The sequence below is a fragment of the Aythya marila genome, assembly GCF_965140915.1.
Source record: "Aythya marila genome assembly, chromosome: 2".
Lineage (NCBI taxonomy): Eukaryota > Metazoa > Chordata > Aves > Anseriformes > Anatidae > Aythya > Aythya marila.
This window is the reverse complement of record NC_139043.1, coordinates 77,294,606-77,438,784: the sequence shown is the minus strand read 5'-3', so window position 1 is coordinate 77,438,784 and position 144,179 is coordinate 77,294,606.

Below are 144,179 nucleotides of genomic sequence, written 5' to 3'. Positions count from 1 at the left end.
ACATTTCAGATAGCTCTAGGGTGCCTCACCCCTCCTACAAACTACGCATGAGGATTTACTGCTATACTGCTTTGCTGTGTAGTCCCATAGCATGCTTGTGCTAGCTCCAAATTAAATGACTGATATTGAAGACAGTTGCTTGATGGAAATAGATAGATGGAATCTAAACCTAGACTATAAATTTCATTAATGAGAGTGAAACAGCTGTCTCAAAAACTCTTGTCTTGTATGTTTTCTGTAAATATTGCCTCCACCCAAGTCTCAGTGACTACAAATCTTTCTGCAATGAATATGGCTATGCACATTTAACCCTCAAAAACTCCTTCAACTTTTCCATACACCACTGCATTTGAAATTTCTTAAATTTCTTCTGCAAAGAAAAATAACCACCTTGAAACTTGAGTTGTGAATACACTGTATAATGAGGGGGAGGGGGGAAGGGTTGACACACAACATGGCAACACACAACATTATGAAATTTTGAAGGGAGAATAAGTTCTTAAATGAACTCATTCCCTGCTGAAGTCTCCAAACACTACCACAAAACAGAAAATACTTTAATAAAACAAACCTTACTGAGATGAGAAAATGAAATTTACTGACCTAAAATATATTAGTCTTAGATAATATGATCTGACAGATCTTTCCTACCTACTCTTTTACAGTCAATGAATAATAAATGTTTTTGTAAATGTAACTATTGTAACTGTATCTATATCAGGGCTTCATGAGCATATTAGAAATTCAAAATTATGTTAACTCCCCTAGAGTTTTGTTCTTTTTTTTCACCATTATATTAAAAAAAAAAAATGACAGCACTTTGTATTTTTATTCTGTAATAGTCACATTAGCACTTTTGCACTTTTATTTGTTGTTGTTGTTGTTGTTGTTATCATTGGAAAAATTGACTAATTAGGCACTGAGACATGAGTTCTCTGAGTTCAAGCTATAGTCAAAGTTTGAACAGTCTTATTTTTATTTCCACTAGGTGAAGCATTGTTATCACAGCAGCTTTTTTTTTTTTTTTTTTTTTTTTTTTTTTTTTTTTTTGTAAAAAATGTAAAAAAATGCTTTGGAAGTCAAGGAAGGGATTTAGCCAGAGAATTCGAATCCAGATCTAGGTAAGTCCTTGTGAACTGTGTGAGGGCTGAAGTTTGCAAACTCATGTATTTCAGCTTGATTGGTCTGCTTCCTTATCTTGTGAATTCTGTTTCTCTAGTTCATCATTATCCTTTGAAGGCTTTGGTTGTGAAAGAGAATTTTAAGGCAAAAGATGTGGGAATCTGACACTATTTAGCATTTTTAGGAAAAAAAAAATCAACATGGCTGGTATGGTGCAGATTTCTGTTGTCTGAGGGATGGGTTTGCAAGAAATCAAATGAGGTGTCTGTATGTATGTTTTAAGATACTGCATTTTATAACTAGTTTTGTAAAGACATCATGAATTATATGTCATTTTAGTACTAACAGACTCAAAATGAAGTAATGTCTGAAGCTACAAATTCACTGTTGAAGTATGCTTTATTTGAAGCTTGGGGTAAGATGCAATTGAAACTGGGGGAGAGAGTGAGGGTAGTTCATAGTTGCGCAGGCCAGATGAGGCTTTTCAGCTATTCCAGGCTGTCAGCATTCAGAGACTTAGCAGATCACTGTTAACTTTATTTGTACTCAGAAGCACAACAGCACTAAAAAAAAATATAATAAATAAATAAATAATTAAAAAAAATTACAACAAATGTAGGACAAAACATTTATGGTTTATCCAGCTATAGCAGAAACTGTGTATGGATACTTATGGCTATCACTGTTGACAGGTGTCCTATACACATGCATAGCTAAGACACTAGCCTTAGCTGATATCAGCTGAATACAAGCGGGGATCAGCTATTTCTGTTGTCCCTGTAGGCTTGTACCTTTTTCTTTTTTTTTTCTTCCCTCTCCCCCCTTTATCTTTTTTTTTTTTTTTTTTTTTTAATTGTTACCTAAGTGTACAACTATTGAACGCCTTTGCAGCTGTGTATGACCGTTTAAGTGCATTGAATCATTGTAACATGTAGTTCCACAGGAAGGTACAAATAGGTCTGTGATGTTGTAGTTGGGTCATTTTTCAATTTCCAAAGGGATGGATCTGGCCGCACAGGGACTTTCAGGTGCCATAAATTTCAATCAGAAAGCAAGCCTGCACCAGAAGAGCAGTCAAGAACAGCTGTTTTGTGTTGTATTGTTAAATAAGCCACTTCGTATGCAGCAGCTGTGAGTAGTAAGCTGTTAGAGGTGGAGTAGGCTGTGTCTGCTTTGCAAGGTATACAACAAGTTTTTGTTTGCTAATATTGTGTGTGTGTATGTATATATCTATGCTGCATAAAAATCTGATTTTGTGCAAATAAATGGAAATTAGCCTTGAGCTAGGTTTAGGTTTAATTGGCAGTTTGGACTCCAGTCTTGGCTAGATGATTAAGAATACATTGTTACTGAGGTGTATATGAAGGTCTGAAGTGGTAGAGTATTTAAAGCCCTCTTCCATTTACCTTGTGGCTTTCTAACTTCAACTGAAGGCATGATTTGCTGTAATAATGTCTATTAGGGAATACTTAGTCATGTTTATAATATCCTAAATGTTTTATGTAGATTCCAGTGTTAACACTAGGTGAGTATACTTTTGTAACTGGATGTATATGAATATTTTTAGGGTAAAAGAAGAGTAATGAAATGGTAAAGCGAACACTGATGGGTAGCAATTCTTAAGCTCAAGTAATATAATTCATTAATTATGCTTTTCCTGCATGTTCTTTTGATAGTAGGCAACAGTCAAACAAGTTACGCCTATGTTATGACTCTGCACAGCACAGATTCATTCTGAGGGATGACTAACTGGGTTATCAATATTTCTAAAAAGTTGTATTTTAAAGACAGCTATGTTTGGGCATCAAACAGTAGAGAAAATGGTAGATTGCTACCAAAAATGCTTTTATTGACTTCCATGTGCTTTTTTGGGATATTCATTTCTATAATTTACATGTCAGCCTAGCATAACGGAGAACTATTGAAAATGTGAGAAAATTTTTCAAATGGTTTCTTCAGTTATGGTTTTGTAACTCACCTAAATTGTCATGAATTGCAGGAAAATATGTATTATATATTGTGTAAGTAGTAGTTGGAAAAAAAAAATAAAAAATTTAGGTATAGACTGAATTCAAAATTAAAGCTTTATCAAATGAGAAAAGACCAACATGAAGAAGCTTTTCTACAGCTCTCCACAGGATAACAAGGCTGAGAACACATAGCACTCAAGAAGCTTGTTGGATCCCCCTGGCTTTAAAATCAATCACTTTATTAAATTAATAGTGTCATTTTTCTTTAACTTATCATGTGTTATTCATTAGTCTCTTATAAAAAAATCACTCCTATTTCTGTAGTGAGTCGGGTTCTTGTTTGCGTAGTGTTTTGCTTATTATCTAATGATAATTGAGAGCCATTTTGTTTAATGTATTGGAATACAATTAAATCAATAAAATGCTTATGGATATTGTTAAAAGACCACACTACCTACCGCCTATTGAAATGCAATTGACAAACTAAAATGGAAATGTGAAAGGCTAAAGTAAAATATATTGACGTTCATTTTGTCTGTGCAATTCCTTACTGTGTCTTAGATTACACAGTCTTTACACATTCTGCCTTTTAGCAAGAGAAAGGGAAAGCCAAAACATACTTTAGCCTATAGGTATACCATACAAGAAAATGTAAAGTATAATCAAAAGAGGTTAAGTCAAACACAGTTCTCAGAGACCATGATTCCTCAAGTACAAATTTTACTATGAGATTGAAAGATTATATGTTGCTACTGAAAAGGGTTAGGTGTTGTCGTATAAGGGGGACCATACAGGTCTTTCTTGGCTTTATAATATATGATTCTATTGGCTGTTTTAGGCCCTACTCACTGAGTATAACCTACGTGACAAGTGCAAACAGCATATTTTGTTTGTATGTTTTACCATCCTGGGCTTTGACAGTGCCCTGCTTCATCACAGCTCTGTGCTTTGAAGGATACATTCACTTGCATGTTAAGTTTGTCTCAAAAGATACGTGAATTAGAGCAAGTCCATGAACAAGAAGGAGAATATATTGTTCTGGTAGACCTTCTCCTTGGTATGATGAGGACATGAGCATTTCAGAATACCCCAGAAACATCTCAGTACAAAACTGTGTCTCTGTCATTGCTGTCAGTTTCCCCATTCACCCTTTATTTATATGAATGCAGTTGTGGGTTTTATTATTTATTATTTTTATTTATTTATTTTAGAAGATTAGAAGAATTAAAGTCTTTTTCATTAAAAAAAAAAAATCTGGGCAAATAATTTCAGATTTTTCATTCTCAATTTTTTCACATTCCTATTTTCCTTTTTGATCTTCATCTTGATCAGAACTGTTTTCAGCTTTGAGATGATTTCTTCAAAGAGCAGGAGAAATTGCATTTCCCTCTGTGCCACTGGTGAGAGTTCCAGTTTTTCTGGTACATAATGGAAATGGTTGATGAGGAAACAAACATTTTTCTATTAGGTGCTGTTGAGGCCAAGTGATAAGAGTCACAGAAGTGTCTTTCTATCTTTATACCTATAATTTGGGAGCAACTTGTGTGGCTTTTCTTTTTCTTTTATTCTGGGGAAGAGAAAAGCTGTTCCTTCTCTTCTCTTTCTCTTTGCCCACTAACCAGTCGTTACATTAGAATGTACATTATGTCTTAAAATGGATAGCTTGGTATATTTACGATAACATTTATTGCAGGACACATAGTTCATCACATTTGGAACAAACAATTTAGTTCATTTTGTCCAGTAAGCGGGTGACAGTGGCAGTGAATAACTGATATCTCAGAGCAAGCATAAAAATAAACAAGATGCACTCAGCCAATTGTGCAGTGCCAAATCTCTGCAGGCGATTAGCTAACACCCTCAAGCATGAAATCTGATTACCTTATTATCATCTTAGCATGTATAGGCATGATTCTTAGCAATTCTATTAGTTATCCATTCCTTTTTAGAAGGTAACTATACTGTTTGCCTCAATGAGTTCCTGTGGTGTTGATTTTCACAAATATATTATGCAAACTTTTTTCCTTGTGATCAGCATTGTTAGCTCAAGTTTAACAGGAAAAACATAAGTTCATATCAAAAATATAGGAACTGATACTTGAATAGATGCCCAGTTTAAATAAATTCTTAGACTGAAAACTCAGTCATGTCTTAATTAAAAGTAACAACATAAAGAGTTTTTGTCACTAATCACAACCTTAAAAATAATACAGTATGAGGTTTTTTTTGTTTCTTTGTTTTGTTTTGTTTTGTTTTGTTTTGTTTTTTCTAAAGAGAGAGAAAGAGCCTATCTTTACGCCCTACAAGGAATGAAACTCACGCTTCTTTTAAAATGAATTCTGAGATTCCCATGCCATCACGTGGGACTGAGAGATGTGGATTTAAGACAATGATGAAACAGTGTGGGACTTGCAAATTTTGCAAGTATATAACAGTGGATTTATAACAGCTACATAAAAGGGAGGCCATCCTAAGCCACAATGCCCTTTACAGATTTATATATATTTAGTAGTCTTAAGCAAGCTTGATCATTTAACCACTGACAGCCCTACCAAAGCAAATAAGAAAAATGCAATCTGACCAGCTATAGTGTTTCTTCATTTTCTTTCCTCCTCCATTTGGAGGCAAGCAGGGAGGAAAGATAGGCCTTGCAGAACAGCTTATATGAAACTGAGACCTCTGTTTAGTCAAACTTCTTACATTACTCTTGATGAAATCTGTGTGTTAGGATATTTAAGAACATTAAGGATTGTCTGCTTATTGGCTATTTTGTCAGAGTACAACTGTGACTTATCATACGCACTCCAAATCACCTTGCGAAATTCTGCTATGAGTTTGTAATCACACATGGTTAATTACTCTTTTCACAGGTTGCCATATGCTACATCTTCTCCCTTAAATGGCAGAGAAACATCACTTCACTATAGATTTTACTGTACTGCATTAATTTGGCATCATTTTCTGCTGTACAGAAGCAAGAAAGTGTCAGATGTCAGATTTCATATAGTGTCATAAAAGGTCCATGAAGAAAAAGCAGCTGCAAATTAAGCACCTGGTTATAGGAAAATGTTGTTTGATTATGGGTTTTGCAGGTGTTTGTTTGCTTGTTTTTGATGTGTCATTTGTTTCTTTGTTGTTGTTTTTCTGGATGGTTTTCCATGGAAGACCACTAAGACAGTTCAGAAAATAGGTATGAGAGTGAAATAGGAATATCTGTTAGAATTGCACAGGGAGAGGGAGAATCAGCATGCCGAAGTGAAATTTTCCTCCTCTTTGTACCTGTACTTCACAGAAAAAAAAAAAAAAAAGAGAGAGAGAGAAGCTCATAAAATCAGTATTTGCAGTATCCCAGAAATAATGGAGATAGTCCCAGATGACAACCTGAGGCACATTAAAGAAGAGGGGAAAATGAACACTACATGTCCCTGTTTTAGTTCCTATACATCACTGCTTTCAGCAGCACAAATATTAAAAAAGCAGATGCGGTCTTTCTTATTCTTCTGATTCCTGTTCCCCAGGTCATATATATTTCACATTAAAGAGTCATGGATTAAACACAAAACCAGTCCTGGGTGCTGAAGATTGTTCTTTCACCTGAGTGTGCTAACCCCTGGGATATGGAATCTTAAGTTCCTTTTCACACCTTGCCCCACAGTGAATATTATGTTCTTTTCTGCATAACCAGCTATTTGTTTGGATCGTAGTAAGGTTCTTTTTCTCTCATCTGTCATTACCTGCTATGTATATATAGTCTGATTTGGTCCCTTCACAGTCTGACAGGGAATATTGCATCCATTACCAAAGTAAAATTCTAGGCCAGCTTGTAAATTCAGTTTCTATAGAGCTGTCAACTATAAACATGCAACTTTGTCCTTCAGTCATTTGCAGCTCTGCCTCATATTATAAAGTTTATTTCTGTAGCCTTTGCCTGGAATGTTTTGAATGGTTGGTTAGTGTTTTTTGTTTGGTTGGTTGGTTCGGATTGTTTGTTTGTTTTTGGTGGTGTGTTTGTGTGTGTGTAGATTTCCAGTAACATAGATATTGGGGCTTTAGATTCCATTGGGATCATTCCCATTACACTTAAAGATGAATGCTGCTTGTTGAAAAGATGTCTCAGGACCCTTGGTTTACACATAGGACCTATTATTCTAGTCTGGCCACTGCTAGATGACCTAATGGGTAAAATGGGTCTTTTGTTTTTTCCAGCAATATGATCATTTCTCTGTGCCATTCACTGCTCCACTTCAGAGCTTGCTATATCACAACCTGGGTGCTGTCTGGTTCCTCTTCACTGGAAACCTGCCTGCTTCATTCTGTGGTTGCTATGTAGTCACTCACTGCCTTTCAATCTCGAGGTATCTGACTCCCTTGGCCACTTCTACCTGCGGCATTTGATTCGCTTGTCGATGCCTCTGCTTGCCTCTGCTCTCAGCACTGTGGCTTGAAGCCCTGTGTCCCAGCTTCTCAGTTCTGCTCCTTTCCAGTTTATGGATCCATTCTGTTTCACTCATTAGTGTAATGTTTTTTTTAGGCAGCACTCAGCCATGTAAAGCTGCAGAGCACCTGTTAAGAGGGGACCCAGTTTGAAAGAGATGTGCATCCCTTGGGAGATGAGGCCATGCATTTCTAAGCAAATAAGGATTTATATAGAAACAGAGGTTTGTTTAAAAAGACTGGGATTTTTTTTTTTCCCTTGTGATGATTGGACTTCAAATTAAACAAACTGAGAGATAGGAAGGACTTAACATAATACAGAAGAGTAAGTGGGAACAAAGGGAGTAATTTGAGAAGAAAATTGAAAGCTTATTGTTTTCATTTCTGTTGCTTTGGTAATTTTCTTCAAGAAAGTAAATTCATTTGATTTTTTTTTTTTTCTGAGGGAAGAAATTTATTTTTAATAAAATTTACACTATGGATTTTATTTATTTATTTATTGGTAAACAATGACTCCTCAATACTCAGTTTATGTCTCCCATATCACATAGTCTCATCTTTCCATTATATTTCATACTTGTGCTGAATGGTTTTCATTTGCTAGCTTGCTACTGTAAATGGAATTCATTAATCTGAGGCAAAAATAATTATAACAAAGAACATAAAATATCAGATATTAAGGTGATATCTTTCTCTGTTGAGATGGGTTACTTCAATCCATTCACCATCTCATGAAAACACTAAGTAACTTTAGAAGGAATGTGTCCTGAATTTAAATCTGAGGACATATGTAAGAGTATGTTTTGCACTAAAGAAAAAGAAGTACTCAAGAAAGATGTCTGCAGTATGACTGATATATTAAAGGCTGATTGTTACATGTCTGGGTATTTCACTTCTGTTTCAAAATGTGATTGTCTCATTGACTCAAACATCATATAAGTGAATTTCACCCCTGTCTAGAAAAATGAAGCATGAAGAATGTGAAGATATTCCTTAGGCTGTGGTAGCAACTGTTTTCAGTATGGAGCAACAATCAGTATTTCAGCCTTTACCTTCCAGTGAATGAAAGGGGATTTCCTCCATGGTCCAGCAGTGCCCAAGGATTACCTCCAAGTACCTGTCACTGGATTACTTTGAATTCCGGCCAAACTGGGCAGTGCCCAGTTTCACTTTCCATTCCTGAGTGTCATGGAATAACCTTTTCAACTTCCCTGCTTTTGTGTCTGACAGATCAAGGAGACAGAGCTCAGCAAAGCAGAGAAATAGCTTTGTTTCTCCAGAGTCTTTAAACTCACTGTGCCCAGAGGGAGGTGGGTGGCTTCCTTGCTACCACCTTGGGGCAGAATGAACAGCATGTGCTGTGGATCCCTGTTTGCTGTGTTAGAGGCAAGCATGTGCATGTGTCTGTGGATGTGTTTGTATGCTGAACTGCAAGCTGGCAAATGTTCCCTTTGTTACAGATTCTTTTGATCACTGGAGTCTCTCTTCATGCCAACCACTACAGCTGACAAAATCACATACAGCAGTCTCAGCAATCTTCTTTTTCTTCAGATTTATTTGGATTGTGAATGAATTGAACATATAAGCATTGCACACGGCTTGTGTTTTTCTTTTACTTGACGGGATTTCAGTAAGCACATGGAATTTTTCGTGTAGTGGTGAACTGCTTGTTTCACATATTCTGTAAAATGTGATGAAAAACATCCCCCCCCCCAGAAAAAAAAAAAAAATGTTTTCAGTAAACCATAAAAGTAGTTGCTACTTTTGTGAACAGAATTTAAAAAATAATAATAACAAAAAAAAATCTCACAATCACACTGCTTGAGAGAGCTATTAGCTACCTTTCCATGAACGTGCAGTTCAGTATTTTTACATATCTGTACACAGTTCAACATACTTTACACATATTTTATTAATGCCTTTGAAATATTTACCCTTGAAATTATTGCTAAATCTGACTGTGCCAAGCTAGCATCTTGATAAACAATTCTTGATATTATTTTGTTGAAAAATTGTACTCCTTTTTCCAGAAGGAAGGGTTTTTTTTTTACTGCAGAAAGAAAGAACACTCTTCCCTGCCACTTGGCTGGAACTAATCTAACATTATAATCCACATGGAATTAAATCCTTTGTAGAAATGTTTATTTATATGGAACAGACTGAGAAAGTCATACTATGAAGATGAAAGTACTGCACTTACAAGAACATGCTCAAAGGAATATGCATTACAGTGCTAGCAGAGTGCCTTGTTTGTCACAGAATTTGCTAGTTCAGCAAAGGATGTGCAATAGCACAGGAAGTAATGTTACCCTTCAAGCTAGCAGGAATGTTAACTATCTGTAAATATATATATATTAAAAAAAAAAAAAATCAACATCATGTTCACAACTCATGAGACTCTAAAAAAGTAAAAATGTAAGCATTCTTTATTCCAACATTTTGCTACAATGGTGTGAAAAATCTTTCCATTTGATATTGTAGCTGAAATTCTAAATTTCCATTAAGCATTGAAGAGAACAATGATGTCATTAATTTATCATTAAAATAACAAGAATTGGCTGCATGGAGTAGATTAAATCATCCAAAACCAAGGTGTGTTTTTGTTTTTGTTTTTTTCCATCAAAGCTCATGTGGTATTACAAATTATACAAGATATGCTACAGAATTAAAGGATTGCAAGAGGGGAGGAGAGGAGAGGAAACATGTCTACATTTACAATTTTTAAAACAATTTCAGTTTTTGGTGTTTCTTAATTTCAATTGTCTCTGTACTGGAAGTAGAACCAGAATGCAGTTAGTGTGAAGTCTTTTTATCTGTGGGAAATGGTCTGTTGACTTCTGTTCCTAATGTCAAGAATAGATAGAAAAAAAATATCATCAGCTTCCAGTGATAGTTTGGCCAAATGAAAATCAGAGCATAGTCCCTCAGGAAGTCCCAAGACTGTGGCATTTGTGTCAGCCCAAATCAGCTACTCAATTTTTTTATAAGGCAAACTGTTCCAAGAGTTCAAAAAGTTTAATTTAAAAATAACAGACCTCTTTGCTTTAAGTGAGTTTAGTATCCAGTTGAATACCATATCATTTAATATGAGCATATATGCTTCATGCTTTACTCCTCCTTCTCTTCAGCTGTATCACGTAGTTTAATCAGATAAAACATTTATTAATGTTATAAACTGTCCAGGAAAGTTAGGAACCATAGGAAACCTGAACAGTAATTTATGCATAACCCCATGGCATCACCAGACTTAAATATCAAACAACTAAGAAGAAGACTATGCTTGAGATCAATGTTTTGAAATATTTTGATTCGATTCAAATTTATTAATATAAAGCAAATTTCATGCTCACTTTTAGTTAGAAATAAATAAATAAATAAATAAAACCTCATTTGAATTTCAGTTGAGAAAAGTCTTCATTTACTTTTTTTGTACCAAAATGCAGTGTTTTTTGTTTTGTTTTATTTTGTTTTTGTCCAGCTCTTCGGTGTCACGGTACCTACTGATAAAAACAAAATAAAGCTGAAAACTATGCTTGAAATTGGGATGTTGGATTTTTATAGTACCTATTGAATCATTGAATCATAGACTGGTTTAGGTTGGAAGGGACCCTTAAGGATCATCTATTTCCAATCCTCCTGCCATGGGCAGTGACACCTCCCACCAGACCAGGTTGCTCAAAGTCCCATCTAGCCTGACCTTGAATGCTTCCAGGGATGGGGCATGTACAGCTTCTCTGGACAACCTGTGCCAGTGCCTCACCACACTCTGAGTGAAGTATTTCTTCCTAATATCTAATCTAAATCTACCCTCTCTTAGTGTAAAGCAATTACTCCTTTTCCTGTCACTCCACTCCCTGAAAAAGTCTCTCCCCAGGTTTCCCATAGTTCCCCTTTAGGTACTGGAAGGTCATTCTAAGGTCTCCCCAAAGCCTTATCTTCTCCAGGCTGAACAACCCCAATTCCCTCAGACTGTCTTCACAGGAGAGGTGCTCCAGCCCTCTGATCATCCTCATGGTCCTCTTCTGGACTCTCTCCAACAGGTCCATGGCCTTCTTGTGCTGGGAGCCCCCAGAGCTGAGCACAGTGCTCCAGATGGGCTTCCATGAGAGCAGAGCAGAGGGTGAGAATCACTTTCCTCAATCTGCTGGCCACACTGCTTTTGATTCAGCCCTGGATATGCTTGGCCTTCTGGGCTGAAAGCGTATGTTGCCAGCTCACATTGAGCTTCTCACCAATCAACATCCCCACATGCTTCTCGTCAGGGCTGCTCTCCATCCACTCTCTGCCCAGCCTGTATTTGTGCTTGGGATTGCCCTCGCCCAGATACAGGACTTGCATTTGGCGCTGCTGAACTTCATGAGGTTCACAGAGGCCCACCTCTCAAGACTGTTGATGTCTGTAAAGTCAACCTACCACACCATGGAACAATGATTTTTTAAAAGCACTCAGGAATGCTTCCTATTCTAAGCTTTGAGCGTACTCTTGAGACTTGTCCACACTTTACACCAACTCCAATTTCAAAATAAGTAGATTTCCACGGTAAATAAATAGTACTTTCAATCATAATAATAGCTGCAATGAATTTTAAATAGATGATGATTTTAATATCTAGAGGATTCAATCTTTAGGGCAAACATGCATTGAAATGGAAGCCTAGATACAATTCAAGTCACTAAGCACTCTGACTTATCTGATAAAGTGTTTTAACATGCTCTCCATCAAAGATTGGTTCTAGAGTAGCTGGCCCTTTACAGAATAAAATTTCTCATTGTTATTCCTTGTGAATAATATCCAAATAATGACAAGTAATTTTTATGGAGTTTGGTTTTGATTCAAAAGTATTAATGTATTTACCAGTATTTACCATGGCAAAACATTTAATAAACATGACTAAACAGTAAGATAAAAGTTGAAATCAACTCTCTCCATTCTTCTGTAAATACTCAAGACAATTATTATTAAGTATCATTTATTATAATTGCCACACCAATCACAAATAATTATTGTGTTCAAGGCCACAAGGAACATTTACAGTGAAATTCTGACAAACATCCTAATTGTAAATCTCTAAAGATCATATTAATATGGAAATTAAGTTTTAAAAAGCTAACACTGGACTTTGCAGTCTGCTCTAATGCATCCCAACCACTTTCAGTTTGACAGAGCTCAAATGCTTCATTGGTATCCCAGAGGAGATCACCTTTATTTTAGTTTGGAAAGGAATGACCTATTTGCTAAATATATGTATATTAGAACTATTATTGTTTCAGTAAAACTCTGGGAATTGCTTCTCTGCTAAAGCATCCCTGAAACTGCATTGAACGTCATATATTGTTCAGTGTGGATGAGTCATACAGAATTCCAGCAAAGGGATTACACATTGTCTATGGCTAGCTGTGTGCCGCTGGATTTTCTTTCTCTAATTCACATTGAATATGGCTGCTCTGCCGTATGCTCCAGATACTCCAGGCCCCTTCCTTAACCCAGCCAGGTATTTGGCCAAACCATGTGGTGTAGAGTTCCTCCCACCCAAATCAGGATAGGGGCATCTGGTCTCAGAAAAAAGGGTATACTCACCATTCCCAGCTGCAGATAAAATTATTTATAAGATGGTAAAACTTCAAAATAGGATTTTTTTTTTTTTTTTTTTAAATAAAGCTTTCAACAAAATAGTCTCTTATATATATGTAATTAATAGTCTAGTCCACCTTTCTTGAACTCATTTTTTACTGAAAATAAATAAATAAATGAATAAGTGTACCTCCACAGAGTCACAGAATCGTCTAGGTTGGAAGAGACCTCCAAGATCACCTAGTCCAACCTCTAACCTAACACTAACAAGTCCTCCACTAAACCATATCATTAAGCTCTACATCTAAACGTCTTTTAAAGACCTCCAGGGATGGTGACTCAACCACTTCCCTGGGCAGCCTGTTCCAATGCCTAACAACCCTTTCGGTAAAGAAGTTCTTCCTAATATCCAACCTCCCCTGGCGCAACTTTAGCCCATTCTCTCTTGTCCTGTCACCAGGCATGTGGGAGAATAGACCAACCCCCACCTTGCTACAGCCTCCTTTAAGGTACCTGTAGAGGGTGATATGGTTGCCCCTGAGCCTCCCCTTTTCCAGGCTGAGCAACCCCATCTCCCTCAGCCGCTTCTCGTAAGACTTGTTCTCCAGACCCCTCTCAAACCTTGTTGCCCTTCTCTGGACTCTCTCAAGCACCTCGATGTCCTTCTCATAGTGAGGGGCTCAAAACACAGTACTTGAGGTGCGGCCTCACCAGTGCCAAGTACAGGGGTACGATCACTTCCCTAGCCCTGCTGGCCACACTGTTTCTTATGCAAGCCAGGATGCTGTTGGCCTTCTTGGCCACCTGAGCACACTGCTGGCTCATATTCAGCCGACTATCCACCAATACTCCCAGGTTCTTCTCCGTCAAGCAGCTTTCTAACCACTCATCTCCCAGCCTGTAGCTCTGTTTGGGGTTGCTGCACCCCAGGTGCAGGACCCGACACTTGGCTTTGTTGAACTTCATACAGTTGGCCTCAGCCCATTGGTCCAGCCTATTCAGATCTTCCTGCAGAACCTTCCTATCCTCAACAGATCGACACATGCACCTAACTTGGTGTCATCTACAAACTTGCAGCGGGTGCACTCGATCCCCTCAAAGGGTGCACTCAATCCCCTCATTGTTTCAGAACTCTAAAATGACTTGCAGGAAGAACCTGGTATACCTAGAGCTTGCACTGAATTCAGACTTTCATCCTCAATATGCAGCAAGCACCTATTGCACCGTGCTAGATCAGAAGTACAAACCTGTCATATAGACCTAGTGATGAAAGTGGCCTGTATGACTGCAGTTGCCCACTAGAGTGGAAATCTGTTAGAGACTAATATATGTTCATGTAAACATTATAAGTCTGTAGGGAGCTCCGACCCTCTTCGGTTGGAAAGGTGCTAAATGAAAACACCTGCCTCAAGTGAGTGCCAGCTCTTCCACACATCAGCAGTCTATATCAAGAAATGAATCATAATCTGTTTTTCTGTGAGTAAAGGTGACATTTTTTTCCTCCTAAAAATATTCTAACTTTTCAAAGTCATATCTTCTGGAAAATAATGGATTTTACTTGTAAATCAAAACTCTGGAGACAGGTTTTTCAGAAAAGAAGCATTGTCATTTGCATTCACAGCTTCATGAGGAGATATTATTGCTGTTCAATATTCCTCTTTGACTGAAGCCTTCAGTGTTCTGTAGATTCCTAAGAGGTATCTTTAGAGAAATATGAAGCATAATCATTCAGACAGGTAGATAATATATACATCTTCATGGCATGTGTCAGTTTCTGTCTTAAGCCAATCATTCATTCAAAATAGAGAGCATATTATAATTTGGGAAATCCTAGTGGAGAAAGTCATTATAATTAGCAATCCTAAATTGCAGACATACAAAAAGAGTAGTTTTGTGTTCACATAGGTCAAGACAAGATCTCTTTCTTTAGGAGTCATTCTTTCCTGCTCTGTCTTTTCCTCAGCTAAAGCAAAAAATTCTAAGCAGCTTATCTGATGTATTTAAAGCAAATATATCCCTAATGGATGGCATTCAATACATTATTTTCAGTGTTTTACAGGAAAGGGCAACTGAAACAAACATCTGCAATTTGTTTGATGTTGTTCATCAAGGTTTTGTTAACAGCAAATAGCATATACCCAAGATATATTCATATTATCTATATTTGAGTACTCTTGATAACAGGATATGAAAATTTTATAGAGTTGAATTACATAAAAAAGGACCATTGTTTGACTTGGTAATAAGGTTATATAAAAATAGGTTAAACTAGCTCTTCAGTTTGCAATTGGTCTTCAAAAGTTTAAGTTGTTTGAGTTCACATATTGTCCATTCAGACAGCAAATGATTTCACTACGGCAAGTTTGCTTTTATATAAAGTCTTTTAAGTTTTAGACCTCACTTCACCTGTGGTTCAAATAGGGGGACATTATGGTAACTGAGACCTGAGAGAGATGGTATAGGATGGCAAGACTGCCTTTGTGCTTCCTGTATAATCCTGGCCTATGTGAATCCCTGAACGCCATTCTCTGTCCACTCAATTCTGGAGAGGGAAATTCAGGGAATGTACAGGAAATTCTGTTCATTCCTTTGTGGTCAGGACAATACAAATGTTACATGGGAAGGTTTTCAGAAGATGAATAGCACCTACAGGCAATTAAATTATCAAGCAAAGGTTAAAACTAATTGACGATGAGACTGAGTTTGTAGCTATAAATTACTGGCATTAAGTACTTCCCAGGCACTGATATAAAATGTGCTACAAGGATCAGAAATGTTGGAATCAAGTAGAGGAGATAACCTGTAATAGGGTGCCAGGGTTTGAAGTACAACTGAAGACGGTGAGACCATGCTAACTTCTGACTAGTGACTTATTGCTGGTTAAGCAGTTGATAAAGGACATGGATGTGGTACAGGATGTCTTTGTTTCTTCAGAACTTTTACAAAACACATCTGAAGTATTAATTAGTAACAGATATTCTCAATAATGTGCTTTTTGCCTTGCAAAAGGAACTGGCTAAGACTGGAACTTCTTGCACTTCATACAAATGATAGGATTTCGTTGAAAATGGGTTAAATCTTCCAAAACTCCTACACTATATGAAGAAGACACATTAGCAAGAATCTAATACTAGTTATCATGACCTGGTTGAGACTGTTAAAAAAAATAAATAAAATGTAATATTGTGTACATTTGGATCAAGACACAAAATATTTGTGTCATGTGAACACAAGAAAGGGTTCTTCAGAATTCTGAACAGTAAGTGAAAGTGTAGGGAGGACAAAAGCTCATTGCTCAAAAGGGAAGGGAGATTATTTGTTAATAACACTAACAAGACAAAAGTCCTCAATATCTTCTTTGTCTTTACCAGCATAGCTGGACCCCAGATCACATGATAAGTTGACTATAATAGCACATGTTAATGCACCAGTAGTGCAAGAAGTCTGGTCTGTGGCCTCTTGAAAGAGCTCAACCCATATAAATCTATGGGCCTAGGCAGAATCCACTCCAGGATGTTAAGAGAAGTGGCTGACATTGTTTCAAAGCCACTGGCTGTATGTAATCTGAAACGGCATGGAGATCAGGGGATATCTCTGAAGAAGTATCTTGCTATAAGAAGGCAAATGTCATACCTACCTACAGGGGCCCAGAACAGGATACAGGAAATTGCAAGCACATTAGTCTTCTTTCAATCCATAGGAAATTAATGGAACAAGTTGCCCTAGAAACCATTACAAATTAAATGAAGCAGGTGTTTGGGAAAAGTCAGCAAGGATTTACGAAAGGCAAATCATGCCTGGCAAACCTGATCATCTTCTATAACAAAATAACATTTTCTGTCAACATGGAAAGAGTTGTGTATATTGTTTACCTGGACTTCAGCAAAGCATTCAACACTGTCTCCCACAGCTTTCTGTTTGACAAACTGGTAAGATACAGATTGGATGTGTGGTTTGTGAGCTGGGTAGGAAATTGGCTAACAGGCTGCACTCAGTTAGTGGTGATCAATGTTTTTTACTCAGACTGGCAGGCTGTTAAAAGTAGGATCCCCCATGGAACAATACTGGGTCCCATGCTGTTCAACATTTTCATATATGATCTGAATGATGGGATTTAAAGCACCCTCACCAGGTTTTCTGGCACCACTAAACTGGGTGGTGAGATGAATATGTCAGAAGGGAGAGCCATCTTACAGAGACATCTGGAAAGGCTGGAAGAGTTGGAAAGCAGAAGGTGTATGAAATTTAACAAAGTGGAGCAAGGTCCTGCACCACTAACATAAAGTCTAGTACAGGCTGTGTGGCTGGGGAGCCACCTAGGAGTTGTGGACAACAAGCTGAACATAAATCAGCAGTGTGCCACTGCAGCAACAAAAGAGCACTTTGAGTCCTGGCTTGCATCCACAGGGACATTACTAGTAGAGATAGAGATGTAATCATCCCACTCTTCTCAGCACTTTTCAGGCTTCTCTCAGAGTACTGTTTCCAGGTCTGCTCTGCATAATTCAAAAAAAAAAAATAAGACACAAGCAGACTCGAGATGGTCCAAGGAAGAACCATGATGATGACCAAAGGGGTGGAGAACCTACTATATGAGTGTAGACTGAAGGATATAAGTCTTTTCACCTTCATGAAGAGAAGGCCCAGCTGGGATCTCATAACAGTGTTCCAGTACTTAAGGGGTAATTACAAAGAAGACAGATACTCTCTTTTCATGAGGAGTGACATGTAGAAGACATGGGGCGATGGGTTCAAGATGCACCACAAGAAGTTTCATCTTGATATAAAAAACAATTTTTTACAGTGAGAACAATCAGTCACTGGAACAAGCTTCCCATCACTGAGGGTTCTCAAGATGCAGTTGGACAGGGTGTTACATAAGTATTTAGCATCTCATTTAGGCTCCCTTTCCCCATAAAAAATTGGACTTAAGAGTCTTTAGAGGTCCCTTCCAACCTGAGTTGTTCCGTAATTCTCTGATTCTCTGATATAATGTTATTTACAAAGTTGCATGCATAACTACATAGCTTCACGAAATGGCATTATGGCATTGGTGCCACCCTTTGAAATAATCCTCTGACTAAAGACAGGGCATTAAAAAATAAATAAATGTGTATGCATGCCCCAAACGAATCATCTGTAGATAAGCATACCAAACATAACCTCTGTTCTAGGAATTGAATTCCTAGTTGGAATTCCCACATTTTTTGCAGTTTACTGGGAAGTTTGTGTACCTAGAACCATGCAAATTTTTTACTTAAAAATAAATTTTAAAATCATGCACACAATCTTCATGTGCTTTGTGAAGAAAATATTTTTAGAGTTGTCCTTATCACTGCATGAGAATTCTGGCATTACACAAAAAAGTTTTAAAAAGAGCGTCAAAATTCACTAACTCTTTAAAAATAACTTTGGGCTTAAAACTTGCATGTTCTGGTCAGTAATTAAGAAATTTGGAACATTTAATTCTGAGGAACTTGTATTCTATATGAATGTATGTTCTATAGAGACACTTAGATGGCAGGACTTAGAGTAAGAGTTTATTTTCCTAATGGGAAGCCTAATAAGAACAAGGGTTTTCTTAATGTCCTAACAGACATACAACAAATATTAATGAATGTCATTATCAGATTTTTCTGTCTAGATTTGCCTGTATGCAAAGTGACCAGAGAGGTCGTAATACAATAAACACCTAGGCTACATAGTGATAACATTTTACAGTGTTTTCTAAAACTAAGTCAATATCTTAAGGACACAAATTTTACTGCCTAAGATGAATTGATTAATTTTTTTAAAGACATCTACCCATAGACTAAACGACTTAATTTAAAATAATATTTTGATTCAGTCATTGCTTAGCAGCAAGTACTAATTTGTTATCATCCCTTCTGGTATATTTGTTATACTATGAAATACTTCATAGATATTGCTCAAAAAGTAACACTTATAATTAAATATATATATTATTTGTTTAAGTGTACCATTAGCAAGGAATACAATCATTTTATTTGTTCTAAAAGGCATTTTTTAAAGACTGGATACTTAAGACATAATTACTGCTTTCCTCTTCTTTTCATTTATCCTACCAAGCTTTACTTAATCAATCTCCTATAATTTCATCTTCTTTAGCTGCATCTTCTTTAATTTTGCTAATGCAGAATTATTCACTCAGAGAGCACAGATATAAGTTCCAGAGTAACTCTAGATGTAGACAATGTAGTTATCCATTGATCATTTGCATTTCTTCTGGCTACAGCAATGATTTCTTGTTGTGCTTAATATGATGGACTCACATAACATTTACCTCCAAGATTTGTCTTGACAATCCACATGGTGAAATAAACTCTCTTTACATGGTAGAAATTGCCTAGAGTGAGTTTTGTTAGTTTTGATACATAAAATCTGGCAATGGCATTTATGGCTTTATCAGTTTATACAGTGCTAACAACAACAAAACTGAGCAATGATTTCCTGGTGGAAATCAGTTTTATTGTAATTTTTGCAAATTACATTTGGAAAACCTGGTGGGAAGAGTCCTGGGACTGGTGTACAATGATGGATTGTTATAGATCCCATCAGAAAGGGTAGGCAGGGCAGGCGAGGTAGGGGGTGGTGCTGTATGTAATGGAGGGGCTGGGCCATAACAGTTGGTGATGACAGTGTTGCAGGAAGCACAGTCAAAAGCACGACAGACACCAGTAGAGTCAGATCATGCTCCATTTTCTTGCCCGAATAGCCTAACTTTTATAGTGAACTTAACAGGGGCGGATACTGTCTCACACAAGATTATTGGTCAAAAGCACTCAGACAAACAACTACACAAAAACAACCCCACCTGCAAGAAAACAACCCCCTTGTGATTAGCAGTCACATAGACCTTGTCCTTGAAGCCAGCTACTGGTAATAATATTTTTCTAAATTCCTCAATTGGCAATGTGGGAACACTGTCATGGGAACTTCTCATAGTTGCCCTGGTAGCTTGGTTTGCTCAGCTACAACAAGCCATGGGATTTTTGCTATTTCAAAAAATCCCTCAACAATGACAGGGAGAGAGCCTCTGAGTACAGATTAAGGAACAAAAGGGGTTATTATTGTGGGAGTCTTCTCTGCCAGCCAGCAAGGATGATGACACTGATTCTTTAAGGAGCTAAGAAATACATCTAGATCATCTGCCCTTGTCATTATGGGGGATTGCAATTTGCCTGACATTAACTGGGAATATCACACAGCTGATACAAACACGTCCAGCAGATTCCTAACACACCTTGGTAATAACTTCTTGGTACAGATACCAAGGAAAGTGCCCTCCAGATCTGTTGCTTGTAAACAGAGAAGGTTTCCTGGGTGAAGTGGTGATTGGTGGTTGTTTTGGACATAGTGACCATGAAGTAGTCGAGTTTAAAATCTTTGGTGATAGGAGGAAAACTACAACTAAAACTTCAACCCTGGAAATGGGAAGAGCAGACTTCAAGCTGCTCAGGGAACTAGTTAGTAAGGTTCCTGGGAAACTACTTTTGAAGGCATCGGGGCTCATCAGTACTGGTCACTTTTTAAGTATCACTTCTTAAGAGCCCAGAGAAAGTAAATTACAAAATGTAATAATTCAAGAAGGTAGGGCAGAAGGCCAATTTGGCTGAGCAGGGATCTTCTTCTAGAGCTTAGGCAGAAAAAGAGATTTTAAAGAAGGGCAAGAAAGATGATCTTGGTAATTTCAGACCTGTTAGTCTCGTTTCAGTGCCTGGCAAAATTATGATTATTCTTGGAGTTATTGAAAGACATGGCAGTCATTGGTGACAGCCAACATGGGCTTAAGAGGGAAAAGTCCTTTTAAATGAAATTGATTTCCTTTTATGACATGGTTACCTACCTAGTTGAACAAGGTAAGCCATTTGACGCAATCTTTCTGGATTTCAGCAAAGCTTTAGATACTTTTTCTCACAGTATCATTCAGGACGAAATATCCAGCAAACAGCTAGACAAATATGTAATGCGATGGGTGAACAATTGATTGATGGTTATGGTAGTGTTATAGTAATTGGGGGTTAAACACTCAGTCAAAGTGTTATAGTAAATGGGGTTATATCAGGCTCTCAGCTAGTCCCTAGTGGTGTTCCCCAGGGCTCCATTTTAGGGCCAGTTCTCTTCAATGTTTTCATAAATGACTTGGATGCAGGACTTGGAGATATACTAAGTAAGTTTGTGAATGACATTAAACTGGGTAGAGCTGTTTACTTCCTCGAGGGCAGAGAGATCCTGCAGAGAGATCACAACAAATTAGAGGGCTGGGCAATCACCAGCTACATGAAGTTTAAGAAGACCAAATGTTTGATTTTGCACCTGGCATGCGGCAACCTTGAATCTATGTACAGACTTGGGGAGCAAGAGACTGGAAAGCAGCACCACAGATAGGGATCTGGAGGTTCTAGTTGATGGCAAGTTGAACATGAGCTAACAGTGTGCCGAAAGGGCCAGACATATCCTGGGGTGCATCAGGCACAGAATTGCTAGCCAGTTGATGGAAGTAATTGTCCTGCTCTACATTGTGCTCATGTGGCCTCACCTCAGGTTCTGTGTGCAGTCTTGGGCACCACAATATAAAAATGTATAACTATTAGAGAGCATCCAAAGGAGGGCTACAAATGTGATGAAGAAGGCAAGATGTATGAGGAACAGCTGAAGCCACTCAGTTTCTTCAGCCTACGAAAGAAGCGATTGAGGAGAGGTGTCATGGAGGCCTATAGCTTCCTCATGAGGTGAGTGGAGGAGCAGGTGCTCTGCTCTCTGGGGACAGCTACAGGACCTGAGGGAGTGTCACGGAGCTGTGACAGGGGAGGGTCAGGCTGGGTGCTAAGAAAAGGTTCTTCACCAAGAGGATGGTCAGGCACTGGAGCAGGCTCCCCAGGGCAGTGGTTATGTCATCAAGTCTTTTGCAATTCAGGAAGCCCTAGGACATTGCTTTCAGACACATGATTTGATACTGGGGTGATCCTGTATAGAGCAAGGAATTGGACTCAATGATACTTGTGGGTCCTTTCCAACTCAGGATATTCTATAATTGCATGATTCTATGAATCATCTCACTCTTGAGATAGCTTTTTAAAAAACTGTGATATGTTTATCCCTCCAGTGACTTCATTGTTATCAGCAAAATCTGGTGGGATTAGCTGGCCAGCTGATAGACTGGCAAGATCTTTCTGGTAGTACCCATTGGATTATCCAGTTTTCTCAAACTTTTCATACTAAAGTTTAAAGTGTTCAAATGCCACATTCCTGGATATTTGCAGGAATTAGTAACATGTTATCCGGTTATGTCAGATTTCTCAGTAGTCTCATTAAAGTGTTTCACTGCTTAGAAATTAGGCAACACCTGTTAATAGATTCTGTTTAAGACTAATTCTCACCTGAAGTCTGAGTGTTTTTTTTTTTTTTGCTGTCTCTTTTATTGCCTAACATATTGTGATTCTCCAGCCTGTGCCACCAAGCTTCCAATACGACTAACTAACAAATACATCCATCACCTCTGCAGAGTTGCATAGTATATAGGAGACACAGTTTGATTGCATTTCCAAATGCAGGGAATCATGATGCAGGTGGGATTCAGACAGAGCATATATACCTTTTCCTTGCTTCTCATGAACCTAAGCAAAATGTCAAATAAGTATAAGGAATCCAAAATAGTGAAAGGCTTCTTTTAGTATCTTCTCCCTGATAACCGAGGTGCCCTTCAAATAGATAACATGCTTTGTGAAAATGAGTAATTATAAAAGACTTAATCAAAAAGCACTTAGCAGATGTTATCTCAAGCACTGCTGATACATTTAAGTGTATCTTCCAAGTGGGCAACATCAGCAATGTAATTATCTTTTAGGCAAGAAGAAAATTCACTCCATGTTAATTTAAGAAATGTTTTATATGCAAGTTCAGCACTTGCTGAACCAGTTCTCCAGTGACTGGTTCATAACAGCTGATGAAGGACAGGTTTATTTTAGGGGAATGATTAGTGGAGCAGATGATAGTGTTTCTTATAAAACCTCAGTAAAACAGCACTGCAAACCAGCAATGAGATTTTCTCTTGAACCAAATCTGGTATTATTTTGGTATGGGAACAGGAAAACAGGCACAGGAAATCAGTATGTCAATCTTTTTTTTTTTTTTTTTATTCCCTCCCTCCCCCCCCCCTCCCCCCCCCCCCCCCGTGTATTGTACTGACAGTTACAGTATATTTCCTTTCCTGCACTGGAAATGGAGGAAGATCATTTTTTCTGAGCACTGTGCGGTTTCTATGCATGTTTCTTTCTATGACAAGAAAGAAAAAATACGGCTACATTGATTACTCTCTACTTACTTTCTGCAATATTAGCAAATGTTTTTCTAGCTGGTAATCTATTACAAGAAGACAGGAAAACAACTTCCTCTACATAAAGCTGCATTTTTCCTCAGATCCTTCTGCTTGTTGATTGGTTTTTTTGTTTGTTTGTTTGTTTGCTTGCTTGCTTGCTTATTTGTTTGCTTGATTTTTGTTTGCTTGGTTTTCAAACTTGAGTGGTTTCTGTATAGACAAGGTTGAATATTTATTGTGGAAAGGAAGAATGGTATCTGCCTCTGATAGTTTAATGACATGAACAATGTTCCAGATGCTTGAATGATAGGAGTGTTCAGGGTGTTCCTGCATGTTAACATTTTGTATGTTTAAAAAAACGACAATGTTCATGCATGTTCATTGCGTGTTCATGCACCGTTCATATTTTTGCTCGTGGATTCAGAACACTGGGTGAGGGATACTATTTTTTCTTTATTGAACTGATTAGCTGAGAATTTCCCTCTGTCCTTATGACAGTTTTGAAAGAAAGTACCTACCTAAGATAGTTATACTTATTGAATCTTTATTTGATTTTTAGACTGAAAAAGGTCATGACTCATTCACTGCTCATACTTGAATGCCAACTTTCAACTATAAACTTGCTTTACTTAAAATTTCTTGTATGTCTGTTATTTTTATTTGGTTTATTTCAACTCCATCTTTAGTACTCCAAGAAAGCTTTGTTGACTAAGCAATAAATTAACTATTTTTCAACTAAAAATATGTGGTGTGTCTATAAAAGTCCTGCTAGTTTATGACACATATAACCTCTTGATTTTTTTTTTTCATTTACTGACTTTCGTATAACTTCTAAACAGAAGTAATACTTCTGTGAGGCCAATAATTCTTTATATTTTCAAATTAACAAAGATATTACTTCTGGTGAACATAAACATTTTTTCAAAGGTACTGCTTTCTTTTGCAGGCTATTCAGAATCTGGCTAATATCACTCCTTTCTGCATTGTTATTTTGATGTTTATCTACCTTTTCCTTCATGTTTTAGATTTGCAAGTCTCTACTTGCACATGATGCATTTTACTTACCTGGATTCTTGCTCCTTTTTGCTTCATTTAGGTACTTGCATTACTAAGCTAAAACATGTACTTCTTATGTTTATTCAATTGGAGCTTCACTGACTTTCTGTAGATAGTATCATTTTAGCTTTACACTTTTGAGAGAAGGATATTTGAAAGTTGGTTAATGTGAATATGCTCACTGTATCTGATGATATTTTGTCTGCATTATTTCACCCTCTATGAAGTTTTTAGTAATGCCAAAACTGGAGTATGACTGAATCTTGGGAAAGAATGCCTTGAATTTATGTCCCAAAGTGACTTTCAATTGACACATGAATCTTCTGAAGTTCTGTCAATTTTTCACATCTTTCATGCACATTTGAAAGATGTATAAAAGTTCTGCCTTCAATATCCATAAAAAAAAAATCCATAGATTAGACACACTTCAAACCTTCGATAAAATATTGCATTGATTATGTCTTACATTATGCAAATGAGAGATAGCAACGATATGTAAGCCCACTCTTGTGAATAAAATTTTAGTTCACATAAAATAGAAATTGTGCTAAAACATACAAATAATCTTCCCTGACTCAGAGTTTGCCACCTCAAATGATACTTGCTATGATTGCCTCATTGCCTATAACTCAGAGTGAGTTAGAGAGCTAGAAACAGTATAACTATAATGAAAGTATATTAGCATATCCAATCCAAAAGCATGTTAACAGAAGCAATAACCCTCCTCCTGAACAATTCCTGGGGTGAGATTCTCAAATTCAATTTATTTCTCATGGTCTAACTAAACATAAAAAAGCTGAAAAAAATCCTTATATGAATCTGAGTAATTAAGTATGGTTTCACCTATGTTCTTTTAATTGAAAGAATACAAATTCAGGAATTCAAGTAAAATATTTTTTCCTTTTTCTTGTCACCTGTATAATGAATAGATAGCTTTTGTGTTTTTATGTAGCAGATATTTTAACGTTTGGCCTAATTATAATTTTTCTAGGAAAAACATTTCCATTTCACAAGGAATATATGTCCTAAATGATTGGTTTCGATCTTTCAAACACATTGCTTTACCAAAATAGTCTACTTTTTTTTTTTTTTTTTTTTTTTTTTCCCCAGCAGAAGTCATAACAGGTAAGACAAAACGATTATAGTTTATGTAGTACAAAGGAAAACAATAACTGTAAGGGCTCTCCCAGGCTACCAAGTTTGATAAGAGTGCAATTGTCTGAAGAAAAGTCTTAGGCCTATTAGAATCATCTGCTGATTCATTAATAACACAATAACATGAACCCAGGCTTTTCTTAACGTCTCCAGAAGCCACTTTTAGTTGAAACATTTGCTTCCTCAGGAACAACTATAAAATAAATAAATAAATAAATTTACCCAGAATATGTTTGCCCAACTGTGTGATTCTTCAAATTTTTTGATTCTGAAAGTCAAGAGTGAGCAATGTGTTATTGGTGACAACCCTGGAAAAACTTAAGTTTTTTTACTGTTGCAGTTGAGGAAAATATGTGGACAGTGAGCTGCCAGGGGCATCAGGCCTTCCTGTAGACAGTAGCTGACATGCAGCAGTTCCCAGAGGAACAAGAGACACAAAATAAGTAGCATGCCTTTTTTTTCCCAGGGTTCTGGCATTAATATTTTCACAACTCCAGTTTTGCAGTGTCTGGCAGCCAGATTTCTCTAATCAGTTACTTCTTTTGCATGTTTTAAATGATGGCACAGAACTGGGTCTGTAAGTTTTCATATGTAAATCTGAAACACTAGTCAAAAACAGTAATATGAAGGAAAGGTAAGGTGGAAATCAGTAACATTTGTGGCAGCATAATAACAAGACAAGTCACTTTGGTTAAGATCCAGTCAGGGACAAGTCACAATGGGGATATTAAGTGTGAAAAGTAAGGATATATGCAGCCAGACAAGCTTATTCACTCCACTAAGCTATGGATTTTTTTTTCTTGGTAGTCAGTTTATGACTGGCCTTCCAAATAAAAAGAGATCATGGACAGTAATGAGATCAACCATGATGTAGGTTTTTTTTGTGTGTGTCTCGGATGTAACAGCATAGAGCAGCCCATAGATTAGTTTTTTGGAAGAGGGCAGCAATGCCTTTATAATTGAATATGAGAAGAAATTCCACATGGGGATCTTCAGGAATTTATCCCTGTAGGCATGTGCTACCTTTTTGATACTATTTTTTTGCATCAATATAAAGCTTACATCGAAGTGAAGAGAACATTAGATACTCTGAAGATTTTGGAAAAGAAATAAAAAATCCAGTCATACATTTTAGGCAATCAATTAAAAAAATATGATTACATATATTCCAGGGACAAAATTAGAAAGGCCAAAGCTCATCTGGAGCTCAATCTGGCTACTGCCATTAAAGATACCAAAAAATGCTTTTATAAATACATCAACACAAAAAGGAGGACTAAGGAGAATCTCCATCCTTTACTGGATGCGGGGGGAAACTTAGTTACAAGAGATGAGGAAAAGGCAGAGGTGCTTAATGCCTTCTTCTCCTCAGTCTTTAGCAGCAATACCGGTTGTTCTCTGGATACCCAGTACCCTGAGCTGGTGGAAGGGATGGGGAGCAGGATGTGGCCCTCACTATCCACAAAGAAATGTTTGGTGACCTGGTACGGCACTTGGGTGTGCACAAGTCAATGGGGCCGGATGGGATCCACCCAAGGATACTGAGAGAACTGGCAGAGGAGCTGGCCAAGCCGCTTACCATCATTTATCAACAGTCCTGGCTATTGGGGGAGGTCCCAGCTGACTGGCGGCTAGCAAACATGACACCCATCTACAAGAAGGGCCGGAGGACTGACCTGGGAAACTACAGGCCTGTCAGTTTGACCTCAGTGCCACGGAAGCTCATAGAGCAGATTCTCTTGACTGTCATCATGCGGCACTTGCAGGGCAACCAGTCAATCAGGCCCAGTCAGCATGGGTTTATGAAAGGCAGGTTCTGCCTGATGAACCTGATCTCCTTCTATGACAAAGTGACACGCTGGGTGGATGAGGGAAAGGCTGTGAATGTGGTCTACCTTGACTTCAGCAAGGCTTTTGACACCGTCTCCCACAGCATTCTCCTCAAGAAACTGGCTGCTCTTGACTTGGACTGCCGCACACTTTGTTGGGTTAGAAACTGGCTGGATAGCTGGGCCCAAAGAGTCGTGGTAAATGGAGTCAAGTCCAGTTGGAGGCCAGTCACTCAATGGTGTTCCCCAGGGCTCGGTGCTGGGGCCAGTCCTCTTTAATATCTTCATCAATGATCTGGATGAGGGCATTGAGTGCACCCTCAGTAAGTTTGCAGATGACACCAAGCTAGGTGCGTGTGTCGATCTGCTTGAGGGTAGGAAGGCTCTGCAGAAGGATCTGGATAAGCTGCACTGATGGGCTGAGGTCAACTGCATGAAGTTCAACAGGGCCAAGTGACAGGTCCTCCACTAGGATGCAATAACCCCAAGCAGAGCTACAGACTGGGAGATGAGTGGTTGGAGAGCTGCCAGGCAGAGAAGGACCTGGGAGTGATGGTTGATAGTTGGCTGAATATGAGCCAGCAGTGTGCTCAGGTGGCCAAGAAGGCCAACGGCATCCTGGCTTGCATAAGAAACAGTGTGACCAGCAGGGCTAGGGAGGTGATCGTCCCCCTGTACTCGGCTCTGGTGAGGCCGCACCTCGAGTACTGTGTTCAGTTTTGGGCCCCTCACTACAAGAAGGACATCGAGGTGCTTGAGCGGGTCCAGGGAAGGGCGATGAAGCTGGTGAGGGGCCTGGAGAACAAGTCCTACGAGGAGCGGCTGAGGGAGCTGGGCTTGTTCAGCCTGGAGAAGAGGAGGCTCAGGGGTGACCTTATCGCTCTCTACAGGTACCTTAAAGGAGGCTGTAGCGAGGTGGGGGTTGGTCTGTTCTCCCACATGCCTGGTGACAGGACGAGGTGGAATGGGCTTAAGTTGAGCCAGGGGAGTTTTAGGTTAGATGTTAGGAAGAACTTCTTTACTGAAAGGGTTGTGAGGCATTGGAACAGGCTGCCCAGGGAAGTGGTGGAGTCACCATCCCTGGAAGTCTTTAAAAGACGTTTAGATGTAGAGCTTAGTGATATGGCTTAGTGGGGACTGTTAGCGTTAGGTCAGAGGTTGGACTCGATGATCTTGAGGTCTCTTCCAACCTAGAAATTCTGTGATTCTGTGATTCTGTGATATCCATTTGCTTCCAGACAAAATATGATAAAATATGGCCTGCCTGATTAGTGCTTCTTATATCACTGTTGTGTTTGATCATAAAAGACACATAAAAGGAAATAATGTTTTAAAACTTTGTACCTACTTTCATGTTGTATGTGCAGCTCCCCTCAAAGAAAGGAGATTGCTATCTGGTTATCATCTCCATGACAAAATTAAGAAGTTCATATAAAATTTTTAATCGAGGAAACAGACTGTACTGGCAGGTGTTTGCATGAGTTAATACAAACACTGAAGTGCTTGGTAAGGATGTTACACAAGGCTGCCAGTGTCACAGTGGTCAAGAGAATAGTTAGTGCATCTGAAAAAAGGATGAACTGAGCAGTCATAGAAAATTTGCATGCTATTTGGGTAAACCAAGCCTTTAGAAATTAATTTGGGTGAACATTTATGTTTTTACACATTATACTAGCTTTATTAGTTATAATTTACTGAATAGGCTTAGATCTCTGGTGGTGACTTGCACTTGGAAACTAAACTAATCCATGTGTTTAATGCAGAAGTTTATTGTTCATGAGTGAGATTTTCAACTTTTCACATGATATGTTTGAATTACTAATTGCTAATTGCAGATTCCCTCGCTGTTTTTTAGTGACATATTTGTACCAGCCACTGAAAGATTACATCGAGAACATCAATTGGTGCATAAATATTTATGAATACTTAAGTGGAATAATCAAGTGTAATAAACTCTCCAGAGATACTGCTGATATCTGAAGAGAATGTTAAGAATCATATCATGTGTACATATATGCTTTGAAAAAGGTTAGCATTTGCCTTGCCAAAGTTCTTATGCTATTAATGAAGTTAATTTATTTTCGAGATTTTCAAAAAAACTGTTCACTTAAAACATTTTCTGAGGTGGGGAAGAAACTTCTGGGCTAGTAAGAGTAATTTTACTCCCAGTTTATCTCATGAGAGATAGCAATGGTGGCTAGATGTGACTTAATTTTTTTTTAACACTGTAGACTTTTTCTTCAGAAGCATAGAGCTGCTTTAATTTCTTATGATTTTATTAACAGCAGAGGACACTAGCCAGCCCTGTTCATTAGGAAAACTAAACAGAGCAGTAGGCGTCTACAAGGCACGTTATTCCACCCCATGAAGAAACTGTTGTGCTCTGAAACTGCTGTGCTCTGCATTCATAGCTGGAACAGCACTGATATCACTCCAGTGTTGTGTCTATTGCTGCATAGTGCTGGCACAGCATCAAGACTTCTTCCAAGCCCCCAAGAGCCAGCAGGCTGGGGTGGACAAGTGATGGGGAGGGGACATCGCCAGGGCAGCTGACCTAAACCAAACAAAAGGATATTCCATAACACCTGATGTCACACTCAGCAATAAAAAGGGGGAGGGGGCTGTTCCTCCTGAAAAACCGCTACGCATTTTGAGGCCCTGTTTCCCAGGATGTGGTTGACCATCGCTCATTGATGGGAAGTAGAGAATAATTTTTTTTTCCTTCTCTCTGTGCTTCCGCGCGGACTTATTGTTTCTTTTTTTCCTTTTTCTTCCCATTCCCTTTCCCTTTAATTAAACCTTTCTCATCTCAAACCTCGAGTTCTCTGTGTTGTATTTTCTCCCCTTTCTTCTTTAATTAGAGGGTGAGTGAAAGAGCCGTTGTGGTGCAGCTCGGCTGCCCACCTGAGTAAAACCACTACAACAGCAAAACAAGAGGATTTTGTATTGTTGTTAGTTGGTTTAAGTTGTCCTATTTCTTTCTTTAGACTGGAGATTTTGTATTGACTAGAACATTTTATGTCAGAATACATCTCACAGACACTGGCTATTAGGAAGGATAATTACAGGTAACAACTAAATTAAAAAAATATATATATCTATTTTGTTGTGCTCTCAAGTTTATGAGTCTTTAATGTGTATATATATATTTGTATGCTGTAGCTGACAGCCCAAAATTCTGATTCAAGTCTGGCAGTTCTAGGGTACGATCTTGAACTGAATTCAGTAATGACAAAGATCATTGCAAAAATCAGGGAACAAGAACTGACACAAAGTAAGGCCTAAACAGGTCAGGGTCACTGGTGTGTATGCACCAAAGAACTGATTAACGTACTTATATATCATTAACTATTAATTAATGATGAAGTAATTTGCTGACTTTGTCCCTGAAAATTTTGCATTTTTGTTCATTCAAAACAATGTATATCACAGGATGTTTTCACCAGTCTTATATAAAAATGAGAAAACATGATCATTCAAAGTGAGATAGGTCACTACATCAAATAAATAACAGAATTCTGTTTTTTTTTTTTTTTCATGATAATTATATAATCCACTTTGCACTACATCCCCTCTCTATAGTTCATGCACGTACTTAATACTGGTAAGGCACTCAGAGAAAACTGTCATTGCTTGTGTTATCCCTATTCACCGAGTAAGAGACTTCAGTACCCAGAGCTTGGTCTTGCATATTTCATGACTGCTAAACACACAAAGATAAATAAAAGAGAGCTCTGATGTTCCATTTTTATTTTAATTTCCGAAGGAATTTCATAAAGCTCTTTAATGCATGTTCACCCTGTATTACTGACTCTCTTTAAATACCTTTCACTATTAATAGTGACATGATAATATTTTTTTTTTCCATTAAAAATGTTTTACTTAGTGATAAATAATCAGCTTCAGTGTCAATTATTTATTACACTAAAGCTCTGGCTCTATTTTGTAGAGAGATGCATAAACAGGCACAGTCAGATCCTTAATTTCAAAACACTTCTCATAAATATATAACTTTATTCTGTTAGTGCACATTCCTAAGTAACAAATGTATATTTGTAACTCTTTTTTTCCCTACTCTTCATATAGTAAGATCATAATTTAATAAGCTACTTTAAAAGAAAGCAACAGAACTACTTACTAGCTAGGCTTTCAGTCTTTCATTTAACTTTCATTTTCTTTTGGGCCATAAAATAACTCATGAAATATGAGACATTTAGCATGACTAATTAATCCCCCATCTGATGTTTTGCTAATATTATTACCATATTAATTAGCTAATTACCCTAACATTGCCAATGGTAATAAAATTAAAGCAATACTGCAACCATTCTTGTTGGGCTGTAGGCTGACAAACCTCATTGCATATAAAGTATTTCTGGAAGAAAATAGTTGTAGAGAGGAAGACGAGATATGCCCTATACCAAACCTGTTTGGTAACAACAGAAAGTCTAAATTACAACACAACTTCAAGGCAGTATGCTTCTTATACTGATAAATGTAACTCTTTCCCAGCTATGGGAATAATACAGGTACTAAATGATAATTTTCTTTATGAGACAAGGAGGAAATGGCTTAAAAAATACACACAAAGCATTACATACAATATATGGGTAGATAGATAGGTATCAGTGAGATAGAGATTCTTCTGATTTTTTTTTTTTTTTTAGAATACTGACAAATCATGCCAGTTTTCAAACTTACTATATGTATTACTTAATAATACACTTCTTGCTATTGTTATACTTTCAAATTGTTAATCAAAATTACTTATATACAAAGCTGTTAGTCTTACACATGTTAGAATTATCTATGAGCATACAATATCGGAGAGCTGATACCATACATTTGGTATTAAAAGTCACACTTGGTGTTTCTTAGTCACTTCCATCCAAGTGATCAGGCTGGAGAGCTCTTTGGTGAGTTGCATTCAAACAAGTGCTCATCACAATGTGAAAGGATTAGGACAGTAGAAAAATGTTCATTATTTACTTCTCAATTTCAGAGCTCTCCTCTGAAGCAGCCTGAATCTCAGCAGGACCCCTTGGAGTGGGTGACAGCACATTATCAACGTAGAACACCCACACTACATTAGACATGCTACAATGGCATTTAAACTCTGCTTTTCTTATCTTAAGGAAAAAAAAAAAAAAAAAAAAGAAAAAAAAAAGAATCATAAATCCTGCCTTAAGCTTTCCCAGAATTTTCTTCTTCTAGCTTTTTCCCTGCAAGTCCACCTTTATTATCTTTTTTGCTCTAGTGCTTGCTCTCACTGACTGATAATCCTAGGACCTGATATACTGCCTCCACAAGCACACGGCAACACTTGCTCTAAATGAAATGTTTTACTTGGGACTGTGTTCCATTACTGTGGACAGCTAAAGGAAGATGTTTGAATTAAAAATGCTATTTTCCTTCATTGTTTTCTTCAAGACACCCTGAGAGATACTTGTCTGTGCTACGGAATGCATTCATTGTAGAGCACCATGAAACAAAAATGCACAAGAACACAGAATACACCATACCCTCTGACTTTTCTCTACGATGGGTTAGGTGAAAATATGGTGAATTTCACTACATTTTTTGTGCAAAGCTACTTTGTATTCTTGTGAGGTGTCACAGTTAAATCTCTTTCATTTAGGGCATTGAGAATTATTTGTGAATATATTTAAGAAGCAGCGAGTAACTAAAGTGAATTTAGTTTTATATTTGAAGTTACACAGACACTATAGATATATTTACAGATGTATTTAAAAGGCACTTAATGCTTTAATATCAATCACTGTGTTATTTTGCACTTAGAAGTTTAGTATTAAAATGCATTGCTTTTGAAAAGTAGAAATTTTACAGAAGGGTATTTGTTAACTTTTTTCTTCATCTCACAAATGGAAAGGCTATTATCCTGCCCTTATGGGCATTTCCAAGGGAGCTGCCATTTCTCTTACTGGCAGTACAGTAGCTGGGAATTAATTCAAAGATGAAAAACTGTGTCATAACTAGCAAAAATCATTCTCAAACCCACACCTCTTTTGACTGTCAGCTCCATGTTATATTTATCTCAGTTAGAAGGATCTCTAAAATGCTGTTAAGACTATTCTTGTTAGATAACATTCTAAGTTTGGGAATTTTTCTTGACTGCTTGTAACAGTGCTTTACAGTTGCCGTGTGATACATATAGATATATACCGTGCAATGATTGAATAAACCTGTTTAAACTTTCCAATATATATGGAATACAAAAATAACTATATTTTTTTTTTTTTTTTTTTTTTTTGGGGGGAGGGGTGGGGAAGTTAGAAGAAGTCCCAGAAGATATCCCATTGGGCTGGACAAAGGTTCCATCTAATTCAATATTCAGTCTCTAGAGGTGGCAAAAATATCTCACTACAGACAGTCTAGAACCTTGGACACTCTTCAGTCTGTTCCCATCACACTTTGCACCATCTGTTGGATGACAAAAGTCAGAGGGAACATCCACATCTGCACCTAAAAGCTGTGTCTGTTGCTCATGAAGTTGTCAAAATGCTTGCTGAATCTACTGATGTTGTCTACCTCCAAAGTTTCCTCTTGCAGAAAGTTCCAGATGACTGTTTATAGTTAAGTAAATTATTTGCTTTTAAGTTTAAAGCCAATCCCCTATTTTTTTCCAGTGTCTCCTGGTATTAATCTTAGATTTTCAATTTATTCTTCATTTTCCCACTCAGCTCTCTCCTTTCTAAACTAGCCTCTTAGCCTCCTTTGTAAAACAGTGGCTTTATCCCCTTAATAGTTTTAGTTGTGCTAACATCTCAAAGTCCTCTACAGCATTCTTGGACTAGAAATACACATAGTACCTAAGAGATGGGCAAAACAAAATTTTATTCAGAAGCAAAAAGCTACCTCCAAACATATATTTTTTTTCTTTCTTCTGAATTCATCTAAATGATGAATTCATTTATGAATGATCTTTCTTCTTGATTTCATCTAAATGTTGATTTTTTTTATGTTTTTTTTTTTTTTTTTGGGGGGGGGGAGAGAGAGAAGTGGCTTTTTTTTTTTTCTTTCTATTTTTGCTATACAACACAGTAAGCTAATGATTTTAGAAAATCATTATAATAAAAGCTCCAAAATCCCTTTCCTGAATTGTAATTGTCAGCTCTGATTTCAGCTTTTCTTACACATGTCTTAGATTATTTTCTTTAGATGCATTACTTTTCATTATATAAAATGATACTTATTTGCCACCATTTTGTTGAGATTCTATCTGATATCCTTCTTACAGGCATTACAGATCAAGGTACATTTAATGACAAATTGACCTTGCAGAGTTCTTTTGGATTTAATTTTATCAGGTTGTTTTCTAAATGCTGCAGCACATATTTGAGATATTTATTTATTTATTTATTGGTTATTGTGATTATGGATAAACCATAGTCAACTACTTGAAAGCAAATGAATTTTACATATTTTTCCTACAGATAGAGTGTGCAAGGAGACCTGCTTCTTCAAAATATCAAAGCAATAGTCTTGTTTAACTGTAGGGCAGTAATTCTTTTTTGTTTGGGGAATAATTTGAGTTAGAGGATTGACAGCATTGTTATTTGTTGATAATGCCACAGACAAACAAGGCTCTCAATTCATTTCCCTTCCCAATGCTCAGAGACAGACTCTTACTTGTCCTATTATTATTTAAACACATAGGAACGTTGAATGATATCTAAGAATTTCTAAAGCCTGTGAACTCTTCAGTCTTTCTCACACTAAACACACACAAACTCCTTTGGATATCTTTTTTTCTTGACCTATAGAAACTTTACCTTAACAAGCACTAGCAAACTCAGTGTATATTGCAATAGGCTACCAAAATCAGGTTGTTCATATGCTTCATCGCATAAAAGGCACTCTGAGAGAGACTTTCCAGTGGATGCTTCCACTTTCCCCAGTGATGACACAGAGCATTCCCATGCCTTTTCAGGATCTGACAAGTAATGCTTCCCTACAGGACTGAGCAGTCCAGAACTGTTTTGGCTGCTAGTTCACTTAGCAGGAATATAAGATACTAACAACCAGAAACAGGCTATTAACTGAATCTAGTCTGAGTTACGCCAGGTGTCTTAAATAGCTGCTTCTAGGTTAGGAGCCTAGGCTTCCTAGGTAGACAAGGTTTCACTCAACTCTATCCAAATGCCCAGTCTCAACACTGTGAGTGCCGGTACAGCCCCTCAATATGACCAATCTTTCCTTCTGACCTAGACTTTCTACCAGAAGAGGGAATCTTGTCTAGTTCTTCTCTACAGGATAGGTTCAGGGAGAACTCAAATTGTAATTATTAAAAATAGCAAATGTGCTATTGAGACTTCTTTTTTCTAATGAAAAATTCTGCTTCTGTTACACTGGTGCAAATTCAGAGTATAACACAGTATGCTCATGGAGAGCATATATATACTTTCAATTACCTTTTTTTTTGTTTGTTTGTTTGTTTCTCCAAAGTATAAAATAGAACAACCTTCAGTATTAAAAGTGACCTTTTCATTTTTCTGAGTTCATGAATTACGATCTTCTCACTCAGTTTTTCAGCTTTTCAGCTCCAGCTACCTGAAAATTATTATGTGACCGTATATATATATGTATATATATTTCCAGAACATTTGAATTCATTTAGAAGAAACACATTAAATCTTGAATAACAAAAGCATAGTATTCATGAAGGTAGAAGCAACCCTTAAAGATGAGCCCAGAGCTCCCAGCAACATCACGCAATTCAGTTAATAGTCCTGGATAAAAAATCTTTTCTAAAAGAAAATAATAGGTCTATTGTTGGTTTCAAAACAGTTCTTGGTGGCCAAGTGTCTTGAACTGTCACAAAATGTTGCATCCATCTTATCTATTAACCGCTAAGGGAAGACCATTTCCAGAATGCAAAAGTTAAAACTGCAGTACACTTCTCAGGGTTACAGCTTTTAATGGACTGACTGTCACTGATAAGAAAATGATGGAGGAGCACAATGTTCTTGCAATCTCATCAGCTGGATGTATTGTGTGATGTTAAAGCTACCAACCTTCAGAATGCTAACACACACCAGCTGCGAAGGAGAGAAGTAGAAAAAAATGTAAAATTATACATGAAACTTTTGCACTCTAGCTGTTGACTTGAAACAATAGTTTGATTTTTTTATTTTTTTTTTTCCTTCTTTTTTCTTCTGATATTTCTTCTGCAGTATGAAAAACTTACCTGATCCTCTTTTAGAATATAATTTCATTGGTATTAATAATAATATAGTAAAACAAAACAAAACAAAAACCAGCCAACTAAACAAAAAAAAAATACCAAAACAACACCAACAAATGCTGTAACATAAACAGAGTACTTCCAGAATGTGTTTTATTATTACAATAATATTTTATTTTCCCTCTTTTTTTCCCCTTATGTCACATATTTCAGCAGTGCTGCCTTACTTTTTGAGAAAGAGATGTAAATATACCCAAAAAGGAAAAAAACAGGGATTCATTCTCTCCTTACCTTTGCTTGATGCAGTTATTGATGTAAATGTGACATTTTAAATTTTTTACCTTGGGGAAAATCTAACCAAAGAGGCTGACCTTTGGTCATTTACACATCTGCTGTAAGTTTACTACTTTTTTTTTTGTAATTGTATGTCATGAGCATTGTTAAATATTATGTTAATACTCCTCCATATTTCTCCAATCTAATCATGAGTATTCCTATGTAAAACAATTGTTAAGCAATATAAAATTTTATTTGTAAGACTTTCTTTATTACTAAGAAATAACCTTGAAACTCTGCAAAGAAAACAGAGACTGAAAGACAAGAAATACTGAAATATTATCTTGATGATGATCCTTTCAAATCACTCATCAAGGAGATACATAATGTGTGGTAAAGGAGACATTTCAGGACTTGACACATCTTAGTTATCAGCTAAGAGCTGTCTGTGACAGTCTTGACTCTTTACTAGCCCTAAATTTCCTTGGCTTTATAATTTTCTGACAGGTTATTGCATGTTACTAGGGGTTTTGGTCCTTTGGTATTCTATTGGTATTATGCTCCTTGCATTTCATAGTGGCAATATATGAAAACAGAATAAGTTACATTTCCTAAAAGTTTGCAAGGATAGATTCAGGCTGCTTCTTTTCCTTGAGAGATTATAAAATCTTCAGCGTATACGGACCTGCAGATGAAAATGCACATGTGTACTAGGCACCCTGCTCTAGCAGATCCGAGCACTATCTCAGCAGCCATAGCTAGTGTACCTTCAACCTCCATGTGGTTCATGCTGGAATAAGGGGGGCTACTCAAGTCAGAAGAAGGTAGAAAAAATATTGTTTTTTGCTGGTAGCTAAAGACGACTCTGAGCTGTCTGGAGCTTCCACCATCAAAAACAAGATAATAAACTAAAAATCACCACCCTGTTCCAGTACAGCATTTCTACTGGCACTTCTAAAGTAGTATGAATTCATTAGAATAATTTGTAATATCTGATGTCAGAATTAGCAGGACTATAGACCTCTTCAAACCATAGTTTGTAGCATTTTTGATGTGTTTTCTGATAAGGTTTCTTGTCTTTACCAAGTAGCTAGGATAAGAAAGAATACTTTTCCCTACACAAGCAAAATAAAATTAAAGGTTTCATATATTTAAATATCACAAAAATTTTCCACCATTTTTCTGCTTGAGTTTGTCCAGGAGCTCTTTGTTAAACCATGCACGCTTCCTGGCATTTTTGCCTGACTTCCTCTTTGCTGGAATGCATTGTTCCCGAGCTTGGAGGAGGAGATCCTTGAATATTAACCAGCTTTCTTGGGCCCCTCTTCTGTCCAGGATTTTGTCCCATGATACTCTATAGAGCAAATCCTTTAAGAGGCTAAAGTCTGCTCTTCTGAAGTCCAGGGTAGCAAGCTTGCTGTGCACCCTCCTTACTGCCCTCAGGATCCTAAACTGCACCATTTAATGGTTACTGCAGCCAAAGCTTCCCTTGAGCTTCACATTCCCCACCTTGTTGGTGAGAATGAGGTCCAGCACACCTCTTTTCATCGGCTCCTCTATCACTTGTAACTTGGAAGTTATCAACAATGTACTCCAGGAACCTTCTGGATTACCTGTGCCCAGCTGTGCTCCAACAGATGGTGGAAGCAGGGTTGAAGTCCCCTGTGAAGACCAGAGCTTGTGAACAAGAGGCTGCTGCTGTCTGTCTGTGATTTAATGGATTTAATTTTTTTTAATTCTAATCCTTATGAGAATCCTAATACTTCCTTCAAGTATTATGAAAAGCTCCCAAATTTCCCAAATTCCATTTTGAACTTGCCTCTCTGCCTTTCTCCATTAACTGAATTTGGCTTAATACTTTCAAAGGCATATTCACTGCCTTTTCTTTGGCAGTGAGTCCTTTAAGTCTTAAGGGGTGAGAATTTATTTGTTAGAAAGAGTAAGAGCAAGTAGGAATTTTATGATATTGTAATTAGCAAATGTTATGAATCATTCCACATACACACATTTCAAATGAAGAATTTTCATTAGTGTTTTGGACTTGAAAAATGCTGACAAGTCATACTCTTAAGACTCAACATTTGTATTTATTTTCATTTTTGTTTTAAGAAGCTTTGAAACCCTTGTGGGATTAAGATGAAGTGACTGTACTGAATGTCAATTGAAACTGGTCATTGCATTCTGTTAAATCAAAATTCCAGCTCAGACATTGGATTAAATGTTTCAGTCTTAGAATTGCATCTCTGGATGTTAGTACATACATTTTGAAACAAAAAATTTTGTTGGTGATAGAAAGTGATTTACACCTGGTATATATGAGTGACAGAACTGTTGTGGGATAACTGGTCCTGTCTTTTTGTTTCTATCTTTTGAAATACTCACTCTTTTGAATAATTATAATGCTTTTACTTGGCTACTTTTGTCATTAATGTTGAGTAGGCTGCAAAATGCAAAATGCAAAAAATGCAAAAAAAAAAAAAAAAAAAAAAAACTCTCAATGTGTCATGTTTTATTACAGAATAGGTGTCTTTCAGTGAGAGAGTTACGTGGAAGAATATTTATGTACAAATTGTCCTTTAAAACATATTTGTTTTTATTTTTACATTCTACATTGGTTAAATTTTTGAAAATATCCCTCATGTCATTAAAGAAAGAAACTTGGATTTTTTTTTTTTTTTTTCCCAAAGTACAGTTGCAGATCTAAATTACTTTCTAGCTCATATCTTTTTCCATAGTCTTGTTAGCTATTTTTGCTATTGAACCTTCAGTACGTTGTGTGCACAAACTTACAGATTTTAGCTCTGGCAGATCTGTACATTTTTAAAAATTTTTGGTCATTTTTTACACAGCCTTACATGTCCTGAAGGCAGGTAATTTGGTTAAAAATAAATAAATAACTAAATAAATAAATAATAAATTTTATTTTCCATTAAAAAGATACAAAACCAGAAAACCCTAGCTGCTATAAGTGCAGAGAAAAACTTGATATTATGATCTATATGACTCACCTGTACTCAAAGAACCAGAAAACAGAAAATATATTTATATATTTTTCCAAGCCAATGTAGTAATTATAAAATGCTTCTCCTAAGCAATAATGATGTAATTTTGCCTCGTGATGTTTTAAGTAAAGGAGTTCTAGCTGTATCTTTTAATGCTTTACCCCTGCTGTCTTAATAGTTTTTCCTTTGGCAGAGAGGAGAGTAAACACACCCATTAACAGTGTTTAAAAGTGTGGAAATGCTCACTGTATAATAAAAGGAGAACCTATATACAACGTTTCTACTTTTTAATCTCTTAGACTCTTGTTTCTTGTTGCTATGGTAGGGCAGCCTGTTCCAGTGTTCTGTCACCCTCACTGTGAAGAAGTTCTTTTGCATGTCAGTGCGGAACTTCCTCTGCTCTGTCTTGTGACCATTACTCCTTGTCCTGTCCTCACAAACCCCCGAAAAGAGGTTGGCCAAATCCCTCTGTCTGCCACAGCTCAGGTATTTATACACATTGATGAAATCCTCTCTCAGTCTTCTCCAGGGCCTGTATCATCTTTGTGGCCCTCCACTGGACTCTTTCCAGGAGATCCTTTATTTTTTTTTATTTTTTTTTTTTTTTTCTTTTGCACTGATGAGCCTAGAACTGGACACAGAACTCCAGGTGAGGCCTGACCAGTGCAGAAGGGCAGAGTAGAGGGGGAGGATCACCTCCCTTGATCTGGTGGCCATGCTCCTTTTAGTGCACACCAGTGCACCAATCAGCACCCTCTGAGCTTGGCCAGTCAGCCAGTTCTCAACTGACCTTACTGTCCACTCCTCTATCCCACACTTTCTCAGCTTTGCTATCAGGATGTCATGGCAGACAGTATCAAAATCCTTGCTAAAGTCAAAGTAGATGACATCCACTGCTCTCCCCTCATCTACCCAGCTGGTGATGCCATCATAAAAGGCAATGAGATTAGTCGAGCACAACTTCTCCTTGGTGAATCCATGCTGTCTACTCCTCATATCATTCTTCTCTTCCAATTGCTTGGAGATGGCATCCAGAACAAGCTGTTCCAACACCTTTCCAGGGACAGAGGTGAGACTGACTGGCCTGTAGTTTCCCAGATCCTCCTTCTTGCCCTTCTTGAAGACCGGAGTGACATTGGCTATCCTCCAATCTTCAGGCATCTCTCCTGTTCTCCAGGACCTTTCAGAGATGATAGAGAGTGGTTCAGCAATCACCTCTGCCAACTCACTTAGCATACGTGGATGTATCCTGTTGGGGCCCGTGAATTTGTGTGCATTGATCCCACTCAGACGCTTCCAAACCACCCTCTCATCCACCAGGATGGAGCCCTCCATTTCCCAGACTCTTTCTTCTCCTTCCAGGGTCAAGGAATCCTGGGGGGGGAGGCCTTGAAGCAAAGACTGAAGCAAAGAAAACATTCAGTAACTCTGCCTTCTCGGTGTCTCCCGTTACCAGGACATCCCCCTCATTCAGCAAGGGACCCAAATTATCCCTAGTCTTCCTTTTACTGTTTACATACTTTAAAAAGAAAAAAACAAACAAAACAAAACAAAACAAAACAAAGAAAAGAAAAAGAAAAAGAAAAAAACTTCTTATTATATTATCCTTTATCTCTTTTGCAAAGCCCACCTCTAGGTGGGCTTTAGCCTTCCTTGTTGCATCCCTGCAGGCCCTGACAATGATTCTATACTCCTCCCAATAGGACAGGCCCTTTTTCCACATTTCATAGACCTTCCTCTTCCTTTTGATCTTGTCAATGAGCTCCTTGCTCATCCAAGCAGGTTTCCTGCCCCCCTTCCCCAGTTTCCTACTCTTAGGGATGCACCAATCCTGAGCTTGAAAGAAGTGTCATTTAAATGTTGCCCAACACCCTTTCCTCCTAGTAATCTAGCCCATGAAATACTCCCAAGCAGGTCCTGGAAGAGGTTGAAGTTGGCTCTCCGAAAGTCCAGGGTAGCAATCCTGCTTTTTGCCTTACTTCTTTCCAACATGACAGATATTTTATGTGCTTCACGAAGTGTTTTGTCACAAGCTCTTGCTGGTTATGAGACTCCATGTCACCATGAGGAGAGCAGAGCAGTCCTTGGCTGATACCAAGCAAGCTGATTGCTTGCTTCTCATCTCATGTTTCACTCACAAGGAAAAGGGAATTATTTTGAACATTTTAATGCTCATTGAGTTAAGGTGACATGATTGACCAGGATCTCTTTGAAGAAATATAATCAGCTTTATTGCTGTTAAAATCTCCTTTCTATGAAGATTCTGTATATTTTCCAGGCCAAATGAAAGTATATGGTACATATATCTGAGGGACAAACAAAATCTTAACCTGTCTACATGCCTGAGAGTACATTATGTTTTTACTAGCAGGGCTAAGAAAAATAAATAAATCATTTTTTAAGCTACAGCTAATTATCCTTAGGCTAATATCAGTAATAGCAGCTTCATATAACATAATTATTAAATGATGATTTTTAATTAAAAGGTATTTACACTAAAAAGGAGCTTTCATCTGTGTAGAAAGAATGTTTAAAATATTTTGGTCTTAACTATTTGCACTATTCCATTTTCAATTACTAACTTATCTTTAAATAATTTCTTTTAGTATATAAAATTCCAGAGATATTCCTTTTTAATAGTTACTGTTATAAAAGCTGGACACTCTGACCCCCTGACTACTTAACATAATATATTATTTTATACTGTATGAAGAAACTAATTAAATTTTCCTTAATGATCATAATCAAAATCCTGTTTGTTTAGTAATGGTTATTATAATAAAAGAGATCTAGTGAGAAAGAAAAGGAGACTGCAAAATGGTCTCTCTGTCTATACCACAAAGAAGATGATTTTCAAAGCCAAGCACAAAGAAAAAGTCTCTCAACTCCCAGTAATACTAATGGAAGTTTTCCAACTAAACCTCTGAACATCCTTTTGAAAATATACCCCTAATGTAGATAAAAGTGTAGGTTTCTTCTTTCTTTCAGCAAAGAGAAAGTCTAGAAGGATTTATTTTGCCCCTCCTCTCATTCTTATGTAATATTGTAGGTAGGCTCTGTGTAAACACTGCTGAGACATACTTGCTCTCTCCACACAAAACAATTCCCCTTGTTTCAGAAATAAAAGCAGGTTTCATCAGATTTCTTCTTTTATGCCGGTAAGCTCCCTTTTCTTCTTTCCCTGAAGAGGAAATCTACAAAGGAGAGGTGAAACTGTGATAGAAGCTGCAGTCACTTGGGGGGGGAGGGAGGGTCACCTGGCATAGCCCTTGGAGGCTCCAAGAGGGAACCCGCTGGGGCAAAAAGCTTCCTGTCTTTCTTGTTCCCTTGGAAAAAACCTCTTAAGCTGAAATTAAGCTGATCTGAACATGTTTTTCATAACCTGCTGGGGTAACCTGCAGTGCCAAATTCTTTCTTAAGAGGAAGACCAGGGTACCCACTGGGACAAGACTCTGAAGAAATGCTGGCTCAGAAACTTTTTTTTTTTTAGCCATGGTAGTGATGAACCACTTTTTCATTTTAAAAAGAGATTCATTGCAATGAGAAACTCTGTCAGTAATGAAGAAATTTTTATTATATTTTCCATTCAAAAAAAAGCTTTTTTAAAAAACAAAACAAAACAAAATAAAAACACAACAACAACAACAACAACAACACATTTTGTTGTTCTTTCTATGTGTTTAACAAGGTGGTATGATTTCGTTTCTGGCACCAAATTCAGTTCATAGTATAATAAATTGGTTAATTTATATTCATAATGATATGAATATATATATATATTTTATATGTAAATATTTGTGTGTGTGTGTTTGTATTCTTTTCCATAAGATATCTTAAAATTTCAGATTTCCATTCCAATTTGGAGTGGAACTAAACTTTTATTTGGCAAATTTTCCCTGGAAAGTTAATTCTGATTTTTGATGAGTTCTACTGTGCATGATGGGTTTTGACAACTCTTCCAAAAGAATAAAGTCCTGGGACTTACAGAATGAGAAATCAGATGAGAAATCTCAAATGAGAAATCAGAAAATGTGTAATGATTATGAAAATCAGGAAAGAAAACAAAAACAAAGCATTATTTTATTTAAAATATAAAATTAAGAAAAAAAGTTTTTTTCATATCATGGAGCTTTCAAGCAGCTACTTTTTTTTTTTTTTTTTTTTTTTTTTTTTTAAATAAGGGTTGATTCATTCTATTTACATCTTCTGACTAATTAGGGCAGACTGAAATATTGCACAGGAGTTGTGATTTTGTGATTTGAGCTAATGCTCAGTAGAAGGAATACAGTGACTACAATTTCAGTTTAAGTTGTAATTTATCATATGATAATGTGTATGTGTATAAACTAAATGAAGATTAAATGTATACAAAAATATATATATATGATATCGTATCTCATTCCTTTTTTATGTCAACATTAACAGAAAGGTGGAAATCCTGACATGCAAGAACTTGAAGCTAAAATCATTTACATATGCAAGCTTTAGGTAGCAAAATCACTCCAGTCTGCATACCTCAAGGACTACAGTTGGTGAGTAAAAAGAATTTCTTTGAAAAGAGAGGACCATTCACAGTATTTTAAAAATTTCAAACATAAAATAAATACCTTTCAAATTAACGTTCTGCACTTCCTCCAATACTTCAAAAGTACCAGATTTAATTTTATTATTTTCAGATACACTTTTGAAATCAGGTATTTAGGTATTTGTGGAAACAGTATCAGCTGGGTACAAGAGGCAACCTTAGTGGTGTTTGCTTTCTGGCGTCTGTTTACAATTTACAGAAACAGCTTATACCTTCCACAGATCACCACTGTAACAGAAATGCCTATTAGTTAAAGTGTTTTTTTGTCTTTGCTTTTATTCGTTTCCCCTCCATCAAAAGGAACACAGCTTCAGTGTTCATAAGAGACTTGCATTCATTTTTCTAGTTATAGTGTATTTGTCATTCAAACTAAGTTGCAGATCATCACCAAGATATGTCAAATTTCGAAAGTTCCTTTTTTTTTTTTTTTAATCTATTTGTCACAAATGACTTAAAAGTAGTTTCAAAATATTTAAAGTATATTAGATAAGGATATTAATATTAAATAGTAAAGCAACAGATGCAAAATACTTGAAAGCTTCAATTCCAGCTGTTGCAGTGCCCAGATATGTTGTAACCCTATATGAAGCTGAGACCTCACAAACAGAGAAGAGTCTGTTCTTCTTCACTTAGAAAGTGGTGAAGCACTGTAACAGGTTTCTCAGAGAAGCTGTGGATGCCCTATCCCTGGAGGTGTTAAAGACCAGGTTGGATGGAGTCCTGGGCAACTTGATCTTGAACCTGGTAGTGGGTGGTGTCGCTGCCTATGGGGGGGGGGGGGGGGGGGGGGGTTGGAATTAGGGGGTGATCTTTAGGGTCCCTTCCAATCCCAGCTATTCTATGATTCTATGATATGACTCCTTCCTCCTCTTCATCTCCCTGATTCTTCAGCTATATAAAGTCAGAGCATCTAACTTTACTTAACTCTACCCAGATTAAACCACATCTGGCTATAAAATATCTAAGATTTATCCAGAGCTAAGATACATGGCACATGATGACTTTAAATATACTCATCCCTTAAAAAATCCCTACATCTTCTGGAGAAGTCTCCTGAAGTCTCGCTGCAGATGGACCACATACTTTACATAAGCAACTAAACACAGACAGTTGTTCTTTCATGTATTTTCTAATATGTGGCTGTCTCTCCTTTTTTCTGAATTGTAAATTAATGATCATTATGATCTTCAGACATCCCTTCCAACCTCAAGCATTCTATGTTTCTGTGATTACAATAAAGTTATATAGCTCTAATGATCAGAAAAAGGAACCGGTAATACCCCGGCAAATTTATATTACTCTCAAACAAGAGCCCAGGTCTCTTGGACTCAGAGGCCCTATGGTTATATGCTGTCTCTCAGACTAACCTGCAAAGGGTCAACAGAATAATCAAGGAACTGTGGTGTCTTTCATACAATGAGAGGCTGAGAGAGCTGAGATTTTGAAACTGTTCTGCCTGTACAGGAGGCTCAGAGGGATCTTATCAATGAGTCTAAATACCAGAATGAAGAGAAAGAAAAAGGAGACAGAGTTTTCTTAGAGATATCTAGTGAACAGACAAGAGGTAATGGGCACAAATTCAAATATATGAAATTCCACCTAAACATAATTATTTATGTATGTATTTATTTGTATTTTACTATGAGGGTGATCTAACACTGGAACAGGTTGCTCAGAGATGTTATGGAGTCTTTATCCTTGGAGATATTCAAAACTTGACTGGACATGATCCTGGACAATCTGCTCAAGCTGAACATGCTTGAGCAGGGTTGCCTGTTGTTGGACTAGACAAGCACCAGAAATCCCTTCCAACCTTCAATTCTGTGAGTCTGATTCTGTGAGTCTGATACTATTGCAGTTTATAAAATTAGGACTGAAATCCTAGATCCAGTGATGAAAACTAAAACTTTTTTGACATTGACTTCAAGCATTTTATCTGGCATGGTGGCTTTTTTATTTTATTTTATTTTATTTTATTTTATTTTATTTTATTTTATTTTATTTTATTTTATTTTATTTTATTTTATTTTATTTTATTTTATTTTATATTTTTTTATTTTATTTTCAATAATTATTCGCAACAAAAAATGAATTTAGCAAGCTTATTTTTTGCTTTTGTTCTCTGGTAAACAGTAATGTAACAGTATGGTGGACTGAAGCAGATAGCTTAAAGTTTATGGCCTTTATCTTTAAATGGATTGGACATATACCTTTGTGGATGTATGCACACTTCTCATTTATGGAAAAGTAATCTCTATATTTTTGATTGTATTTGCTTAATCTAAAATAATTACCTTCACTGAAACTAAGCTTACTGCCTCAGTAGGGAAAAAAAATATATATATATATCTTGGTTTCAATTCATTGAAATTTCTATTTTTTTTTTTTAATTTCCTGTGATAAACATTATGAACTTTTAAATTTTAGACTGTGCATATATGTTTTTTTAAACATTCCAACCCTTCTAACACTACAAACTGTGACAGTCTTCTTTTCCCCATTTTTGATGTTACAAAAGATCACCTAAAACAATAATGTGCTCACTACGTAAAAACAGAGCATTATATTTTCTTAACGCTACTTGAAACTTCAAATCAAGGAGTGACAGAATGAGGTTACAAACTGTGCCTTCCCAATACACACCCCAAAACTGGCAGAATCTGACTGCAATCACTAGTAATGGCAAAACGTAACACTGCAATTTTATCAGGTGATGGAAATACCACACAAAAAAAAAGATTGTTGCCATCCCTGCAAATAAATGTGAAATGAGAAGTCATACAACTCTTCTCTGTTCTGATTGTTACAGAAAGATTTGCACTTCTCCTCTCTTCTTATTTTCCTCCTTCCCTTCCCCCCAGCCTCAAGATGCCAAGCCAGCCTTTATTACACTGCTTTTCAACTATTTCCATTATAAAAGAGAGGCACAACATACAAACAAATATCACATTTTTTATGTAAGGAAAAGATGAACATCTGAATCTATATTTTTGGTCTCACATCAAGAAATGGACTGGCCAAATAAAATCTAAATTCGTTTACTACTTTAATATTTCCTACTTAATCTGTCATCTCCATGTTGGGATCCTTTAGCTTTACTTTGCTACCAATTTTTCTGTTCTTCCCCTCCACTCAACTTTTTAATATTTATTTAGATACTTAATGTTTAACACTGAATAGCAATTAGGAAAAAAAAATGTTTTTGAAGAACACATTGCTATGAATTAGTGGAAAAGCAATGATTAAAAAGAACAGATTAAAAAAAAAAAAAAAAAGTCCTCTATTATTATTTTTTAATTAATAAAATATAATATGATTTTCTTTGAATAAATAATCCATATTTTCCTCAGTTTCTGCCTTATAATCAACCTACTTTGTTATTTTACACAGATACAAGTTTCTAAATTATCCAGCTTATTCATAATGGGAGTCAATTAAATTTGTACTACAGGGGTTCTTCTCTACATATGACTCTATTTCCCATAGAATTTCCCATAGAATTTCTAATTTAATTCAAATAACAACAGAAACACCACCACCACCAAAACCCAACACCCTTTAAAACAAATACAATGGAGCTAGCTAAAACAAAAGATATCCTGGTAGAGAGTCTGGATACTCAACTCACTAAACCTTATAAGTCCTTTTGCAACTCTACATTACAGTGTTTTTAGTCAGTATTTTCAAATTTTTGAAGGATGAAACTTGAAATTTTGTCTTGCTTCCTAGACATACTTATCTGGACTTCCACACTGAGGATGAATGGTACTAGTAAAGAAACATATTGTCATAAAAAGTTATATATGGAAATGAACAGGATCATTATATATATGGAAATGAACAGAATCACTATGGAAGAGATTTTAATGCACTCTCTGTTTTACAATAGTGATCACCTGGTCTCTTGCAGTTTTACTCCATGCCAACTCCTGAAATTCTGAGTGATGTTATTTGTATAGACTAGAGGCAAACTGTGAATCCCTGCCTGAAATAGCAGTGGTATAAAGTAGACAGAAGTTTATTTGTTTGTCTATTTGTAATAATAATAATAATAATAATAATAATAGTGTTCAATAACATTACTTTCAAACAGATTTTTGAAATGTATTAGTTTATAAAAGATAAAATAGTAGAATTACAAAGAGTGTGAGTTTCAATAATAGTAATGGTAATACCCATCTTCCTTACACTGTATCTCTTCCACTGTTTATATTAAACCATTTTTCATGATAAACTGATTTTTAAATGATTAATTCATTGTTAAATTTTAACAGATTTTTTTGTTGTTAAATCATAAAAATTGAACATTTTTTCTATATATTTCAACCCTGTTATTTCTTCACTTACATAAGAAATTCACAGAGAGGAATCTAACGATTTTTCACTATGCTGTATTATATATTTTCCAAGTGGTTTTAATTTAAAAGTAAAAAGTACAAGATACTATACACATTTAGGTATTTACATTGCTTTTAATAGTCTTGCCATGTTCTAGTTTCTGATTTGCCATGCTTCTTATTTTGATATAAAGGTTTTTGCATTTACATTGCTTAGTTGGCTGCTCAAAAGTGAGTCCACAGGATGTACTGTGGAAATCTGTTGATTTCCCATTAGCTGATTTTGTTTTCCAAGGTTTGGTAAAAAGTATTCAGTTAGATTGTTACTGATAATTTTGATTGGAGTCTGAACAGATACATGTAGGTGGCATTGTGTCTAGCAAGACAAGAAGCCCATAGTTCCATGTTCTTATTCTGTGTATATTAATAACTCTGCTTTACTCGCTTGTACAATTAACATTCGTAAGTGGAGCATAAACTTTTGAAAAACAGCTGCTGTGCAGGAACACTAAGCAGAATCTTAAGACCTACTGTCTCTTCTCCACTACCTTTCCCTCATTTAAAGTCCCATAATGTTCACTGTATTTCATGGCTGCATTTCATAATTTAGTTTTTCTTCAATATTTTATATCCACTTTGTGTAGTGTGATTTTTGAGTGATTATGATATTGATTGCTCATTCTTTTGGTAGTATCATTAGCAGGACAGAAAATCACTAGCTGCATTTAGCTGTTTTTCACACGCAACTTGTTTGTCCATCTAACAAGATGGGAACTTCTTCTTCTTGATGTCATAAATAAATAAATAAATAAATAAATAGGAATGTGAAGGCCATGAATAGTTTCCCTGATGTGTAATTGGTTAAATATTTAAAAAATAATAATAATAAACAACATTTCTGTGATTTTTTTTTTTTTTTTTCAGCATCTCAGAAGCAGCTGTATACATCTAATTTCTAGAAAAAAATGTTCTTCTTATGCTTTTCTATGGCTGTGGTGGCTTCAATCGCATATGCTTTTCCCCTAGGAAAATTGCTTCTACTTTTTTTCAATATTACTGAACATATCTTCTAGATCTGTAAAGTGGTTGTTTTTTAATTAGTTTAATATATACCCATGTAACTAAATATATATATATATATATATATTACAGACTTTACTGAAATTCAGTAGAAATCCTTCAATTAAATCTACTCACTTTTGTGAACTGTAATTATATTTTAATGTTGCAAAAACATTCATTATTTAAAAAATAGCTCTCATATGTCCTGCAGTAAAGTCTTCAATCTTATGCTTAAAGCACTTCAAAATAAACATACAGTTTATATTCAATCTCCATGGTTGCTTTTATTCTGATTGTGTGCACCAAGACATATTGTCAGATCAAGCATGACATTTCTTTAGACTTGGCTAACTTGCACATTGCCTATGATGCAATGCCCTCATCTGAATACTGGGAAAAACAACTTGCACACCTAGGTTAGGTAAGGAGAAGCTATTCTCAGTGTCCTGATCAAGATATACCTGTACATATATCTACATAGATGTAGATATATCTACATCTATGTAGATATATGTATATCTACATAGATGTAGATATATGTAGACATCTACATATATGTAGATATCTACATATATGTAGATATATGTACATATCTACATTTCATACCTGTACTGAAATAACATATCTATGTAGATATATGTATATCTACATATATGTAGATATCTACATATATGTAGATATATGTACATATCTACATTTCATACCTGTACTGAAATAACAGAGAATAAGACACATGTAGGTGGAAGATTTTTTATGCAGTTAGATGTCTCCATCATAAGATGATCTTTTTTTACCATTTTATGTATATGGTACATGTTGCAGTTCATTCCTTATTTTTCCTCAATAAACACAACAAAACGAATACAATAACAGATATTTACAAAACAACTAACAAGTTGCATTTAGTGTATTTTCATAGAAAGAACTATGCAAATTCGAGCTATTCTATAAAGATATGTCTAGCAAACAACATTTGGTCAGGAATAAACTATCAGAAATGAAACATTGTAAGATATAAATCACAGAGCTCAGTTATTCATGAATGATGAAGTGGCATTGATGATGAAACAGCTATAAATGGACTAACCAATACTGTTAATTTGGTGAAATGATGGCAGTTTTTATAGGTGGGTTACCTAATCATCTGGACATTGTTTTAATATCTCTCAATGCCCAGTAAAAATCCTTACTGGATATACTTAACTGTGTGAAAGCAGCAAAGTTATGAGTAAATTCCTTTTATGTCTTTGAGAAGAGTTAGAATTCTTGTGTACTGCTGTCCTGACATGTGCAGGTGTGTGTAGCAATACACAAACAAAAATACAGAGAAATTGAAAGAACCTAGTAAAGCATATGTTCTTCATCTGCTTGCTTCACTCTCTCATTTTAAAGTTCAGTGGTATTATATGGACAAATCAGGCAGAGAAGAGTATCTTTTAGAAAACTAAACAAACAAACAAAACAAACAAAAAACTTAAAATGATGATGTGTCATTACTTAGATGAATATAATGAAATAAAGACCGAACAATGAAACAAAGGCTGGGTTCACAGATTGTGAAGATATAAACTAGCAGATTTTTCTGAGGCTCATGTTCACAAAGTATTTTCTAAGCTAAATCACAGTCAATGGGAGTTTATGCCAAGGCCATTAACTTCCTCAAAGAATAAGAAAAGGAAAATCCTACAAAAGTTAAGTAGGTTTCTAAAGTAAAGTAGAGTATGAGAAATTGGCTTCTGAAAATTAAGAGAATCAGCCTGAATTTTTGCTAACATGAAGCATTCTTCATGAGGAAACATTCTTTCCTCTGTTTTTCATATCATGTCTCTAGTTTCTAATTCCTTGTTGCTGGAATGCTTTTTTACATTTCTTAGCTACTCAGGTTTTCCTGTATCATGTTCTAATTTTCCTTTCATGATTGGACACTAAATCTAGCCTGTCAAAATTAATTCCTTTATTGATTATTCTAACTCTAATCATTGCATGGGACACATATGGATTTATTCTATTAAGACTACCTGCAAAGAAAAGCTTCTGTACTTTAACGAACCATAAATCTGTGCTAAGCTATAGGCATTAATCACAATTACAGGTTTTTATTGACTATTTCTCCCCCATTTTACAGCTGAAACTGAATGGATATTGGTTTGGGCATTCATTTCCTCTTCCACCAATCTATTTAAAGAACATTTGCAGCTGAAAACCAAGGGCAAAATATTAGTAAGGTGATAAATATTTTCCAAAAGAAATATCATATTGAATCCTTAAATAATGAATACAAGGTTGCATTTTTTTTTTTCTCTAGTTTGTTAAATTGTTATGTATTGCTCTTCTTTTCATACTTAAGGGTTCCACAACAGAATGTTCCAGGTAGAAACAAGTTCTTTAAAAGCTTTTTGCAAATTATAGCTTATTCAAATAGGTTAATTTATTACAACTGCGCAAATGGATTTTATTAAATATTCATTTTCTTCTATCTGCACTGATATTAGTAATTTAAGTTTGGCTATAGTGTAATCAATTAAAGTGAAACATGCTGTGAAAAAGTGAGCCTAGCACATTAATTTAATCTATTTTAGCTACTCCTGCTGTCTCTGAAATAATTTCTATGGTTACAAGGCATTTGTCAAAAATTTCTAAAGGAAAACATCCTGTGTTGCTGATTCTTCTCTAAATAAGGCTAGCATTTTATTATTCTCCTTTGAAATACCTAGTTTGGGATTTCTGTATCTCTAAACATCTCTCATTTTATTGAAAAGAATTAAAACATTGTCATCAATTGACATTTTCCCTACACAGAAAACATGGTAGCTTCTTGTAAAAGAGATACAGGAAACTTGCAAACGTTTGGAAACATCTTTGAGATCTTGATGTGTCTCATCTAAGACATTAAAATACTCAGTTTCTTTTCAGGCTTTCAGGAAACATGTTGACAGATTCCATGATGGATTTTATAGCTGTAAGATCTTAGTTCTAGGCTGAGAGGAATAAGTTGGTACCTATAATAGCAAGAAGGGAGGAAAAGAAGTGTTTGAATTGTAATCTCTTAACATGAATCCATACGTACAACTTTTTTTTTCCTGCATTTAATATAGCTCATAAGTAGATCCAAGAGGTAGAAACTCAGAATAAGAAGAATTATTTTTTTGCTATTTAAACACAATTAATGTCAACTTTACGTAAATTGCTTTTCTGAGAAACAAATTCTTTTCAATCATCATTTGGAAGAAAATACAAACTGTTCTGATCATACAATATAAAATATGACTAGTAGCCTAAAATTAGGCCATGACTACTGGACAATTTAATCTTGAATAAATTTGACCTGCTGCTCAAGGGAGCAGTCTCTTACTCTTGCACTTACTCTCTCACTTCTGCCAGAACAACGGTTCATGAGTCTGAAGAGAAAGATGGCTGTAAAATTTTATTTTCTGTTATACTCTGCATAAAGAATCATATAGCGGTCACCATAATCAATATCCAGACTGGAAAGTAACTCTTTTATCCTTTGTTTGCAAAGAGATTGAAACTTCATGCTCCAAATGAGACTCACTGTTGCCAGCTGAATACAAAATAAACAACTTATCTTTCTCTGCAAAGAAATGATGAGATTTTTTTCAAGGTTGCTTTGTTTGCTTTTTTATATATTTACCACAGTGCTTTGGCAGTATTGTTATTTATTTGTGTGATGACAGTACTTGGAAATCCAGTTGATGATGAACTCTCCAAATGTAACTATGATTACAAGAAATCTTATACAATAATAGTATAATCTAGATCAGAAGATACCTCTGGACCACCTAGTTCACTGCCAGTAAAGAAAAAAGTGGAAACTAAAAAATAAACAAAGTGATTAAGGTTGTGCTAGGCAAATACACCTAGTTAGAATGAAGAACCGCTACTGGGAAAAAAACAACAACAACAACAACAACAGATAAAAACAGTTCTGCTACTTCAAACCTTTTCTGAAAACAATCAGCCACAAAGAACCTAGTCATTAACTCCCAGACTTTCAGCAGCAGGATCATTTTCTTTCAAAGAAACTTGACTAAACCCCAATTTCAGTATAAAGAGATGACCATTGTTTCCAGAACATTTACATGAAGCTAAATTTCTTTGAAAGATCAAGAAGCTAGAATAAGGTTTTTCCTAAACTTGTGGTTATTGAGTATTGACATTTTATTTCAAAACTGAAGAACTGGATTTTTATTTTTTATAACTGTTTCTAACTACTACAGATAACTCTCTTAATGGGTATTCTTTGTCAGTTGTTATGCATTTTCCAGCAAGTGATAACAATTACCTACTTTCTACTTCATACTTATCTGTACTTACTCCTTTTTTCAGTCACTGAATTGACAAAGTAAAGACAACTGACTTTGAGAATATATGTAGATCTTGTGGATGTCCCCTGAAGCTTTTTCCACTGATCCCAATAAGGTATTGAATAGCTGCATCCATCCATCCATTAATTATCATTATCAGTTCCCAAAAATGTCCTGCCAAAATATACCATCTTTTCGTCAGGATGCACTTTTGAATGAAGTTGTCATTTTCAGTCAGTTTGATGTTAAAAGGTTTTGCATCTTTTCCAGCACAAATAGAAATTCATTCAGGGGACTTGACCTGAATCCAGCTAAGAATCTTCATTTAAGATTACTAATTGCTTTATGACTCAAACTTGGTATGAAAACACTGCAAAAGCAGGTTTTGTTTTTTTTTTTTTTTTTTTTTCAAAAAAAAAACCTTTTTCTCTGGCATTTATACACTGTGAGAAATAAACAGCTGGGGTAAGCAGCAGGCTTTTCAATATGTTTTATTTATTTATACACAGAACTTTAAGCATATGTCATATTGATGGCATTTACATCATAATATATGTTGTTCCCTATAGCTGTGCGAATTCATCAAAAATTGTCTGAATATGTACTGAATGTTAAAGCTGGAACAGCTTACCAAACTTTTTTTCCATCTGGTTCTTATCCCGCAGGCTCAGCTTTTCTGCATAAAGCCACCAGTGAAGGAAATATATGCTTTAAAATGTAATAGTCTGCCTCAGAAAGAAAGTTTCCTTTTCTTAGTCCCAATGAAAGAAGAAATAGACATGATAATTTAGTTTGTTCCAACCATGAAAACAAAACAGAATAGTAGAAAAGGCTCAACAGACAGAACTAAGTAAAAGGATTACATCTAGATTAGATTAAATGCATCAGAAAATGTGCTTTTGTACAATGTATTATGTAAACAAATATATCTTTTCAGTTTAATAGTTCCATTATAGATATTTTATGTGTGTATATGTATATGCAAATGTATATATGTATACATAAATATGTGTACAAATATATATATATATATATATATATATATATATATATATATATGTACACGCATATCTTCAACAGACTTATTAATGCAAAGGTTCCATTCTTTAGTTTTATGCTCTCTGGCTTGTCAAGACTTAGTCCTGTACTGTGTGGTTTCTAAGATCTGGGGCTACGAAAGCCATTAACTTTGTGGCGATGGTCTGAGAATTCATATCAGGAAATGTTATACAGATCTTCTATTGGTATGTAGGACTGTGGTCAGCCCATGAGTGATTCAGTCATGGGTCCCAGGGCTGTTAGCACCATTAGTGAGGCTACAAATTGATGGATAACTTTATCTACCTTTATCTTGGAATTAGGATGAGCAAGTCTGTTTTATCTAATCTTTAATACTGTTCCAGAGACATAGATAGCCACAAAAGTTTTGTGTTTGATTTTGATAGGTCTTGGTAAAGCCTGGTTCGTGCCTATCCAGACACAATCAGTTTCAGTAAAATTGCTCAAGCTCAGACAAGTGGCTGTCCATTCATATTCAAGCCACGGTATACCTAAGTTCTGTGCTGTATTCTTTATTGCTATGGAAGATGAACAGAGCTCTACTTTGTGTGCTGTTATTCTGGACATTGAGTGAAAATGTATGCTTCATTTAGTGGGATCTCTCAAAAGATAGAAAAAAGAGCTCCCTCTGCATTAAACTACTAAAATGTTTTATTTTAAGCACAAGACACACTTGAAATATCCTTTACATACCAGCATAATTACTACGTGCCACTCGCTTTCTTGCGCAAGAACCATAATCCATAGCAGTCCACTCAACACTGCAAAATGTAGGCAGACAATATTCAGAAAAAAGAGCCAGTGAGTAGTACCGTAACCATGGCAGCAATTGTCTGGCACTTCATGCAGGTGGTACAGAATGAGAAGACACATACTTTTGCACTCAGGGGGATACACTGTCCAAAGACCCAAAGACCAATGACTCACCCCCTCCTTTTTTTTTTTTTTTTTTTTTTTTCCATAGACGGGATAGATACCTTTTGTTAAGAAAAATATGACAAGTCTGAAATATGACAGGTGAAATGGAAACCTAGATAAGATAGAATCTTCCTTTTATTCACAATAGATAAAGTCTATTTACTTCCTGGCAATGTAAAGATTTTCAAGACTGAAGATAGCACATGCACTTTTTATCCTGAATAGCCCGGAACCACGAATTTTCTTAAGAATGTGTTAAGAATATGTTATAAGAATATGTTATAAGAATATGTTATCTTCTCTTTATAAGCCAGCTTTGTGATATGCCTGCCACATAGGCTGTAAAATAATCAGTGCTCAATAAAAAGTTTTTCTTACATGCTAACTTTCAGAAAACAGAAAAATCATGTCATATTTCTTTAGTTCCAGAAACACCTTGATTTCTGAATTTGTGACACAGCTGTTTGGCCCCTTTTAGTGATTCTAAGAGCATCTACTTTCTACATTAGTCACTCATTGACTCACGGACCAAAAGTAATCAAACAAGCAAGAAAACTACAGAAAAACTATTAAAAAAAAAAAAAAAAAAAAAAAAACATTAAAAATAGTAAAATAGTTCCTATTACATGTTGGCATGTGAAGTTTTCTTCCTTGGGCAACAGTATCCAAAGTTATGTATTTGGCTTGCTAAATATTTCAGAACTCAGTGGGAAAGCTAAAAACAAAATGACATTTTATTTCTGCAAACAACTACAACAACAACAAAAAAAGCACAATCAAAGACCACACACCTAAAAAACTTATCTATGGTTAAAAATCACCTGGTAAACTAGAGAACAAAAAGCTATCAGCTACAGAAAGGATACTGAGTCCTTGAACTTACTCACAGTCCTATAATGATGTAGCTGTGAGTTGAATTCTTCCATTGATACAAAAGATTCTACATAAATTCAGACATAATAAGAAGTGGGCAAAATGTTGGCATGTAGATTTTACTGTTCATAAATGCAAGAAAGTGTCCAGTGGAGAGAAAAAAATGGTATTCACATATTGAATTTTAAATATATCAAAAGAATGATCAGTGTGCTTCTCTAGGTTGCTCAGCAAAAGCATTTTCTTACTGTGCACAGTTAGAAATGAACCACAGGACTAATGAAGAATAGATAAAACCTAAAAAAAAAAGAATAAATCAATAAATAAGCCTGAATATAATTTATATAATGTAGATCATAGAAACAACAACATATTCTCACCTGGAATTTTCACTGTACTCTGCTATTTGCCCTAAAATACATATTTTCAGCAAATAGAAATAATTTTTTTATGCATGAATTATGCATTAATTCTAATGCATTAACTATACATTAGAAGCATAATAAGGACTACTGTATAAAAAAAATAAAAAAAAAGTAAAAAAATAAATAAAAAGATGACTATGACTTATTTGACAGGACAAAGAAGAAACAGGAAAGAATTAAACACTTCCAAGAATATAAGTGGAATCCTGCTGTCCTAGAATAGTAATAATAAAGTCATTCAATTACATTAATATACTCAACTCTCCAAACTGGTTTTAAAAACCTCTACATTTGTGCCACATCATAATTATTTTCTGCCAAAAGATTCATTAGAAGAAAAAATATATATTATTATACCAGTATCAGCATACCACTGAGGCTTGTGATATGGCTTTATGAAAATTTCCATAGCTGAAACATAGAGACAAAAAAATAAAAAAATAATAAAATAATAAAAATAAAAATAAAATGCCTGAATTCCAGTGGTTCAGGATGTATCCTGTCTTCTGATTATCAAAGAAACTTCATCTAAGCGGAAGTTCAAATACAGATGTCTATTCTGAATTTTCTTGCTCCTTTCTCAGAAATAGGTCTTCTGGATGCAAAAGATACAGAGCAATGAAAGACAATACTTATTCCAAATGACAATTGCTCCTATGTATGTATGTATTTATTTATTTATTTATGTTATTAGAATTAGTTAAAATATGTCCATTCAAACTTCATTTTTTATTTTAATAATACATTTTTGGTGGCATTCAGAAGCTACTTAATATTAGCTAAATCTTGCTTAGTTGTCCATTTATACAGAACAAGAAACAAAGCAGAACAGAAATCTATTGACTTTATTTTTCAGCCTGTAATTTCTATTTACTTTTATTAAAAATGTTTACAACTGTTTGCTATGGAATTATCTGACTTTTAACATATTGCTTTATACTTTGTATCTGGGAATGCCACTGCCCTGTAACTACATGCTCAACAGAGCAAGAAGTGGGGGACAGAAACAGCTACTCATTTCTTCCTCTAAAAGAACACATTCTTACAGCCACTTATCTGAGAAGGAAGATGACAGGGCAAGGTAAAAAACATACTGAAAAACCTTTGCCATTTCTCATTGCACAATACTCAATAACACCGATATAGGATAACCACCATAAGTGTTATTACTAAAGATAAGTAAGAAACTTCTCAAGCACTTTCTGTCTTAAGGGCATCTGGGATATTCTATACATCACTGTTTTACTACTGGTCCTTAAAGAACATAATTCCTTCTTGTGTCTACATATGGTATTAGACTACTGAAATATATTTGATTATGCTAAGCTGTCTGTAGGATTCCTACTGGAATGATTTAGCAGTAGCAAGAAAGCAAATAAGCCTCATCAGTGGCATGAAAATGAATTATAGTCATACCTGGATTTGGTCTGTGGAATTTTAATGAGGGATTCCATACAAATCCCAGAGGCACATGACTGCTTTAATTGTTTAACTTTAATTAATATTTGTGATATAAAACAGATGTTTTTCTTGGTAACCTCATCTACCTGAATATCACTCTGAAGCATGTGCTAAATGACCACCTTGCAATTAGGTCAAGTTCTTAAGAAGACAGCCAGATGGTTGTTTAATCTAAATGAATAACATTTAGAGATTATTTTTGAAGCATGTTCAGTAACACTTATATTTTACATATTCTGTTATTTCAAAGTCTGGCCGATAGATTTGTTGGCATTGATGGACTTTCAGTGCAACAGGAGAGAGTTAATGCTAGTTTTTCTACAGTAGTTCCTGGTTTAATACTAAAATCTTGCCTTTCACTTTGACCTTTACAATGGTGGTGGCAGAGAAAAGCCCTAAGAAAAATTAGTATATCGATACATTATTTTAGAAAAGTAATGAACAAAGTACATTTCCATAAGCATTTGAAAGTAATAAATACTCCTTTTTCAATAGCACAGAAACTTACAGATCATATTAGAGTTGTAGAGCTATCAGTCCTACAGGCTGAAAAAATCATGACTCAGACTATTCACAGGATTATGATGTTGACCTCAGAATTATGATGTTTAAAGTTGTTTTCGAATATTTGTCAAGCTTTTTTTTTTTTCATTTCTTTTTACAGACTTACATTTTTTTTGACCTTCAGTATGAATTTCATCTTTAAACAGACCCATACTGATACAAGTTTTCAGAACTGTTTTGATTCAAACTCACTTTGCTGTTATCTAACCTGTGACCTGCTGCTTTCAGTCTTGTTCATGGTGACTCATGACAGGAGGAGGTGCTGGATTTTCCTGAATGTATTCCTTTGTTGAGGCAGAATTTAAGAACTTTGTTACTGTGTCTGACATTTTCAAACACACAGCTGAGAAATGCACAGCAACTCCAGACAACCTGCAGCTTCTTTGGAAATCACAAATATGAATGTGATGGAAATAATTATCAATTATACAAGCTGTATGCACTTTCAGTGTGGTCACTGTTTACTAAATAAAGCACTAGAGTTGCCATTCATGAGTAGGATCTACAGGAACATGTGTCTAAGTGAATCTACATTTACAGAACAAATAGACAATAGCATAGGTACTTCTATCTGCTGAGGTATTACCACACGTGTGGCAATAACCTTTTTCCTGCTTCCACTGTAAAGACTGATGGAAACCAATAAAAGAAACACTGAATTTAATCTAGTAATATATTTTTCTCTTTTCAATAAAAGTAGACAAATTAAGCCATTAAACTGTGTTTCTTGAAACCAGTTCCCCTCTGTTTCTGATCTACTAATAACATAGTTTTGTCCTGCTATACAAGCAGAAGCTTGAACCTGTGGAGCAGAAATTGTCTCATTGTTAATTGAAGTGATGGTTTAATATGATTTAGAGCAGTGAAATAATGCTTGTCTACAGCTTGATTGCTGGTACTGACATCACCACTTTTATTACTTTCACTGCTTTGGAAACCCATTGGCATTCAGTTCAGAAATAACTCTGTTTGCTCAGCCAAACTAACTTCAATGATCTCCCTGTGAGCTGACAGCTGGCTTGTAACAGATGATGATGAGTAATCAGTTGATCATGGCTGAAAACAAAAGCATGCACCTGGAACCCTCTTAAACTTGTATTTCTATCACATTTAGAATAGTTATGGAGGCCTCAAGAATTGATATAATATAGTAATATCTCTGTTCAATATTAGCCTTTGCAAAACCAGTTATTTCCCACCAACTTTGCATAGCTGAGTTTACCTTTGCATATTTGGAGAACTCTATTCATGAAAACTGAAGCGTTTATAATAAATCCAATATTAATCATTTTTTTTCTTCAGATTATTATTATTATTATTATTTAATCAGACTGAAGTAAAATAAAGATAATTATGTTTAATAATTATAACACCATAATAATTATAGTATTAATATGGTTTATTACTAATTAGTACTTTATGGTACATTATTAATATGGTACTAGCTATTAGGGTCTTATAAAAAATCTCCTTTGGTAAATAAGCAATAGGCATGCATCTCTTGAAGCTGAAGAAGTCTTTCTAGACATCCTAACCGGAGGTTAGGATTCTTAACAGTTGTGTTCTTAATATGTATTTGCTAGAAAGTAAAAAGTTTTATGGGAAGATTTGGTCTGATTGGACATACACATGTCTTCTCGTGAGAGAACTAATTGTTTATAGAATCATAAAATCACAGAATGGTTTGGGTTGGAAGCGACCTTAAAGACCACCTACTACCACCTACTACCACCCCACCTGCCACAGGCAGGTATATCTTCCATTAGACCATGTTGCCCAAAGCCCCATTCAACCTGGTCTGGAACACTTCCAGGGATGGGGCATCCACAACTTCTCTGGGAAACCTATTCCAGTGCCTCACCAACTTCATAGTACAGAATCTCTTACTTATAAGTAATCTAAACCTTCTCTCTTTTAGTTTAAAACTGTTACCCCTTGTCTTGTCACTACACTTACTGATACAGTCTCCCTGTCTTTCCAGTACCCCTTTAGGTACTTGAAGACTGTTATAGTGTCCCCCCAGAGCCTTCTTTTCTTAGGCTAAATGTCCCAAACTGTCTCAGCCTTGGAGAGGTGCTCCAGCCCTTTAATCATCTTTGTGGCCCTCCTCTGGACCCAGCCAAACACATCTATGTCTCTCTTGTGCTTGACAGCCTGAGTCAATGCAGTGAGGTGAGGCTTCACGAGAGGAGTAGAGGGGGAGAATCACCTTCCTCAACCACGTTTCTTTTGATTAAGCCTAGAGTATGGTTGGCTTTCTTTTCTGGGCTGCAAATATTTTTAAATTGTCATATTTTAAACAGTCAGATAAGACATCTCATCTAGGTGTTTTAATGGATTTGAATAATAATAATAATAATAATAATAATAATAATAATAATAATAATAATAATAATAATAATAATAAAACAAACAAACAAAACAAAACAAAAAAAAAAAACAATCTGTGAGATCCTCTACACTGAATTATCAGTTTTTCCCAGTGGTGTTATACTCCTTTTTGAAGGGTGGATTGGGTCACACTGAGGAGGGATTTTATCAATGTGCAAAAATGCCTGGTAGAAGAGAGAAAATAATGAAGAGACAGACTCTTCTCAGTTGTTCCAGTGACAGGACAAGAAGCACCAGGTGGCACAAACTGAATACAGGAAATAACAATCAAATATGATTTTTTATTTTATTTTATTTTTTTTTTTTCTGCGATAGTCATCAAACATTGTACAAGGTTGCCCAGAGAGGCTGTGGAATCACCATCCTTGGAGATGTTTAAAACCTGACTGGAATAAGCCCTGAACAGTCTGCTAGATTAGACAGTCTCTAGAAGTCCCTGTTAGCCTGATTACTGACTCTGTGTTTCCCAATGAAGCACCTCTGAAACAGAGGAAACTTCAGTTTTCCTGGGAAGCACGTGGGTCTCTTGAGGAGAGGATCTTGTAGGGACTGCAGGATGTAGAGAGCAGAAGATGGTGAGACGGTGAAAGGATCCAGAGGGCCACACCTCAAGCAGAACTTGTGAAAGAGAAGAAGGGAGCGAGCAGCTAGTATTGAGGCCTCAACGACAAAGGAGAGCAAACATCCTAGAGTGCATACGCTGGTATTCTGGATTTGGTCTAGTTATTATAAATGGACTTTGATACTTCATTATAACAACCTCATCACAGTGATGATGTTTTAAACTTGTTCACTTTTATATTTATATAATCATACATCTAAATTCTGACTGTTGATGTGCCAGTTGCATTATGAGGTCTAATCAACTTCTCAGACAAATGAGTATCAACATCCATGCATCTTAAACACAAAATCACTTTCTTTCTGTTCATGACCATTTCATCTATTGCTGCTTTATCTATTATCATTGTGTGTCATATCCAGGAGTTTTCTCAGAAACATCCCATGGGATTTTATGAAATGTCTTTACTGTCACACCAATAAGAAAAAGTGGATTTGTGAATTTATTTTGACTTTTTCAGTCACATTGAAATATCAGGGTGAGTTTTAAATACAAACAAAACTGCTGAAAAAAAAAAAAAATGTTTCAATCAACCTCTATAATCAAGGCTATGTTTTTTGCTTGTTCAGTGTAATGTCCTCACAGTGATAGCAGATAACATACACGACTGTTTTCATTTGAGTATTCCTATTTTCGTCTTTGTTTTGAGAGTAAATGAAAATTTAGCTGCATACTATTTAGCATATGTTACCAGCATACACACTAGCATGTTGAAGAATAACATCTACTTTATAGCGAAGAAGCTTTGTTTTCTCTCAAATTAATCTCAGTACTTTTTCAGTGAGAAAATCCCAACTGTGTGAAAACTTTGTGTAATTAGCAGAAAGGATTACACTTAAAAGCTGAACAGAGGAAACAAAGAGTACTGTCACTATTTTTTTTTTCAATGGATCCATTGAAATATATCAATATATCAAGGCAGGATGAACAGAATAAATAAATAAATAAACAAATAAATAAGTAAAAGCCTTGTTTTCCAAACATATGTTTGGGCAAGAATGTTACACTTGATGGTGTATCTCATAAATAGTAATGTTATGACAAAATACCATTCTGTTGTTGTGGGCAGTAGCACAGAAAAGTCTGTTTGAGAACTGCCAGAAATTTATTCCAAACTATAACATCTTTTAAAATAAAAAATCTCTACTTGTGTTTGTCACTCCTCAGTGAGTGGTATAAGATTTCAGAATTAAAAATGCATATAAACAAACAAACAAACAAACAAACACAACGTTAAAAAAGCTAAGGCATTAAGATACTGCCTTGGAGTGTATAGTCACTACATTCCTTCAACAGCACAGAATATGGTAGAATGCTATGTATTTTAGCCTGAAGATCAATTGACTCCCACTTTTGTTTTTGTTTTTGTTGGTTTTGGTTGGTTGGTTGGTTGGTTTCCCGCAGAGAATCACAGATGTTTCTCAATATTTTTAAGGAAACTTGGAAAAGAGCATAGCCATAAAAGTTAAAGTGTAAGTGTATCTGTGGTTTCTAAATGTTATGATTCAAATCACAGTCTTCAGAAGAAGAGTTGAAGTATCATGAGGTCATTTCATCTAACCTCTTTATTCAGCTCTTCCATTTTCTTAAATGAGTTTCAAGAAAAAATGGTGAGAGGTGCAAAGAAGACAAAAAGAAATAAAGAAAGGAGTTGCCCATACTGAAAAATCACTAACATCTCATCAAGAAGATGGGGTGGAACTGAAATAAGAATGGAGAGATCCTTTTCCAAGAAAGAGGACAGCTCTTGAGAGCTCTTGCTTTCCTTGGCAAGAGAAAAGAGAAGACACAAGGAAGGATTTAACTGAATGTTAACTACCAAAAGGCAGCAGAAAATAGAAATAAAAGGATGCCAAGACATCAAGAAGGACCTTCAAGAGACCAAGAATAATAAGTTGTAATCTAACAGAAAGGGTCTCTATGCTGTTATGCAAGGTAGCCACTTTCCATATATTATCCTGTATGAATTTGTTTTCACTTCTATTTTACCCTCCCACTAAAGACTTTCCTGTGTATTCTTGTTGGGACTGTTAGTTCACCTTTAAAATATTACTATTCCTAACTCATTTTTTCTTCAAAGTCAATATCCACAAATCTTTAAACCTCTCAGTGCTAATCCTGCCTTTTATTTTTTCTACATCTCTCTCTTCATCTTGCATCTTCAGGACTGCTAATTTATGTGATCTTAGAGGTCCTGAGGCATTGGTGCTTCTTTTAAAGCTTCTGGCATTGGAATAAAATACCTATTTCAAAAACTCAGTTTTCACCTTTTTTTAAATACTATGCAATACTACATTAAATATATTTATTATATTATAGAACATTTATTGTATATTATATATATGATACACTAGTTATTGTAGATAATATTTATTTTGAAATACTATATAATATTTTACAATATTTCTATTAGCTAGTACTTCAAAGAATGCCTCAGGCAAAAATAGAGAGGGTAGAAATAGATTATGTTTGTTTTTTTGTTTTTTTTTTTTTTTAAAGTGTTGGGATGTTCTTAACATGGATTTTAAAATATTGGTGTAGCTTAAGACTTAAGAATCTTTCTTTTACCCACCTCTGTTATCATTTTCTCTCTGTTTCCCACCTCTGTTATTTTCTCACCCACCACCCTTTCTTTAGACTGTCTTCTCCCTCTATCCTCTTTTGGAAGTATGCAACACCCACACTAGACAAAAATGAAATAAATGCAGAAAGTTAGCAAGTGTGTTTTATAACTATCAGTCATGAAAAACAAACAAACAAACAAACAAACAAACAAAATAAATCAGGAGTTTTTTTAAAACTCCTCAGAACTTAATGACATCTATCTCTGTCATAAGAGAGAAATACTTTGGCCTTTACTATAGCATTAAATGGAAAAACAAACAAACAAACAAACACAAATAAAAAGACAAATACATATTGATAAGCTATATAATGCCAAAGCACAGGAACTTAAAAACACTTCTTATTTCCTCAATGACGTAGGATCCATTTCCAGATTTGGGCAGGAATATTTCTCTATCTCTCTATCTCCCCAGTTTACAGTGGGCCTGCGCACTCTAACAGATACTGGGTGTCACCTGAAGTTGGACTGAAGAAAATGTTATTATCATCAAGCCCTGGAATACAGTGAATGTATTTATACATTGTATAAATTTACATGTATTTTAAATTTTAAATTTTAAATTAATTTGCATGTTAAAATAAAGAAAAAAAATACACGTAATTTAAAATGTATAAATGTATGCATTGTATGAATATACATTTATACATTGACATTTGGCTGAATACAGTCAAATATAGCCCTGGAATACAGGTCAGTTGCATCTGTGCTGGAGTAGCAGTATTTGATAGAAAAATGGTGAGACATCCAGTGATGTTATCAGCTTCAGCAATTGCATTTTAATCCACTGCTATACATTTACCAGGGTCCTTAGCCTGCTAAGCCTTTAGGTACCTTCATCAGTACCCCCCAGACCCTTTACAACAAAAAGATGTAATTAGTCTAGCAAGGTACACTGAAATCACTTGCACTGGTAATAATCAGAGCTCAGATATAGCCATGCAGTGTGCTATAGAAGAATCTAGAAGGTACCTTTTTATGGAGAGTTTCAATCAGGAACTTGCTTCAGAGGTGAGCTGTTGGTATATTTTATAGGCAATCTTAACTCTAACCTTTAATGAGTGCCTGTTATACTACTTCTGAGTGGATAATGCAAGAATTCAGCACCATCAGCCTTGCTTCTTGTCTCTGGTAAAATGCATGTGGCTCCATTAAGCTGGAACACATACAGAATATAAAGAGAAAAAAAAAATCTACATTTACAGACCATTTTATATATATAGAAATTATGCTAAGCATCCCATATTATAAGCAGTTATCACCTTGCAAAATGTATTAAAGAATTAACAGGAAGGCAAATTTTAAAAATATTTTCCAAATAAGAAAAACTACCATAATGGCTAAATTTCCATTCTGTAGCTTGATTCTTGCATAAGAATATGAAATCTCCATAAAACAAATCATCGTTTTGTATCTTAAAACTGATTTTTATTTCTCCTTATTTAATAATAATAATAATAATAAAAACATTAATAGTTTTCAAAAATAGTCATGTTTTTATGAATTATACTTTCTATTCCTGGGTATTTTTGTCTTTCAACATTTTTGTAGTTTCTTTCTTTCTTTCTTTCTTTCTTTCTTTCTTTCTTTCTTTCTTTCTTTCTTTCTTTCTTTCTTTCTTTCTTTCTTTCTTTCTTTCTTTTTTTTTTTTTCCTAATTTAAAATGTTGAAGTCATTAAGGTTTCACTTTCTCAGTGTCTGGAAATTTTAACCCCTTAGTATAATTGCAGCATTACCATAATTACTTACCAAAAGATCTTTTTTTGATTGTAGAACAATGTTTAGCATGTCAACACAATCCAAATTCTCTTTTTGAATAAAACTTTAGCAAACCTATTCCTGTTTGTCACATTATGCCAGGTGATATCCAGTTTTTATACAATGTTTATGAGGAGAAAAAATCTATAGTATGAAAAAAACATGTAGGCATGCCCCTGTTTTCTGACGGTCATTGATGCTTCTTCCATCCCAAAATGAGATGTAAAGAATGAAAAATGCTCCTGAGTTCAGCAACTGCCAAAGTCTACATCTATTAAGGCAGCTTTCCTGGCTGTGCAAGCTGCATACCAAAATCTTATTGGCAGAAAACCACAAGACCTTTATTCTGTACTGAGAAGGGCAATCAGGTCTGTGTGAATGGTTCAGAGATGGAAGAGATAAAAGGTAGAGGAGGCTTCCGGTCTCACCGCTCTGTTACTGCTCTGTTATTGGACACAAGCTGCATGCCTTGATCATTATATGACCTTCTGATTTCATCTTCAAAAGTCCCTTGTCTTCATACAGTTCATGTACTACACTGTAGTGTCATGTTATGTACCCCTGCCATGGAAACCTCATTTGAACTTATATACCATGCTTGAACCTACTCCAGAGATAAATGAAAAAAGTAACTATGAGTCCAATCAGTCAGTAGGCATCAGATATATCTAAAATAATAATTACAAAATAACAACAAGAACAGCAGCAAATAACAACTTCAAATTCAAACATACTTAGGTTTATTCATCACAGAATTTGTCTGTGAAATCTGCATTATGCAAGCAAACGATAAATAGCAATAGCATTAAAAGGCAGCAAAGTACAGTTCTGAACAAAGAGGAATGACAACAAAAGTTCAACATCCATGAAGATGTCTAGGAGAAAGGAAGATTGCAATAGTTGTGACTTCAATGTTTATAAAAGCAGGAATGCAGAATGCACCTTGAATGTCCATAATATATTATTTCTCTCTTTTTCATTTGGAATTAAGTATGCAAGAAATACAACCCAAAATAATTCTATTCTGAGTCTACAAGTCTATAGCAGATGCCCTGCTTGTATACCATTTCTGAAGTTAGTACAAGTCAACTTATTAACCTCCTCAGAAGTCCTCATGCTAAATATTTTATGAGTTGTTTTATGTATTCATCTTCTATATCTCACACATTTCATACAAAGGAAGTGTAAGCAGTTTCCTCTTCAGATTGTATTGAATATTTTATGTGCTGAACACACAGAGACTCAGTTTCTTCACTTCCCTTAATCTTTATCCACAAGATTTTTATTTTATTTTATTTTATTTTATTTTATTTTATTTTATTTTATTTTATTTTATTTTATTTTATTTTATTTTATTTTATTTTATTTTATTTTATTTTATTTCATTTCATTTCATTTCATTTCATTTCATTTTTAATAGCACCATGTGAAATAAGAGGTAATATGGAAAGTGAAGTATCTTGATCGATCCTTTGCTTTTTCAGCAATCACATGATATTTCAGATTTTTTTGGTGGTATTTTCTATGGCATTTTCAGAACTTTTTCAACTGTAAGACAAATTTCAATTATATTGCTGTCATAACTGGGGCTACAGCAATTATTAACTGCTTGATTTTCACTATGAATTGCAAATAGAGATATTTACCTTTATACTCATTTATTAATCTGCATTCCATCCAGAAACTACAAGAAAGTTGAACTCCAAATACACATGCAATTTAACCATGGTGTTCCAAAACCATGCAACGGCCTTCTTACAGAAGCCACTGACTATGCTAAATATTGCACATTCAGCTTGTGTAAAATGGGCACTAGAACTGCATACAGCTTGCACACAGCTCATTTCCATATAACAGACTCAGATCAACCAATTACACACACAAATCCCAAATTCATCAGTTACTCATCTTAGTAGCATGTCAATTTGAGAAGAATTAATGGATAAAGACTAACAGGGAAAAAAATATCTGAAGGATACCAGATTGTTCATCAATTTCACTGTCTTAATCAGAGGGAAGGATTGGAGGCAGCTGCTATGCATGTTTTTTCTTTACTCCCCCTGCTCATCCTACAGAAATGAGCAGAAATGAGAGAGAAAGAATGAGCAGTTGGAAAGCCAAAGCCTTACTTTCTTGTGCATCTGTGAAAGAGACAATGCAGTACTGCCCTGCCACAGCAGTGTTGCTGTAATTGTCCACTAGGTTTTAGATCAGTTTACAGCCAGGATTAGTTCCCTTTTCATTTAATCTACTTCAGAATATTGTTAGGGATTAAAAAAAAAAAAAAAAAAAAAAAAAAAAAGAGTTCTTACTGCTTTAATTAAAAAGAAAATGAAGTATAAGCTTTGTCATGGAACTCTAAGAAACTAGAAACTTTTCAGTTTCGCATTTTATGGCTAGGAGCAAAAAAAATATAAATGTCCTGTTCATGCCATATTCCAATTTCCATACAAAATTCACACAACTTGAAGTAAATCAGCTTAAAGATAAACTTGGCTTGCAAAGGGCAGGCCATTAACAGAAAGTTTACTTTAGACCTTTAAAATTCTTCTCCTGTCTTCCACTCTCTCTGGCTCTGTGACCTCAGGGAATGCAATCCCTTAAAATGCAGCTCATCTACAATTAGCAGAGAGAACATATGTATGTTCTACACTGAAATCCCCAGGTATCATGCAATGCAGTTCACTTCAGATTTTACAGTTAATTAAAGCCTCATACACATTTTCTGATTCTCCAGCTGGCACTGGAGAGTTTCAAAGCTTAGAACACTTTAGCTATTGCTCTGCTGAAAAGTGTGCTAATCAGCATTAATGTCCATGTGGCTTTCTTGCCGACCAACACACAATAATGGTGAGTTTATAAATACTGCACTCCTCAAAGCAAGAAAATTAAAAGAAACTGACGTTGCAGGACAGACTAGAATTTGAACTCTTAGCTTAAAGATAATTCCTCTTAGGCATCAGTAATCAAAGTTCACTGGGAAATTGCACCTTGTAAATGCACAAATGAACCTTGAGAACAGGGTGGAAATCATTCCATATTATAACCTTGGAAAATAAAATATATCTTTTTTTTTTTTTTTTTTTGAATAATATGCTTAGGCCCTATGGTAAGAATCTCTTATCCTCCCTAAATATCCTACTTTTTCTTTTTGACATTCATCCTTGTCTTTCATTGTGTTACAGGTCTTTGACATAATCCCATATTTCAAAAAGTTATTCTCTGGAGACTGACCTTGTAAAAATGTCACTGCACTTTAATTCCCCAATGCATCTTAGTCTGATCTTCAGATCAACTGAGCTTTTGTTACAAGTAAAAATATTTTTATTCTTTACTTTTAAATCAGCTCAGTAGGCCAGGTGATTGCAGGCAGTAGTTCCTGTGTAATTAATTTCTCCTTAAAAAAAAAAAAAATAGCAATTGGTAATGTTTGCCAAGCTCAATAATTTTTCATTCTACTTCTGCTATTGTTAAATCACATGTTTGATACTTGCATAAGCAGTTATCTGAGGTCAAAAGACAAATATAATTTATGATGGAATTAGGGCCAGTGTTATCTCAAAAGTGAAAGCTTCATGTCTTCTCATCTGAGTAGCTTCTGGGGCCATGAGAAACCTTCTTTTTTAACAAATGGTTATTAAATCCTTTGAAAATTATCCCAAAAATACTGTGCTCATTGGTATGTTCCCTGTTTCTGTTGAAGCAACTACTTACCTTTTTGCAAAGACCAAGGCGAGACAGGTCACTAGCTGTCAATGACAGTTGAAGAACAAGAGTACTGCAAGAGGGAGAATGAGCATGGAAAAAAAAAAAAGATTTGCATCCCTACATATCCCACAAGATCCAGGGGCATATAATCCATCTTTGGCCTCTAACATTGAGAAAGTTTGTGGCAAAATAATGAAGATATTTTTATTTTTCTTAAAAATAAATGCAACATATACATATTATAAAATATTTATATTTTTATACTCTATTTCATAAAATGACAGTAATTATGTATTAACAATTCTATTGTTATACATGCAGGACAATAATCCACCTTGCAAATCCTAGATTTAATGGTTTTCTTGTGGTAAAAGTGATGTAAAAGACTATATGTTTCCGAAGCATTTTTTTTTGTGTGTGTGTGTGCGTAGTCAGCCTATATTTGACTACTTTGGGAGTGCATTTCTTTCAAATTTCTTTTCAGATAAACCTGCTTTCTCAAACACTATCAATCTGAAAAATATCTTGCTAGAAACATCCTGTGCATCCTTGCTGGAACAGTTCCTGCATTTGCATTATTTTTACAATACCTTTATCATTCCAAGCTCAAATAGAATCATAGAATAGCCTGGGTTGGAAGGCACCTCATGTAGTTCCAACCCCACTTCCATGGGCAGAGATGTCACCCAGTATATCAGGTTGCCCAGAGCCTCATCTAACCTGGTCTTGAACACCACCAGGGATGGGGCATTCACAAACTCTCTGAGCAACCTGTTCCAGTGCTTCCTTTCTTTTGGTCTCTGTCCCTTTTTTGAACTCATTCAGAAGTATTTCTTTGGTGTAGAAAGGCAACACACAAAAACTAAGAAAGGGTAAAAAGGAAAGGAGGTTGCAATGAAGATGGTGTCAGTTTCTTTTCTCAGCTGATAAGTGATAGGACATGAGGAAATGGCCTTAAGGTGCACCAGGGGAGGTAAAGACTCAGGAAGAGTTTCTTCACAGAAAGGTTGGTTAGGCATTAGAACAGGACTCCACCAGAGATGGATGGTGGAGTCACCATCTCTGGAGGTACTTGAGATGTGTGGATGTCACATTTAGGGAGATGGTTTAGTGGTAGACTTGGGAGTATGAGATGATGGTTGACAGGATGATCTTATGGGTCTTTTCCAACCTAAATGATTCTAAGATTCATAGCCAGAAACATGAGATAATATAAATCAGCATATACCTCTTTATTTTACTGGATCTGTCCACATGTAACATGACTTGTTTCTACAACTGCTTCAATAACATAGTCTCATTTTCTCTTTTCTTTTTTCTTTTTTTTTTTTTTTTCTAATAATTATTTAATTACTGGTTGTGGTCTATTTGTATTTTTGTGGGACTGCTTGCTTTGTCTTTGAATGTGTTTAGAGTTGAGCAAGAAGGATTATATTATTCTAGATATTTGAAGCTAGAAAATAAGATTTCACCTTTTTAATAAAATTAAAAAAAAAAAAAAAAAAAGATTTCAACTTTTTAATAAAAGTTTCCAGTTTTCATATGTAAAAGAAAGGACTTGTACACCTTGGTAGTAGTTAATGTTCCATTGCTGGTAACTGAAGTAAACTAACAAACAAATATTTACTTCTGTGATTAGTTCCAGTCAGAAAAGCAACCCACTGCAGCACAAAAAAAGTGAAGTGAAAATGTAGGAGAACTGTAAATATTCACCCTTAACAAAATAATAAACTTGCAACACAGGTGTCTCTACAAGGTCAGGGGAAAAATTATAAAAACACAAAACCTTAATTTTCCTGTTAATATTGTGCAGTAGTTTAACTTCTTATAACTCTTCTACCACACATTAAGAACGCTAAGCAAGTTTATTACAGATTCTCGTTTAATATCCAGTAGGGAAGGAAGACAAAGGAAGGAAGTACTGTATTTTCCATTTAACATGGGTATTTTTTTCTGCTCGCCCAACTATAGTTATTGCTGAGTAAAGAGAAACTGCAGAAAGAAATGTGTTCCTTCTCTATCAATCCATGACAATATTTCACCTATATATATGAGAGCTGGAATGCTTGCTGCAGCAACTTTCCTATTAGTCATCTGTGATTTTTCCAGATTCTGGAGAAAATATATTTTTTTTTCTTTAAAAGTACTTTCAGAATTCTATTTTGGGGGCCATTTCTTTAATGGATTGTATAATGTTAAACATCTGTTTTAGCCTCTTTTCAGTAGAAGAGAATGGGTTAGGTCCTAAATAATGCAATATTTTTAGACATAACATATTGAATACTTCATTTCTCAACAATTTATCAGAATTAATGAATTCACAATAGAATTTTAGTCTCCTCTGGTAACTGAGTGTGAAAGCGGTGAAAATTAAGAAAAATGACAGGGGTAAATATTAAGTAATGAAGAAAAGTTTATGTACCATTACCTAATTATTAGACCTGTAATATTGCAGGAATTACCTTTTGGCAGAGAAACTCCTTCAGGTCACTAGATTATGCTTTATTATCTTAAAGCATGGACAATTTCAGAAAGCATTGAATGTAAATTTGGTATAATCCATCCAAACTGGTCTAAAACTACATTTTACAATTTGTAATTTTGTCAGTACAAATGTGCCTACATTTTTTAAGATGTGCAGGGGAGGAATTATGACTTATGCTTATGATTCATCTATACCACACACATTTCTGGATGAGGCCCTTAATGCTTCGGTCATGGTCTGAATGCCTCTGACATAGTTAGCAATGTACATGGGTTACAAGTAACATATTTTAAGGGAGAATTATGTGATTCCTAGCATGACAAGCAGAGGGATATGAAGATAAAGCTATGCTTTACAAGAAACAGATATTTTCTATAATTTGAAAATGTACTTATACATTTTTGAAAGGGTTTTTCCTCCCTCACTTCAAGGAAAAAAAAGATACATTGGATCTGGAAGGATGCATGCAAGCAACATAATGAAAAGGTGCTTGGAAATCACATTCTGTTAATGTCAGAGTTTTGTTAGGGTGGGTAGACATCTAATAAATCTTAGTCCTTGTCTGTCCTTCTTGTTCCTACTTTGGTTCTTCATTTGTGGCCATAGTAGTTCACCTGCTTGCCACTTTTGTTTTTATATTTAAAGAAAACTTTTAAGAAAAGTGATTTTTCTTTAGTAATTTAAATTAGTGACATCTTTAATTATTTGTTATACATACTTCAAGATTAGCTTTAGAATACTGGTCAAAGAATGGCAAGGTAAAATTTGAAAGTGGTGTATAATAACCCATATGATTTATGGTACAGCATACATGTAGCCCTATTAAACTATAACATGTTAAAACTTATGTTTCTTCACAAAAAACATTCATATTCATTTCATTTTAAATTTTATTTTTAGGCACTGCTTTAATTGTCCCTTCACATGCAGATTTTCATATTTGTTGAAAGGGATGAAAATATTTCCATCAGAACATGATTAAGCATTTAAAATCTGTTCATTTTGTGGGAGTTATAAATACTTTATTTCTCTATTTATCATGGTGCCTTCAAAAAATCATAATCTCTGCAGAAAGATGTTGTCTGATCATCTCACATTATATTTTCCCTTATTCAATCATTTAATATAGAGAATATAATTTAATTAATTCGTTGTTGTTGTTGTTGTTGTTGTTGTTGTTGTTGTTGTTGTTCAGACTGATTTGGCAGCTTCAGTTCCTAAAACATGCATACTTTTATGTGAGGTTTATGTCAATGAGAACATGCATATCTGACAAATACAGAGACATGGTCATGTTCCCTTTACGGTGCTAGCCCTGAAGGAGACTTGGTAATAGCAGTACTTTACAAACATGTCAGTATATTTGGATACTAAACATTAGTTACAGTGCATATGCAGAGACTCTTATAAAAATTCTAATGTTTTCCTCTTGTAAATGTACCAGATGTTGAGTCATATAATGTAAGAGATTTAACATTAATTACTAAGATCATTTATCTGTCATTATATTCCCTTATGCCGTACAAGTTTGGAGGTAATAAATATGACTGTTAGATGAAGACAGTTTTTCTGTGAAAAGCAGCTTTGTACCATCTTTGCTTATGCAAGCACAACAAAAGCAAGGGTGACACTTGGTTTTAAGACAAACAAAAGCTTTTGAAAAAATGTGCCTATAAGAACCATGCAATTGGCTGAAGAAGATGGACACTATTCTCAGATGATTTTTTGAGAACTTTTTCATTACAGGGATAGATCAAGAGCTTCCATACCTCACAGTAAAGATCCCTGAAGAAAAGTCAAGTAACAGAGACCTGCCCTTTAGTGAGAATGAAATCTCAATCTTACAGGGTGCTGGGAAACTGCAGAGACAAGAACAAAGGGCTTATGTTCCTCTAATCCATACCAAAAGGCTCAGTGAGTAATTGTCTTAAAAAAAATGGTCATAGACTACATGAAATTTGGTAAAGAATGAAGCTATAAGAAGCTATAAGTAGACAATGAGAAAAAGTGAGAGATGTTTGCTCTAAGAAATGACTTGTCATGAAATAAAATGACAGCCTAAAAATTATGAACTTAATGAAATCTTAAATTGTTTATCAAATTCATTTTAAGTGGTAAATTATAAAAAACCTGTTCTCTATTCATTCTTTTGTACAGTATTTCCAAGGAATTTTTTCCATAGTTTTTGGGGGTGGTGAGTGGAGTAGGGTTAGGAGAGAGGCAGAACACAAGTACTGTAACTTCTATGTTTGACCAAATATCTTATTAAATGGAAAGGTCAGGGCTGGTCTTTACTAGTGCATCTATAATAATTACTCAACAGAATATACGAACAATGAAGTTTCCAGCAATGAAAAGGAAGAAGAGATGATTAAATGCAAGGCATGTTTATAAGATTGACCTAATATTCTAATAAGCACTACTGCCCTGAGATAAAGATGAAACAAGACACTTTAAAGAAGAGCTTAGCTTTGGAAATAAAGGGAAAAAACATTCTGTAGTTTGCACTCAGTCTTTTACAGTCTGTCTTCTAATTTACACAGTGTGAGTTGAAGTTACAACCATAAATAGGGCACATAATATACCTTTTACAGAACATATCAAAGTTCTCAGGAAGTCAGATTTAAGGCTTATACAAAGATACACAGTAATCTATTTCTGAAATACTCTTTGCTCTCCATCTTAAAGGCAAATCAAGAAGGCAAATGGATATTCTGGAATTGAAAAGGGAGATGTTTCACTTCCTGAGCAATAGTGCCAGCTGAATGAAAAATTCTTTGCAGAACTTCATACAACTGAATGGGGTACCACCAATGATGTTGGTGAAATATTATACACATATTTATGGAATATTTTCTGGAATAGAATGGCAAAGATGACAAGATTTTGTCAAGCCAAATGTGATGGTATTGTTGTTATATTGAAATAGAGAGTGCTACAATGAATTATTAAAAACCAAGCAAACAAACAAACACACACACACAAAATACAAAACAAACAACAACAACAAAAACACCTTTATTAGAGGAAAATGAGGGGAATGCCAAAAACTTGGAAAGATAAAAAGATGATTGTTACCCTCAACTTATGTCGAGCTCAGGATCTCTTAAAATAAGGTTATGGACAGTGAAGACTGATAAGAGCTTCTTGTCCTTTAATTTTTCCATTTAAAAATATTTTAGCCACAGGCTATAAGGTACTTGTAAAGTCTTTCAGCCATTTCACCATAGGACTTTATCATAAGTGACCTTCTAATATTGAATTTAATGAATTTATCATTGCATTTATTGAAATACACCTGTAATTATCTTCTTCAGTATTTCAAATATTACTTTAGAGGCTACTGTTGGGGCTTGCTGGGAGTTATGTTGCTGTTGTTCGGAATTATCAACAACAGATCTTGAGCTTTCTTTTGGTAGCCTCTGGAAGCTTTGTAAGAATATATATTAAACATACATTTGGTATATAGATGTTATAGCTAAATAATGCTATATAACTGATGTTTTGCTTAATGTTGGTGAGTTCCTCTCAGAAATATTATTTATCTGATTTCTTGCATTGGAGTGTGATCCTGAAGGCATCCAACACATGAAAAAAAGTTCTATTAAAATAAATACAACTATCCTTGTGATTAACAATGACTCTTGTACTAAGTATTTATGTAATGAGCATCATACGGGATAAGGCCTTTTCTACATGAAAAGCTTTTCAGATAAATATGAAGTATAAAGAACTGAAATGTTCATTCACGGAAAATGTGAAGATGCTAATTAAGCTGTGTGACTAGAAGACTGTACCAAGAATCCTAAATTTGTCACTAAATTTCTAAATTTCTAAATTCCTAAATTTGGAATTCCCAATTCCAAGCATGTAAAAACAAAAACAAAAGGTTTCCCAGATTCTTAGATTTGTCAACTCTAAAAACACTATCATTTTACAAATGGATTATGTTTGCTTTAATTAACACCATGTTCTGATGACAACACATTTTGCTGTCCATATGTTCTATTTTGACAGTAAATGAGGCATTATTTTTTTGGCATTTGGCAGTAAATAAAGATCTCATTTCCTTCTTGTAGTATTGTGACAAAGGCTACTCTGACCGTGACTTTTTATGTTTTCTTCAGTGGTTTTGTTTATTTATTTATTTATTTATTTTATTTATTTTTGATTTTTTTTTTGCTTCGTGCAGATACTTTTTCAGATGTTGTATCAGAAAAAAAAAATAATAATAAAACATGATTCCAATGCATACATGGATTAAGGAATATGGAAATGGAAAATGAAAGAAAAAGGCAAAAATGAAAGGAATAGAGAAACATAGGTAGGGAGAAGAAAGGAGGGAGAGAGAAGAGGAAAATGTACAAGGGAATGGAAATGGAAATGGAAATGGAAATGGAAATGGAAATGGAAATGGAAATGGAAATGGAAATGGAAATGGAAATGGGAAAGATCATGATGATTCAAGGCAAACAGAAATGAATTCTATGAACCAGGTAATCTTTATTCTAATTGTAAAGATAACAAACTCTGCATTTTGGCAATCACATTTGACAGTGTTTTCTAATGAATATATGCCAATATAGAAATAATCATTTAATTACAACCAGAGGATGTGTGGGATCGAAAAACATGATTACTTGTTATGCATCCATTTTCTTCCTAGTACTGCTGGAAAACCTAATGGTAACAAGAGTATTTGTTGAGGATTTGATAGCTTTCTTAAGTATAGACACTCTTTTGTACGTCTGAGATTTGTCCTTAAAAACATATAGTATAATACTTAATGGTTCTCATGTGTGAAAGATTTCTTACTCAGAAAAACTGAGGAAGACATGAACCTGGAAAATTAAAAAAGGATATAAAAATATGCCTATGAGGAATAGTAGGAAAATACACAAAGGTCATTAATAAATGATGCAGATACTGTATCTCTTGCAAAGCTCACTGAAGGCAAGAGCAATCTTTCCATTCATTATTCCTAACTTTGTGTTAGGTCCAGAGTGAAAGAAAATGAAATGTAGTGTACAGGAAAAACAAAACAAACCAACAACAACAAGTATTTTATTATCATATATTGACCAGAAAATTTAAAATTTCTTTATAAGAATTAAAAAATCTAAAAAAATAAAATAAATTGCAAGCAGTGCACTTCTAAACAGTTTTACTGAAATCCCTACTCCCATCATTTCTTCTGTACCAGTACTATCAATAATGTTAGCAGATTAAGTAACATAAATATATCTTAGCAATCCAGGCATTTTTGCAACCATGTCAAGCAGAAAACTTCTACTGACCTTAAAGTTGTAACTGTATGAAATTTTTATTATTGTTATTATTATTTGTTTTATTTTTTTAACATTAAATCTGAACAATATATATATATATCTTTATATCAAAAAAGAAAAATTTTCAGTGAGAAGGTAGAAAAGGAGAAACACAAATATATTGAAGAAGACAGATTCTGTAAAACTGAAGTTTTATTCAGAATAGGGTATTTTGATACTTTTATTTCTATGGGAATCCTGTACAATGGTTTGAATTTTCAAAAGAAAAACAAAATAAATAGCATTATGTTTTTCCACATAGCAAGATACCACAGCACCATGACAGCCCCAATGTGATTCAGTATACCCCCAAAAAGGTTTATGCCCATTTAAAGATCATACTTGAGTATCCTTCTTTTCCTTTTTTTGATTTTGATTTTGATTTGTCTATGTGGGTGCTCCGAGGTGCTAGCTGTGGGCAGGATTGGTGTGAAGGCCAAAAGCACTCCTGCCAGCTGGGTCAGGTAAGGTAGGTTTTGAATCCCTGTGGAGCATGTATATAACGTAAACCACAGCAAATGAATGGGGCTGTGGCTCCCTATGTCAATTATGCACTGTGCTGCCAGTGCAGAGAGGCTTCCCTGAATTTGGGTTGACCAGAAAGCAAAGGGCTGACTGCTCCAGAGCCTCGTCTATTAGAAGACATTCATCTGAACCAGCTCCAAGGATCCAGTAGTATGAAAACACAATAGTAAAAATATGACATTATAAAAGTAGGTAAATCTAATTGGTAACTGTGAAGATCAAGTTACAAAAGAAGGAGTAATGAACAGGCAAAACTATCTTATCCTGAATTTATCCATATTGTTCTGTAGGAAGACATTATCAGAGATATTCATGTCCTTTGGAAACTGAGATGGTGTCTAGACTTCAGCACAGTGATAAGACAGTAATTAAAATGGTAAAAATTATTATTAATAATAATAATAATAACAATAATAATAATAATAATAATAAAGTTACTCCTGTAATGATGTTCAAATCAATTAAAAAATGTAGATCGATAATGTCAAGTTAAATTGCTACAGGATTATTGAAAGGCTTCACTTTTCCCAGCAGTCACGTGTTTAAGGATTGTCACAAATTGTTCCAAGCATTAGCAGCATACGGTAGGCAAAACAAATTTATTATTTGTAAATAAATATATGTTAAAATATTAGCCTAATGTAAGTAATATTAATAGATGTCCCGACAGCTGCATAGCTAAAAAATGAATAAAGCTTGTTCCATCTGGTCCCAGCCTCTCTTCTACATATACTATTCTGGAACACTTGGCTCTGACATGGGGCACTTTGACAGTTTTTGATTTTCTCAAGGAACTCTGGTGAAGCCAAGATTTTCACTTTGTCATGCTATCAGAAGTGTTGGAAGGGACTGTTATAACATAACATTTGACTTTTTCCTGGTAGCCCTCCCCCCTACCTCCTCCCCATCACACTCACACACACATACATACACACACACACTTTTAATTTTTTATTTTAGGCTTTTCAATGGTTTTAGTCAAAATATTTATATCATTGTCCCCTCCTTCCCTTCATACTTTGCCGAGTGCTTTCCCTATTTATTGGAGGCTTTACTTCTGCAGTGCTTCCAGTTCTTATTGTTTTTATTATCATGAACCAAGAAGTTAGGCTGTATTTTACCGTTTTACGAAAGATTGATGCAGAGCTGTCTAACATTACTCATAATGGCTACTATCTCACTTTAATTAATAAAATTGGTGCTACCTGTCTTTGTTTTTAATTATGTTAATACCATTCATGACTGCATGAAAATATGTCTATTCCTCTTTGACCTAGGCCACTGAGGAGATGGCAATACAGTTTAGATACTTGATCTCCATGAGCTGGAGATGCTGTGAGGGAGTATGAAGAGGATGGGGAGTGGCAATATCCAAAACATGAAGAATAGTAATTACTACAGTACTTACTACAAGTGGTATTCTTAAAGCAAGAAAGGTTGGATTTTTTTGCATGGACTTTTAAGATAGGGTTTGATGTTTGAGAGATTTCATACATTTTTGGATCTAGGAATTTTCCTTGAAATTAAAATATAGAACAAAACAAAGTAAAAACATATTGAGAATTAAATGTTTGAAGGCAATCATTTTAGAAAATCATTTTAGAAAATCATTTTAGAAAATCTTATGGCTCTTGAATCGTTTCAAAACTTATGATACTATTTTAGCTTTCCTTTTTTTGGATCACCTGTGAGTGATGTTAATAGCACTAATTCTGTTAAGCAGCATTTGTAGAAGACAGAGAAAAATGAAAAATAGAATTGAAACTCAATGAATCTGAACGACTTCAAGACCAGAGAACAACTTTCCACAAACAATAATTTTTGCAGTTACTATTTATGAAGCAAGATTAGACACTGTTCAATCTTGTGCAGATGTCTCGTCACTTCTATTGATAGGTCCCTCACTCCTGTTCTGCTATCCAGGGGTATTGCCTAGAGACAAAAATGTGCCTCTGGACTCTCATGGGAATCCTTGAACTATATGTTTTACCTCTTACCTTGTTACTGTTTCATGTTCAAGTGTCAGCACATGTCATGAATCCCTAAAACTGAAGGTTATTCCTCTAACCTGAACCTCCTTGTACTATTAGCACATGCATGATTTTATTTATTTATTTATTTATTTATTAGATTTCTACAGGTCTAAAATTTCTATTGCACCTTATGTTCTGGTATACCAAACATTTAATGTAAAATACTGTCTCCTGATATTCAGCCTCTCAGTTTCCTTCTAAGTAGCATGATAGCATCCTCAGTATTTGAAAAAGATTTCTGCTTCAAAGGCTGACTTCTGAAGTTGCATGCAATTTTATGTCTGTGGGTATCTCTCTCTTTGTTTTTTTTGTGTAAACACTTTCATGCTAATTCAACTGCTCTTTCCATAAAGCTTTTCAAACAGAGAAAGAAAGTACAGTGGATATCCCTATAGTTTTCAAAGGCCTTTTAAGACACCTGTTGTTTTATTTTCCCTCAGAGAGCCTTTGGCTTCAGTTACGGATGTAGGTCAGTTAAGCATTTTGCATAAGGATATGCAAATATTTCCTGTCATGAATGCAAGCAAACTCTGAAAACATAGTCCCAATGATCATGACGTTAACAATTAATAATTACAAGTACTATGCCAAAATACAGGTAAACTTCTAAACTGCATCGGACAGCTGATATGACAGAACTGCTGTGTAAAAAACAAATGCACAAACAACAACAGAAACAGATAGTCACTTGTCTTCTTTTGTATCATCTCAACAGCAATGTCCAGACTGTGAAATCTGATACAGTGAAATTAGAGGCACAACTCTAGTCTGACAGAGCTCTTTTTTTTTTCCTTTTCTTTTTTTTTTTGCTTTTTTCTTTTTTTTTCTTTTTTTTCTTTTTTTCTCCACTTTTTTTTTTTTTTTTTTTTTTTTTTTTATATAAGCACTTTCTTTTATATGTAAAATTAAAATGACTTGGGAAAAGCATGCTTGTACCTTTTTTTTTTTTTTTTTCCTCCCATTTGCTACATAATTTTTCATTTTACAGATCTTTTTTTGTTCTTTGTAAATATCATTTGTCGATGTATTCATCAGACTTGGGGCAGATTGGGTAATATTAAGCAGCATCACCTTATCAGAGCTGATAGAGCTCCCTGGCCATAACATGCCTGTTGGTTGGCAAACATGTAACACCACTCTGTGGGCTGTTTCTCACACCATCCCTGTTCAGTCAACCTTGAGAGAGCAATTAAGGGTGAGTACAACAGATGAAGACTGTCAAAGCAGTAGGAAACCATTTTATCAAGCTAATATTTTTCATTATTAGTAGTAGTACTTTTATTTTTATTATTTTTCTTCCTGCTTTAACAAGGTAAGTTGCTTCGTTTCTCCTGTAGTGCTGGTAGTTAAAAACAGTGAGGAGGAGGCAAATCAAGTAAAGGTCAGTCTTGCAAACCAGAGAAAAGCCTCAGGTCACCAACTACCATGATTATAATTAAGCAGTATATCTTGGAGCTAGTTAAAGGTTAAATGAGTGGAAAGAAGGCGAATAAGTGCACTTGAAAACAAGGAAACAGATATAATCTTTTCAGGAGTTTAGAATTGAAATGTGCCACAGATAATTGTATATGCATACAGTCATGGGGCCGGAAAGCCCTGGAAAAGGAGTGTAAGAAGATGCCCTCTTGAAGTAGGGACACAGATATTGTGTTATAGAAAATAAACACATTCTAAATATATATATATATAAAATAAAATAATTTTTTTGTATATTAATACATTGATGCAACAGTTGATTGGACTTGCTAGACATCACTAGCTAATGAAAGGACATTTATTTTAATGTGCCAAGTAGATAGCTTCCTGGAACATTAATAAGTAGAGGAAGGATACATTGAATTAAAAATATGAATTTCCTAAAGCAACAGCTAAATGGACTGCAGGTTGCCCTTCCATACACACAAACACAAACACACTGTTTTGTATGAGCAGTCTGGTGTGTTAATAGAATCTGCAAGCTGGTAGCTGTTACAGATTCCCCATACACATCCACCCTCAAAAAATAACTATGTCTCCCTGTGTGTTTTAATAAAAATATATACAGTAGATGGTTTTTTTTTTTTTTTTTTTTTTTTTTTTTGTTCCTACTTCAGTGAATAATAATAATAAAAGAAAACACAACACAATCAATGGCTTCTTTGATCAGAAGGTGCCAGTCATGCTTTCTTTTTACTAGTCTTGTGCTGCATGCTAAAATTTTGTTGTTCCTTTGCTGCCTAACAGACATTTGTTCTAAAGCATAAATAACTCAGAAGCATATTCCTAGTGGGCCAGGGAACATCTTTTCATGATTTATTTAATCACCTAGATGTATACATGTGCTAAGAAACCCACCTGGCCAACATGCTCAAGTGCCTATGTCATGACTTCAGGGAAAAAAAAAAAAAAAAGACAAATCAAAACAAACAAACAAACAAACAAAAATAAATCTATCTAAGGTACTGCAGTGCAAATCATTAGAGCCCATCACTTGAAAATCAAACACCTCCATAACTTTTCTTCCCCCACTACGTTAGGTACACCTGAGATGTTGAATATAAAGAGATGAAAAAAAGAGATGAAAAAAGAGATGAAAAAAATGAAACGTAGAGCTGACAAAATTTTCTCTGCTTTAGCTGAAGTGACATTTGGAACAGTTTTGTCTGTACAAGGAGAGGAAGGGGAGCTAACAAGCTGCTGATAACAAAGAAGATATGTTTGGGCAAAAGGAAGGGTCAAAAGGAGTCAGAAGCTTTGGGGGGATATCTTCCTACCCGAGCTGAGGGAACAAAGTCTGGGATGTTGCACAGAGCAGGTTCAAGTTCCTGCTCCTCCTGCTGTTAGTGCTGTTCAACCTTTAGCCATTTCCCCATTTCATTTCAGCTACATCCTGCATCTGCTCCTGTTACCCTTTCCCAACATATTTTGTGCCTCACTATCAACTACCCTTTCCCTCATCAATTTTCTTTTTGCCCCCCATATCTTGTTGCAATAAAAGATAATTATGCTTGAATTGAAGGAAAATTTGTTTTTTCAGAACTGAAGATGAGCAATTTAGAGCCATGTACTTCGAAAGCAGAGAGTTTGCATAGGCATTTTACATTCACAAAGTGCCTTTAGGAGGAAACTTAATTACACTTCTTTTTTCCTCTTTCCTCACAATCTAGAAATTCTTTAGTACAAATATATAACTACAACCAGTTCCTTCTCTAGAAAGACAAATACTTCATATAGTAGCTAGATAAAACATAATTTCAGACAGTCATTTATTATCTAAAATGTTTCCAGTAGAGGCTATGTCCTTAAAGCACAGATTTTTGTCTGGCAAAACTGCAACTTTTTTCATACTGCACCCAGTGTATAGACATATAAACATTGATTTATAGGCTGAAATAAGGTTGGGTGATTTTTACATGTTGTTAAATATGACAGATAATGAAAAGTCTACTGGTTAAACACACTTTTAGCCAGCTAGGTGGTTACTCTTTATTAATTTACATCCATATCATCAGAAAAATATATAAGTATTTAATAACTGAAGGCTGAGAAATACATTAACAAATTTAAAATAAATAAAATTTATTTTTGTATTCTTTTCAGATTTGTGTGATTTAATATGTATTGGAGGAGATAAAATTTGCCATATAATGACAGTACCAGAGATTATACTGTCTGCATCTGAACCATAATACCTCTGCTGTCATTAACTTCTGATACATTAATTTATTGAAATTAGAGTACAAAACCCTCACTGTGCTTGAATTGTCAAAATTGTTGTCTTTTCTTGAGTAATCTAATGGTTGAAAGAAGGTCTAGAAAAGAAGCATCTTTAGCCTCATTTTTAGACAAAGCTTTGAGACACAGAGAGATGAAAAAAAAATACAAAAGAAAATCTCAACATCATCCTCCTGAGTTTTTATGAATTTGGATATTTTGAAACATAATAACATTGGTACTGAAATATAAAGACTGTTCTCTTTAAGCAGAAAAGCAAACACTTGTTTTGTCCTGCTTATCCAGATCATTCAGGTTTGCCTTAAAGTTGTCATGTCTCTTTAAAGGTAGTTCAAACTGAACATCTGTTAATATGTGGTGTCTTTATTCAGTAAATGGTTAAAACCACTGGTTAAGAATGATTATTTGATTATGTTCATGAGTCTAGTGTTAACTGGATGGACGTGAAGTATTGGAAAGCACACAGGAGAGTTTTTGATTACTATCAACTGTATCAGTGGAGCAGAATACAGTTATTTTTTCTTTTTTTTTTGTCTGACATGAATGGAAAACTTTTTTTTTTTTTTTTTTTTTTAACAGAAAAGCTTTTAAAGCTCATAATGTATAAATTATCAGAGCTACTTTCAGCATATTTTAATTTAGTCATCATTTAAATATAACAATTTTTAAAAAAAAAAAAAACAAAAAACTTCTAACTGATCCTCTTCAGATTTGCATAAACTTGTTAAATAAACAAACTGTCTCTCATCTGAACTCCTGACTTTAAGATTTCTCCTTTTATCATTTACTTTTTTAAAAAAACTATAGCTGTATCCTGTAGAGAGAGAAACAAAAACAAAAACAAAAAGTCAAAATTTATGGTTCCATTTTAAAAGGAGCTATACAGTATTCATCCCAGATAACAACAAAAGAGAGGCACTAGTTCAAATTAACATCTAAAATTTTTAAAGAAATTTCAGAGTCCAGTACAAGGTGTCTTTTCCTTCCTCTGCAAATGCAAATGTGTTACCCACCCATACAAACAGGGCCCAGGGCTATACGTGAGGGATAAAGAGAAAGAACACTACACTGTAGTGCAGGATAGTCAATATTAGGTCCTAGATTAGTGACAGGTTTAAGTTTCAATATTTCATGAGCCATCTGACTTTGAATGGATGCTTTATCATATTAGAAAGTGGAGTGTCTTCCCTTGCCATGAGAGATGATGATCCTTCCTAGTTCTGGCAGGCTGGACGATATTGGGTCGTAAAATCATGACACGGGAAAGCAATTGTAGGTAATATTTAGAAGTCTGCACTCTTTGCTGTCTATAACTTTTCTCTCCCTCTAACACTACACAGTAGAATTCAAGGTCCAGTTTTGGTCTAGAGCTAAAAACGAGTCATAAGATTTAGAAAAATATTATTGCTGTTCTGTTGAATTATGAAATAAAAGAAAATTAAATGCAATGGAAATATACAGGTATTATTAGCATTCATGTAGTTTTATGTTTCCTCTTTGGCATAATACTGATTTAATGCATATAACAAGATGTACAGGAACACACATGCCTAAAAATCATATGCCTCCAGTTACTAGCAGTCAAGCACTGTACCTCAAAAGAGGTACATTTCAAGCTTGAGCTTCTTGAACAGGATTAAAAAACAATAAATTAATACAAAGTTTTCACATATTATACTACCAAATTAAAAAAGTAAAGTTACCTAAGAAGGCAGGATGGGGAAGTAAATGCGATAGCAAAAAAAAAAAAAAAAAAAAAAAAAAAAAGAGGAGAGAGAGATGAGCAGAAGCAGAGAGCAGAGGGAACCAAAATATCCTTTTCCTTGTTAACTGGAATTAGTTCTGGAAGAACCAAGAGACTTCAACCTTAGCCCCTTGATTTTTTTTTTTTTTTTTTTTTTTTTTTTTTTAACACTACTTTCCAGTTGACAGCCACACTTCCACACTTTCATGTACAGGACTGCTAGCTTCTTTTACAAAACTGAAGATAACCAGATGGGAACTCTAATAACTTCAGTTTTAAAGTCCATTTCTGGACTGAAAAGAAGTGTAGGGTACTTCATTACAAAGGATATTCTATTCAAATATGAAACACACGTGAAAATATGAGCTTTACAGAAAGTGCTCTAGTGACCTCAGCAACTCTGTGTTACTGAAATTGCACCATGACAATATTTTTTAAAAATAAGGATATATTACAGTAAGAAGATAAAAGGCAAATACATTTTTGCAGTATTTATTTATGCCATTGATTTTGCAAGTCATATCAAGTATAAGAAATACAAATACAAAATACACTTCAACAGAAAGTTTTAAATATTTTGTTATGTTGTATATATTTGATTGTGTACTCATAAACATATTTCTTTATGTGTACAAACATAAGTTTAAAATACATTTATAAAATATATTAGAGAATAATTTACGTGGATAGGTTGAGCTATTAATTCTTACTCAGAATGATAAGCAGACAAGCTGAGTATATTTGAAAACATAGCAAACCAAATTCTGGGCTTGCTAACACAGATACACTTTAATTTAGATAAATCTGATGAGAATTTCACCCTAGTAATATATCTTCAAAGACTAATCTACCAAATCTCTTTAATAGCATTGAGCCTCATTTGGAAAGTTCACAATCCATAATTAGCTGCTTCTTTGAAAATGGTTGCTAAAAATGTAGTTTTGGAACTGATTACAGTTCAATCTTACATGCACATGAAATAATTGATTTGTCTAAATATGCCAATTTTAGATATTACTTGCAAATGAACATTACAACCCACATTATTTAAGTATTTCCTTTAATATAAGCACTAAATATTAAAGAGTAGAATGACCTTTAAGAGAAATTGTATCTGATAACAAAATTAAAAAACAAGTTTAAAATTCAAACACTATCTTTATAAAAGGGAAGAAAGAAAACAAAATCCCTTGCAGTCACATTCTGTCATTCTCTTTCAACTATTCATTTGTTTCTTTCCCCTACATTTAGTTTTATTTCATTATATGCAGGAAGACTAATTTTTCAACATTTTGATTCCATTCATTTAGTTTGCCCCACTTTGACCATTAAGTTTTTCTTACCCTGAAGTAACAGGATATAACAGGATACATTATAACAGGATACATTTTAATTTAATTTGTTTTATTAAGCTAAGGTTTTCCAATTTTTTAAACATAAGAGAGATTGAACAGTGTTCTTGTTAGGTCCATAGATCCTGCAGAACACTTAGATTTTATTAGTGATATGTGAAAAATGTATTTTTATTTTCCTGTGGAATAAGGTGAGTTTATTTATTCCATTAAATGTTACATTTTCTAACAATATATATTTTTCAAAATGTTTGTTACAATGAGTGTTATTTTCCCCTTTGCTTCACAGGAGGGCAATTGTAAGACTTTTCTGGAAAGCAAAACAAAACAAAACAAAAAACTCCTTTCACCTGAAAATTCTCATAAAGAAAATATCAAAATGGAACTAAAGTTCTGAACGAAGAGATTTTATTTTTTTATTTTTTTATATTTTATTTTTGATTAGTAAATGATGGGAATAATGATGTGGAGATAAAGAAATATTTTATTAGTCCTAGACTCTCGTCTTACTTTGGTAAATTGTTCCTTGATTATTTTTTATGTTGGCTATGCTATATGAGAAATTACAATCTCAATTTATCACTATCTCCATTCTTGTAGGATGCTCAGAGGAACGGAAAAGAAGAGCTCTCATTTGTCTTCACCTTCTTCCCTTCAGATTGCAATTCTAATAAGACAGTTTAACTTTGCTTCTGATGACTGGTAGCAAAACCCCCTAGATAAGCATACATAATAATTAACCAAACAGAAAAATAACCAAACAGTGTGGGCAAGATAACAGAAAGAACATAAAGTAGACTAGGGTAAGACTCAGCTCTGGTCCTCTGCCTGCGATATGTATTGGTGTCTAATAAACCTAATAAAAATAAGGTGTTAAAAGTTTTAATGCAGAATAAGAATGTGATCTAGTAAGAATAGCAGAAATTTAATGAGACAATTCACATGGAAGTGATACAAAATTAAATGTCATGAGCTATTTGGGAAGGATAGTGTTAAAAGAGAGAAGATACACCTTTATGTATCAAGGATGTGACTGTTCACTCTGAAGTCCAATATGCAGAGGATGTTAGAAGTAGAGAAAGCAGGAAAAAGGCACTAACACAGCTGGCAGTATGCTGGGGATCTACTATAAACCTTGAAACCAGAATCATCTGAGCAAGGCTTACCAATGCTTTCCAGCACAATATAGTAGTGTTAATTAAGAAGCAGAATGTGCAGGTTTTGCAACCACAGGACCACCTTTAAGGTAAATAAATACCATGTTTGTTCAGGGTATTTATATTTATTCATACCTATATTTTTATCTTGTTTAATTAACCATACCAATTGTGTTAGATTAACATGAATTTTATTTATCTGTTGTCTTTATAAAAATTGCATATGTTCAGAAGTTTAAGTTATTAATATAAAACATTACAGACCTCTGTATAAGAGGTAACTGGCCTTTACTTACCAACACTACTAGATAGGGATTCTTCTTGCTTGAATACCAAAGCATACATCTCTCCTTTCCCTTATAAACAGGTTCTGACAGTTCAAAAATCTTAGAAATGCCTGGATTATTCTCCTTTGTTAAAGGAGATTTACCTATGGAAGCATCTGTTGAAAGAGAAAATAAAGAACAAAAGGTATCTAACCATTGAGGGATTTTTGAAACAGCAAATATCCCATGGCTTGCTGCAGCTGAGCAAACCAAGCTACCAGGAAGACTATGAGAAGTTCCAATGACAGTGTTCCTACATCACCCAGTTGAGGAATTTAGAAAAATATTGTTGCCAGCAGCTGACTTCAAGGACGGGATCTATGTGACTGCTAATCACAAGGGGGTTGTTTTCATGCAGGTGGGGTTGTTTTTGTGCAGTTGTTTGTCTGAGTGCTTTTGACCAATAATCTTGTGTGAGACACTATCCGCCCCAGTTGACTGGCGGCTAGCAAACATGACGCCCATCTACAAGAAGGGCCGGAGGGCAGACCTGGGAAACTACAGGCCTGTCAGTTTGACCTCAGTGCCACAGAAGCTCATGGAGCAGATTCTCTTGAGAGTCATCACGCGACACTTGCAGGGCAAGCAGGCGATCAGGCCCAGTCAGCATGGGTTTATGAAAGGCAGGTCCTGCTTGACGAAACTGATCTCCTTCTATGACAAAGTGACATGCTGGGTGGATGAGGGAAAGGTTGTGGATGTGGTCTACCTTGAGTTCAGCAAGGCTTTTGACACTGTCTCCCACAGCATTCTCCTCAAGAAACTGGCTGCTCTTGACTTGGACTGGCGCACGCTTCGTTGGGTTAGAAACTGGCTGGATAGCCAGGCCCAAAGAGTTGTGGTAAATGGAGTCAAGTCCAGTTGGAGGCCTGTCACTAGTGGCATTCCCCAGGGCTCGGTGCTGGGGCCGGTCCTCTTTAATATCTTCATCGATGATCTGGATGAGGGCATTGAGTGCACCCTCAGTAAGTTTGCAGATGACACCAAGCTATGCGCATGTGTCAATCTGCTTGAGGGTAGGAAGGCTCTGCAGGAGGATCTGGATAGGCTGCACCGATGGGCTGAGGTCAACTGCATGAAGTTCAACAAGGCCAAGTGCCAGGTCCTCCACCTGGGGTGCAATAACCCCAAGCAGAGCTACAGGCTGGGAGATGAGTGGTTGGAGAGCTGCCAGGCAGAGAAGGACCTGGGAGTGATGGTTGATAGTCGTCTGAATATGAGCCAGCAGTGTGCTCAGGTGGCCAAGAAGGCCAACGGCATCCTGGCTTGCATAAGAAACAGTGTGACCAGCAGGGGAAGGGAGGTGATCGTCCTCCTGTATTTGGCTCTGGTGAGGCCGCACCTCGAGTACTGTGTTCAGTTTTGGGGTCCTCGCTACAAGGAGGACATGGAGGTGCTCGAGAGAGTCCAGAGAAGGGTGATGAGGCTGGTGAGGGGCCTGGAGAACAAGTCCTATGAGGAGAGGCTGAGGGAGCTGGGCTTGTTCAGGCTGGAGAAAAGGAGGCTCAGGGGTGACCTTATTGCACTCTACAGATACCTTAAAGGAGGCTGTAGAGAGGTGGAGGTTGGTCTGTTCTCCCATGTGCCTGGTGACAGGACAAGGGGGAATGGGCTTAAGTTGCACCAGGGGAGTTTTAGGTTAGATGTTAGGAAGAACTTCTTTACTGAAAGGGTTGTGAGGCATTGGAACAGGCTGCCCAGGGAAGTGGTGGAGTCACCATCCCTGGAAGTCTTCAAAAGATGTTTAGATGTAGAGCTTAGTGATCTGGTTTAGTGGGGACTGCTAGCGTTAGGTCAGAGGTTGGACTCGATGATCTTGAGGTCTCTTCCAACCTAGAAATTCTGTGATTCTGTGATTCTGTGATTCTGTGATTCTGTGAAAGGGTTGTTAGGCATTGGAACAGGCTGCCCAGGGAAGTGGTGGAGTCACCATCCCTGGAAGTCTTTAAAAGACGTTTAGATGTAGAGCTTAGTGATATGGTTTAGTGGGGACTGTTAGCATTAGGTCAGAGGTTGGACTCGATGATCTCTTCCAACCTAGAAATTCTGTGATTCTGTGATTCTGTGTAAAAGTCAGGCTACTCTGGTAATAAAACAGAGCATGATCTGACCATACTGGTGTCTTTCATGTTTTCAGCCATTCTTCCTGCAACATCTAACAAGTTCTCATTGGTGACAACTTGGTATAAAAACTGGAGGAAACCAATCTATGTGTGGTTGTCACTGGTCTGTTGGAAGGAGCTGGTTAAGTACTTAAAGATGAGGGGTAAGACAGACAGAGGAGAGGCCCATAGATGGGGTAAAAGCATGACATTAAAAATAAATAAATAAATAAATAAATAAGAAATGCAGATATCTTCAAGCAACATAGAAAGAATGCAAGTAGAAATAATCATCTCTAAAGACACTGGATGTGGGACAAGTGGTCATACATTTGAAGAGGGACTGGATGTTCCAGTAGGTCACAACGCTGAGCAAACATCAAGAAGGTGATGTTATAACAAACAAAAAACAATCAAACAACAACAATAAAAAATATACCCAGATACAATAACAAGGGTATTGTCTGTGGAAAACAGAAGGCAAACAATTTGGTCTACTACAGAAGACTGTAAGACATGGGACATAAGGGAGAACACTGTGTTCAGCTTTGGGAATCCTGGGTCAGGAGAGACATAGATTACTTAAAGAGAGTACTGAGAAGAGGAATAAGAATGAATAAGAGGTACCAGAATGAATTCAAGAAAGCTGAGAAACTGTGACTTAGGTAGAAAGACAAAACAAACAAAGAAACAAAACAAAACAAAAAAAACACAACCCAATTAGTCTAGGAAAAAGTAGGTTGAAGGGGATGAAAAAAAGCCATCATAAGAGCTTTCAGATACACAACTCCTTCAAAAGAGGAGTCCTTTGAGGTCTTCCTGAATGGTCCTGTACAAATATACGGTTCTTCATGTCTATGATGGATAGAACAGGAAGAAATGTGATTAAACTGCACCAAAAGTTATTCAGACTAGATAAAATAAAAATAAAAATCTTCATAGCAGAAAAACCCTATCATGGATTTCTTGGAAATATTATGACTATGCTAGATGAACATTTATGAAATGAAACAGATGTATTTGGCCTGATGTTGGTATAGAGGATAGAGAATGTTATTATATAAGCTGATTAACATTTTTCTGATTTTCTTCTGGATTGATAGAGGTTCCAAATGGAATAGAACTATTTAAATTATTTTTAGTGTTTTTTTTTTTTTAATTATTATTGTTTTTATTATTATTTTTATGTAAAAACAGTATCAGACAGCAGACAGAAGAGACAAGTAAAAAAGGCCCAGAAATCTCTTTCAACAAAATTCTCTATTGTCATTTCCCAAATTATAGAATCTCCATTATGTGTCTACATAGAATCCACATACAACTAATGAATGTTTTATTAATTAATGTAATGACTATCAAACCAGACTGTGGTCCAGGATAACTTAAATCATACCTGCCCACTAAGGAAGTCATGCTGCTAAGCATTACTGAGTTACATGACCTATGCAGTCCACTGCAATGGGTGTCAAGGTGGAAATGCTCTTTGAAACCTTTTCTAACACCTACACAGGCCTCCCTAGACCAAGCTGTTGGCTAAATCTTTGGTTTTGTTACAGGGAAAGATGCAACTTGCTATCACTATGTGCAGTCACTGATTCCTTGCATCAGTGAACAAGAGAGCAGTCAGGAAAGGAAGTATGGCTTCAGAAACACCGAGGTGTTTGAAGTGCCCTGGCTTCCTCCACTGTTCATTCTGATGACGATGTTTTGGGAGTGCATGAAGGCAGTAGGTACTCTCCTGCACCTGTGATCTGCCTGACACAAAGAGCACTGATTATTTATGGGTGAGCTATGAATCATCTCCCAGTTCTGTTCACCAGTTAATATTCACCTCAGGGGCAGGTAATATGCTTCCGGAGTGATCACGTACACCAGAAACTTATGACCTTTCCATTCAGACAGCAGTGCCCCATCCCTCTCCCACACCCTGATTCTGATTTATTCCCTGTGCAAGTTCCATTAGCTGTACAAGTGATGACTTTTCCACCAGGAGAATGCTTTGGTTTTGCTCCCTTCTGACCCAATTACACTACCAGAAGGCAGCTCATATGGCAGTGTGTGTCTAAAAGCTACCTGCTGATCTAACAGAGTGTTAAGGACTGCTGAGCAGTCAAGGTCTGCTGCTAATGGTTACAGTAGGTAACAGGTCCTCTCTTTGGCCTGCCACTTAGAGAAGGGAGAAGAAAAGCAGGTGACATTGAAAAAGAATGCTTGCTGCTTGCAGGAAAAAAAAAAAAAAAAAAAAAAACGCTGCCATTGAACAGGAAGAGACAGACTGCTGCTAGAGGGGAAATCTGAAAGGGGTCCTGAACCCAGACCCAGCAGATGCAACAGGTAATGCCAGACCACTTGTCTACAAAGACAGCTTTGCTGAAAAATAAAGGAAAAATTATTGCTCAGGGACAGGAGTTCATGGGTTCATGGGTACATAGTACAGCTAGCTGCCTAACAGCTAACAGTGTTAGCTGTTACCATTCATGTTTAAGTACTTAGTTGTTGTGTGTCTCTGAAAATCTACCCATTATTCCACATCTATATGGAATATATATAGAATATAATGTAATCCCAAATACACGATAAAAAGCAGCGGAGTCATTGTGACTGTTGTATTTAAATTCAGAAATGCCCTACTAATTTACTAATGAAGTCTTATTAAATTGAAGAATAAGTGAGAAGAGCAGGGACTCAATGACATTTTGGATATAATACCTGAGGCCTTTGTAGTTAATACTTTGGTTTGTTCTAACTTTTCCTTTATCCCTGCTGTCATCAACATGCATTTTAAAAGCTTGCATGGGATTTATTTTCTTTGTTTCCATGGTAGCACTAAGACTGATTCCTCAGATATGGAAATCTCCATTTTTTCTAAAAAGTGTTTCCTGGCAAAACTGTCTTGGATCAGAAGCAAGCAACTGAATGTAAAGGAACTTTATCTTTACAGATATCATATTATAGATTTCTTTTTATACATAGCCAAGGACAAAGATATTTGGCCTGCTTACTGGGCTATCAATTGTAGTAGTAAAGGTTTTTATTGTGTTTCAATTTCTATCTAGATTTAGAATATAACTATTTTGCCAGCCTTTGGACTAGTAAAACCAGAATTTTGGCTGTGCAGCTTGTCGCACTTCTGATTCCAATGAAATGAATGTAAATTTTGTTACATACTTCAACAGAGGAAAGCAAGTGCACATCTGCTATTTAGCGTATTTGATTATTTTAGTTGAATGATGATAGATTTTGCAGGGAATTATTTATCTGTTTTTTTTGAATTCATCTTCCAATCAATTAGTCAAAAAAGTTACAGATGATATTTTTGTTGTATTTATGTTCGGCTCCATTTTATTTTACAAAGCTCTTAATTAATCTTGCAAATCAATAGGAAAAAATCCCTTTCCCTTGCACGCTAAGCCATCTATTTTATTTTTAATTCCTCCTTATCCTTGATTAAAATTGAAATCAGATAGATTTGCCTGCAGGTATAAGGAAAATCAAGCTCAGACACCTAAGTGGAAGTGAAAATGGGCCATAAAGAAATGTTTCTAGGTTAGCAACTATGGTGAGATAAATGACAGAGGTGGGGTGAAGGGAGAAGTTTTGCAACAACTTTCCTATTTCCTATAGGCAGCTGCTCCAGCCTTTCCTGGTTCACTCTGCACATTTTTAACCTCTGAGACAGTAATAGGTCAAGCTATGAAATGCCACTCATTTACATGGGGATAAAAAAATTCAAATGACATATTAAAGGAGCTTAAAGGACTATAATTAATGCATCAAAAGATATAATACACCACAAATGCTTTTTAAAGTTTAATCTACTAACGATGCTCAGCATGCATTAACATTTTCCCCATTTTTTATGTGTCATACATCAGTGGTTAGATAAACACTCTGATTACCATCAGTTTTATGTCACTTTGAGAGTCCAAGTTGATAACTGCCATTAATCACAGCCTCAGCAGCACAGCACTTCGAGCATCTCTACCACAGAGCTCTGTCAGCAGTAACCAATAAGGGATGTAATGTGTTCAGGTGAACACAAAAAGGTGTGCCCCATCAATTTGTATCCTCCATACAATTTCAACCTTGGAGAGGCCATGCATTTGGCCATTCAATCTCAGTGAGGTCATGCATTTTCTAACTGGGAGGCAGAAGGAGAGAAGCTGTTGCAGAAAACTAAGTTATGCATTAACAAATAATTTAAGAAGGAGGAAGTTGGTAAAAATACCACTACAGGGAACATCATTATCAGGAATTCTTGTTAACAGAATTAAGGTCCAGAATCAGCAATTGTTACTTTTTCACAATATTATCAGTTTCAAAATAAAACAACTACTGAATACAAACTTCTAAACAAAAGACAAAATTCAGCATGAATTTTTACTCAAGCTTCATGATTTTGATAGCCTTTCCATGATGCATTTCTTTAATAGGGGAAAAAAGGAACTGGTTTGTGCTTCTTTTGAATACTGAATTGATGTTACTGACTCTGCAGATTATATATACAGAAGTTCAGAGCTAACATATGTACTATGATTTATATATATGAGAATTCATTCATGTGTATTTTTGTCACTACCTAAATATCTGTATCCTTCTATTGTTCCCTTAATATATGTAAAAAAACTGTGGAATGTTTAAAAGACATTTTTTTTTCTTGTTTTTCAAGAACTTCAAAATCTCAGATGGAATATTGTCCACTAATTGGTTATAGAGGAAGTTATGAACTGAAATTGTTAGACTGATGTTTCTCTGTAAACCAATGAAATTAACATTACCCAATAGGGAAAAGTCAATCATAATTAATATAAATGAAAAAAAAAAAAAAAAAAAAAAAAAAAGAACTGAAAATTCAGTTAAAAATTGAACTTTATTATTTGTACAAGCCACCTTGAAAGGATTTCATAAGTAATGTATGTAGCAATTATTCTACTTAATGGCCGGTGCCACAGGCAGAATTTGGGGTTTCTGATCATAGGAAGGTCTACACAACATCAGGCCTACTGGCATCTGATGAGATGCATGTTTCTCAGAGCAGGGAAAAGATTTTTGTGCAGGACTTAACAGGGCAGACTTATAGGGCTTTAAACTATCCAGTTTGAATAGGGAAAAGGGGGAAAAGGATAAAAACAGGCCCACCAGTGATAAGCTATGGGACAGCATGCCAAAATCAGAGGAACTCTGTGCTAGTGAGATTCTGAAGACTGCTCGATGAGATGCTAGGTACAATGAAGCACATTTTAAATATTTCTACACCAATGTGCACAGCATGAGGAACAAGCAAGAGGAGCTAGAAGGTGGAGGGGCTGGGCTGTATGGAGGTTGCAGGTGGTGATGACAGGGTTGAGAGCCTCTGGGTAAGGATTAAGGGGCAAACCCTTAAAGGGGTTACAATTGCTGGAGTCTACTACAGGCCACCCAGCCAGGATAATGACACCAATAAATTATTCTTTAAGGATCTAAGAGATACCTCAGATCAACTGTTCTTGTCCTTATGCAGGATTTCAATTTGCCAGATGTTGAGTGGGAATGTCGCACAGCTGATACAAAGAGGTTCAGCAGATTCCTAAAAAACCTTGATGGCCATTTCTTGGTACAGGTACCAAAGAAAGATCTGTTGCTGGTGAAAAGAAGAGGTCTCATGGGTAAAGTGGCAACTGGTGGTTGTCTTGGACATGGCAATCACTGTGAGAAAAATTTAAATTTTTCCAGACAGGGTCATCTGTGAAACTATTTTATTCAATATTGCAACGGTGGGCATCATGCAAGCAGGAGTACACAGTAAAAGTTATCATAACCTTATATTCCCTATTACCTGACACCTGATATCTCCTGTTTCCTCAATGGCTGAGAACTACAGGTTCACAACATACTCAACGAACTTCTATTCCATATATCTACAATTTTACTTGAACAACCATTAATTTCTCCTTTTCTTTTTCTTCTTATTTTTTCCTTCCTCTCTCATGTCTAGACGGCCTATCATCTTTGTTTTTACTGATTTCACACTGCTCATCCTATTTTTCTTAGCTATCCTCCTTATTTTGGGACTGTGAGACCTTCTCCTTTTCTTCTTAACATACTCCCCACTGCTCTGCTACTGTCATTCTTGCACCAATCACTTTTGAATATGCAAGTTTAGTGGAATTTTACACTGCAAAAACACTTCCTATTTCAAAAGCACCTTTGTTTCTCACACCATGAAATAGTTATGTTTAAAATCTTTGGTGATAGTAGAAAAACTACAACCAATACTTCAACCCTGGATACGGGGAGGGCAGACTCCAAGCTGCTCAAGAAACTAGTTAGCAAGGTCCCTGGAAAACTGCTCTTGAAAGCATTGGGACTCATCAATCCTGGTCAATTTTTAAGTACCACCTCTTAAGAGTCCAGGAAAAGTAAATTCCAAAATGACAGAAGTGAAGCAGGTGGTGCAGAAGGTTGCCTTGGCTGAGCAAGGATCATCTTCTAGAGCTTAGGCAGGAAAAGATGGCTATAGGAAGCAAGGTCAGATGACATGGGAGGATTACAGAGATGGAGTTCACCTTTGTAGGGAGAAAATTTGTGGGGCCAAAGCTTAATTAGAGTTGAAGCTCACCAGTACTGTGGGGACAACAAGTGTTTTTTGTTTGTTTGTTTGTTTGTTTGTTTGTTGTTTGTTTGTTTTGTTTTAATATATACAGCAAAAGATGGATCAGAGAAAACATTAGTCCATTACTTGATGATGATGGTCACCTCACAAACAGGGACACAAAAAAGCAAAGATATTTAATGACTTCTTTGCCTCTGTCTTCAACACCAATGATGAGCTCTGGGACACCAGGTCCAGTTGGAGGACTGTGACTGCAGCAATCTTAATCTCTCAGCAAACCCTGAACTTGTGTGGGATTTTCTGTTCCACCTAGATGCATATAAGTCTATGGGCCTGATGGGATTTATCCCAGGGTACTGAGAGAGCTGGCTGAAGTCATTGCAAGACCTACTCTGCTCTGCTGAAGCCTCACCTTGAGCTCTGTGTGCAGTTCTGGGCATCACAATACAAAAAGATCATAAAATGATTAGAGTGTCTAGAAGGCTACCAAGGGTGACAGGACCCAAGGGAACAGCTGGGACAGGGGAGGGTCAGTCTGTGTGTTAGGAAAAGGCTCTTCACCTAGAAGGTGGTCAGGCACTGAGACAGTTCATGGCACTGAGCCTGACAGAGTTCAAGAAGCATTTGGACAAAGCTCTCAGATATATGGTCTGATTTTGGGTGGTCCTGCATGGAGCCATAGAATCTATGGTTCTATCATTCTAATGCATCAAACTTTATTTTATAGATATACATAAACTATCATTCCTTAGTCTGAGTATTCATGTAAGATAAGTGTTGCTGCATACAATATGAGCACTAAACACAAAAAGTATAAGACAAACTTGCACATTTCAGAGCCCTATGGGATGAATTTATGTGATATATAAAAAAAGCTAAAGTGAGTTAAATTTAAATTCTTTGTCCTTGAAGGTGTGCAAAATCAGGATATATGTCACTATGAGAAGAAGCTGACAACCTATATTCTGTGTTCCATTTTTTTTATTTTTTATTTTTTAGATAAGGTATTATTTTATTTTATTTTCAGTATTTACAGCTATTCTCCAATTTAAGTGACTGACCTTATTCGTAGTTCATTAATGTAGAACTTTTTATTGTCTTTTGAACTGACCACATTTTTTCCATAACCTAAAACCATAACAATTTTCATGGCCTATGATACTGAGGAGGTCAGAGTAGATTAGCTAAAGGTCACCGTTGGCCTTAAAAATCATTACTGTAGCAGTTTTGTTGTTGTTGTTTTGTTTGTTTGTTTTTCTAGAAATGTCATAACAGCCTTCTATAACAGCCTTCTATAACAGCCTTCTAATATATAATTTTATATATTTTATATATTTTTATATGAATTTTATTTATATAATTTTTATTTTATTTAATAAATAATTTTATTATTTCACTACAATTCACAATGACTGTGTTTCTTGCAGGCATATGCTAAGGGATGGGATACATTTCATGTGTGAATCATCTCTCCAGGCAAAGAAAGGAGTTGCTTTATTGAATTAGTTTCTTGGTAAACGTTACTGTTGGTTGGTTGGTTTGTTTTGTTTGTTTTTCATATGTTTTCTTTCAACATCATATGTAACTACTCATTTATTTAATTAGAAGGGCAACACTTAAAAATATATATAGTCATACCTCTCATCTGAGTAGAAAGCTCTAAAATATGTGATAATCCTCAAATCCTAAGGAAAAAAAATGAATAACATTGATGTTTCATCTCCATTAATACATAAATTTCTCCTCCTTGAAAGAAAGGTAAATATTTATCAGTTATGACCTCTGGCCTGGAGATAGTGTTTTTCATTGTCCTGAACCCCAAATAAGTATTATTAGGGGCATAAAAGGCAAGGCCATATCTTTAATTCCCAAAATGACTGTAGAGTAACACTCACTCTTTAGAGTTCTGTCTTCTCTTTCTGTCTTACTTTGCACCGATTTCTTTTATTCATAAGCAGATCTCATGCAAACACTGGGTCATCCTTGCAGCAAATCACATGCCTTCGTATTGCAGTAGGCAGCAAGACTCACAGCACACCCCAAAGTCTCCTGAAGGCTACATATAAATGTTGTAAAATATATCAATATTTAATCCTCATGAGAGTCTAGGAATGGGAAACACAGTAACCTATTTCAACACAGAGGGAGACAAAACATTTTAAAGAAATTTTTCCTTTAAAGGCAGGTAGCAGGATCTGCTAATCAGACCAAACACTCTAAGGAAGATCAGGAAAGGAGAACAGGTGTTTGCCTTTTTCTGTTCATTGGAGGGATCATCCAGCAGTGTAATTTTGCTTAATATAATTGTCCTGGAATGAATCCCAATTGTGTTAAATGTAGATAATTATGTGAATATATGTAACATATATGGTAGCATATCTTAATGAATATATAACTTGAAATATATGGAATGCAGACATTTGGTTATCTTCTGTTTGGGCATGCTCATTCTGCAGCTGAAATCTTCACTGTGTAGGGAAAAAGTCTTTTTCAGTTGTAAATTAAGCGAACCTCCTACTGACAACAGTGATAAATGTACAGATTCTGAATTAGGCAAGATTAGCTCATTCTCTACCACTCTCCACTATACCATAAAGGATGTTCATCAGAAAGTAATGTTATATCAGGTAAAAGGCATTCTAGAGATTCTGTTTTCTCCTGCATTCAAAGCAACATTCAGTTTTCATTTTTAAGTTTTCAGTATTCTTCATAAGGCAGAAAACATGGCATAAAGTTCAAATAAATACTAAAGAGCATTAGTCTATTTGTACTGCTTTCACAGTCTGGAGTTTCTCCTGTTTATATTTTTCTAAAACTTTTATGAATTAGAATTCAAGAATTCCTATTTGTTCTTAATTAAAGCTCAGACTCTGATAAAAATAGTATTTAAACTACTGAGTAGAAAACATACAAAAAAACACAAAACACAAAAAAAAAACACACATCACATACACACACAACAAAGCAACAACAACAACAAGTCTAAAGATTAGTTCCAGTTGGATTGCTTAGAAAGATAAATTTGCAATGTGCAATAGGGTTTTCTCAGTGAATATGGTGTTTTCTCTTACTCTTACTATGGTGTTTCACATTTGAAACAATACATGCTGCAAAGGGATTGAAAAGAACAGGTTTTCCTGTTTCAGCTGCTGCCAACCAACTGCTTATTTCTGATTCTGTACAGTGCGGTAGATAAAAAAGATTATATACCACATATTCATTTTTTCCCCTTCGGGTAACCACCATCTGGTAAAATTTGATAGAAACACTGCTGCTGTAAGTACAATAGACTACTAGTTTTATCACAACTTATTTTGAGATCCAATGTCTGTTATCACCTGGTAGGGCTGTAGCAATTTGTTGATTTTTTTTTTAAATCATTAACTCATCAATTTGTCATATTTAGTAGAAAGTATTATTAAATAAATGAACCTAAATTGCTAGTTTTTTGTTTGTTTGTTTGTTTTGTTTTGTTTTTCCTTGAGGCATGCTCAAGCCTTCCTGTACATCCCAAAGTACTTCTCTTTTCTGGGTATTTAAGGAGTTTGTTTTCTTCAATGTTACCAACAGTACAGACAACAGAAAAGACAGTAAGCAAACAAAAGATTTAACTGTCTTCCATTACAGAAATATTATATGGTAGCAACATACATTAATACACTCTCTCTCTATATATATGTGTGAGTAGGCAATAGACTTCAGTTGCCACATGTTTTCATAAGGTAAAAAAAAAAAAAAAAAAAACAAACAGTGCCAATAATTCCTCTTCAGTGTCCTTCTATTCTGGGCAGTTATGCTCTTAAAGGAGTGATAGGCTCTGAACAATAAATAAACACATTCAATACAAACACAAACGTAGAGGTTAAAATAGGCATAGGTGTACGTTCAAAATCTTCATTAATTATCTGGATGATGGGGCAGACTGTAGCCACAGCAAGTTTGCAGATGACACAAACCTGAAAGGAGAGGCTGATATACCAGAGAGCTGTGTTGCCATCCAGAGGGACCTCAACAGGCTGCAGAAATTGGTTGACAGGAACCTCAGGAAGTTCAACAAGGAGAAATGCAGATTCCTGCACCTAAAGAGGAAGAGTCTCATGGTGCTGGGAGCTACACAGCTGAAAAGCTGGTGATCTCCAGAGGTCCCTCACAATCTCAACTACACTGTGACTGTGTGATTCTTTAAAGCCTCACTTCATAAAGTGTGGTCCCATCATATATCTTATTGTATGTCAAGATCAATTATGTTTGTTATCCTGATGTTAACTACTTCAATGACCAACTACTTTAGTCATTAAAGTCACCAGAGGTTTGATATCCAAAAATAAAGATCAATATGTTTATTTTGCTTTGTTAATGGACATGTATGCTTAAAACACCTACAAAACTATATAAACACAATTATTTTATTATATTCATTTTTCTAAAAAATCTTCTCCTGAAAAACTCCAACATTTACTCTTTCCTTTTCTGAAGCACAGAAAGCTATGCTCTGAGGCCAGGATAAAGCAACTGTATGAAGTGAAGTTTCTTCTCCAACTCAGAAATAATGATAATTGAGAAAAGGGGAATTTACAAATGCCTGACATGAAAGATTGCACTGTGAGAGAGACCCATTTTTCTTGGTTTAGCCCTTTTTCCCTTTGGTATCTTGCTGTGGCAGACAGAAAGTTTTGATTTGACTAACTTTTCTGAGTTACTTCAATTATCTGTCTTAAAAGGTGTTTGGAAATCACAGGGTTTGCAGGTATCAAGTCCATCATAGCTGATGAAATGAAAAATTGGAGGCCAGAGAAAAGAAGTAACTACACACGATTCTCTGCAGTGCAATACAGCGAGTAACAGAAAAAGCTGTCCCTGTCAAGGCTAAGGCACAGCTTTCACACTTACTTCTCCTTTAAAAAAATAAAATAATAATATATATATATATATATATATATATATAAAGAACCCCAAAAAACATTCACAGAGAGCAAACAAGAGAAGAGAATGCACAAATGACTTTCCAGCAGTTAGCCAGCCCTTGGGGTTATTGTCACAACTGCAAGAAAAGCCCGCCTCTCTGCAGAAATACAGCCGATGGTACAATGTTGATTAAACATCCCAGCTGTAGAACACCTACATTTTATAGTGTGCTGTGACAGAATTTTTCACCTGGCTTTTATCAAGAAATCTTGATTTTGAAGCCTTTGTTCCTGTTATTGTCTACTTTTTGATTAAACACCACCCATTGTTATATATTCTGAGAAATGGTGGCCCTGCAGCAGTTATAAATAAATGGTTGGATGTGGAAAGGGGGTTGGGGGGGGGGGGGGAAGGAAAAAAAAAAAAGGAGAAAAGTTGCTTACAGTTACGTTAGAAAGAAAGTTAATAAAAGTAGGTCAGGCAATTTCAGCCCTTTTGCATATGAAACAAATGGTCTAATCCTAAATACAAGTCACAGATTGGGATCTTCAGTGTATCTGGAGTTCATTAGGAAGTGGCAAGTAAGTAGCAATATAAAAATCCTTTTTCATTGATATCAGGAAGAGTTTGCAGCATAGTAGATTATCCTGAAAAGAATTTGAATTATGTCTGGCTTTTTACCTAGGACTGAATAAATATCACAGAAATTAAACTGATTTGTTATCCAGGTCATGTACCCAGTAACACTTAAGGAATATCTGAAGATATCATTTTTTGTAAAAAATCTGTAATCTCAATAGAAAAAGAAAAAAGAAAAAAAGAAAAAAAAAAAAAAAAAGAAAAGAAAAGAAAAGAAAAGAAAAGAAATAAAGAAATCATTTAAAAAAAAAAAAAAAAGACAGAGAGAAAAAAAGATTTTTTTCCTCAAAAGACAATCACTTAAGCCGGATAGTTCCTGGAAACAGTGTAAAGCCTTCCATAATATAATGGAGCAATGACCAAAGTAACTCACTTAAAATGTCTACAATTTGAAATCCTACCAAAGTTCCTGCTTAATGCTCTGCTGTAATTAAATCAATCATACAGTCAATAGTAATAATAATAATAAAAAAGTAAATAAGTATTTAAATACAGAAGGGGAAAAGATCTTCAGGCAGATGAATAGAAAACATCCAAGTGGAATGAAGTTACTACACAGGAAAGATTTTTCCGGTTGTACTTGGATCACCAGCTATAGCAACTGTTAGCATGTGTCACTGCCTCTAATGGTATATTGGTTCAATCAGAGCACGCAGCATACCAGATGGGACTGGAGGAAGCTGTCAGCAGAAAGTAACTGTTCTCTCAGATTTTTGCATTCCTGTGCAAAAAGTCATTATTGTCAATTGTTTTATCTAACAACAATACTTTTGTTATAAATCTTGGCATGATCTGGGATTACAAAGCCAGCAAGCACCAGATGGCTTAAGGGATTCAGGCCAGGTCTATGCTACAGACTTCTTTCTGCCAGCCTTGTTTCAGCAGTCATGAGTATTGCAGGAATCCCTGTTCAGCATGTCTGGCTGAACAGATGATCCTCACGTGTAGGCAAAGTAAGTATGCTGGCAAAATAGCAGCATAACTGGTGGTACAGCTGCTTGAGGAAGGTAGGAGAGAAGTGTGTTTAGACCAGTGCAAAACACAGAATTGCTAAAATACAGAATAGATGTAATCTGTAACCACAAGTTTTCCCAAATGTAGGTTTTATATGTTTTATATGGTAATGAATAACAACACCATGTCAAGTTTTTACTTTGTCATTTGTTAGGCAGTTGCTAATATGAAATTACATCTTTGCCCAAACAGAAAAATAATCTTGAGAGAAATGGCCTTTCCACAAAGCTCTGAAACCTAAATTTCTAACACCCACAAGAAGGATTAAAACCACTCCAAGGTGAACACACCTATGATCTTATAAGAAGTTTCTTCTAGATCGTGGAACTGAACCTGAGTTGCCTAAACTCTGTTCCAGTATCCTGGCACAAGTCTGTTTTGTCTCACCAGAAGACATGAAAATAGGTTGAAATTAAACTTTTCTTTCACCCTTTTTGAGTACAGGTCATTCTAAATTCCATGATATGTGAAGATATCAGATCATTTCTCTTTAATATAAAAACAAAACAAAACAAAAATAAAACTTTTTTTTTTTTTTTTCTGTGAAGCAAGGTAGATTGTGTTGCCCAGCCACATACCTCTTGACCAATGATAAATGCTAGCAGAGCAATCTCCCATTTGTCTGCAATACATCATAGAGTCTATCCTGTAGCTTAAAATTTCTAATGAACTTTAGATTTTCTCTTCTCTAGTTCTTTTTACAGAGCCCCATTCATGTCCAGTTATGGAGTACTGTTAGGAGATCTCATGTGGGATGGGGGTCGAGAAGGTGAAGGGAGGAAATGTACTGAGAGTCCAATAAAATCATCAGCTGTGAGGATTTAAATGGTTCTTACACATATACACAGATGGCTACACAAATTAAGTCAGGGACAACCCTAGGAGGAACTGAAGTTTATGTCTCTGACAGGGTTATTGGGCTTCCCTGATTTGTCAATGTGCCTCTGTGCTCCTTTCTAAGGAGTTGTGACAAGGTGAGCCTTTATACATGTAACCCAATGGTTTTTTGTTTTGTTTTTGTATATAACTTGAAAGTATAGGTTTGCACCTATAATGATGGTTTGCCTCAGTCCAAGATGAGATACCTAATAATTGTATAATCTTCTCACAGAGTTCATCAGGTTGCCTGGCTCTCCAAGCAGTGTTTATCAAAGCTGTTATCTATTGTTAAAACTAGATCTCATCACTCTGGGTAGGAGTTGTAAATCACCTGAAAACACTCTACCTAAAACCAGAGCAACAATGAAATTCATATGGAAAGACTCTTGTGCACATGTGCACTGATCTCCTTCAGTAAACAATTGAAATGCAACATTTCTCCTGTACTTTATATATGAATGAAAGGAATAGTACTAGCTCAGTAACAGTTACAGAAGGGAAAAAAAAAAAAAAAAAAAAAAAAAAAAAAAAAAGGAAGAAAAGCTTATTGAGTTGTAAATAAGAAAGTTGCAAATATTAAGTTGCAAATAAGAAATATGCTGTGGGAGTCTCCAACCATTTTTATCTCCTGTAAAAAAGTGAAGATGATAGACTATCCTAGCTGTGCATTAATAACAGAGGCAGCAAGTATGTATATATTTCATTTAATTCATCATCTTCTCTTCAACAGAATATAATTCAGGAGGATGAATGTCCTGTCAATCTAAACAAAAATTTACAAAGTTTCTTACGTATCCTATCTCAAGGGACAAGGCTATTATAAGGAGAGGTCAAGCACTGATTAAGCTTTACAATACTACAGTACAGGGACAAATGAACTTCATACAAAAACTGGAGTCTTGTGTAGCTTAGCTAGTACCCATTGCAGACAATTTTTTAAAAATTTCATTTGACTACGTCATCACTCCTTGAGGGGAAAAGAAGACAGAAGGAAGGAAGGAAGGAAGGAAGGAAGGAAGGAAGGAAGGAAGGAAGGAAGGAAGGAAGGGAGGGAGGGAGGGAGGGAGGGAGGGAGGAAGGAAGGAAGGAAGGAAGGAAGGAAGGAAGGAAGGAAGGAAGGAAGGAAGGAAGGAAGGAAGGAAGGAAGGAAGGGAGGGAGGGAGGGAGGGAGGGAGGGAGGGAGGAAGGGAGGGAGGGAGGGAGGGAGGGAGGGAGGAAGAAATTTCTGTCTGCAGTGGCAGATAACCCATGTTCTCCACTGAGTGAAAAGATAACAGCAGCACATTTCAGAGACTCAGAGTTTCACATGGTGAAGCAGGTTGTCCCCCTGCAGCCCATGGTCTTCACCACAGGCCGCAGGGGACTTCTGTTCAGGCGACTGGAGCACCTCTGCCCTTCCTTCTTCACCGACCTTGGTGCCTGCAAGGCTGTTCCTCACTCCTCTCACTCTCCCAGCTGCTGTGTGGCACAGTGTTTTTTTTCCCTGTCTTAAATATGCTCTCACAGAGGTGCAAAACAACATCGCTTATTGGCTCGGCTCAGGTCAGCAGTGGGGCCCTTACCAAACATGGGGCAGCTTCTAGATCCTTCTCACAGAAAACACTCCTATGGCCCCCCTGCTACCAAAACCTTGCATGTAAACCCACTACAAAGTGACTGTTTTTCACTCAATTTACCTCATGTTAGTTATTTTTATGCATATCTTATCTATGGTTCTTACATTTAGAAAAAGAAATTAGAAATGTAGATATGAAGCTACACAGCACTTTTATTTTGGAGAAAAATACATTCAACCTGCATTTGCTTTAGCCTCTGTGGGACACTGAGACACTAGTCAAAGCCCAAGAGGCTTACTAAGCTTCAGGGATTCATAGGATTTAAATGATTTGCTTTGGGGAAAATCAAGTGTGTCGGAGACCCCCCAGGGTCCAACCATCTAATTAAAGGGAGCTTTCTTCTTGATCATCGTCGTGTAAATATGTAATGAACCATCAGTCTAGAATAATTCTATTTACACATCATCTGCCACTCAGGAAGATCAATGATGAGAGCAAGCACATTATGTTTCTTTATCAAATATGTTGCAGATCATCTAAGAGATTTCTTTCTGAATTGTTGGATCTCCATATGCAGGCTTGGAAGCCTGGAGCAATTCTGAATTATCTGAATGCAATTTTCAATAAGGATATTCAAGTTAGAAAGCTCTAGGAAACTTAATTTTGGGATGTAATAGATTATTTTATTCAGCATGTAGAATTCAGATTATGATTCCTTCCAAAATCAAAAAACATCATAAAAAGTATTCCTTCATGTACAACCATGCACATAATAAAGGATTTATCTTTAGCACTATAATTTTAAATATGATGCTGTCAGCATCAGCCATTGAACTAACGGAAAGCAGACCACTCTCTACCACTCTCCATTCTAACAATGAGATACAACAAAATGATTTTATAGGATCTGTTCTGAAACAGCAATGTAGTAAAACAAACAAACAAACAAACAAAAAAAACACACATTAATTTCATAAATCAACAGAACTATATATACATGTATATATATGCATATTTGCCTACATTTAAAAGTATGTCTTTAAGCTATTTAGAAAAGAAATAAAAATCTTTAGAGATAGGTCCAGAAAATAATAGATATAGCATATTTTTTTATAAATGGTCATATCACAGTTCTTATTTTGGGGGACTCAATGTACATAAAGCTAGAAATAGCTAATATTCATTTCATTTTGATTGCTTCTCCAAATGCCTTCCTATTTCACTTTATTATTTCAACCTAATTTCCAATTTTATCATCATAATCATCAGACATCAAGCTCATTCATGATAATCTTCCCTGCTTTTTATATTCTCTTTTTCACACAAACATGAGTTTTTCTTTCCCAGAACAGGCAAAGTTTCTCAAAGGTATGGAAATCCAACAACAAGAGAGGCATCTTTTGAAGAAGCTACAAAGGATTATATGAAGTATGAATGATACTAATTAGATGCTCTAACTTTAAAACAGTTTGAAAATTCAGGAACTTCTAAAGGCAAGTTAATCTCCCTTCTTTCTAGTTTGTCTTTTAACCTTCAGTGATTACTCTTTATTCTCTGTCTGTAACCAAAGAAATAAATCCAGATGAAGATACACAGTATTTAGCATTTTTATTGGGCAGAACTGCCAGTTCTTTGATGTACGCTATTGTTAAATTCTTTTCTTTGTTATTAGAAAATGTGATTCTTGCAGCAAGCCTTTACTCCTGTTCTATACATCTTGCTTTGTGTTAGCAGAGAGGCTCAGTTAAAGCACAGAACTGTTTCATTAGTGATGAAATTTCTTTAAAAGATATGAGAGCCTACCTTAATATCATGCAGTAAAACAGGAATTACACATTTTTTCATACTAAAACAAAGGACGTTTTTTTCATCTCCCACTGCGAGAAGAAATTCTCTATGTCTGACAGACCACACAGGATGACCATAGTGTTTCTTCTCCCTTTAAACACCTAGAAGAGCTCTCAAGCCAAGGCACCAGAAGATAAGTTATTTTAAAGAATTAATACTTACATTTAGAATAATAGCACATTAGATCAATGCTGTACTGTTCTGTTATGCTACTTCATCATGGCTTCTCTCTCATCTGCTGCCCTCTGTTTCACTGATAAACTTGGCAGTCTTTCACTTGCAAGGCAGGTAACTGCAGCTTCCTTATCATAGTGAGTTAGTATTTAAATTTTGATTCTGGTCCTCATGTTTCTACCACATGGAACAGTCTGAGGACATGCACAGCTTGAGCAACCAGCTGTTGGAGAGCTTTCTTATTCCTTCATGGCAGTTTCAACCTGATCTAGCCCATTCATACCCGCTGAAACTTCCTTGTGATTTTCTCAAAACAATCTTTGTCCCTTATAGTGAAATTTCTGGAAGAAAACCGTTCATGCTTTCCAATTTATCGTCACCTCTTTTAAGGCCTCTATAGTTTTTCAATCCTGGAAATCTATCCTTTTTTTTATTATTATTTATTTTTATTCATTTTGTCCACAATAATGTTGAACTTAAAGCATTAACTAGTCCTTGTTTTCTGCATGAAGCGAATCAGTGACATGACTTCAACTCTTTTGTTGTTGGTGGTGGTGGTTTGTTTGTCTTTAAATCTCCTTACTGTGCCTTCTCTGTCACTCCCCCACCCCCACCCCCAACATACCTGGCCACTAATCTTGATCAATGTCTCAAGGTAGATCAGAAACACATGAGCTCAAATACCTTCCTAAGTGTGTTTCTACTGCATATTGCAGTCAGAAGTGAATGACCAACCAAAGAAAGAACAGTATCAATACAACCACGCTGTATTCGAACTGATAAAACCTGCTGAATAGATGCACAGTCTTTATACAGTATCACATAGGATTATGTTTTCCAAATCAAAGCATGATTGTGTGCATTTGCTAGCAATGTATAATGTAAATCATACTCGTGGAAGTCAATGCTGAAGATGGTGTTGTTAAATCTTTGAATCTCAGGTGCAGTCTTCCACCACACCATACATTTTTCTGACTCTCTTATCTCTAGAACTACTCTTGTATGTCTCCTTTGGTCATATCTTACTGCTGTAACACATTGAGCCAAATCTGATTCAGTCTCTTAGCTAACCTCTTTTGGTTTGGGATCTTCTCATGTTAGCTATGTATCTGATTGAGTCCAAGTACCATCTTTTTGTCTTTGGCATTTAGTTTCTCATTAGCTGAGCTGAGGGAGCCTTCTGACACCCTCATTGTGGGGAGCTGGGCATTGGCCTCCTCTCACAGATTATTAGTGATAGGACTAGAGGGAACAGCCACAAGTTGTGCCAGGGGAGGTTCAGGTTAATTAGGAGACATTTTTTCTCAGAAAGAGTAATCAGGCATTGGAACGGGCTGCCCAGAGAGGTGGTGGAATCACTGTCCATGGGGGTGTTCAAGGAAAGGTTGGACATGGTGCTTAAGGACATGGTTTAGTGGGTGACATTGGCGGTAGGGGGATGGTTGGACCAGATGATCTTGGAGGTCATTTCCAACCTTGATGATTCTATGATTCTGTGTTGGTGAATGAATAGTACTGGAGAAAGCTTTACTTATTCAGATAGTTCCTCAGAGCTCTGACCCATGCAGACACTACTAAACTTCTATTTAATCTTCCCTTCCAGTTTTCATTTTATTGTAGACTTTTTCTGGTATCTCCATATAGAATCTGATCTTTTGTGCCCATACTGACAGATTTGGTTCAAGCAAGCCTGATGTTACAATATGAGCCATACAGAGGGCGACATTTAATGACAGTATCTATTTATATCAAAGGTTTTTATTCATTTTCTTGAATACCTTACAAAAGCTAACAACAGTAACAGGTTTTCTTATTCTCTTATTCTTTTATTGTTTTGGCCTACCAAGTAAGATACATCAGCATGACTGCTGGATAACTGTCAGCAAGCCACAGCTTCCACCTCTCTGTACCTGTGCCAGCAATGTCAAAAGGCACGCTTGCTCATTCCACCACTTTATGTTTACAGTGAAGGGAAGTATGATGAGGGAAAGAAATAGGGCCCTGCTTAGGAGACCTAGTGTAAGTTCTGCTTAGCAAATGTTCACAAGAAAACAGTAACGTGTCTACATTTCTTGAATAGTCATTCAGATTTAGGTACTAAGAGGAGCCAGTCAGTTGATGTAATAAAAAAGCATGTCCTGAAGCAACCTTGAAATGGAGTTCAGTAAATTGGAGTGTTGAAAAGGAAACAGTTAAACTAATTGAAATTTGTTATTAAATCATAAAACAATTGACACAAGTCTTAGAATACATGCATCTTATTATGCACGATCATACCCCAAATAATGAAATCCATTTTATATGTCATGCTACTGGGTTTAAGTCAGTTACTGACTGCTAGGTATGAGAAACTGATTTAATGTGCACAGATTATCCTGCAGCTGCCTGCTTAAGGGTTTCTCATATCCTGTTACCAGGTATTGTCAGACAGAATATTGGCTGTGGGTCAGATGTAGTAGGGCAATTCCTATGGGCCTAATTTAACAAACATTAATTTCTACTGCATTGTATTTATACTTATATAACCTGATATTAAATATATACTTAAAAATTTTACAATAACTTTGCTATGGATGAGAATGAGGAATAATAAATCAGGTTATGGAGCATGAACTTTTTAATTGACAACTTTAACCTAGCTGATTGAAACTTTTCTTCTTTCAGAAGTCTTTGTGGATAAAAAGTCAACTTTGAGTTCACATGGTTGTAGAAACAGAGGACATATGTACACGTAACTCATTGTGTAGGTACTTTACAAGCACAGAAGACAGTCTCTGACCCAGAAAGAAATATGAACTGCAGATGCAGGAGAAAATATGACTTCAAGTTATTTAGTATTATTATTTAATTAAAAGTCCTGCCAACAGACTGCTAATCTTTCTTGAGTAATTTTTAAAAATATTCCTATTACTAGAGAGGATTAATTATACACTATACAAGATACATCCATAAAACACTGCTGTAGATTTTCTTTATTCAGATAGCTTCCAGGTCCTTGCTATGGCACAAAAGCATGTATAAAAGGATCCCAATTACAGAGCTGTCACAAGTATAGGACTAATTGCCTCTTTGCCCTACACTGATGTCCCAGTGAGTGGGACAGAAATATTCTATAGCATATCTTGGGGCCACTGATCTGATCAGAATTCATCAGGATCACTTCCAGATCTTGAGAGCAGATTTTCCTCCCAAAGGTACTACACCTGTGCATCCCTTCCTATCTGTGAGATAGGATGTGATAGGCTTTGCATTTAGGTTCAAGAACCAGATGCACTCTGAACTTCATTGGTCCAGACCCAGGGTCCAACTGAAAGCTCTGAGAAGTTCTTTGGTCACCTGTATTTTTTGAGTCCATCATAACTTTCCCAGAGATTGTACTGTAGAAACCTAAGTTTCAGTCACAGTTTTCAAGAGACCCTACTAGGGTTATGATTCTTTGGGAATGTACAGTCAAGTCAAGTAATGTGTAATATTTTTTGTGTAATATTATTTGATTGTTTCTTTACTTTAGCCCAGTTGTTGCACTATATCTAACCCATAAAAAGATAAATAAATAAATCTGAACTTAATCTTTGCTGAATTTAAGAAGTTTTTTGATTTTTTCATTCAGTCAAAAGAATTTGAATTGTGGAACTGATTAGTTAAAGGGACATTATAAACATTAGAAAAGAAAAGAAGAAGAAAAGCCATGAGTGGCTAGTTTGTGTAGGGAGAAAACACAATACAAACCCTCTTACAGTAGCTGGAGGGTTTGAGAAGGACTGGAATTTCACTCAGTTCACTGCTCCAGATGAGATTACAGCGGTGAGGCCAGTACCTTTACCCCAGCAATCCTCTCTCGCCCCGCACAAGGAAGAGGAAGACCGAGGAGACTGGCAGGACTTTTGAGCTCCCCTCACCACTCTTGCTGTCACTCAGTGCTGCAGCACAAGCAAGTCTGCATCAAGTGCTACACTGGCACACAGGTGCTGCCATGCACATAGGTGTATGGCAGGGGGCACCAGTGTGCAAATTCTGAGCTGCTATGCAGTCCAAGGGGTATGTTCCAGAAGAGCTGTCTGAGCTATATCAACTAATGAACTTGCTCAAGGCTGGAAGAACAAAAAAGGACTCCAGTCTGTTACAGGGGCATTCTGAGGCATCTATGCCAATATATTCAATAGCACTTAAGCAGCACTTTGCAAAAGTACTACAGTCTGAAAAAAAAAAAAAGGCAGTTAAACAAAATGGGATTGAAAAGGAAAAGCAGGGACGATATTGTACATTTTATGTCAGACTCAGGCAACACTAAACTTAGCAAAATGATTAGCTTGAAAACTTGAAAGGCAATAGATGTGCTTAGCATAAGTAATTATGTTACTTTCCTTTTAAGTTCTAACAATGAGCTTGGTCTGCAAAGTCTTGATTCTAAACCCAAGCTGCCCAGAGAGCTGAAGCAGAGGCAGCATCGAGTGAGTTATGAGTCAATAGATGGTGCTGTTAAAAATAGTCTTGTGAGGGTTTTGTTTGTTTGTTTGTTTGTTTTTAAGGAACTGAGAAATGGTCATTTTTAAATTGCTATGTGTCCTTTAGGAAATTCATCTGTGTGGTTAGTACGGCTTGCTGCTGTTCTTGATTTCCTGTACTGAAAGTAGTAGATAAGTGTAGCATTAACTCTCATGCAATCAAAAGTCACTGTCCTACAGAAACATGAGCATTTGTGTAATTTTCCCAAGGCAAGTAGTATCATTGACCTCAGTAGGAGTGCTGAATGCTGTGGATAGGAAAATGTTTGTTGCACTGGGACCACGTGTACTTCACAGATTTGGGAATTTTACAATTGGCTTAATACATGAACCTTAAAATCACTTTGAGACCAATGTTTTTGACTTTTGCATTCCAAAACTCAAAATCAGAATAGTAGAAAAAATACTTAAAAGATTTGTTTGCTATACATTTTGGTTGTCTGCAACTCTTAAGATTCTCTACCTAATGACAAATGTTCAGTTCTTCTGAAATCCGAAAGTAAGTGCTCCCTAGTGGTTGTATTTTTTATTATTTTTTTTTATTATTGATTATTTTTTTTTTATTGTGTACTTTTGAAACAATACATAGCATGTTTTGAATTATCAAAATTCAGCTAAAAAATCCATTGTCCTTTCTCTCAGCCTTTCTTACCTTTCATTCTAATGATTTAATAAATCAGACTCATTTAGAGGCCAGTAAGGAAAGTGGAATTCACAAGGGCTTTATATTTACAATATCACATCTTCATGCCCTGGCAACTCCATGCCCTCCTTCAAAAATTAGACAGCAAAGCACAGATTGATTTTTTTTTTTTTTTTTTAATTGCATCCCTGCCAAAATCCTATTGGGAAAAAAACAGAGGTATGATATCAGATTTTTAGGTGCACTGACACAAGCTTATTTGTCAGAGATCAAATCTCCAGTGAAAAGCTTGCTGCAGCTTTTGTTTTCAAGACTTTGATAATAAAATCAAATTGATGCTGCATTGGTATTCACTGAGACAGCAAAGAAAACCACGAAGATATTTGGAAAAGTATAGCAAAGGAAAGAAAAAGAAAAGGAAACAAAGCTGATGTTTTTAAACACCTTAAAGACAAATGTGTAATATTTTCAAGATATACTGCTAAGCAATATACTCTATCAGGCATAATGCAGCTAAACTGATTTGTGAACAGCTGTAGTGTTGATTTGTTTCTTCTGAAGTTTAACTTTCTGTCTGTAGAATAGATTATCAAGACATTAATGAAACTCTTGACACTCAATAACACAGTTAAAAAATTACACGTTTGGATATGGGGCTAGATGATGTCTCCTTTACTTAAGCAAAAATATATGTCAGCAAGAGCTGTTTTGGCAGGAATGAATGGCTAGAGCCTCTAATTATTGACAAGGTTTGAATAATAATAAGAAGAAAATAATTAAAAAGCATATTTTTATCTTTCTTAAGTATGATTCTGGTTGCAAGGGAATCTTGCCAGTTTTGAGAGCACTAGAAAGCTAAATGCTATGTCCACTAGCTGCTAGCCTATAGGAAACATATACTTCCTTCCAAATGCATCTCCCCTTCCTCCTCTCCCCAGCCAAGCCACCCTCCCCCCCCCCCCCCCCCCCCCGCCCCCCTTCCCCTTTTAGGAAATGAGGCCACCTACCTAGCAGAACTGAAACTGTTCTCTGTGCACTTTCAAAATTTGCTATAACCACTAGACCATATTTTTCGACCACAAGAGTTTTTCCTCTCGTCCACTTTGAAATGGTGCTACTGCTAGTTAACAATTCTAGTCTCAATGAGTCAGATAAAAAAGCAAGCCTGGGAAAATACCATTACTGTTGGCTACTTCCACTGGAGACTACAATTGCAATTATGAGTCTCTGGCCATATTATTGTATCCAATGTCTGTGACAGGTTTCTATGCCTCACTAATCCCTATAGCACTTAACAGTGAGCAAGGGAGCAACAGAGGTACTGTAACCCAGATGTGGAAGAATTAAAGGCAGTAAGGAGTCTCATATGTCATCCCTTTTTTCTGTCTACCCCCACACTCTTTTTGTCCAGCTTTCATTCTGCAGGTGCCCCTTGTTACACAATGTGCACCAGACAACGCTTACTTCAGCACCAGTAATTTAAGGCAACAACAATGTGCCCTCTCCTTAGCTGAAGAACTCACTGTTTATATCAAGGAAAGACTTTTATATTGCAAAAGTAAAACTTCCCATTAAGTATGTGGCACATTTCCAATTAAATGTGTAAAAACACCTGTTTTTACATACAGACCCAAACAGTTTACTGGTGCTTCATTCCAGGCAGATAATTTTCTCAGCTCCCTTCTAAAGACATGAAGTCCAGTGAGACAAGGAGAGAGGGACAAGCTAGTACAAATAAATATTCAGGAACTGTCATCTAGCATCTTGAGGGATTTCACATGCTTACACAAGCTATTCAAATGTGTGACAGTAGTGCAGATATGATCCTTTCAACCTATAAAATAAATCAAAAGACAGCAGAAAAGTAGTTGATCTGAAATACTTCAAAGATCAATTAAAAAAAAAAAAAGTTCATGATGGATACTTTAAAAAACATAACAAACGCCATTAGAATATGGACAATGTAACCTTAATACTTTAAAAGATGCCTCTTATTCACTTTTGTCCAGAAGTATTCATGTTTTGTTTCCTCATCTTTGTTGTGAAAGTGTAAGGGGTCCTTGCCACTTTGTTTTACAACATTGCCATTATAATTAATGAAAATGCAGACAGCATCTGCCTAATGCGACCCATATTTTTTCACCATCTCTTTACTTCAATGTGAAACAAAGTCAAAACCATAGTACACATGATCCATATACAGAGGTCCTGCATAACAAAGCTGATAACTTACCATCAGATCACTAGTCCTGGGGTAGAACACAATTCTCCATGTTTCCTAACAACAAGGAAACAAGATTTTGTCAACTGCTTAATAATTTATGTTGATTGACAAAAAAAGTAGATACACCTCAATGAACAGGAACAAGGTCCACAAGATGATTACCTAATGCATAAGGAACTAGATAAAATAAAATGGCTTGTTAAAAAGGCAGTCAGAAGGATTATTTCCATTTTCATCCTTGACTTGTATTGGGGAAGTATGATAATTGTCTCCTAAGAATGTTGTCTGGAAATTAACTGTATTTCAATCTAAAATTAAAATTGAAATCCACATAGAACAGGAAGTTACCAGGGAGCTGGTGGAGTCACCTACCCGAAGGTGTTTAAGGAAAGGTTGGACCTGGTGCTTAGGGACATAGTTTAGTGGGTGGTAGTTGTGTTAGGGGGATGGTTGGACCAGATAATCTTGGAGGTCTACATTTATAATTATATGATTTTATGATTGTATGCCTCTGCTTAGGTTTTCAGCACAAAGATGGAGAGAAAGACAACAAAACTATGTCTCAACTGGAGCATGCACAAATACTAAATTGCTTAGTTCAGATGAGTAAACTTTTTCTTTTTTAAATGTTCTCTGACAGATTGTGCATAGGTCAGACCACCATATATGCATATGCACCATATATGCAGTCTATGCATAGGCATAGACCACCATAAAGTGATTTTATCAAAATTGCTAAAACCTGTGTTAGACTGAAAAGTTAGATCTAAAATAGATCTAGAAACATTTCAAAGCAGAGAAAATTCAGAAAGAGATGGAAGAAATTGAAAGATAGGTAATCAAAGCTGTTCTTTTTGTTCCTAACATTATTCCTTTGGGATAGTCTGTGTTCCAGCAATTTAGTTACTTTTCGAGTTACAAAAATTTCCACACATTCCTCTCTAGAGCACAGGAAAAGTCTTTGTTTGTGTGATTTCTGCAGTGTGGCTGTATGGCTGCTGCCTCCTGTCATGAACTGTATTTGCTGTGTTGCAGTCTCCCTTCATTCTGCTTCTGTCTTTCACTTTTGATTGCTACACTCAAAATATTCCCACAAATGAAAGAAAATACACTTTATGTGTAAACACTGAGAATTCATCATAAATATGGTTGAAATCTTAGCAGATTTATCAGGTAGTTATTATTAGTCTACAGGAAATTACACGTACACACACACACACACACACACAAATCAAACCCAAATAGCATATCAGAAAAGCTTTCAGTAATAATGCAGTTAAAAGTATTATATAATTATCATAGAGCAAAATAAGTTAAAAAATAAAAACAAACAAAAAAACAGCAAGCAAACAAGCCATCAGATAGGCCAAAACACAAAGTAAACTTGGGGTCTACAGACACCTTCACTATTGTAATAAAAGGCAAAGTAAGAATTTTCTATTTTTTTTTGAAAGGGCATAGTCCCAACTCCATAGTAATGGTTTGTTTCATTAGATTTCTAGAGAATTCGTAAAAATGAATATCTTATGTCACAATCAAAGATATCTGTCAATTAAACAGACATTTAAGTTCACATTCTCTTAATTTTAATAATGATCATCTAGTTAACACATACAAGAGGACTTTATATTGTAGACAAACACACTTCACGGCATGATCTTAGAATTTCAATGAACCCTATGTAGTGGGTTTACGTGCAAGGTTTTGGTAGCAGGGGGGCCATAGGGGTGTTTTCTGTGAGAAGGATCTAGAAGCTGCCCCATGTTTGGTAAGGGCCCCACTGCTGACCTGAGCCGAGCCAATAAGCGATGTTGTTTTGCGCCTCTGTGAGAGCATATTTAAGACAGGGAAAAAAAAACACTGTGCCACACAGCAGCTGGGAGAGTGAGAGGAGTGAGGAACAGCCTTGCAGGTGCCAAGGTCAGTGTAGAAGGAGGGGGAGAGGTGCTCCAGGAGCCAGAGCAGAAGTCCCCTGCGGCCTGTGGTGAGGACCATGGTGAAGCAGGATGTCCCCCTGCAGCCCATGGAGTACCACAGTAGAGAAGGGTTCCACGCTGCAGCCCGTGGAGGAGACCACGGTGGAGCAGGTGGCCCTGCACCGACGGAGGCTGCTGCCTGTGGAAGACCCCTGCCGGAGCAGATTCCGGGCCTGACCTGTAGCCCGTGGAGAGGAGACCATGCAGGAGCAGGTAACTTAGCAGGAGCTGCTGCCCGTAGGGGAGCCAGGTTGGAGCAGTTTTCTCCTGAGGGATGGACCCCGTGGTACGGACCCATATCTGGAGCAGTTCTGGAAGAGCTGCTGCCTGTGGGAAGCCCACGCCGGATCAGTTCATCAAGGACTGCATCCCGTGGGTGGGACCCCACAGCACAGGGGACGAGAGTGACCGAGAAGGAGCGGCAGAGAAGAAGTGCTGTAGACTGATCATAACCCCCATTCCCCCGTTCCCCTGCGCCGCTTGGGGGGAGGAGGTGGAAGAGGGTGGATGGGGGGGGAAGGTGCTTTTGGTTTCTTTCCTTTGTTTCTCACTTCTCTAGCTTGTTAGTAATAAGCAATAAATCTTACTATCTCCCTATGCCAAGTCTGTTTTGCCTGTTACAATAATTACTGTGTGATCTTCTTGTCCTTATCTCAACCTTTGAGCCCTTTTCATCGTATTTTCTCCCCATTCCTCTGTGAGGAGGGGAAGTGAGAGAGCGGCTGTGGTGGAGCTCGGCTGCCCACTCGAGCAGAACCATGACACCCTAACATCAAAGACTAGTTGAGGTTGTGAGGGACCTCTGGAGATCACACAGCCCAAGAGCCCTGCACCAGCAAGGACACCTAGAGCTGCTTGCCAAGGATCATGTCCAGACAGCTTTTGAACATATCCATGGAGAGAGACTCCACAATGTCTCTGTGCCAGGACTCAGTTACCTCTACAGTAACTGAGCTTCCTGAAGTTCAGATGGAGCCTCCTGTGTTCCAGTTTTTGCCCTCTGCCTCTTGTCATGGCATTGGCACAGTCTGGTTCTGTCTCCTTTTCACCCTTACTGCAGATAATTATAGACACTGATGAGAACCTCCCTGAGCCTTCCCTTCTCCAGGCTGACCAGCCCCAGCTCTCTCAGCCTTTCCTCACAGGAGAGATGCTCCAGTCCTTCATCATCTTCACAACCCTTTGCTGGATTCTCTCCAGTATGTGCATGCCTCTCTTGTAGTGGGGAGCCCAGAACTGGACACAATACTCCAGACGTGGCCTCACCAGAGCTGAGGAGAGGGGTAGGATCACCTCCCTTGATCTGCTGGCAACACTTTGCCTAACTCAGCCCAGAATTACATTCACATTCTTTGCTGCAAGGGCACGCTGCGGGCTCGTATTCAACCTGGTGTCCACCAGGATCCCAGATCCTTTTCTGCACAGTTGCTTTCCAGCTGGGTAACTCCCAGCACCATGAGACTCTTCCTCTTTAGGTGCAGGAATCTGCATTTCTCCTTGTTGAACTTCCTGAGGTTCCTGTCAACCAATTTCTGCAGCCTGTTGAGGTCCCTCTGGATGACAACACAGCTCTGTGGCATATCAGCCTCTCCTTTCAGGTTTGTGTCATCTGCAAACTTGCTGTGGCTACAGTCTGCCCATCATCCAGATCATTAATGAAGATGTTGAACGGATTGGGGGGGCATATTAATCCTTCAGGTATAATTCTATTTTCTGGCCTCAAGATAGACTTTGTGCCACTGTTAACCACCCTCTGGGCTTGGCTGTTCAGTCAGTTTTCAGTCCACCTCACTGCCCACATTTATCAACAGCTTGTCTGTGAGGATCTTATGGAAGACAATATCAAAAGCCTTACTGAAGTCCAGGTAGACAATATCAACTGCTTTCCCATTATCTGTCAGACTAGTCATTTCAATGTGTAAGCTATTGAGTTGTCCAAGCATGAATTCCCCATAGCAATTCCCCATTCTGACTTCTGTTGATTTCTTTGTCATTCATGGTTTCTAAGATTAGCTGTTCCATACCTTCCTTATGGTCGAGGTGATGCTGGCTGTCCTGTAGTTCCCTGGGTCCTCCCTACCTGACCTTCTTAAAGATAGGACATTTGCTTTCCCTTAGTCTTCAGGCCATTCTCCCAATCACCAAGATAGGTCAAAGATTATAGAGAGTGGCCACACAATTACATCTCCCAGCTCCATCAGCACTAGTGGGTGCATCATATCAGCACCCATGGACCTCTGTACTCCCAGTTTGTTTAAGTGTTTCCTGATCCGATCCTCTTCCACCTAAAGTACATTTTCCTTCCTCCAGTCTTTTCTTCTGGTCTCTGGGACCTGGTATTCCTGAAGGCCAGTTTTGCTAGTAAAGGCCAAGGCACTATTCCATGTTCTGTGTAATGAGACTCTCCATCTGATTTAGGGGCTAACTTTTTTCCTAGTCTTCCTTTTGTGACCTATGTACCTAAAGTAGTCTTTCTTGCTGTATTTGACATCTTTATCCAGATTTGGTTCTGTTTGGGCTTTAGCATAACTGCATCCCTGGATGCTCAGACTTTGTGTCTGTATTTCTTCCAGGTTACCTGTCCTTCTTTCCACCCACTGTATGCTTCTTTCTTCTGATTGAGTTTGGCCAGAAGCTACCTGTTCATTCACTCAGGCCTCCTGGATTTCATGACTTCTTATTCTTTGGGATAGACTGCTCTTGAGCTATAAAGAGGTGAACCAGCCTTTTTTTTGTTGTTTTTCTTTTTTTTCTTTTTCCCTCTAGTACCTTATCCCATGGAATTCTATACTCCAAGCAGATCTTTGAAGAAGCAAAAGTCTACTGTCCTGAAATCCAGGGCTGTGGACTTGATTTCACTTGTCTTACTCTTTTCAGGATCCTGTACTCCACCATCTCACAGTCCTTGCAGCCAATGCTGCCTTTGACTTTCACTTGCCAAACAGGTCCCTCAGTGTTAATGAGTATGGTGTCCAGCAGAGTACCTTCCTCATTTATCAGTTGGAATAAGTCATTGTCAATACATTCCAGCAACCTCCTGGATTGCTTATGTCCTTCTGTATTGTCCCTTGCATGGATATTGGGGTGCTTGAAGTCCCTCATGAAGACCAGGGCCTGCAAACATGAGGCTGCTCCTATATGTCTGTAGAGAACCTCATTTGTTTGTTCTTCTTAGCCAGGAAAAGTATGCAAAAGTGTTTGTTTGTTTGTTTCCACCTGGGCATATTGTGGTGAAAAAAATATCTTCCTTCTTCAAAAGATATACATCCAGTAACATAATTCCTTGATCCCTGATCTATTCCTGTCTATGACCATTTTCTTTGTCTGCAGAACCAAAATGTGGCAAATTGTGCTATAAATAATTAGCATTCAGAGTTCAATATTTATCAAATAATTTCCTGTGAAGTATAACTGTTCAAATTAATCTATAGCTATTTCATCTTTATACCCTGTCCAGAGATTTCTGAAACTATGTAAGTGTCTCTGCTGGTGCCACAGGACTGCGTCACCCATCTTAACAGACTTTAACTGAAAATTGAAATCTTCTATATTATAAAAAAAATATATTGCTGTAGCTCTATAGACTTCCTTATTCATCAAAATGTAGTGGGTTTACGTGGCAAGGTTTTGGTAGCAGGGGGCTATAGGGGTGGTTTCTGTGAGAAAGATCTAGAAGCTGCCCCATGTTTGGGAAGGGCCCCATTGTTTTCCAGATCTGAGCCAATAAGCGATGTTGTTTGCGCCTCTGTGAGAGCATATTTAAGACAGGAAAAAAACGCTGCGCCACACAGCAGCCGGGAGAGTCAAGGGAGTGGGAGAACAGCCTTGCACCAAGGTCAGTGTAGAAGGAGGGGGAGAGGTGCTCCAGGCGCCGGAGCAGAAGTCCCCTGCGGCCTGTGGTGAGGACCATGGTGAAGCAGGATGTCCCCCTGCAGCCCATGGAGTACCACGGTGGAGCAGGGTTCCACGCTGCAGCCCGTGGAGGAGACCACGGTGGAGCAGGTGGCCCTGCACCGACGGAGGCTGCTGCCTGTGGAAGACCCCTGCCGGAGCAGATTCCGGGCCGGACCTGTAGCCCGTGGAGAGGAGACCACGCAGGAGCAGGTGATCTGGCAGGAGCTGCTGCCCGTAGGGGAGCCAGGTTGGAGCAGTTTTCTCCTGAGGGATGGACCCCGTGGTACGGACCCATATCTGGAGCAGTTCTGGAAGAGCTGCTGCCTGTGGGAAGCCCACGCCGGATCAGTTCATCAAGGACTGCATCCCGTGGGTGGGACCCCACAGCACAGGGGACGAGAGTGACCGAGAAGGAGCGGCAGAGAAGAAGTGCTGTAGACTGACCATAACCCCCATTCCCCGTTCCCCTGCGCCGCTCGGGGGGAGGAGGTGGAAAAGGGTGGATGGGGGGGGAAGATGCTTTTGGTTTTTTTTTCCTTTGTTTTCTCACTTCTCTCGCTTGTTAGTTGTAGGCAATAAATCTTACTATTTCCTTATGCCGAGTCTGTTTTGCCCGTTACAATAATTATTGCGTGATTTTCTCGTCCTTATCTCAATCCTTGAGCCCTTTTCACATATTTTCTCCCCATTCCTCTTTGAGGAGGGGGAGTGAGAGAGCGGCTGTGGTGGAGCTCGGCTGCCCACTCGAGCGGAACCACGACAGTCTTTTTTGGCGCCCAACGTGGGGCTCGAGGAATTTGAGATAAGGATGATAGTTAGTAGAAGTAACGGGCAAAAATATGTGCAGGATGATTGTTAGGAATGTACAAGTTGTGAAGAATTTAAGAAAGCAGTAACTGTGATATGTTAGTGTGGTGAAGGGACGAGGGGTGGTGTGTGTGTAAAATGTCCACCTTGTCGGTGCTGTGATGATGTTATGTTTATTTTGGTGTGGTGAATTCTTTTTCGTTTTGATTTAAGTGAATTTTGTGAAGGTTGTTGTGATAATTGTAAAGTAAGAGTATATTGTGAGTAGTCTTAAATATGCTTTTAACAGAGGCGAGGGGTGGAATGTAGTGGGTTTACGTGGCAAGGTTTTGGTAGCAGGGGGCTATAGGGGTGGTTTCTGTGAGAAAGATCTAGAAGCTGCCCCATGTTTGGGAAGGGCCCCACTGCTGACCTGAGCCGAGCCAATAAGCGATGTTGTTTGCGCCTCTGTGAGAGCATATTTAAGACAGGAAAAAAACGCTGCGCCACACAGCAGCCGGGAGAGTCAAGGGAGTGGGAGAACAGCCTTGCACCAAGGTCAGTGTAGAAGGAGGGGGAGAGGTGCTCCAGGCGCCGGAGCAGAAGTCCCCTGCGGCCTGTGGTGAGGACCATGGTGAAGCAGGATGTCCCCCTGCAGCCCATGGAGTACCACGGTGGAGCAGGGTTCCACGCTGCAGCCCGTGGAGGAGACCACGGTGGAGCAGGTGGCCCTGCACCGACGGAGGCTGCCGCCTGTGGAAGACCCCTGCCGGAGCAGATTCCGGGCCGGACCTGTAGCCCGTGGAGAGGAGACCATGCAGGAGCAGGTGATCTGGCAGGAGCTGCTGCCCGTAGGGGAGCCAGGTTGGAGCAGTTTTCTCCTGAGGGATGGACCCCGTGGTACGGACCCATATCTGGAGCAGTTCTGGAAGAGCTGCTGCCTGTGGGAAGCCCACGCCGGATCAGTTCATCAAGGACTGCATCCCGTGGGTGGGACCCCACAGCACAGGGGACGAGAGTGACCGAGAAGGAGCGGCAGAGAAGAAGTGCTGTAGACTGACCATAACCCCCATTCCCCGTTCCCCTGCGCCGCTCGGGGGGAGGAGGTGGAAAAGGGTGGATGGGGGGGGAAGGTGCTTTTGGTTTTTTTTTCCTTTGTTTTCTCACTTCTCTCGCTTGTTAGTTGTAGGCAATAAATCTTACTATCTCCTTATGCCGAGTCTGTTTTGCCCGTTACAATAATTATTGCGTGATTTTCTCGTCCTTATCTCAATCCTTGAGCCCTTTTCACATATTTTCTCCCCATTCCTCTTTGAGGAGGGGGAGTGAGAGAGCGGCTGTGGTGGAGCTCGGCTGCCCACTCGAGCGGAACCACGACATTATTCAACAATTATATCTACAAGAAGGGCTGGAGGGTAGACCCAGGGAACTATAGGCCTGTTCGTTTGACCTCAGTGCCACGGAAGCTCATAGAGCAGATTATCTTGAGTTTCATCATGTGGCACTTGCAGGGCAACCAGGCAATCAGGCCCAGTCAGCATGGGTTTATGAAAGGCAGGTCCTGCTTGACGAAACTGATCTCCTTCTATGACAAAGTGACACGCTGGGTGGATGAGGGAAAGGCTGTGAATGTGGTCTACCTTGATTTCAGTAAGGCTTTTGACACTGCTCCCCACAGCATTCTCCTCAAGAAACTGGCTGCTCTTGGCTTGGATTGGCATATGCTTTGTTGGGTTAGAAACGGGCTGGATAGCCGGGCCCAAAGAGTTGCATTGAATGGAGTCAAATCCAGTTGGAGGCCGGTCAATAGTGGAGTCCTCCACTGCTCAGTCCTAGGGCCAGTTCTCTTTAATACCTTTATTGATGACCTGGATGAGGGGATCAAGTGCACCCTCAGTAAGCAGCAGATAACACCAAGTTAGGTGTGTGTGTAGGGCAGGAAGGCTCTGCAGGATGATCTGAATAGGCTGGACCAATGGGCTGAGGACAACTGTATGAAGTTCAACAAGGCCAAGTGCCAGGTCCTGCACCTGGGGCACAACAACCCCAAGCAGGTACCTTAAAGGAGGCTGTAATGAGGTGGGGGTTGGTCTATTCTCCCACATGCCTGGTGACAGGACAAGGGAGAATGGGCTAAAGTTGCGCCAGGGAAGGTTTAGGTTGGATATTAGGAAGAACATCTTTACCGAAAGGGTTGTTAGGCATTGGAATGGGCTGCCCAGGGAAGTGGTTGAGTCACCATCCCTGGAGGTCTTTAAAAGATGCTTAGATGTAGAGCTATCTTAGTGACGTGGTTTAGTTGACTTGTTAGTGTTAGTTCAGAGGTTGGACTCTGTGATTTTGGAGGTCTCTTCCAACCTAGATGATTCTGTGATTCTTTGAAAAAAAATTATAAGTTAACAGATACACTTCATATTGGTTTTGATGAGATCTGGATCAAACTTTGATCATCTGGTAGTTAAGGTCTCACTTTCATTAACTGCTCTGGACCAGGAGGTTAGTGAGTTTCCTTCCTTTATTGACTTACAGGTTCTGTTGTAGACCATTTAAAGACAAGTCGGCACAGATGTTATGATAAGGCACTTTTCATGACAATTCTTGTTTTTTGTTTGTTTGTTCCTGGCAGACAAATGTAATCCTGATGTTTAATGTTCCATATTTTCTTGTTATTATTGTTATTAGGTTTAAAATTTAATGCTTCCTAGACAGTACAACACAATTACCTTAAGGTCTGATCCATATTCCACTGTGGTCAGTAAGATAATTCTTATTGACTTCATTAGTGTCTGAAATATCTTCATAATCTTTTTAAGGCTCCATGTTTTCTTTATTGTGAACTAGAGTTAGAAGGCCTTACTCATACAAACTTTTAAGCCTGAATACAGGGTAAACTTGTAAGAGAGCTGATGGCAAACCAAAAATAAAATTCTGTCTACATTTGTGTACCATGTATCTCGCCTCCATGAATACTGGAAAAGAATACTAGAACCTGTGTCTGGACATATATTAATCTAATTTTCCCCAGTTTTCAGAAGGCTACTGCTCCCCGCCCCCTCCCCCCCCCCCCTCCCTTTTTATTTTTTTAATTTTTTTTTTTTTGAAAACATAGAAAATCTCATCTATAATTTATTTTTTGAAAGAGCTTTAATCAGTTAAAATGTCTGAATGGCATAATTATATCAGAGTGGAAAGTGTATTTAATCACTTTTTTAAGAGTGAAGTGGGCTTGATGGATTTCCTTTAATTATGTTTTCCAGATGACTCAAACAATATAAATATTTTTGGAAATTTTCTTTTATTATGTTCTGCAGTAGGTAAGTTAGGTCAGTAAACATTTACAGAGTTTGAATTAGGAGGGCTATATATCACTCTCTATATAATCACAAAAGGAAAAAGACTTATTACACAGAGAAACAGATTTGTGCAGCTAGCTTATTATCTCTTCATATTAGATTATATTCCCTTTTCCACCAAGATGAGAAAACCCTCAGAATCCCTTTTATTAATAAAAAAATCACACAGAAAATGAGAAATGCCATTTTGATGACATAACTGGAAAAAAATAAAAAGAAAAAAAAATAATCCAATACAGTTCTGAGTAGAAGAGTGACAAAAAATTACTATCTCATTACAAAAGTAAATTTTGAAATAATTTTATAGTCTTTCAACAATGTTTATGTGTGAAGGCATCTTTTTGCCAACATCCAACATACATGGTTTCAGGGAATTTGATGATAGGAAGTGCACTGACACTTTTATGTGAATATTTTGAACCAGCTGCCTGCCTACTCAATAAGTGGCCAACACAAAATTGTATGCTATGCTTTGCCATTTACTGAAAAAGATCTACAAAGTTCACCAAACCACCAAAGCTCTTTCCACACTCCTTTATCCTTTGTCTTAATGACATTTTTATTTATTTATTTATTTATTTATTTATTTATTTATTTATCGTGACACTGATATATTCTGGTGACTGGCTCAGGTTTAAAATGTATACGTATGATAGAGTTCTTTTTTTTTTTAAAAAAAAAAAAAAAAGGAAAGCACAACAGTAAAGTACATTCATTCAATAATAAAACTGAATGTTAGATTATATGAATGTTAAATTTATATAATTGAATAGAAGCTATTCGTGATGAAGAACCAGAGCATCAACATTTTTACTCAGATTAAAAATATTTTAATGATTTTAATGATAAAATGTAACACATGCAATATATATTTATCAAGTATTTCTTCAGACCACCTTAAAAATCAGTATAGTGTGTACCATCATGGGACTAGTAATTATCTGGGAAAAAGTTAACAAAGAACAATTTTAAAGGAAATGTCTTATGGTAATATAGAAGGAATAATTTCTAGCAAATTATTTATTAGATAATTAAATCTCTTTTCTGCTTGTATAATTTGTGAGCAGACCATGTTTTTCCCTAATGAATTGTTTATTCAAATGTATTCAATAGATGTTGCTCTAAAAATTTTGCTTTATAGATTGTACCTCTTCAAGATGCACCAGTTGATTGTGATGAACCTTAGAAGTCAAAGTATATTGCTTCTTTTCCCTGATTGAATGTCCCTACAAAAAATTTTCCCTGAGAGAGTAAATTCTGGAAAAAAATTAGGATAAAAAAAAAGCTCTTAAAGTTGTATTTAAATGAATAGCACTTGCATGGTTAACAAATATAGTGTATGTGCCCTTTGTCTTCCTAAGGCACATGTATTCTTTTAGAAACTAGCTTTTCTGCTAGTTTCTGGAAATCTATAAAAGACATACAAACACAAATAGAAAAGTCCAGGCATGGAAAAATAAATTCATTGTAATTTTTAATAAATAGTGTAGAGATTTGTCTCTATTTCTCAATGAAAATTGCAGTCTTTTCTATCTTTTTCTGAGGTCATCTTTAAAATTTTATTTTGAGTTTCAGCTGGAAGAAAACAACTATATGAATTCATCACATTTAGCATGAGTTTCCTCTTTTTAATGGCACCAGAATACTAGAAATGGTGGGGAAAAGAGAATGAAAGAAAGATTGCACATATCCCTTTGATCCAGCCACCTTTGAACCAGCAGCTCAGCACTACACAGGTGCTCACTCACTCTCCTCAGGTGGGGTGGGAGAAAGAATCAGAAAGGTAAGTGTGAGAATTCATGGGCTGAGATGAAGACAGCTTACTAAAAGCAAAAGCTACATGTGTAAGCAAAAGACAACAAAGGATCCATTTGCCACTTCCCATCAGCAGGTAAGTGTTCAGCCATGTCTAGGAAACCAGGGCTCATCACATGTAAAAGTTTCTTGGGAAGACAGATGTAGTTTGGACTCTGAACTACACAGACATACACACATATACACACACACACAGTTTCTTTTCCCCAGCTGTTATTGCTGAACATGACACAATAAGATATGGGATGTCTCTTTAGCCAGCCTCGGACAGCTGTCCTGGCTGTGTCCCCTCCCAGCTCCTGATTCACTCCCAACCTCCTCCTGGCAGGGCAGCACAAGGAGATGAAAAGTCCTTGGTTCTGTGCAAACACTGCTCTGCAACAACTACATTAGTATGCTATCACCACTAGTTTCATCAAAAATCCAAAATACAGCATTGTGTGAGCCTCTATGAAGGAAATTATCTCTGTCCCAGCCAAAGCTATGACACCTCCACATATAATCTGTAACTTGATAAGAAAACTCTGTTCTTATTTTTCTGTATTACTTCACACACAAAAATGTTTTAAAGAAAGACAGTAAAAATCAATATATGGTTGTTCATGAAGAAGGATTATTGTATTATTGAAAAAGTTGTCTCTGAGTTCATTAGTCAATCACGCACATACACACACAAAATACATATAAAGTATCTAATATAATGCAGACAAATGCATTACAAACATCCCTTTTGTTTATTCACTTTTGGAGGGAGCAAATCAGAGCTGGCTGTAGCTGGCTCTGGTCTGACATGGGGCAGCTGCTGGACTCTTCTCAAAGAATATCTAACTGCCCCAAAAGAAGACTCTCACCATGTTTATACTGGTATACAACATCCTTGAAGTGATCTAATATCAAAGAGTTTTTTGATACTCTCTGGAGAAAAACAATATAGTAAAGCTCAGAACTTCATCCTTGAATTTGTACCTTGCAAGACTGGGAGCATAGAAAGCCTAAGTGCCTTTATACATTTATACATTTGCCCTTTGGTTCCCCATGATAATATGACATTTGTCTTAGTTAATGACTTTTGCTCTCAGTATCTTCTAAGATAAATAAATATATCTACTGATAATTTTGGTATTTGGACCTTTAATTATTTCAGTACATATATATATATGAATTCTGAATTCTCCAGAATTCAGAAGCATGCTTTATCTGCTACTTTTTTGCTATGTGGCTTTTTAAATACTCAGAATTATTTTCCAGATTTATGGATGAAATTCTGGCTTCATTGAAACTAATGACAAATAATGTCACATTTTCTTTAAGTCGTATAATTAAATTATTTGGGAAAATGTACCAAAAATGTTTACCACTTGTCACTGAAGGTTTGATGTTAATCTGCTTTAACACACTGTTAAGGATACAGAACATAGAATTATTCCATAGAGATACCTCCACAATTACATTTTACAGTATTTGTTCAGAGTGAGTTATGTAATTAATTTCACTGTAAAAATCACTAAGGAAAATAATGCAAAGAAAAATCCCCTCACAGTTTACATCTTTCTAGTCTTGAAATAAATATAGCTTTTATAGAATGAGAAATCAATGGGTTATTTTCAGAGAATCACACAGATCAGTTTGGAAACTGTACAAACTTGCCTAAGTTAGATGCATATCTCTACCTTATTATTTATAACCTATTTCAGTACCTTATCACCTTATTTCAGATTGTTTTGAACCATCATTTCAGATTGTTTTGAACCATTTAAAACCTTTCTGTACAGCTTTCTGTACAGCTGAGATGCACAGATGTCCGTATTGCTTTTTGCACCACCATTTTGCCACACGGATGAGCAGTTCGTTAAACTACTCTCATGCAAACTTTGCATAATTGTTTCTGAGGGGATTGTAAAGTGTTGGTTTAAAAATGGTTCCTTTTGTTACATTTAAACACAAATTGTTTTTTATTTTTCTTTTGTTTTCATCTTGCATATCTATTTAGGTGAGATTATGTTGTTTGCTTTCACATTCAAACAGTCATTTGTCATTTGAAAACTTATATTACCAATTCATAAAACCAGTGAAAGCCCCTTACGTTCTCTATTGTTTAGTCATTCTCTGTATAGTACAGTAATAAACTTATTGATTCAAGCTTAACACTTAGCTAAAAAGCTTGTTATAGTGCTGACAATATTTCAATAGGTTGATAAAATAAGGAAATACAGGGTAAGTAAGTCAATAAATTTAACAATGCCAATTTGTTTTCATGCCAAATTTTCAAATCAATCAAATGTGTATGCAAATAGCTCTATTAAATCTAATCTGGATTGAGAAGAGAAGATACTTAAGGGTATAATGAAAATTGAAGTTCTTCTCTAATTATCTGCATAAAGTACATCACCATCAGCAGAAAAAAAAAAAATACAGCTAATGCTTATTGGGTAACAATCAACTGCTTAACCAATGACAATAACACTAAGTTTCTTTTAAGATTTATAGTTCTAATTCAGCCGAATACCTAATTTCATGTCCAACTTAAAGAAAAAGTAGAGACTGTTTAAAGATAATGGAGCAAGTTGTGTTGCTTTTGCAAAAGGTAAAATGCTGAACAAGCTCACTGAAATTCACTCTTCAACATGAAGGAATAAGCTTTCTCTCCTTCTGATTATGTATCTTGTCAATAAAAGGACTTTAGAAGTGTGGATAACCATTTAATCACTACCTAAACATAACCCTCAAACTTTCGGGTGAATCTATTAATGTCAATACTTACATCTTTTGAAACTTATCAGAGAAAATCTTTGAAACAAGTACTTGGTGCAGGAGTGGTGAAGTGAAAGAAAGGAAGGTAAAGAAAGATAAAAGAATACCTGTTTATACTCTATTCTATTGATTAAAGATGGCCTGACTAGTGTTTGGGTGTAGTATCTCCTTTGCTGAGAAAGCAGTTTCTGAGACTGAGATACCATCCATATGTGAAATGCACCAGAAATCATGAAAGAAAGTGACATAAAGAAACTGGCAAAAATAACTGCTGTAGGGACACTGTTTTAAAGGTACAATGATCACTTTCTAAAAAGCTTTATATTTCCTTACATTTTATCTCTAGGAATACTAAATAAATACAAAGACTGCAGTGATAGCTATTTTTCTTCAAAATAAAAGGTAATAAAAACAGAGTAAAAAAATAACCTTGATATTTTAGATATAAAGGAAGAAAGCCTGTGCTTCATGCTATAAGAGCATTCTGAAAATGTACCATGTTGAGATCATTTAGAAACAGATCTAATGCTGAAGATGCTAAAACAACACTAGAATGGGGAACATGGTCCAAAGTATATATAAGCTATATAATGTATGCCATTTCTGTGCAGTTGGTGAGAACTATAAAGAATAAAAAATAAAAATAAAAAAGAGAGAGAGAAATAGTCATGCAAATGAACACATTCACCAGTGCAGTTGCCAAAAAAAAAAAAAAAAAAAAAAAGAGAGAGAGAGAATAACAAGGATGCAACAGTATTTTTTCCACTCTAAGATTAGTAGCTTTTTTGAAACCTTTTACCCCAAAAAACACTATTGAAGAATCTCTGTATGGTAGGGAGTTTGATATGAGACATGTGAATAGTCTTTAAAGCCATCTTTGGAAATATGGTTTGAGTTTTGGGTTGTCCAGTATGGAGCCAGGAGTTAGACTCAATGATCCTTGTGGGTCACTTTCAACTTGGGTTATTCTGTGATTCTATGATTGGATGGGGAGGGATGATAAGAAGGTAGGTGCGACTCATCTGTCAGGCGGCAGTGCTTAGCCAAAATGTATATGCTTATCTTTACATAATCCCACTGGCAACAACAGGACAACACGTGAGTAAACTTAAAGATATACTTCAGTAGTTGAAAACTTTTGGGAATTATTCATTAAAGCTCTGGTGGAATTAATTTTCAAAAGCAATTTAGGCAACTAAATCACGCAGAAATCACTGGGAGTTATATGTCTAAATGGCTTTGAGGTTTTGGCTTATCTCAGTCTGCCTGATTTTGAAAACTAGGGGGACACACTTTGTTTCTGCATGTTAGCTCTATAGTTGTATTATATCTCATGCAACTAGTTGCAAATGCACCTAATCACAAAGGAATGATTCCCCAAAACTGTACCTGTTCACCATCTTAAGGCCTATAGGTACCCACATTTGTGTAGTTCCTTATGTTTCTACTAACAAACTGTATACATCCACAGCAGCTACATACTTCATAACTCACTGGCAATTATTAACTAGTTCTTGTAGTTAGATGGATTTCATGATACTTTGCTTTGCATATACACTAAAGCACTGACAAGATCAAAATGGAAAAAAAAAAAAAAAAAAAGAAGAAAAAAAGAGAGAGAATGAAGATCCGTGGAGTTATATTTTATAACAGGATTTCAGTGCCCAGAAGGTGGGGAAAAGAGCTCAAATATTATTTCTGCATGAGTCACGTGCATCTCTGACATAAATGTGCTCACCAATAAACTATAGACTATTTTGAAGATGTGGAATGGACTTTCTAATTCTACCTTGTTAAATTTTCACTATGCATATATAATTAATTTTTTATTAGCTGAAATAGACTTACTCTAACCTCCTAATAGAAGGAGAAACCTCAGTTACAGTTCCTTTTCCGATGAATGCTTATGGATTTCATATTAAAGAATTTCATATTAAGGAATTATTGAAGCAAAGGATTAGAGTGCGATTCTTAGTATTATTACTTCCTGACTTGTAGGCAATAAAGTTTTGCTTATTGTCTTTCTTACTCAATGAATATTTATTTTTTTCATAGAAAATTGAAAACTTCAACAAGAGTATGCCTTTCTGCATTCCATAATCGTAAGTACTCAACCGCTCAATGGTTTTGTTTTAAGTAAAGATGTCCAGAGATGCCCATGGAAGACATGACTCATGGTTCAGTCTTTCATGTTTGGAAATGTGATTATCTACCAAGCTATAGCATAATAGCATGTGATATCACACAGCCTTTTCTAACATATGACAAATATTAAGATTCAGAAGATTTGAATTCATAAAACCCTGGTGAAGGAAAGAATTTCTTGCCAGAAGACTATGTTATTTTCTCAGGCACATATAAATCCAACAGATGGGAAAAACTTAAAACAATTTCTTGTCTTCAGAAATTCCTAGTAGTGTCTTCTTGACAACCAGACATTTTGGGATTTCATTTAAGCTCTTTCTTTGTCTTTTTAATAATTTTCCTGGACAAGGTGGAAGGGATGCTGTTTCTTTAGGCACCATGAAATCCAGACTGTCAGGTGTTTAGCCTGACTTTAGTCATCCAGCTCTTTTCCTTATGCCACATAATATATTTCTTTCAATAGCAATCTTACTGAACATTTTACTGTCCTCAATAGCTCCACATTTGACTGCTCAGTAGCTGACCTTACACTGTAGGGGTGCACTCTGTAATGTACCTCAAGACCCTACATTACAGGTGCACACTCAGAGCTTATTTTACTTGCATCCTTCCGGATTGTTCTGGTTCCTTTGGAAGAATGTCTAGATTCAAAGGAGGACAGACACCTGATATGTACTTCTAACTTGCAGCTGTAATAGCCACCAGTGAGTACTGAAGTTACTTCAGTGAAAGAGGACCTAGAAAGGGAAAGGAAGAAGTTAAAGGAGTACACTGAACTGCAGATACTAAGAATTATGGAAAATAATTCTTATTATGGAAACCCGTGTGGATGAGCAAGGAGCTCATCAATAAGATCAAAAGGAAGAGGATGGTCTATGAAATGTGGAAAAAGGGTCTGTCCTCTTGCGAGGAGTATAGATGTGTTGTCAGGGCCTGCAGGGACATGACGAGGAAGGCTAAAGCCCACCTAGAGATGAGGCTTGCAAAAGAGATAAAGGATAATAAGAAGGGTTTTTTCAAGTATGTAAACAGCAAGAGGAAGACTAGGGATAATGTGGGTCCCTTGCTGAACGAGGGGGGTGTCCTGGTCACAGGAGATGCTGAGAAGGCAGAGATACTGAATGCTTTCTTTGCTTCAGTCTTTGCTTCAAGGACTACTCCCCGGGACTACTCCCCCCTGACAATAGGGCAAAGGGTCTGGGAAATGGAGGACTCCCCCCTGGTGGACGTGGGAGTGATTCGGGAGCATCTGAGTGGGATCAATGCACACAAATCCATGGGTCCTGATGGGATGCATCTGCGTGTGCTAAGGGAGCAGGCAGATGTGATCACCGAGCCACTTTCTATCATCTTTGAAAGGTCCTAGAGAACGGGTGAGGTGCCTGAAGACTAGAGGATAGCCAATGTCACTCCAGTCTTCAAGAAGAGCAAGAAGGAAGATCCGGGAAACTATAGGCCAGTCAGTCTCACCTCTGTCCCTGGAAAGGTATTGGAGCAGCTTGTTCTGGATGCCATCTCCAAGCAATTGGAAGAGAAGGTGGTTATGAGGAGTAGACAGCATGGATTCACCAAAGGGAAGTCGTGCTTGACCAACCTCGTTGCTTTCTACATGTATGATGGCATCACCAGCTTGGCAGATGGGGGGAGAGTGGTGGATGTCATCTACCTTGACTTTAGCAAGGATTTCGATACTGTCTGCCATGACATCCTACTAGCAAAGCTGAGAAAGTGTGGGATAGAGGAGTGGACAGCAATGTGGGTTGAGAACTGGCTGATTGGCCGAGCTCAGAGGGTGGTGATCGGTGAAGCAGAGTCTGGCTGCAGGCCTGTGACTAGTGGTATTCCCCAGGGGTCGGTGCTGGGTCCGGTCTTGTTCAACATCTTCATCGACGACCTTGATGAGGGAATAGTGTCTGCCCTCAGCAAGTACGCTGATGACACAAAGCTGGGAGGAGCGGCTGACACGCCAGAAGGCTGTGCTGCCATTCAGCGAGACCTGGAACGGCTGGAGAGATGGGCAGGAAGAAACCAAATGAGATTTAATAAGAGCAAGTCCTGCACCTGGGAAGGAACAACCACATGTATCAGTACAGGCTGGGGGACAACTTGCTGGAGAGGAGCTCTGAGGAGAAGAACCTGGGGATGCTGGTGGACGACAGGTTGACCATGAGCCAGCACTGTGCCCTTGTGGCCAAGAGTGCCAATGGGATCATGGTGTGTATTAAAAGGAGTGTGGCCACCAGATCAAGGGAGGTGATCCTCCCCCTCTACTCTGCCCTGGTCAGGCCTCACCTGGAGTTCCAGGCTCCCCGGTACAAGAAAGACAGGGATCTTCTGGAAAGAGTCCAGTGGAGGGCCACAAAGATGATACGAGGCCTGGAGCATCTTCCCTATGAAGAAAGGCTGAGAGACCTGGGTCTGTTCAGCCTGGAGAAAAGAAGACTGAGAGGGGATCTCCTCAGTGTATATAAATATCTGAGGGGTGGGGGACAGAAGGATGTAGCCAACCTCTTCTTAGTGGTTGGTGGGGATAGGACAAGGGGCAATGGCTGCAAGCTAGAGCAGAGGAAGTTCCACACTGACATGCGAAAGAACTTCTTCATGGTGAAGGAGACGGAGTATTAGAACAGACTGCCTAGGGAGGTTGTGGAGTCTCCTCCTCTGGGGATATTCAAGGCCTGTCTGGACGCCTACCTGGGCAGCCTGCTCTGAGGAACCTGTTTTGGCAGGGGAGTTGGTCCCAATGATCTCTCGAGGTCCCTTCCAACCCCCACAGTTCTGTGATTCTGTGATTCTGTGATATGAAAGTCTTCAGAAGTATACCAGATGACTGGTAAAGGTTCACAACAGAAATTAACATTTATTCATGAAGATGAGCAGAGCTACTCAGGCAGTAAACAGAAATGATATCTTTTATCTACATATTGTTGGGCAGTAGTATGAGATTTACCATTTTAGTACTGAGTAAGAAAGAGCAAGGTAGTTATCAGACTGCACTACATGAAAAAAAAAAAAAAAAAAAAAAGCTATATTGAGTTACACTAAGAGCATTTAAACACAATCATGTTCATATCGGTATTTCAGTTACCTAAAATGGAGAGAAGCCACCACATCACAGAGTCTCAAAGAAAATAGCAAAGCAGAATAAAGCATGTGATGCTTCAGAAACTACAAGCCAATGGAGATCAACTAGAAGATGATTCATAACAATTGATATAATTGGCTGGACTGTCAGTACAGTGCCTTTCTTCCTAGGAAAGAGAGAGATGGATAACTGACCTTTAAGACTCCCTGTTGAACACTGAGGAGTTTCTAACTGACTGTTCTCAATATTAACAGGGTGATGGATTATTAAAATAGAAATTTCATTGTGTGGAGATCACCATTTCATGAGGATAAAAGCTGTGGCCTCATCACTGTTCTTATTAAAAATGTGCCTAAATTTATAAAACCACAGAATTTCCTTTTCCATATGAAGGAAATATTGTCCAAGTTAAACATAAGTAACATGCAAACAATGTCACTTGCAAGTCTCTCTAATTAAAAAAAAAAAAAGTGAAGCACCTTATTTTGGAAGTTTGATCAGGTTATCTTTGACTGTATTTTGAATCTGGATAAATAACTATGTTCTTTAGATAAAATAAAAAACACTAATTCACTTTAAAAAAGGGGGGAAAGGAATTTAAACCTTTGAATTAGACCTCAGCAAAAACTAAATGGCTTGTAAGCGAGAGATAATTGCATTTCTTACAACATCATCACATTTTTTACTCACATAAATTGGAAAAAATATTAGCATTTGGGAGAAGTTAGGTTAGCTTTACTCAGTTAACTTGCTCTGAGAGGGTGTAGTGTGAAATGGAATGTCTCCTAAAGCTTTAAGTGCACAAAATAAATGAAGTTCAATTTTCTGATAATTACCTTTAGCTATACAATCTACATACATCTTCCAATATCAGTACATTGTAATTTGATATTTGTACCTTTGATGACAAATTATATTTTCTTTTAATATCCTTTATTCTGTGAAACTGTAAGATGACTACCAGGGATATCTGAAAGTTCATGCTTCTATGCTTATGTATGTATGAACATTTTCAACGCTGGTTGCAGCAGTGAAAAAAATCATACGTAATGGCAGTGTATCTTGTAACCTAAATTTTATCTTTGCATAAAGATATGCTCTGATTATTCCTAAACTACATCTAATAACTAATCTCTTCTATCCCACAACAAAAAATTCAACATTTATTTTTGCCTAGATGCTTTTACATGAGTAAGATTTCAGTAAATATTTACATGAATTTTTTTCTTCTGCATTTTAAAATTTCACCGATCTCACATTTCTTGTACCAGAATCTGTCTTCTAATGAAAGTAAGTGGTCTTCAAAGTTCTCTTTGCAAACAGGGTTTGGAATTGTGTACCACAGAACTGTTCCTGCTTACAAAGTGTGCATTTTTAATCATGTTGGTAAAAAAATACAGAAGGGGCTGAATAACTAGGAGACTTAGTAAATGTCACTACCGTAAGAGAACCATTTGTTTGCTCAGATGAAAGAAATATGATGTACTTGGTCTCTGTTCAACAGTTTACCTCTCTAAGTTCCCCTTCCAAAGCTGTCAGGCTTGCAGATTAGTTTTGTTCCCCTCTTCCCTTTACATCAGATGCTAATATCTACTCACCTTCACGGAAGCACCATTTAGCGACTATCAGTCTAGGAGTATTTTTAGAACAGATACCATTATCTCATGACTAGATAATCACAAAATATATTAAAAACTTCTCCACTGTATGAAGCTTGGGCAGTGCCATCAGTGAGAACTTAACCATTGGCATTTTCTTTTACATTTACTCAATTATTCAAATAACTGATTTTTAGATGTGATCATCTTTCTGGGAGCATTTGCATATTTAATATATAAAAATCAATTTCATTTTAAACATATCACCTCCATTAGTTTCAAACCAACACATGGAAAATTTCCTAACCATATTCTATTTGTTTTGTGAGTTTCAGCAACAGGTAGAAGTAGCTAAGTTAGGACTGTAGTTCAGCTCCATCTCAGGAAACCAGATGGATATCTCATTTGTATCAAATCACCTAGTGATGTCAAAAAAAAAAAAAAAAAAAAAAATCAATTTAATAGCTACCTGTTATTAAAGGTAAGAAAGAAAAAAATAATAATAATAATAATAATAATAATGAAACAAAAAAAGCAAAAAAAAAAAAAAGCAGATAACTCAAGTTACAATTAGTCAGATATGGCCTACAAACATACAGGCAATAAACATAGAGATACTACGGTTACTTTTTTTTTTTTTTTTGACTGATATTCATAACATGGCAATTTTGGCTAGTATTTTAAACACACCTAGGGGAGTTAGGGACTCAGATCCCAGTGAAATTCTTCATCCTGAATATAATGAGATTAAATTCCTTAGGCTATTTTGGAAAGTTTAATCTTGATGTGTTAGCTTAAACGACAGTCATTGAATATATAATACAAGTTGCCTGAAGACATGATGGTGTTCTATTCAGCTAATGAAAGACTCAAGTCTGAAAAGAAATGTACATGGATTATTTAAGAACCAGAAGAATATTATCTTTCCTTACTGTATGCTAGAAATATGCATTAAACCTCAAATGGTTCTGCACTTAAAGTATAAAATTCCAAGAGCTTTATCTTGCTCCTCCAAATATTAACAAAACACTTCAAATAAAACTCAAGTAATGTAACCTACATGTATTTTGGTGAAAGGTATGGCATAAGAAGAGAAAATAAACTGTTTGCTTGTACTGCAAATTATGAGTCAGTTTTTATACACAGATGAAGATTAATAATTTTTAGACAGAAAAAGCAACATCATCTGTATCTGGGTTGAGGTCTTGAGCTGGTTCCTTTAACTTAAAAGTTTACATTTAGTAAGAGCTGTTTTTGTTGTTGTTTTGTTTGGTTGGTTGTTGTTGTTTTTGTTGTTGTTGTTCCCAAGCAATTAAATTTTACTATTGTAATCAAAAGAAATCTCATATTTCTTGGGCAAAACAAAACTCACAAAAGTTAAAAGAAAAGCTCCAAGTAACTTAATTATTGGTTTTGCTCAATGGTAATGTATCTATCTTAGAGACCAATTTCACATGAACCATTCATTTTTGTTATTGTCCTGCTCCCCCTTGTCTCCTAAATCTTTAAATTTCAGGTAGAAATCTCGAAGAAATAGATTTTACATTGGAACAGGCTGCCCAGGGAAGTGGTAGAGTCACCATCCCTGGAGGTCTTTAAAAGACGTTTAGATGTAGAGCTTAGGGATATGGTTTAGTGGGGACTGTTAGTGTTAGGTCAGAGGTTGGACTCGATGATCTTGAGGTCTCTTCCAACCTAGAAATTCTGTGATTCTGTGATTCTGTGATTCATTTTTACAGATGACACGAAACAGCACACGGTCCAGAAGGTACCCCAATTCAATCCACCTCTTAGTGGGCATTAGCACATTGTACCACACTACAGCTAAAATAAAATAAAACCCATGAAACATGTAGAAATGGTGGGTCCTCAGTATCACCTGGTTTATTTTTATAGTCTTTTGTACTGGGTCTGGCTGGAATGTTAACTCTCCCTGCAGCAGCCCATACAGTGCAGTACTCTGCACTTGTAGCTGGAATAGCAGTGTTATCACACCAGTGTTGAGTTTACTGCTGAGCAGCACTGGCACAGCATTGGACCTCTCTCTAACCCTCCTAGAGGGTGGGCAAAAAGTGAGAAGAGAAACATCACCAGGGCAGCTGACCTAAACCAACCAAAGGGATATTCCATACCATGTGATGTCACACTCAGCAATGAAAGGTGGAAACAGGAAGAAGAGGGGAGGGGTGGGCTCTTGTTGTGAAAACATCGATCCTCCTCCCGAACACCAGCTACATGCGTTGAGGCCCTGCTTCAAGGATGTGGTCAATCATCGCTCATTTGTGGGAAGCAGAGAGTAATTTCTTTCCTCTGCACTTCCACATAGCCTTCATTTGTTTTATTTGTTTGTTTTCCTCCTTTTTTTAATATATTTTACCTTTCCTCCATTTTATTTATTTTTGGAAATAAAGATAATTTTATAGATTATAATCCCCTAGCTTTGTTTTATTCCTTTTTTTTTTTTTTTTCCCATTTTTTTTCTGTCTACCTTAAGATCAGAAACCTTTATTTGCAAATTGTTCTTATTTCATTCAAGCAACACTTATAGCAAGTTGAGTGTGACAACAGATTAATTACAAAGCAGCAGCAAAACCTTGAAGAGTTTGAGTGTTGCAGAAGTTGTTCTCTCAAAAACCAGTATGCTACCAGTATGCAATGTGGAGGGGGAGGACAGAAGGACATGCAATCAAATCAGTTTGTATGCACATATGTATATAGTCTGAACAAGACTAGTTGCACTTCTGTCATATTTTTTGATTAACTTCTGAATATTGTGCCTTCTAAGAGCAATCCCAGGCCAAAGAGAGTACAGGCTGGCCAAAGATTTCTAAGAGCAGTGTTCACCCTTCAGCTTTGCTCCTATGTGGTTGAGGTCTGTGAGTCTTTGAGAGAATGTGTGCACACTGAAACAGCATGGAAAATGATCAAAAACACACAAGAAGGCATTTGACAGACTGAAGAGAACTGTTAACCATAGCTGTACAGAGAAAAAGCTGCTTTAATAAGAATATGAGAATACTTCAGTAGAGTACTGAGGCACAGCTAGAAGTCCATGCTGCTGAGACCCTTGACAGCTAAAGATGAGAAAACACTCAGCCGTTAGAGGAGCTTCTGGCTGTGGTTTTTTTTGGAATTGAATGATTCCACAATTAAAGGGGATGGATAAGCAGTCCGATAATGAACCATTAGAAAACTTCTAATGGCACTTTTATAAAAGTGCTACTGATGACTGCACAATTCTGTATGATTCATGACACTTTGAGGTAAGAATAAGACAACTGAACAGTCAAAAAGGATGTCACATATAACAAGCAATAAATGGCTTTCTAAATGGCACACATATGCCTATGAACGTGTGTAGAAGTCTGCATTAAAGTCTCCAGACAACTCCTGAGCATTCAGAAGTCCAGCAGTGTGAGCTGGAAAAAAAAAAAAAAAAAAAAAAAAAAAGGAATTATAGGATTTATCAGATCAGAAGGAGAGAAGGAGAAAATGACACAGAGAATCAATTTCCTATTGAAGTATGATGGGAAGAAATAGATATGTGCAAAACTAATTTTTGTTTAAATGAGTATTGAGCAACAATCCCAGAAGATTTTAAAGCTAGTATCACAAGCCGGATATGGTCTATACACCTGTGGACAGGTTAGCTGAAAGCTAAACATAGAGTATGCAACTACTGGTGAGGTTTGACAGCTTAATTGCCATATATATGGACTATAATAATGTGTGCAAAATGCAAAGTGACTGGATAAAGAACAAGGCTGTACAACCCCCTGAAATTCCAAACCAGATACTGAGAAAAGGCAACATCATATTGAGTGACAAGTATTGTGTAACTGCTGTAGGCTACTACTCTATTTCTTGAGATAGTGATCATTTGGAAAATACTCAGATAGGAAATAAAAAGCACATTTTGCAAATATCTGACATGATAGAAAAGAGGATATGGTACATCACAGCAGAAGATGAGAATCTGACTATCGGATTCTTTCTACTGGGCACAGAGAGCAACAGGAAGGACAGTCAGCGAAAAGATGCCTGATGTTGATGGCAAAAGCAAATCAAAAGGAAGACAACAGAAACTTGGTGATACTTAATCACTATACATCATTCCAGAATCCAGACCATGCGATAATAAAGAAAGAAATAAGGATTAAAAAAACTGTTTCCTAATTAGAGGAAATACTGTCAGAATAACCTAACCCGATAAGTTCCTGATTTTTCAGCTCTTGTATTACATTGACAATTTTTCAGGCTCTTTAGAGGGTGAACTTTTGCATATCATGCTGTCAGGTCATTGTTGATGTCATCTGTGCAGTCCCATTTACCAGCACGTTCCCTCCTCCATTTATTGCATTTCTATTCTATTCAATACAAGACTGTCAGAGTCAGCAAATGTGCTAAGGCTGAAACTACCTTTTGGATGGTACAGTCACTCTATGATTGAAGCAACTGGCAGAGTACTTTCTGATGCTTAAGCAAGGCTTAGAACTTCCCCACTATGTATCATGAGTAAAACTTACCCTTCATTTTACTTATGTCAATATGAGTAATAAATCATAGTTCCTTTACTGCGATAGAATTCAAGACCATTTTCTCATTTAATAGCTTTCATCTTTATGATGTTCCATATAATGGATATCACTGTACACTAATGAGTTTGCCAGCATTATCAGAAGATGTATCACCATCTACATAGTTCCTTTTTATCCCTAGAAAGTCTACATGAATTTATCAGTTTTATAATTTCTTTTCACTTACATGTATTATATAGATGAAAATTCATGGTTCTTTAAAAACACTTTGAACAGTTCTTCTTTAGCAATATTCTTAGCACACAGTTACCTTTATGCTTTCTTGTTAGCAGTGTTTCAGTCAGTAGTCAGGATTTCTAAGGAAGGTGTGATCACACAAAAAAATATTTAATTTTTAAAATAAAATTAAGAACTGATCTACAGAATATGGGACTTCATTTATTTTATTCACAGGATATTAATGTCCACACCTGATATTCAATATTAAAAATAATAGAATGAATTTCTAGCATCCCTATTTTATAATTATCCATTATCAAGTATTTCTGTAAGGATACAGGACAAACATTTTTACCCTTTTTTTGTGTGTGTTTTTTTTTATTTTTAAATAAAAAGGTATGAAATACATCAACATATTTGAAATACAGGGAAACAAAGAAAGATGTGGAAGATGGCTCTACTGTAACAGAAAAGAATAAATTTTGCTTTATTTGAAAACAAGAACAGCACAATAAAGTCCACAATAAAATAGATACTGAAAATGATTGCATAGATTAGCAACTTAGTTTAATTATTTTTTTAAGGCTTATGCTTAAAAAAGCAATCAAAATCACAGAATCACAGAATCACAGAATTTCTAGGTTGGAAGAGACCTCAAGATCATCGAGTCCAACCTCTGACCTAACACTAACAGTCCCCACTAAACCATATCCCTTAGCTCTACATCTAAACGTCTTTTAAAGACTTCCAGGGATGGTGACTCCACCACTTCCCTGGGCAGCCTGTTCCAATGTCTAACAACCCTTTCAGTGAAGAAGTTCTTCCTAACATCCAGCCTAAAACTCCCCTGGCTCAACTTTAGCCCATTCCCCCTCGTACTGTCACCAGGCACGTGGGAGAATAGACCAATCCCCACCTCTCTAAAGCCTCCTTTGAGGTATCTGTAAAGAGCAATAAGGTCACCCCTGAGCCTCCTTTTGTCCAGCCTGAACAAGCCCAGCTCCCTCAGCCGGTCCTCGTAGGACTTGTTCTCCAGGCCCCTCACCAGCTTCATCGCCTTTCTCTGGACCCGCTCAAGCACCTCGATGTCCTTCTTGTAGCGAGGGGCCCAAAACTGAACACAGTACTTGAGGTGCGGCCTCACCAGAGCCGAGTACAGGGGGACGATCACCTCCCTAGCCCTGCTGGCCACACTGTTTCTTATGCAAGCCAGGATTCTGTTGGCCTTCTTGGCCACCTGAGCACACTGCTGGCTCATATTCAGACGACTATCAACCATCACTCCCAGGTCCTTCTCTGCCTGGCAGCTCTCCAACCACTCATCTCCCAGCCTGTAGCTCTGCTTGGGGTTATTGCATCCCAGGTGGAGGACCCGGCACTTGGCCCTGTTGAACTTCATGCAGTTGACCTCAGCCAATTGGTGCAGGCTATCCAGATCCTCCTGCAGAGCTTTCCTACCCTCAAGCAGATCGACACACGCACCTAGCTAGGTGTCATCTGCAAACTTACTGAGGGTGCACTCAATCCCCTCATCCAGATCATCGATGAAGATATTAAAGAGGACCGGCCCCAGCACTGAGCCCTGGGGAACGCCACTAGTGACTG